At 40.1% G+C, this 144,179-nt stretch overlaps 1 protein-coding gene and 1 long non-coding RNA gene across 3 annotated transcripts; one reads left to right on the top strand and one right to left on the bottom strand.

The window, feature by feature from the left end:
* Positions 1 to 28,102: 28,102 nt before the first annotated feature.
* Positions 28,103 to 81,689, bottom strand: Sptlc1 (serine palmitoyltransferase long chain base subunit 1). Of its 2 annotated transcripts, none has more exons than XM_042686871.1 (15): positions 81,582 to 81,689; positions 78,350 to 78,457; positions 77,547 to 77,641; positions 71,543 to 71,636; positions 70,945 to 71,017; positions 67,258 to 67,390; positions 54,458 to 54,587; positions 50,737 to 50,826; positions 47,129 to 47,236; positions 45,961 to 46,056; positions 45,313 to 45,409; positions 43,377 to 43,431; positions 34,189 to 34,306; positions 31,908 to 31,981; positions 28,103 to 29,323 (listed from the first exon to the last, which is right to left on the bottom strand). In XM_042686871.1, exons 1-15 carry the CDS (start codon positions 81,636 to 81,638, stop codon positions 29,116 to 29,118), a joined length of 1,536 nt encoding a protein of 511 aa, XP_042542805.1. In that variant the 5' UTR covers positions 81,639 to 81,689; the 3' UTR covers positions 28,103 to 29,115. The 2 variants fall into 2 exon arrangements, with proteins under 2 accessions (XP_042542805.1, XP_042542803.1); XM_042686869.1 differs by having other exon boundaries at positions 29,164 to 29,355.
* Positions 81,690 to 81,855: 166 nt separating this feature from the next.
* On the top strand, positions 81,856 to 89,053 carry LOC122113512. The gene is made up of 3 exons (XR_006148448.1): positions 81,856 to 81,969; positions 87,523 to 87,619; positions 88,881 to 89,053. It is a non-coding gene; the product is annotated as an uncharacterized LOC122113512 (long non-coding RNA).
* Positions 89,054 to 144,179: the final 55,126 nt, after the last annotated feature.

Consider the following 144,179-nt stretch of genomic DNA (forward strand, 5'->3'; position numbering starts at 1 on the left):
GTTTATACATGAGAATGGTGTTAGATAGATTATTTTGTTAGCTTGTAAAATATACAAATTTTATTCATAGTTCTCCTTTTGAAAATAGTACCACCGGGAAACTGTGATCTGTTAAAATTTTCCCCACTACAGTAAAGAATTTTAATTTACTTATGTTTTGGCTTTGAGGAACAAGATTGCTTAAACAAACTCCCTCCAGACCTTGTGGGTTGAGGACTGGATTAGATTAACCAAGTCCCATTTCTTTACCTAAGTGTAACTCTATAGGACTATTAGCAATACATTAAAACCACATTTGTTCGCCATACTTTGTTAAAACCTTGAATGGAGCATTAACTTAAATCACTTTAATTCAGAAAACTCTATACAGAAGTAAACCTTGTAAGCATTGTTATTTAAGAAAACATTTGGAATGAAACCTCCCAGTCTTAATTCTGATTGAGATGAAATGATGTGAGTGACTGTAAGCTCTCTGTTCCTGAATTTCTGCAGAGGTGAGGCATGGCTGAGGCAAAGCATCTTCCCAGGGGCCAGGGAAAGAGGCTACAGTGGGAAGATTCCCCTAGTGCTCACTCTTCCCAAGGCACCTTGAGCCCAGGCACCAGTTTGTGTAGAATGCTCATTCTAATTAAAACCTCTAAGCTGGTTTCTCTCCCACAAGCACCTTATTATTTCTTCTTCTTTCCTCCTCCTCCTCCTCCTCCCTCTCCTCCTCCTCCTCCTCCTCTTCCTCCTCCTCCTCCTCCACTTTCTCTTCTTCCTCCTCCTTCTTTTCCTCTCCCTTCCTCCTTTTTCCTTCCCTCCTCCTCCTCCTTTTTTTTTTTTTTTTATCATTTTTATTCTCTTCTGCTTCCTCCTCCTCCTCCTCCTCCTCCTCCAGTTATGTTCATCTGTGAACTGGTTGTGGCATGGCACAGTCCTGAACAAGAAATTTTAAGGACATGTCTGCTTTAAGGACATGTGTTTCCTTCCAACACCTGATGGAGATGTTTATATGTAGCTCTGAACTTGAACTGCAGAGAACAGAATGAGACAACACATCTGGGCAGGGAACCTTGTGGGGATTGTCCTCCAAATTCCTCAGTTGAGATTTCTTCTTAATATGAGCAGATCCCTTTAGGACCTCCATCAATGCAGTATTCTTTGCAAATCTTGTGAGCTGCAGCCAGGATATGGCAGCCTATACTGACCAATCGTCAGAGCATCCAGTGTGTGTCTCGCAGATGACACATGATGAGTTCAGGACATTATCATCAGGGCTTCTGCTCAGACCGGTCCTCTGTTTGATGTGGGAATGCTGCCCCTTTATATCCAGTAAGCTTAGAAACAACTCTGGGCCCTGAGCTAGCTATAATAACACCGCTGCCTCAACATCTCTGAGACTGGGTTGATTATTAATATATTCTCTAATCACTTGCAATGATTCTCTTTGCATTCACAGCAGCTCCTTGCCCTGGCTTTTTGCAAGGTCTTTTTGAACCCTGTAGCCACTTTAACCCTTCCTTAATCATTTTGTAACCTCTGTATTATTGCAAAGTATAATGCATGATCTGAGAGTTCATGTTAGTAATTACAGTGGAGTAAGCTAGGTGCCAGTGGCTCATGCCAGTGGCTACTCAAGAGGCTGAGATCTGAGCATTCCAGATCAAAGCCAGCCTAAGAAAGAAAGTCTGTGAAAGTCTTGGCTCCAATTAACCACCAAAAAGCTAAAAGTAGAGGTATGGCTCAATAGTAGAGTGCCCATTTTGAGGGCTAAACTAAGACAGAGTAGGAATTCAAGCCCCAGTATCAACACACACACACACACACAAACACACTCACACACACGGTGTAATAGATGCTCTTTGCCAATGGTTCATGGTCATTGAGTGATAACAATAGTACTTGGTGAATTAATACCAAGAAAATGAGCATGGCTTGTCAATAAATTCTGACATTGTGGAAAGAATTTTTGGGGGGTGTGAGTTGTGTGTAGCAGACACTGTTAGGGCCTGCATTCCCTCTGGGCTCATCTTTCTGCTTCCAACTTCATGGCTACCAGCTTCCTTTCATACAAGCTGTGACCCCCCATGGCCTTACTATTGATGGGCCGCGGGTACCCATAGCAGCAGACTGCTCACTAGTAAGGTCCTAGAATGCCTCCCTTTCTTGTTTCCCTCTGGGAGTTGCCAGGTATCCAACCCGCTGCCTGTCCTGCAATCCTTGTCTCAGGCTATGCTGTCGAGGTTGCTGAAACTAAGCCACAAATCAATCACCAGAGCTCTAACTACATCCTGGTCTGTCTGCCTTGCACTTGCTCAGTGGGTCTGCAGTGTGCCATGAGTTGATTAGAAACTAAGGAAAAATCCAGGTCCTTCAGAAGTGAATGTTTTTCCAAGGCTTATCTTCCAGCTGAATGCTGGTAGTGCATGCCTATAACCCTAGATACTCAGGAGGCTGAGATCTGAGGATCTTAGTTCAAAGCCAGCCAGGCAGGAAAGCCTGTGAAACTCTTATCTCTGATTAAGTACCACAAAAAGCCAAAAGTGGAGCTGTGGCTCAAGTGTTAGAGCACTAGCCTTGAGCAAAAAAAGTTCAGGGACAGTGCCCAGGCCTTGAGCTCAAGCCCAGGACTGGCACAAAATAATAATAATAATAATTTTTAAAAAGAAAAGAAAAATGCCAATTTTGGGGTTTGGGCATGGTACTGAAGAGAGGCTACAGGAGATGGAGCAAGCCGGAGCCCAGACCCAGATCTGGGTTCTGTTGGGGCTGTGGGACCTGAGGCTAGTCTGTTTTCTCAACTCAAAGTGGATTCTGTGGGGTTTAAATGAGTTGTCGTGTATTAGAGGGCTTTGAGACATAATACTACAGATACAAATATGCTGTGCCCTCAGGTACTTTTAGATACATCTCTGGTGATAGAGGCAAGGGGAACTTAAATCAAGTGTCTCCCCTAACCTGTGTATAAATGAGAGTCTGCATTCCAGATCTGCAGAGCCAGTACAAACTCCTGCTCGGTGTAGAATCACTTCCCCAAAACATCTTTTCCCAAGTAGGACATCTCCAGATGCCCTGCCCATCTTCCAAACATCAATGCCCTTGGAGTGCATTTCCAGGAAATTATCTAAAGCATGTATTTCTTAAATGACATAAAAGAAGAGACCCAGACAGTCTGCCTACTCTTCAGATATAAAAGTCATTTTTATTTATTTCCTTTTTTTTGTCTTTTCAAAAGCAGACTCTGATGCTAATTCAGGGGACAGTGCATCTTAGCTGATGAAAACTGAATGGAACCCATCCTTACTCCCATTTGTTTAATGTCAGTTAAGGACAGAGAAAAGGGGAAGTTTTATACCAGGCCCCTGGCCCTTGGAGGAGGGGTGCGAGGAGAGGAAAAGCCACTCGACACAACACATGCAGGCACCTCCTGCTATACGTAGCACATTTCTGTGACTTTACTGATAAGTTATTTCCCATTCATTAATAAATATCCATTGACTAATCAATTTAGTGTCACACATGCAATACTGATAAAATGCTAGAGGTTTAATTTGTAGTCAGCAGGCCATCTTTAAACCAAAACACAGAAGTTGGCTTCCTACAGACCTATAACAATAAGGTAATAAAACAACAAAATAAAGAATTAATATGAGCTGAGTATGGTAGCTCATACCATTAACTCCAGCTAGTCAGTTAGCAAAAGTGCTGGTTCCAGGCCAGCCCAGGTAAAAAATCTTAGAGACCTTAGCTCAATAGAAAAAGGAGGGTATAATGGTGTGTACCTGTCATTTCAGCAAAAAAAAGTGATAAATATAAATAGAAGGATCAAGGTCCAGGGAGATTAAGGCAAAAAGCAGGACCGGGATGGAGTCTCACATGTGTACCTAGCTACTCAGGAGGCTGAGATCTGAGGATCGCAGTTAGAATCTAGCCTTGGCAAACAAAGCCGAGAGACTCTTATCTCAAGTTAACCAGCAAAAATCTAGAAGTGGAAATATGGCTCAAATGGTAGAACTTCAGCCTTGAGGGAGATCTCCAAACAAGAATGTGTGTTCAAGCCTCACAACCAGCTTTTGCACACACACACACACACACACACACACATTAACCGAAGTGGGACTCAAGTGTAGATCACTTGCCTAGCAAAAGCAAAACCTTGAGTTCAAACCGCAGTACAAAGTTCAAAGCCTTTCTCCTGCAAATAATTAGTATGAGCCGGGCACCAGTGTCTCACGACTGTAATCCTAGCTACCCAGGAGGCTGAGATATGAGGATCGAGGTTCAAAGTCAGCCTGGGCAGGAACATCCCTGAGACTCCTATCTCCAATAAAACCCAAGTGGTACTGTGGCTCAAGCAGTAGAGTGCTCGCCTTGAGGGGAAGAGCACAGGGACAGCGCCCAAGCCCAGAGTTCAAGCCCCACGACCAACAACAACAACAAAAATTAGTTCAAAATTTAACTATTTAGACCTCATAAAAATTTCCCAAGTCACCTCTGGACACCAGGTCTACCTCAGCAGCAGATTCATAGAGAAATGGAGGCCAGCACCCCACAACCTGACTTAAATCAATCAAGTCCAGATGTTGTGGCCCCAAAAGAGGTCTGCACCACTCATGGCTGTGACCTGGATCATATTTCAAAAGTGTCAAATCAAAGCTGTCCCACCAAAGCCTGATTTCTTAATGAAGTCCTTATGTGTTTCATGTCTTGAACACAAAAAGTGGGGTATCTGTTGGGCAGTAAAATTCAAACTTAAGAAAACAAAACTTAGCTGGTGTGATCTTCTTTGAAAGCCAAACCAGGCAGTTATTTACTGCTTCATTAAGATGTTTTCACTTGGAAAACCATGTCCAAGAGTCATAATACTTACAAAGGAAAGGCAATATGGGCACAAGGAAATCTAGTGGAAATCTGGACATTTAACTCTTTTAAAAATGATGAACTGGTGCTGAGGATGTGACTTAGTGGTAAAGTGCTTGCCTAGCATGCATGAATCCCTTGGTTCAATTCCTTAGTACCATAGAAAAAGCTGGAATTGGCTCTGTGGCTCAAGTGGTAGAGTGCTGGCCTGGAGCACAAAAGCTCAGGGACAACACTCAGGCTCTGAGTTCAAGCTCCAGTACTAGTGCGCGCGTGTGCGCACGTGCGCGCGTGTGCGCACACACACACACACACACACACACACACACATTTTACAACTCCGTGAAGAATTTAGGGAAATAAGGTCTTGTCTGAAACAGACATTAAAAGTACTGAAACTTCAGTATAAAAACTCTGATTATTCAACATATGATTATAGTATATATTCTGTGCCAAGATCCAGTGGCAATTCCTGCATTCATGAATTTTTTTTCTCATTTCTACTTGCAAAATCTTATTCTGTCCTTCTAACTACAGAACAAGAAAGCATAGGCCCATTTCCTTCTTTCTTCCTCCTAAAAATAACTAAATGTCCTAGAAATAATTTGACAGGAATTTAAAAACTCCTGAGTGAGAAGCATCGTGGTTTATGTTTATAATTGCCACTACTTGGGAGGCGAAGATTAGGAGGATTGCAGTTTCAGGGCGAAAAGTTCATGAGACTCTTTCTCAACAGAAAAATCTGGGTGTTGTGGTGAATGTCTGCCATCACAGCTCTAGTGGGAAGGATGAGTAAGATTGTGGTCCAATGCTGATCCTGATTTAAATGTAAGACTTTTTAAAAGAATAACCAAAGCAAAAAAGGCTGGAGGTTTGGCTTAAATAGTGTAAAGTGCTTGCCTAGCAAAGCACAAGGCTCTGAGTTCAAACCCCAGCCCTTCCTACCTCCCCTCCTTAAAAAAAAAATCTTAGTGCGTGAAAGAAAGCAATAGCAATACGTGTCGCGATTCACCCTCAAACCCCTGTTGGGCTGACTCAACTCTTATTTCACATCTGAGTAATGGGTAAATGAGCCAATCCATCTGTGAGGGCAGCCCTGGAAAAGCCTTGCAATGCCTTGCTTTACACCCCATTGTCTGTGATCTAGGCCCAGGGGCCAGGTCCCTTATTATGTTCCACAGGAGAAGATAGCCTATCGATACCAACTGGCTTAGAGAAGCAACTTCTCCCTTCAACAGCACCAGCAATGAGAGCCCCAGAAATACCAGAAGAGTGAGGAAAACAGTAGAAACTACAAGGGCTCTGAAGACTCAACTCATTGGAACTATGTCATGAAAGTAGGCCAATGTAGCGTCAAGTGGTGACTATCTGCTAACACAAAAGATTCAAGTAACATCAGGTTTCCTTTCATAACTTCAGTGTCCAGGACAGAATAGAAATTCATGTGTTATACCAAGAACCAGAAAATCCATTTTAACGTTTAATTGAGAAAAAAGTCAACTGATGCAAATACTGAAATGAATATCATATTGAAGTTATTTGGATTTTAAAAAGTCATAATAAGAAGGCTTTAAGAAACAATCACAAGATGTGTGTGTGTGTGTGTGTGTGTGTGTGTGTGTGTGTGTGTGTGTGTAGCTAGGATTACAGGCCTGAGCCATCTATGCTCAGCTTGTGAGTTTTTTTGAAACGAGTGAAAGAATGCAAGATCTCAGCAAGGGAGTAGAAGTTAGAAAGAAATCCTTGTAGAAATTATGAAACTGTAAAACTGAACTGAAATCAGACACTCATTGTATAGACTCAATACTAAAGAAGGCAAGAAATAGAACATGAGAACTTAAAGCAGATCTGAATTTACAAATCAGAAAAACAGGAAAGGAGAGGACTGTACCGCAAGGATCTGTGAGACAGAATCTACCCAAACATCTAAACTACCTCTCATATCATTAGTGTTCCAGGAGGAAATAGAGATAAAACATGAGTCTAGAGTGGAAAAGAATTCAAATAAATGATGCCTGATGACTCTTCAAATTTAGCCAGAAATGTAAAATTTCAGGATCAAGAAGCTGATATAGAAATGGGGCACCTGTGCCTCATGCCACTCAGGAGGCTAAGATCTGAGGATCACAGTTCAAAGCCAGCCTGGTCAGAAAAGTCCATGACAGTCTTTATCTTCAATCTCCAATTAGCAAAAAGCTATAATTGGAGCTATAGCTCAAGTGGTAGCACTAGACTTGAGTGAATAAGCAAGCTAAGGCCCAGGCCTTGGCTTAGTTTAGCACCCAGGCCTTGTATTCAAGTCTCAATGCTGGCACGGAGAGAGAGAGAGAGAGACAGACAGAGATAGAGACAGAGAGACAGAGACAGAGAGATACTGACACAGAAAGAGAGAGGGGTGGAGGGAGGGAGAAAGAAGGAAGGAGGAAGGGAGAGATACAGCAACTACTTATAAATAGCCTGTGGCTAGACAAGCTTTGGGACCTCTGAGTCACGACTAGGGGCTCAGAGGTCAGGAAACGGTCTGGGTTCAGGGACTTCTTGACCACCCATCCATGGTATTTGGAAGGAAGACTGAGACTGATGGAGAGTGGAGAGACTTTGACTCAGGGAAGAGTTCCCAATGATCTGGGGAAGCTGTTGACAGTCCCACCAAGTTCATGAAAGCATTTTCCCTGTCTGAAGGACACGTCAGAAAACTGGCCTCTGGGGAGCCCACATATCAGGAGCTGCTTCAGAGATCAATCACCATTAGTTCCTTGGTGAATAGGGTTGAAATACTTTATGCGCGTGTGTGAATGACTAAGCTCACTGAGGTTAGTTTGGGAAGGGGAGCACAGAGCTGAGAGCGGGGTGGAGTGGATGAGTCTCATCAAGGTACATTGTGTATATATATATGGGCATGTCAAAGCGAAATCCCCTGGGGCAACTAATTGATGCTCACAAAAAATGTACACCCAAACACATCCCAATTAAACATATGAAAAATTAAAGACAAAGAACAACTTAAAAACCAGCTCAAGTGCTTGATGCGTTATATCCTGTGGAAGAGCAATTTGAATGGACGTAAATTTCTCAGAAGAAATTAATGGACCATTTTTAAAGTGACGGAAAAAAGAAAGAAAGAAATACTGTCAACTGTGAGTCTTCTGTCTAACAAAACTGTCATTCAAAAATGAAGGGACTTGGTGTTGGAGCATGGTTCAGCTGGTAGAATGCTAGCCAATGAGCGAAAACATCAGGTACCAAGTTCAAGTCCTAGTCTGAGATCTAACAAAAACCTAAAGTGAAGGGGACATAGACATTTTCAGATGAAGCATAATTAAGGAATTTGTTGCTAGTACATTTACCTTAAAGCTGGGCTAAGGGAGGTCCCCAGACAAAGGAAATACCATGGACGGAACTATAAACCCTCAGATCCTGTGCTGAAGCTCTAATGGCTACTGTGATTGGACTTGGAGACAGGGCTTTAAAGAGGTAATTAAGGTCAAAGGTCGTAAGGATGGGTCTTAATCTGAAAGGACTCCAATTCATCTTCCTATAAAAAGAAAAACAGAGGCTCAGTGGTAGAGCACTTGTGTAGCAGGTCAAAGGTGCTAGGTTCAATCCTTAGCCCCTAAATAACTGAGTATCTATTTAGTAAATAAAATAAGTAAGAATGAAAGACAAAAAGAATATCAGTCAGGAGCTGGGAAGGTGGCTCAGTGGTAGAACGCTTGCCTTGCACGCATGAGGCCCTGGGTTCGATTCCTCAGCACCACATAAGCAAAAAGAAAACAGCCGGAAGTGGCGCTGTGGCTCAAGTGGTAGAGCGCTAGCCTTGAGCTGAAGAGCTGAGGGACAGCGCCCAGGCCCAGAGTTCAGGCCCCATGACTGGACCAAAAAAAAAAAAAAAAAAAAAGAATATCAGCCATTTGTGGACACAATGAGGTGGCTGTCAGCAAGCAAAGAAGGCAGGTCTCAGAACTGGGAGAAAATAGAACTTCAGGTGCTTCAACTACCAGCTTTTGGTACTTTCTCATGGTAGTCCTGGCAGCCTAAGGCAGAAAATGGTAATAGACAAGTGACTGGAAGTTTCACAAAACAATGAGAAAACAGCTAAGCACAGAGGTAAACAGAAGATTATTTACAACCTCTTGTGTGTTTGGAAACAAAACGATCACATTTTTTAATGTGGTATCCAAAGCATGGAGAGGAAATATTGAGACAATTATATTTAGGAAGCAGCAAAGGAAAGGGAGCTACAGGGAAGTGAGGTGCTCAGAAGTTGCCAGATAAGAGTCTCAGGGACTTTCCTGCCTGGGCTGGCTTTGAACTAGGATCCTCAGGTCTCAGCCTCCTGATTAGGACTCCAGGTGTTAGTCAACAGTGTCCAGCTTAGCAAGTATTTTACCACTGGGCTACATCCCTAAACTCTTACTTTACATTTAAATGATATAAATATATCAATTAAAAGATAGAGATTGCTGGGTGCCAGTGGCTCACACCAGTAATCCTAGCTACTCAGGAGGCTGAGACCTGAGGATTGCAGTTCAAAGCCAGCTGAGGAAGTGGCTCAAGTAGTAGAACTATCCTTGGAGCTGAAAGAGCTCACAGACAGCACCCAGGCAGAGCGTTCAAGACCTATGATCAACCAAAAAATAAAGATAAAGATGGTCAGAGTAACAGAACTCAATTAGATGAAGTCTACATGAAGATCACTTAAAAAATAATACAGATAGAAAATAAAGCAATGAGCCGGGCGCTGGTGGCTCACGCCTGTAATCCTAGCTACTCAGGAGGCTGAGATCTGAGGATCGCGGTTCAAAGCCAGCCCGGGCAGGAGAGACCGTGAGACTCCTATCTCCAATAAACCACCAGAAAACCGGAAGTGGCGCTGTAGCTCAAGTGGTAGAGCGCTCGCCTTGAGCTGAAGAGCTGAGGGACAGCGCCCAGGCCCAGAGTTCAAGCCCCACAACCGACAAAAAAAAAAAAAAAAAAGAAAATAAAGCAATGAAAAAAGTCATATCACACAAATAGGAATTAGAAAAAAAGGCAAGACCGACCACCTTGATCTTAGATCAAAGTAAACTTCAAAGCAAAGAACAAAAAAGGGGGCATTGCATAATGATAAAGGGTCAATTCCTCCAAGCTAGAGCAATCATAACAGTATGCACCATGAAAGAATTTCAAAATATGTAAGGCAAAAACTGGTAGAAATGCAAAATACAAATAGACAAAGTTAGAATTACAGTTGGGCACTTGAAACTCCAACTTACAGCAATTGATAGAATGACTGGGATATACATGTCAGGAATACAAAAGAACAAACATCACCACCAAACAGCTGAGCTTCACTGAGACATGCAGATTACTCAGAGCCAGCACAACACATATTTCGTTCAAGTGCACATGAAACATTTACCATAGGCCTTTAGCTCAGGTCAACAAACTTTAACCAATTTCAACAGATTGAAACTATACAGAGTATGTTCTCTGACTATAATGCAATCTTTAGAAATCCATCACTGAAAGTCAACTGAAAATTTCCCAAACACTTGGAAATGAAATGCTAAACTTGTTTTTTTTGTTGTTGTTGGTTGTGAGGCTTGAACTCTGGGCCTGGGCGCTGTCCCTCAGCTCTTCAGCTCAAGGCTAGCGCTCTACCACTTGAGCCACTTTGGCTTTTTTCAAGCACCACTTCTGGCTTTTTTCTGCTTATGTGGTGCTGAGGAATAGAACCCAGGGCCTCATGCATGCAAGCACTCTACCACTGAGCCAACTTCCCAGCCCTGGTAAACTTCTTTCTAATTAATCTTTAAATCAAAGAAAGGACTAAAGAAAATTAAAATATAAGAATAAGTTTAATATGAATGAAATTAAAACTACATGCAGCCTATCAAAATCTGTGTGTTTTAATAGATGAGAGTGGTGGCACATGCCTGTAAACCCAGCCAAATTAAGAGGATTAATTTCTAAGGCTAAACTGGACTATAAAATGAGAACTCTGTCTAAACAAAACTCAAAATAAATAAAAGGGAAAAACAAACCTGTGGGTTTCAGCTAATGTGTGTCGAGAGGAATATCTTTAGTACTTAAGTGAGAAATGAGAAAATAATGATCAATGAACACAGTTTCTAGCTTAGACTGGGAAAAGAAGAAAAAGGAAACAAAACAAATGAGCAGGAGAAATAAAACAACGAGAAAGGAAAAGCAATATAATTGAAAATAAAAGAAAACAAGAAATAGGAACTCATCTGTCACAAAGAAATAATGAATCTCATAAACCAATAGAGTACTGACAAAAGGAAAGAAAGAAAGGAAGGAAGAAAAAGAAAGAAGAAAGAAAGAAAGAAAGAAGACAGAAAGAAAGAAAGAAGACAGAAAGAGAAAGAAAGAAAGAAAGAAAGAAGACAGACAGAAAGAAAGAAAGAAAGAAAGAAAGAAAGAAAGAAAGAAAGAAAGAAAGAAAGAAAGAAAGAAAGAAAGAAAGAAAGAAAGAAAGAAAGAATTCACCAGAACAGTGGCACACAGGTCCTGTAGCAAAGGGATAGACAAGTTTGCTCATATATATAATGACAAAGGAAATGAACCAATTTTCCAAAAACCACAGGTAACCAAAACTAAAGATAAAATAAAGTCTTATAAACATAAAGTCTTATAAACATTAAATAATTTTTGTAATTTAAAGGTTTCTGAAAAAACGCTCTGGAAAACAGATGTTTTTGAATAGAGAATATCTACAAACATTTTTGTTTGTTTGCTGCTGGTTGTGAGATTGGATCTAGGACCTTACATATGGTAGGCAAACACTCAGCCTTGAGCTATGCCCAAGCTCAGGCTGAATTAACAACAGCTGAACAAAATTTAATCCATTAGGGAGTATACTAAGAAACACTTCTTAATTTATTATATGAAACCACTATTGCCATACCAAAACTACACAAAGATAATACATAAAAATAAACATCTTGTAAACCAGGCACCAGTGGTTCACACCTGTAATCCTAACTACTCAGGGAGCTGAGATCTGAGGATCATGGTTCCAAGCCAGCTCAGGCAGGAAAGTCTGTGAGACTCCTATCTCCTTAATCACAGAAAAGACTGGAAGTGGCACTGTGGCTCAAGTGGTAGAATGCTAGCCTGAGTGAAAGGAATCTAAGGATAGCTCCCAGGTCCAGAGTTCAAGCCCTAGGACAGCAAAAATAAATAAATAAGTAAACAAGCAAATAAATAAATAAGCAAACATCTCATATGAATTTATGTACAAAGATCCATAATGAAATAGAAGCAAATTGATTTCAGTATTATTTTAAATAAATTATCTCAAAAACATTTTAAAAAAGAAAATAATTATTTCTTATAAGCATCAAGTAGGTTTTTTCTGGGGATGTAAGGCTAATTCAAAAACCAGTCTGAACTGCATTCATTATTTTTTGTACCAGCACTTGGGCTTGAACTAAGAGCCTTGCATTCTTGCTTGGCTGTTTTGCTCAAGGATGGCACTCTACCATTTGAGCTACAGCTTCCAGATTTTTTAATGGTTAATTGGAAATAAGAGAGTCATGGACTTTTCTACCTGGGTGGGCGTTGAACTTTGATCCTTAGATCTCAGTTTCCTGAGTAGCTAGCAGTACAGATGTGCACAACCAGCATCTGGCTTTGAATGCATTAACTTGGTAAGTAGTGGATACAAAAAATTTCATAGCAAATAAGTTAATTAAAATTAATAGAGGTATTTCCTTGAATTTTCTTTATGACTTATTGCAAGTTGAAATGTTAACCACCATGGTACTATTTGATATTGTTCAGAATATTCTGGGATAGAAATGCTGTCACAGAACAAAAAAGAAAGAAAAGGTATAATAAACTACTAAGACAAACATGAAGTTACAAACTATTCTGACATGTAAAATTTCAGTAAGTTTTACCTATCAATTTTCAAAAATTAATAGCCTTTCTCTACACAACAGCAATTGATTACTGAAGATACTAAAAGGTAGGATACAAATTATGATAGCCAAAAGTATAAAGTATATAGGTATTGTTTCAAAATATAAGACTTTCCCCATGGGAAAATTTCAAGACTCCAATCAAGTGCATAGACCAACTGAATAAACATGGAAAAATCTACACACTTAAGAGTACTTATAACCTATTGATTCTCCCTAAACTACTTTATAAATGGAATAAAATCTTAGTTAAAATTTACTTTGGAATCTGGTGCAGTGGGCCAAGCCTATAATCCTAGCTACCTATGAGTTGAAGATAAGGGAATTAGAGTTTGGGGCCAGCATAGAAAAAAAAAGTTGATAAGTCTCGACATGCAAAGGGTAAGTAAGTGCAGTAGCATATGCCTGTCATCCCAGTGGTGTGGGGAAATACAAACAGGGAGATTGTAGTCTAGCCCAACCTGGACATAAAGTAAAATTCTATCTCAAATTAACCAACACAAAAAGAGCTGGTGGAATAGTTCAAATGGGTAAAGCATCTGTCTACCAACCATAGTTCATGGGTTCAAACTTGTACTATACTAACAAAAAAATTCACGTGGAAATTTTTTGAAGAATTGATTCAGGTTTACTGAAAATATATATTTATATAAAGATAATGATTTAATATTAAATATAGTATATAACCTATCATATATTATGTATTACATAAAATAACACAGATTATGTATATGGATAGGAGTCTGTCAATTTTCAGTATTATTTGTGTGTGTCTGTGTGTGTGTGTGTGTGTGTGTGTGTGTGTGTGTGTGTGTGTTCTAAGGCTTGTATTTAGGTCCTGAGTACTCTCCCTTAACTATTTTGCTCAAGGTTATTGCTCTACCACTCGAGCCATGGCTCTACTTCTTGCTTTTTTTGTACTTAAATGAAGATAAGAGTTCCATGTACTCTCCTGCCCTGGCTGGCTTGGAACCCAGATCCTCAGATCTCAGCCTCCTAAGTAGCTAGAATTACAGGCAGGAGCCACAGGCATCTGACTCTAGTCAATTGTTGAGAAAACATATTGTCAGGCTTAAATGTTGTATTTTAATAAAAATGTAGCAAAACTCTGTCCCAGGCTGCTTCTGGAGACTTAGATCTTGTGAATGGGAAGTTTTTTGCCTACTCTGGGTATGGCTGGGGTACATGGCAGACAATTGGCGGGGAGGAGTGGGAAGGAAGAGCCTGTGATTTTCTTGCTGGCTCTTTACTGTATTTCCATCCAGCCTCCAGTACATGTCATCAATCATAGAAACCTCACTCTAGTGCACTTCCTCCAAACTCTGCTACCCTGGGGCACCCACAGCATCACTTGCTGCTATAGTAACCCTGTGAGGAAGGCAGGACCACACAACTATTTCTGTGTATTGAGGAGAAAGCCAGTTGTGTGTAGGTGACTCAGTAGCAGTAAGGAAAGCTCTACCTCCAGAGTACTGGCCTGTCTCTTTATTAAATAACCCAGTGATGCTGGGAGGATAAGGATGCATTATGTATGGTCCCTCCCTGACCAAGGAGCCTTGCTGGTTTAGAAGAGTTTGTCATCAACACAGCATTTTGATTCAATGGGTCATTTGTAACGGAGAGAATTAATGCACATCTACCTCTCTGAAGGAAACATGGCCACAGACACAGCAGGCGATTTAAAAACTGGATAGGCAGATACAAGAGAAAAAAGTATAAATGTGGCCATTTTTGAACAATATAAAACTATTTTGAAAGAGAAGGAGACTTGTCCCTGCAGATATAAAAACATACTGGAAATGGGCATACTGCAGTTGGAATGTTTTGCCATTGGCTGACACAGATGGACAGGCAATCCATACAGCAGCTGTGAGCACGAAGCAAGCATTTAAAGTCATGTGAGAAAGTAATGGCTATTTTATAACTCTGCAGTGAAGACAATTTTGTAAGCATGGTAAGGCTTCTGGATATAATAAAAGAAATTAGTGATTTCAGAAAAAATCACAAAAGTTGTGGAACACAGAGAGGGCACTCACAATCACAAGGACAAAGAGTATAACCAAACAGAGAACGATGGGTACAGGGCTATGTGGATTACTGTGGATGGGAAGAATGGAAGCCACTGGTGGAAAATAGAAATGATGCCATGGAATTGACAAATAGAACACAGAAACAGAACACAGAAAAGCAGGGGTAGGTAGATAGAGACCTGGTGGCTAGAAGACTTGAGAAGCAATAACATTCAGGGAAGTGGTAAAATGCAGGGAATTTGTGGTCAAGTAGAATGGAGAACTGGAGGAATATAGAACAGTGACAGATAGAATGAGACCTGGTGGTTGGAATACAGAGAACTGTTGGGTTACAGAAAATGCACAGGATGCAGTTACGTTGTTGAATACAGAGAAATGATGGAATAGAGTGGACTGATAAATAGAATGTAGAGAAGTTGGTGGAGAAAAGAGAACTGAAAGATGGAACAGAGAATCATATATGAAATATAGAGAGTGGCTGGTATATTGGGCACTGGTAGAAAGAAAGGATCTAGTGCAATAGGGTACTGGTAGAATACAGAGATCCAAGTGATCCTGGAGAGATATTAGAATGCAGAGAGCTATTAAAATGCAGAAAGATGGATCAGAGATCTGGTGGATTTAATATAGAACACAGATGGAATCTTTGGGACTGATGGAAAACAGAGAATCAGAAGGGTTCAGCTAACTGGTAGAACTGGTGTATTCCAGGTTGCTGGTGAGATAAAAGTAAACTGCAGGGGTGGGGGCGAGGCAGGGACTGAAGCAGTACAGGGAACTGGTGGGACAGAGAAAGTGATAGAATAGAAAACTGGGGCAGGAATACAAAGAACTGAAATGTTTCTGGGAAGCGGCAGATAACAGATTACTGATGACATATAATGAATAGCCAAACTGGGCACTAGTGGCTTACACCTGTAATCCTAGCTACTCAGGAGGCTGAGATCTGGGGATCACAGTTTGAAACCAGCCCAGGCAGCAAAGTCCATGAGATTCTTAGCTCCAAGGAACTGCCACCACCACCACCACACACACACACACACACACACACACACACACACACACACAAAAGCCACAAGTAGAGCTATGCCTCAAGTGGTAGAGGAGCTAGTTTTAAGTGAAAAAGCTCAGGGACAGTGCCTAGGCCTAGAGTTCAAGCCCTAGCACCAACAAAACCAAAACCAAAACAAAACTAGATCAGAGGAAAGGGACATATGGAATAGAAAACTAGAAGAGAGAATGCAGAGAATTGATGGATTTGGGGAAGTCTGTCGACTGACAGATTCCTGTTGGCATACAAGGGATATTTGGAATATAGAGAAATGGTAAGAATCACGGACTTGGATTTCACCTCAGTCTCACATTTCCAATTTCAGTGATATGCTGTGGGTCAAGTGGGGAGCAGAAGATTGAGCCCATATGTCAAGTTCTTCACTCCTTGATGGTCCACATTTCATTGTCAATAATAGCAGCATTTATTTAGTACTTACTACCTGTCAGGTGTATTTTCCCCCTTTATGTTGGGGATTGGACCCAGGTCTTCACTCATCTAGGCAAGCCCTCTACCACTTGAACTCCATATCTAGCTCTTTTGTCTTTGGGTCACAGTTTTACTACAATTTCAAACGTGTGATCTTCCTGTCTCTAAGTAGCTGGAAATACAGATGGGTCAGGTGTATCACCTAAGTCTCACATTTACTTGTAGGTAAATGTGACAGCTATTACAATTATTTATCACCTAAAGATAAATTCTTCCTCTGGCAGATCTTAGTCTCATTTTTTCAGATGAGAAGACAGAGGCACAGAGATACAAGCAACTATTAGACCGTTGATGGGAGGTGATGCTGTGGTCCTACTATAAGTGGTCTGGTTTGAATCTGTGATCTTGACTTGCCCCATTCTCTCTGTTCAGTGTGACCAGCTGACTTTGTAGACAGCATGGAGTCTTTGCAAAGAAAGAACTCCGTGGGAAGCAACCAAAGCTTATTCTAGGGGACAGACAGCCCGGATCTGTGGAGAAATTGCTTCAAAGCGATTTGCCAAGATCATATTGCGTTCTGAGTAACAGATCATATGAGTTCATTTTTATATGTTGCCATAATGAAATGCCTGAGTCAGGCTAACTTTATAAAGAACATAAATTTACTTAGCTCATACAGAGCGTTGGATCCAAATAGCATGGTGCAGGCTCTCCTTGGGACCCTCCTTGGGTGAGTTCTTTCATAAGAACACATGGGAGAAAAATTGATTAATATTTCCAAGCAGGAAACCATGCAGATGGCAGTCCCATAGTCCCTTCAGAAGGAGATGTCTCCGTTGACCTAAAAGCCTCCACCTCTTGAAGGTCTCACTTGTTGAAGGTTCTGCCACCTCTTGCTTTACCACATAGCGAGTCAGGCTTCCATACACATGATCCTACAAGGGGACACACAAGACCCATATCCAAACCACAGCAGAGACACTCTAAGGAGAAAGAGCAAGAGTTCTGGGAAGGCAATCCAAAGTGTCAAACTTTCTAACATGTATTTTCATCAAATAGGACGTTGATCTATGTGAGCAAGAACAAAAGGGCCTCTCCCCTTTTCTCTGAGCAAGGTGTGAGTGGTTTATTTCTTGATGACTGAAGTCATGACTGGACTGGAGTCAACTAGAATGTTCCATTTTTTCCTGAGGAAAACACTCTGAGAAGAGGGCTCAGGATAATTCTGGATAAGGTAGCTCTCTCCCTGTTCACAGACGAAGACTTGCTGAATGAGGCTTCCAGCCTGGTCCAGTGATTCTCGGCTAGGACCAGACTCAGGCCTCTGGAGTTTCCTGCCTTAAAATTTTCCATGCACTGCCTCCTCCTAATCTATCCTGACATCTTTCTCCTTAGGGTTTAGCTGGGTCACTTTGCCTGAATCACAGATTTCTTGCTACATTGTTTTTGTTTGTTTTGTGCCAGTTCTGAGAACTGGGCACTGTCCATTAGAATTTTTTTTTTTGCTCAAAGCTGGAGTTCTACCCCTAGAACAACAACTCCACTTTCAGTTTTTTGGTGGTTAATTGGAAATAAGGCTGTCATGAACTTTCCTGCTCAGGCTGGCTTCAAATTTTAATTCTCAGATATCAGCTTCTTGAGTAGCTAGGATTGCAGGGTTGAGCCACCAGCACCTGGCTTTTTGATACATGCTTATCATGAGCAGCACAGAGAAGAAAATGTTTGCTATCATGGCAGGAAGTCAGTTCACTAATGTATGCATCACTTGTCCAAGGCTTAGATTTGTACTTGAGTCATCTGTGTTTTTTTAAAAAAATTATCTTTAGCTAGATGGTAGAATGGTTTCTGTTTAACATATCAGTTTGAGTACAATGCATCTTGACAAGTGTCACCCCTTTGAAGTTACCTATTTTAAGTGTGTAGGTTGGGGCATTCCTTATCTGAAATGCTTGGGACCAGAAGCATTTCTAGTTCTGGATTAGTTCAGATTTTGGAATATTTCCATATGCATAATCAGATACCTTGAAGGTCTACAATGTCTAAACATGAAATTCATTTGTTTCACATAATATAGCCTGAAGGAAATTTTGTACAATATTTGAAACAATTTTATGCATGGAAGAAAAAACACAGTGTGTAATTTTGCACATATGGTACGTTAGTACTCTAAAGTTTTGAGATTTGGGCCATTTCATCATTCAGGGAGCTTTAAATGCAGCTGTATTGGGGTTGGAGGTGTGGCTCAGGTGGTAGAGCGCCAGCCAATGAGCAAAAACATCAGTTACCAATTTTGAGTCCCAGTGTCCCCCAATCATTGCAAAAAAACTCATAAAAACCACACAGCTGCACAAGAACCATCAAATCCATCAAAACCATATCTCCATCCTCCACTAGCCATGGTCTCCAGTGCTAGTGCTCAGTCAACCTCTACTCACTCCAAGTCGCAGGAAATTCTATTCTAACTATGCTTTTGTTCTATGTGTGTTTTTCTGCACATGGCACATATGTGGAATCATACTCTGTGGCCTATTCCATCTGGTTTCTTTAATTTAGAATGGTTTCTAGACTCATCTGTGTCATAACATTTTGTCAGTAGTTTATTGCTTGGTTGTATTTCATTAAAGGGCTCTACCACATTTACTCTACTCATACACAGAGCTAATAGGCATTTGCACTGATTCCAGGTTATTGGCCTTTACCAATATTAACAATACTGCTATTAACATTTGTATACCAGTTTGTGCACAGCTATCAGTTTTTTTTGAAAGTTCTGTAGGTAAATGTGACATTATCATTGACTTATTACCTGTCAGGTGCATTTTTTGGCTCTATTGCTTTAGTTTGTTTGAGCTTTTGTAACAAAACAAACAACAGTTGTAGAAGCAGGAAAATCCATGATCAAAGTGCCAGCCAGCAGATGTGGTGTCTATCGAGGACAGAATTGGTGGGACTCTCCCTGGCATCTTTTGTGAATGGGAAGAGGGGAGGGGTGCATCAAAGAGGGGTTGAGCGTTTGAATTCAGGGCCTCCTGTTTCCTTGGCTTGCTTGCTCAGATGGTGCTCTACCACAGCCTGTTTATTTCGCTAATTATTTTGAAGATGGAATCTCACTGACTTTCCCTCCTGGGCTGGCTTAAAACCATAATCTTCTGGATCTCAGCCTCCTGTGTAGCTAGAATGACAGGCATGAACCACTAGAATCTGGCTTTCTCCCAGTCCTGTTTCATAAAAGAGGACTCATGTCTCATGAACCTTCATCTGGTCAATCTTGGAAAGGCTCAGTGTAACGGTCCCACCTTGGGATGTATTGTATATAAATTTGGGGAGTTCACAAACATCCAGGAGTATAGCATATTCTGTGAAGTTATGTTAACTGTTGAAGAAACTGTCCAATAATTTTCCAATTAAAAAAACCCCCTGATACATACAAGTTTATTTTGGACTTATTTTGTTCCATTATCTTTCTTTCTTTCTTTCTTCCTTCCTTCCTTCCTTCCTTTCTTCCTTCCTTCCTCCTTTCTTTTTCTTTTCTTTTTGCTGGTACTGGGGCTTAATCTCAGGACTTGGGCACTGTCTCTTAGCTTTTTTGCTCAGGATTGGCACTCTACTACTTGAACTATATCTTCACTACTAGCCCTTCATGCTCTTTTGAGATAGGATCTGGTCAGTAATTTTATTTATGCAGCCTACTGTTGTTGGGGTGACAAGTGTTTACAACTGCATTCAACTGTTGGATACAATGGGATCTTACAAGCTTTTTGTCTGGGCTGTCCTTAAATCACCATCTTCCCAATCTCTGAGTGTCTAGGATAACAGATGTGAGTCCCAACAACCAGTTCTCTGATAATTTTTAATTTCTGTAACATGGGTAGTGATATTGCCTCTTCAGGGCTTGATTTGAATAATAAGTGTTTTCTCTGTTATTTTCTTGGCCAATCCAAGAAAGGGTTTGGCAAGATTATTAATCTTTGTTCATTTTGTGCCAATACTGGGGCTTGAACTCAGGGCCTTGAGCTCTTGCGTAACTTTTTCACTCACAGCTGGCAATCTCGTACTTGAACCAAACCTCCAGTCTAGGCTTTTTGCTGGTTAACTGGAGATAGAGTCTGTTGGACTTTTCTGTTCTGGCTGGCTTTGAACTGTGATCCTCAGATCTCAAGGGAAAATGGGAGAAGAACGAGAGAAGGGGTAACAATGTTTTATAAGAAATGTACTCATTGGGGCTGGGAAGGTGGCTCAGTGGTAGAGCGCTTGCCTTGCATGCATGAGGCCCTGGGTTCGATCCCACAGCACCACATAAGCAAAAAGAAAAAAGCCGGAAGTGGTGCTGTGGCTCAAGTGGTAGAGCATTAGCCTTGAGCTGAAGAGCTGAGGGACAGCGCCCAGGCCCAGAGTTCAGGCCCCATGACCGGACCCAAAAAAAAAAAAAAAAGAAAAGAAAAGAAATGTACTCATTGACTTACTTAGGTAACTGTAACTCTTCTGTACAACATCTTTACAATAACATTTTAAAAAACACACACAAAAAAGCCTCTTTAGTAGCTAGGACTATAGTTGTGAGCCCCCAGCCCCCAGCTAATATTGCTAATCTTTTTGAAGATTTTGGTTTTGTTAATTTTCTGTTACCCTCTGTGATCTTTGTTCTTTTTTCTTGCTTTGGGTAATTTTTTTCCTCCTCCCCCTCCCCCTCCCCCTCCCCCTCCCCCTCCCCCTCCCCTCCCCCCCCCCCCCCTCCCCCCCCCCCCCCCGTCATGGATCTTGAACTTTGGGCCTGGCCGCTGTGCCTCAGCTCTCCAGTTCAAGGCTAGTGCTCTGCCACTTGAGCCACAGCATCACTTCCGGCCTTTTCTGTTTATGTGGTGCTGAGGAATCCAACCCAGGGCCTGATGCATGCGAGGCAAGCACTCTACTACTGAACCACCTTCTCAGCCCTTTTTCTAGCTTCTTAAAAGGTGCAAGCTTCGGTCACTGATCGGAAACCTTCCTTCTTTGCGTATCCGGGCATCTGCTTTAACCAGTGCTTCAGCTGTCTCGTGTTGATTTTGACATACTCTATTTAATCTCATTCTGTTCATAAGATTAAAAACTTCCGGTGTGCGTTTTCTTTTTGATCCATGGGCAATTGAGAAGTATGCTGGCTAATTACCAGATACTTGGGGCTTTTCCAGTTTTCTTTCTATTGTGTATCTCTGATTTTATTGTGCTGTGGCCAGACAGCATGTTTTATGATTTCAACTCGCTTAGGATTTATTGAGACTTGTTTTATGGCCCAGCATGTGGTCTGACATGGAGACTGTTTCATATGCACTTGAAAAGACTGCATTCTGGAATCTCCGTGTGGTGTTCCATAAAGGCAAGTTTGCCCAAGTTGGTTCACAGAGCTTTGCTCAAGTCTTCTATATCCTTACCAATCTTCTTTCTTATTGTCCTAGAAACTATTTAGAATGAGCTAGTCACATCTCTAGTTATTATTATTAAATTATTTACTGTGTGTGTGTGTGTGTGTGCTGGTATCAGGACTTGAACTCCAGGCCTCATGCTCTCTTGTTTGGCTCTTTTGCTCATGGATAGTGCTCTACTACTTGAGCCATTTTACCAGTCCAGCATTTTGCTGGTTAATAGAAGATGGTATCTTAAGGACACTTCTGCTTGAGCTGGTTTTGAACAGCAATCCTCCAGGTCTCAGCTTCCTCAGTAGCTATGATTACAGGCATGGGCTACTAGTGCCCAGTTTACTCATTTCAATTATGACAGCGTTGCTTTGTGTATCTTAGGCATCTATTCCTAGAATTTATACATTTGTGTTTGTCTGTAGCAGTATTTCTTATCTTCAAATACATTATTTTCCTACTTTAGTGCAGGTCCCTGCAGATTTCTCATGGCTACCGTTGGCATGGCCTACAATTTTTTGATTCTTTAATGTATTTTGATTTGTGTCTTTGAGTCTAAATGTGTTTTTTGTAAGATACAATAACATCGTAGTCATTTTATTCTTCTTAAATTCAAACTATTAATCTCAAAACCACTCCTAGTTTTTTTTTTCTTAGCCATGATGGTGTTTGAACTCAACATGGTAGTGCTTGCTAGGCAGGTGCTCTACTATTTGATCCATACCTTCAGTCCTTTTTGTTTTCATAATTTTTCAGATAGTATCATCACTTTTGTTTTCTGACTGTGATCTTCCTACCTCTGCCTTCTGAATAGCTGGGATTACAGAGGTGTAGCAGATGCTTGGCTTGTCTGAGATAGGGTATTGCTTTTTTGTCTAGGCTGGATTTCCTTCCTTCCTTCCTTCCTTCCTTCCTTCCTTCCTTCCTTCCTTCCTTCCTTCCTTCCTTCCTTCCTTCCTTCCTTCCTTTCTTTTCTTCCTTCCTCTTCCACTCTCTCTCTTTTTTTTGAGACAGGATCTCACTTTGTAGCTCAGCCTGTCATTGAATTTGAGATGGTCCAGCCTTAGCCTCTGAAATGCTGGAGTTAAAGGCTTGAGCCAGCACATCCAGCAAGCCACATTTTGGAATGCTCATTACATTCAAATTTTAATGCAATTTTTTCTATAGTTGGATTGTTGTTTTCTATTCTTAAAAATGTTTTGTATTTCTCTTCCAGCTTTACTTTCCTTTGCATTAAATATTTCCAATTTACTATTTTAATCCCCCTTAATTGGATTTAACCCCCTTCATTGGAAAAATTGTGCACTTTGTGTTATACAATGTGATACTTTGATCTTTGTAAATGTTATTAAAAATTCAATCAATCTAATTAATGCCTATCACTTCCCTAATATCTTGATAATTTTTTGTTATGCTTTTCAGGTTACTTTCATCTTTTGTTCTGGCTGCTACAATCTGTGTTTTAAAATGTTTATATTTGCAGTATGTATATTTTGCCTCATACTTGCTAGTTAAGGGGTTATATTATTTAAGCCATGCCTAAGCATTTTTGCTTTTGATTTTTTTGGCATGTGTGTGCAGGTCCTAGGGCTTGAACTCAGGTCCTAAGTGCTATTCTTGAGCTTTTTTGCTCAAGACTAATGCGCTACCACTTGAGCCACAGATCCAGTTCTAGCTTTTTCTGTTTGTTTTTTAATTGTAGATAAGAGTCTCATGGACTTTCCTGCCTGGATTAGCTTCAAACCAAGAAGTCTCCTGAGTAGCTAGGATTATAGGCGTGAGCCACTGGCACTTGGCATTAAGTTTCTTTTTCAGATCAGTCTTATGTTATGCCAACTTTGGTTATGACTCTCTTACCTTTGCATCCTAAGTAGCTGGGATCACAAGTGTGAGCCAATATTCTCAGCTACAATCTGCATTTTATCATAATCTACACCAGAATGATTTAATATCAATGAAACACAGAACTTTTGTTTATCCTCCACTGTTTTGTGTAATAATACCAAACTGCAGTTACCATTTTTGTTCCACACAATCTACTATCATGTAAAAGAGTAAAAAGAAGACATGTGAAATTCATGTATAGCTTTTTTTTTTGTGCCAACCCTGGGGCTTGAACTCAGGGCCTTGGCACTGTTCCTGAAGCTCTCCGGCTCTAGCTAGCACTCTGGCTACTGCTCTACCACTTGAACCACAGCACCACTTCTGTCTTTTTCTGAGTAGTTTATTGGAGATAAGAGTCTCATGGATTTTCCTGCCTGGGCTGGCTTTGAACTGTGAGCCTCAGATCTCAGCCTCAAAAGCAGCTAGGATTTATAGGCATGAGCCACTGGTGCCCAGCCTCTTTTAACTTTTTATTCTTATATTTGTCACATTAAGTGATTTACTTTTTCCTGCAGAGTTGGCTTTCTGTCTGCTGTCCTTCTTTCTAGGCTGTAGACTCTTTATCACAGTGGTCCTCCTTAAAAACATGCCATGAGTTTCAACTATTTGCTAGCTCCACAAATCATTCCATAGATTTCAAATCATTTCATAGATTTCTTAGCTCTAAAATGCCCCCACTGGAGTACTAAGCCTGAGAAAGTGGATGTAGCTTTGTTGTGGGGCTTGAGTGAATTGCTCAGCTGATGAAAACTGACATGTTGGAATACATTCACATGCTGTACAACAGTTCCATAAATGACAAATTGTCCATGTGACAGTGGGTCATAAAAAATCTATTGCCTAGTGATTACATGGTCATCTAGGTTTGTGAGAGTACATGTCATACTGCTCACGCAATGATGCAGTCACCTGGCCACCTCTCAGAAAGCGGTCCCCATTGCTAAGCAACGTGTGAGCATGCAATTATGGACACTCACAGCTGCTCACCTACACTTTCTTCCTTTCTCTTCCTCTTTTCTTTCTTTTCTTTCTCTCCCTTCCCTCTACCCCCATTTTTTTTTGGGGGGGTGGGGGAGTCATTACTGGCACTTGAACTTAGGCATCTCACTCTTACTTGGTTTCTTTCTTTCACTCAAATCTGGTGCTCTACCACATGAGCTACACCTCCACTTCTGGCTTTTTGGTGGCTAATTGGAGGTAAGAGTCTCTCAGATTTGTCTGCTCAGGCTGGCTTTGAACTGAATCTTCAGGTCTCAGCCTCCTGAACACGATTCCATTCTTCCTTTTTACTTCCATGATTTTGTCTGTCTGCCACTTGACACATCTAGATGTAAATGTTTGTTGAACTTTATGAATACGTAATTTCAAAACGTTGGGATTTTTAGTCTATTCCTTAAAAAATGTGTTCCTCACGGTTTCTCACTTCTTCTGGTTGCCCTTGCCCTCACCACACTGGCATGCTGGCTTTCCCACAGCACAAGACTCGGCTCTCACACCTGTTTGGGTGCCTTCAGTGGGTGTATGCACTCACTTCTCATTTTCCATTTCTATTATTTCATTCCTCTTCTTCCACTTGGTTCTTCAAAATCATTTCTTTTGGTGGAGATTATTTGTTATGGTCACAGGTTCTTCTATCTTATTAACATGATTTTCCCCAGTTAAAAAAATTTCATTAACAAAACAAACCTTACTTGTGCTATAATCAGGAGTCACACCTGTAATCAGGAGTCTAAGATCTGAGGATCACAGTTTGAAGCCAGCCCACACAGAAAAACCTGGGAGATTCTTATATCCAATTAATCATCAAAAAGCCAGAAGGAAGTGGAGATATGGCTCAAGTGGTAGAGCACTTGCCTTGAGAAAAAAAAGCTCAGGGACAGTTCCAGGCCACTTGTTCAAGGCTCAGGACTGGCACAAAACAAACAAAGCAACATCAACAACAAAACTTATTTGTATATAAGTTTTGAAACCTGCTTTGAAACCTTGGTCTACCAAATCCAACCAGATGACAATGACATAGCCATTACTGTTTTCTGGAGTTTGGGTTAAACTTTTATTTCTTTAAAAGTCTTGCAGTTTATGAAGCTAATCCATGTTTCTTAATGTATGATCAAGATCCATGGAATTCCATGCATTTGAAAATAAGTTTAGTGTATTTATGGTGATACTATCTACATTATATAAATAAAATTAATTTCCCTAAGTGTACTTGTGTGTTTGTGTTATAGTATGTAGGTTGACACTCTGACATTGTTCATCAATAATAATAATAATAAATGTTATTCAGTCTTGGGGCTTGAACTCGGCCTGGGTACTATCCCTGAGCTTTTTTGCTCAAGAATAGCACTCTACTACTTGAGCCACAGTGCCAGTTCCTGCCTTTTCCATTTATATGGTACTGAGGAATGGAACCTAGGGCTTCATGCATGCTACTAGTCAAGCACTCTTCCACTAAGCCACATTCCCAAGTCCCTATAATCTTATTTTTTGTCCACTTGATTTCTTTCCTGCATGGAAACTTCACATCCCTATGCATTTGTTTCCCCACAAATCCCTTGTAACAATGCTTAGCGTGGGTTCACATTCACACAAATATTAAGTATTATATCATTTTATGTCTTTTATCATTCCTTGCTGAGTATCTATTGGCTTGCATCCTAGCTTGGGCATTATTCTGTTTCCTTTGTTCCATTTTCTTCCACTTTGGCTTTTCTGAGTTTAGCTGACTCTTGTACTATTAAGTTTTACTCTGTGAATGAGTGTTGTTTTTATTTTCCCATCTATGTGGTATTACTGTACTTTAAAAAGAAAGAATATAGGATTGTTTTGCTCTACTAGTTATTTTATAATTCAAACACCTTAGAGAATCACCTCTTGGTATTTTTTATTTTTATTTTTTGGTCAGTTGTGGGGTTTGAACTCAGGACCTAGGCACTGTCCCTGAAATTTTTCACTCAAGGCTAGCACTCTGACACTTTGAGCCACAGCTCCATTTTGTTTTCTGGTAGTTAATTGGAGATAAGAGTCTCATGAACTTTTCTGCCTGGACTGGCTTCAAGCCACCATTCTTAGATTTCAGCCTCCTGAATAGCTAGGATTACAGGTGTGAGCCACCAGTTTCCTCTGGGTTTTGACTGATGTCTCTGTGGTCCTTTAGTGGCACTAGCCGGTGATCCTACTTTGCCCAGCCTTCCCTTCCCTCTCCTCCAAGTTATTATTCTTGGTATTTTGTCAGAGTACATGTTTACATATTATCATTACACATACCCTTGTCTTCCATTAAAGTCCTATCTAATTACATACACATATTGCTTAACAGCAATGAATTTCAGAGGTAGCTGGTAAAATCCAGTTACTTCTCCTTTGAAGCTCTAGGAAACAGCCCAATCCCATTTTCTGGATTGAAATGACTTATCTGCATTCTGATACCTGGAGTGTCCTGGACCATTCTTCTCTTTGCCTGTGAGTGAGAAAGTGAGGCTGCAGTGTGTGCTGGAATGTGGGTTGAGGGTGTTCTTATTGACTGTCATCATGAAGACAGTCTTTGAAGGGTAGATGCAAGGAGATATTTAGATTTATGTGGCCACAATTATCCTTCTTGGGTGCCTGTAGTGTTTTGGGATCATTTTATTTTCACTAAGAAACATGAAAATAGTAGTCATATGATGTCAGAAGTTCAGAGATTTAAAGACACACCTTTTCTACCTAATGACCGTAGAGTAGCCTTGAACTTTAGGAGATGTTAGTATCTTCTCTGTCCCACCTTGTCTTACAGCTCTTTCCTGAGTGGACTCTTGCTACAGATGATAAAATGGGGGCAATCATGCAGGCCCCCTCGCTCCTAAGGCAACTGCTGAGTGGAAACAGGTCTCAGAGAGTTTATATGACACTTACCCCAAGCCATTATCTTTTAAAGTAAAAGTCACTAATAGAGTTTTCTCACTCTTTGTAAAGGAATCTCAAATCTTGTTTCATATTTGAGATGACTTCTTTTCTAAGCATTTTGCTCCAATTTAATCCAAAATGTATTATTTCAAGCAAATGCATATTTTGCGGAGCATGTACCACTATACTGTGGACATTCTATAGTTCCAATGTAGACACTACCTGTAGTTCTTTTTGTGGAAATGTTTGTGTTTCCAAGACTGAAGTTAAGTAATGTGTGCTGGCTCTATCATCATTCCCAGAAACATCTGGTCATTAAAAAAAAAAAAAAGTAACAATAAATATCTAGTTGCTATTTTTATTTAGAAATTATAAAAGAAAAAAAAGAACCTCAAAATAAGAAACTATCTTTGGTCTTTACCTTTTCATAAAAATAATAGTTCTGGAGATTTTCTAGTCCTAAAGAGTCAATGCTTAATTCTGCTGGCAACTAGAAAATCTGAGATAATGCACATTCTTTGGATATAGAAGGAGCAAGAGTTCTTTTTCTAAAACAAAATAAAACAAGAAACATCCATACAGCCAGAATATTACCCTGAGTTTGCAAGGTTTAAACTTACAAGATCCTTCTGCTGATTTCATTCCATAAACAAACAAGACTGATCATCAAGAATGTAGGTTTATTTCGTTAAAAAATAAAACCAATCAAACAGACTCACCCCCTGGACAGTACTGTATGCTTCAAAGCAGCAGCAATCACAAGGCACATATGTACGAAAGACCCCAAGCAAAATAGTAACTCAACAGTAAAAAGGTATGTGTCATTTAAAAAGATGTTGAAGACCATTTGTTAATATGAACGTAGATTAGAAAGTAGTATATGCATTTTATAACTTTACTCTTTTACCTTTTTAGTAAGAGAGAGTGATGGTATAATATCAGTGTTCTCCCCATGGAACACATCACAACTTTTACCTTGTAAAGATCAACAGTCACAAATTGCTCTTAGAGCTTTCACATCATAGATATCTGGATTCATGAGATGAAAAGAAAAAAAGTTCTCGTTCTTAGCTTAGAAAAAGCTAAGTTTTATGTCTCCAGACAAAAACAAAGAACATGATTTATATTTTAGGATCAGTGCAATAACCCTCTTCCCAGATTAAGTTAACCCATAATAAATGCAAAGGTCAATTCTATTAAAATAATATAGTGTTGGATTCAAATTAGTGGAATGAATATCCTCTGGGTAGACATGCTTAGATTAAATATGACATATCAATATATAAAAAACTCTGTGATTCAAATATATTATAATGCAATTTATAACAATCCAAGTGTTTATTTGCGTATTAGCCACCATTTCACGTTACATGGCTGAACTAGACTGTCAACAGTGAATGGTGCATTGCGTCCCAGGTGTTCCTCTCGGCATTAAGTTGCAAAATCATTTTTTCATGAAATATGAAGGAGTGCTTATGAAATCGTGACTACAGAAGGGAGAGAAGAGATACGGAAGCTCCAATTTTAAACAAAAAAGAATACAAAATACTAGTACAATAAAACACTTAGTACTAAATAGCATAATTTAAATACTAATTATATGCTGTCATTAGTCTTTTAAAAAGTCAGTTTTTGGGCTTTTAGATGTGTTTTCTTTTTTTTAAAATAACAAGTGTTCATCCTTCTGGCCATGCATTTGGTCCACATCCACCCAGTTTGGAGGCAATCATAACAGAGGTCCAAGCTCTCTTTAGGCCACATCCTGGGCAGCAAGAAGTCTCTGAGTTCTGTGTGTGCTGGGGCAAGAGCCACTGGAGGCAGCCTATAGCAGGACGACCTGGGCCACTTCCTTGATGGTGGCTGCTGCTTTCTCCAGTTCTTCCTCTGTTTGTTCCACTGTGACCACAACCCTAATGCTGGGAAACAAAAAAGGACATGGAAAATCATTAAGTGAAGGCTATACCCAGAGTCATCCATCTATGGCCAGAGAGCCAAATCCAGCTGCCTCTTGTTTTAGTAAACAAGGCTATCTAGAAACTTAACCCGCTCACTCATTTACCTTCTGCTACATATGATTTCTCACTGCCATGGCTGAAGGAAAGAGCTGGAACAGGGACTCAGTCCCTGCAGGCCTAACACACTGATATTTGGACGGGGACAACAGCTCATGCCTCCTGGTCTAAACCACATGTGTGTATCCAGTCAGAGTCTCTCCTGCGGGGCTCTGTTCTCAAGGCTGGAATGCCACATCCTGTCAACATATCTGCTCTGAAAGTATCAGAACAGCCACGTGCCAGAGGCCCATGCCTATAATCCTAGATACTCAGGAGGCTGAAATCTGGAGGATAGTGGTTCAAGACCACTCTGGGCAGAAAAGTTCAGTAGACTGTCTCCAAAATAACTAGCAAAAAGCAAGGCTTAAAGGCAAGATTCAAATGGTAGAAGGACAGCTTAGTAAGTGCCAGGCCAGGCCCTCAGGTCAAATGCCAGTACTGTTATTTTTTTTTTTAAAGGGTTACCAGAATGATGTGGTAATTTGCAATTTCTCTGATCAGTTAGTATGGCTGTTCCTATTTACAACTCCATAAGCAGTTTAGACATCTTATAGCATTTTAAGCCAAGGTAGATTTCACACTTTGAGGAAATTAAAGAAGTAGGAGTTTGATGAGACAGTATCGCCTCTGCCCCTTCATCTTCTTTTGCAAACATCTGTTTCATCCTCTGGACACCTGTTTGGGCTCTCCTGCTCTGCATTCTAATAACACATCAATGCGCTGATGTGGGGGGAGGGAGTGGAATGTGCAATGAAGAGAAGGGAGTGGTTTCCTGAAGCTCCCACCTGGCATTTTGCAGAGTGCTTGTTCTCTCCAGTGGGCCTTCCTGGACTCGGAGCTAGAAGATGGACCTAGAGGTCGAGATGCTCTCCAGGTGATGGAGGAACTGAAGTTGTTTCACTCATGATAGGACCACATCCTGGTAATCTCATCCCACTCAGACAATGCATTTAACCACCTAACCCAGGGACCTCACACTGTGCTCTTGCCTACTTTACATATGCTCAGAACTTTTACATTCACCTACTGGGAAAAATGACCTCATGCAGCCTTCTTTATATCTCATGTACCTTATTAAATCTTGTACTGAGAAGGAAATACAGAATGGTTGCATGGTGTATTTTCATACAGGGCTAAGAAGTTAAGTTGAAGCAGTGTCAGCTGGGGGTTGTCTGCACTCATTTCTGTGCTTAGAATCCTTAGCATCAATCTGAGGAAGAAATGGCCATATCTCTGTGACCCCTGCCCCAGACCTATCATGTAGGTGTCCACGTGCCTTGACTATAGTATAGGTGCTCTGAGGATGGAATTGTCTGCTTTAACATTTTTTTTTTGTCCATCATGGGGCCTGAACTCTGGGCCTGGGCACTATCCCTCAGCTCTTCAGCTCAAGGCTAGTACTCTACTACTTGAGCCATAGCTTCACTTCCGGCCTTTTCTTATGTGGTGCTGAGGAATTGAACCTAGGGCCTCATGCATGCTAGGCAAGCACTCTACTACTGAGCCACCTTCCCAGCACCTCCTTTAACATTTTTAAGTGTTACAGTGCTTGCTGCTTTTGCTATACTGCTCCTCACATTTTGCTAGATAAAGCCCACATACTCTCTGGCCAGTAGAGATGGCAGGACATTCACAGCCCAGACTGTAGCTGACAGGAACCTTTCTACTCCAGTTAATTTTTGGGATCCCAGATATGTTTTGTGTGTGTGTATTGGGGGCATGGTGGGGGGCTGTCGTGGGGCTTGACTCAGGGACTGAGTGCTGTCCCTGAACTTCTTTTGCTCAAGGCTAGTGCTCTACCATTTGAGCCACAGCACCACTTCCAGCTTTTCTAAATTTTTTGGAGATAGAAGAGTCTCACGGACTTTCCTGCATGAGGTGGCTTTGAACCATGATCCTCAGATCTCAGCCTTCTGAGTAGGTAGGATTACAGGTGTGAGCCACCAGCACTTGGCTCTAGACACTTTTTTTTTTTTAATTAACTAGGAAGATACTCTATCAGGAGATGCTTTTAAAATGTCAGCCTGGTGCTGGTGGCTCACTCCTGTAATCCTAGCTATTCACAATCATAGTTTGAAGCCAGTCTGCAGAACAAAGTCTATGAGCTTCGTATTTCCAATAAATGACAAAAAAGGCTAGAAGTGGTGCCCTGATTCAAGTAGTAGAGCACTAGCCATGAGGAAACCAAGGTCAGGGATAGCACCCAGGCCCTGAGTTCAAGCTCCATAACTGCACACACCACACACACACACACACACACAAAATCAATCTGAAAACAGAATACAACTGATGTATTATATTGAAGGACATTCCTTCTTAACCTGTGATATTAAACAAAAACCCCAAACAACAAACTATTTCCTAAGAGTTTAAAGTGAGCAAGTAAGTGAGATGATACTGCAATGTCAACTAACCTTGGAGGAGGGAGGCACTTCTCTTCCTTTTCCAAGTAGCGGGCTTGAGTTAATGCAATGCGTCTGCTCATGCACTGCAGGTGCAAAAGAAAAACATTAGCAGCCTGGACTTAGACCTTGGGAAGAGAAGTGGCAAGGTACACTGAGAGTACCAGCAGTTGCTAGCATTCATGTTTCCAACTGTAATTGCTAGGAGACAAAGCTGAAATGCCACTCCATAGTCCCGAGTCTCTCTCCAGTCCTTCCTGCAATGATGAATAGATGTGGACTCCAGCATCCCAGATCATCTCCTTGAGCCTGTGTAGTTTGAGTACTCCTGACTGCATTCATGAGTTTACATACTTTACTCAATTTGTATTTATATAGCCACAGTGGCTAGCATTTCTGACATAGTTAGAACATAGGAAAGCAGTGTGGGTAAAGCCCTATGGGCTGACCAAGAGCTGAAGAGAGATGGCTGGACTGTGTCAGAGAGCAGCACTGCGCAACAGAGCATACCTGAGAATGTGTACTGGGACAACGTTCATGGCTGCCTGTGGGCAAGGTGATCCCAGGCACTAGAGTCTGTCTGTGTTAACAACGCTGCACGTAGCTTTACTATTCAACTGTCGGCATAAAACGTTTTCTACTTAAACAAGTTCAAGAACTAGAGAAAGGTCCTGATTATAGGAGTTGCCTATGGTGATAAAAATGTTTTGCAGTAGAGTGCAGTGCTCAAGCTTGTCATCCTAGCTACCCAAGATCAAGAGACTCACAGTTCTAGGCCAGTGCAGGCGAAAAGTCTGGGAGATGCTCATCTCAACCAATAAGAAGTTAGGTCTGGTGGTGCATATCTGTCAATCTAGCTGTGTGAGAAATGTAAACAGGAGGTCTGTTGTACAGTCTAGCCCAGGAAAGAAAATGTAAGATTCTAGAGAAAAACAAAAAAAAAAACAAAAAACAAAGATTCTAGAGATTAAAAAAAAAAAAGACAACCAAACAAAAGGCAAAGGCAAGAAGGACTGGCTCACATTGGAGATATATATACATATGTATATGTATATATATATATGAATTTTACATGTGTGTATACATGCATAATCAACAGAGGAAGGGATGGCAGAAGGAAAATAAAATGATTCCAAATGTCTAGCAGTGACAGTCCAGCCAAAGAGGATCTGTGCTGTAAATGGAACGGAGGAGATAGAAAGCACACAGGTAACATGGCCAGCTTCTGGCTGTCTGGAAGTACTTGGAAGCAGGAAGGCCCCCTTAGAACACCTGGCCAGGTAGGAGACATTACAAACCACTGTGGATTTTGTGTTTAAACATCACAGATAGGGGGTGGCTGAGGTAGGCTGTGCAGCCCGAGGCAGGTTTTACACTCCATAGTGCAGCTGCATGACAAACAAGCACCCAATGGCATGCCACACGGATGGAGGCCCTGGCTTACAAAGGAAACAGAACAGTCGGTGGCTACCGTTATTATTACCCTAAGGCTAAGAGAATCACATCACTGGACAGGGTAGGGAGACAAAGAACAGATAAAGCCCATTTCATTCTCAAATGCATATACAGGTGCAGGGCAGGTTCCATAAAAGGTGGTATGTACACACCCACAGTGCTGCAGTCCATTGGGTTTCTTTACAAGGAAAAAGAGAGGGAGGTTTCAGGAGAGGCAGCACTGCTGAGACTGAGCATCCAGCTTTCCCAGTGATGTGCGGCTAAGTAGTGAGTAATAAACTGACTTCCAGAAGATAAAGAGACATGAATGCTTCTCTCAAGTTAGGGGTATAAAAGAAGAGTCTCTTCCTTCCTGCAGGTTTTTAGGAACATTAGAATTCAGGAGTTGCTGGCTGTCTCTGAGCTATGTTGCAGGTTCACCTCACATGAGCAGCTGTTTAGCACTGGCTGTGAAAAGCACTCAACCTGTCCCCAACCGCAAGTCTGAGGATTCAGCTCTGTGAGTGGGGAGCAAGTGAGTTTTCTGCAAGGCTGTTGTTATGCTCTTTAAATTCACAGCAGAACAAGGTGTATCAGCTCTGGTGGGAGCCGAGTCTATTCAGTGGAAGAGAAGGTCTACAGCTTGCCCCTACTGGCAAACTGAGCTCATCAGGGCTGGCTGAGGAGACCCAGGGGCATTAGGACAATCCACATTATGTTTGTGTGTGTGTTATCAGCAACTTTTTACCACTCCCCGCATCTCTTGGGGCAATGAGATCTTTCTAAAAGTGATGTAGAATCATTGCTAGAGGTGGGGGTGGGAGGGGCATGGACTTTCACTTGAAGTGCTCACACTCACCTGGTCTATGATCTCCTGAAGTAGATGCATATCCTTCTCCCGAGACCCAGTGCTCTCTTCAAGCTGGAGGTGGAAGGCCGGAGAAAGGGACTCTCCCACCACCTTTAATCCAGAAATGCTAAAGAGGTAAACACAGCACACTGTAAATTGCTTCTAGGCTCAAGGCGTCTCACACAGAAGTAACAGAAAAGAGCCAAACTTCTCAGACTCTCTGAGCAGCACTGACAGGAAAGGACAGCCCTGTGACTTTGATGGAAGCACTGTATGCTGCAATCCTAATTTCCATAGAAAAGGTGAAATATGTGCCTGGGTACTGTCTCTCAGAGCAGGAGAAAACTGGGAGAGCCACTTCTGAGTGCATGACCATGTGGAAGACATCCCGTGCTCCAGAGGATACCATGGACCTCTGTCTCCAGCCTTCTGCTGGAGGGTGGGACCCCTGCCCATCCAGACACCTCTTCATAGGTTCCCCCTGCCCTTGGACTTGCCCCATCCTTGAAGGTCTTGAGGTCATGAGGGGTGTGCTCCAGAATGGGACAGTAGGACCCCAACCTCCTCTTCTGTTTTCTGAACTATGAGGTGTGTGGTTTATTCTGTCCTATGTGCTGGCCTTGCCAAAGGCCCAAACAATGTGGCCATTTGACCAGAGCTTTCAGCTCCAAAACTGTGAGTCAAAATAAGCCTTTTCTCTTTATCAGTTTTGCTTCAGGGATTCTATTGTAGTGATGAAACACACATAATACAACAACCATGCTCTCTGACCACTGTAAGGAATCGAAACTAATCTTAATTTGCTTTCAACCTAACTCTGGAAATTATTAATTTGTATCACCTTTCTTTAAATGTAATATACCTTCTAGGAGCTCTCAATAAAGGAGGCTGCAAGTCTGAATGATGGAATTTTAGAATCTAGGGTATCTGGAATGTCAGGAAACCTTCTAGATTAGTTCATTTACCAATGTCAAAACTAAGCAATTTACTTTAAAACTTATTTCCTATGTGAATGGGTATGCACCCTGAAGTACCAGTTTTCTTAGGTCTTTTCTCAGAGGAAAACTTTAAAAATTCCTTTTCAATTAGCATTTTGTATGAATCAAATCACTTTCCTATTCTTTTCCTCAAATAATCCAAGACACCAGAGTCCTAAATCCAGTCTGTGCTTTGATCAAATGGGCTCAACTTTTGTGGTAAGTAGAACAGAATGGAGAAAGAAGGAATCAAACAGAATTAATGCCCTGCACTGCTGCTAGAGGTAACTGCCACAGAAGCTTACCAAAACCCAAATGTAGCTCCAGTTCAGAAATGGAGAGGCTGTATTTCAGAGCCCGATACATAAAGAAAACATTTGGCAAATATATCATTTTCTACAGATGTATAAACACCAAGCTCTCGTTAGGTCTCAGGCTCAGAGCAATCATCAAGACAGCTATGGCCTCCACGGTATGCTTCCAGTCTAGGTAGAGTCAAACACCAACCAATCTCTGTCTCTACTTGTGTGGAATCATCAAGATTCCTCAGAGAACAGCAAAGGCTGCTGACATCCCCTCCAAACTCAGTCTTAGAATGAAGAAGTAAACCATTGATTAGAGGAAGGTTAAAGAAAATTACCTTAGATGTAATACTGAGGATACCATACTGCCTCTGTAAAATGTTTACCTATGACATATTTACTGGAAAATAAAAAATTAAGCCAGTAAACTAAATATGAGAAGCAGAAGAAAGTTAAGAACACAATGAAGGGAAATTCTTCCTAGAGCTCCTAGCACATACTTTGTGTGTGTGTGTGTGTGTTCAGCCTTTTATTTTATTTTTTATTTTATTTTTTTGTTTTCTCCTTCCCCTCCACAAATTATACCGACACCAAATACAGTGAAAGCAGGGGTTATACTGTGGAGAAGGGACATACAAAGCAACAAAGAAATAATCTTATAAATGTGTTAGAAACAATCGCATGAAAGAAAAAAAAAACATTTGAATACATATCTTAGGGTTCATTTCCCTAACATCACCTTATCTGACCTTTTCTGCTTGACTCAGACATACACTAGATATTGCAAATAAGGGAAACCATGGGACCTATGTTTCTTTGGGCTTGGCTTACTTCACTTAATATAATTTTCTCCAAGCCTTTCCATTTCCTAACAAATGGGGCAATGTCATTCTTTCTGATGGAGGCATAGAATTCCATTGTGTATATATACCACATTTTCTTGATCCATTCATCTACTGAGGGGCATCTGGGTTGGTTCCATATCTTAGCTATGGTAAATAATACTGCAATAAACATAGTTGTGCTGGTAGCTTTAGTGTGGTCTTGTTTGTAAACATTTGGGTAAATGCCCAAAAGTGGGATTGCTGGGTCATAGGGGAGCTCTATGTGAAGTCTTTTGAGGAACCTCCATACTGCTTTCCAAAGTGGTTGAATAAGTTTACATTCCCACCAACAATGAAGTAAGGTTCCCTTCTGTCCACATCCCCTCCAGCATCTGTTGTTATTAGAGTTCTTGATTTTAGCCATTCTAACTGGAGTGAGGTGGTATCTCAATGTTGTTTTGATTTGCATTTCTTTTATGGCTAGGGAGGTTGAGCATTTCTTCATGTGTCTATTGGCCATCCTTCTTTCCTCTTCAGAGAAGTTTCTCTTTAAGTCTTTAGCCCACTTATTTATTGGGCAGTTGTTTCTTTGAAGATTTGTTGTTGGGGGATTTAATTTTTTGAGTTCCAGGTATATTTTAGATATGAGACCCTTGTCCGATGTATGGCTAGTGAAGACCTTCTCCCAATCCAGGGGCTTTCTATTGATCTTGCTAGCTATGTCCTTTGCCATGCAGAAGCTCTGCAATTTCATGCAATCCCATTTGTCCAACCTTTCTTGGATTTGTTGTGTTTCTGGTCTCTATTAAGAAAATTTCCGCCTGTGCCAACAAGACCTAGGGTTTCTCCTATTCCATCCTGTAATGTTTTCTGTAATGCTTTGACTCCGAGGTCTTTGATCCATTTGGAGTTGACTGTGGTGCAGGGTGATAGATAAGGATCTAGCTTTAGTTTTCTACAAGTAGTTAACCAATTTTGCCAGCACCAATTACTGAAGAGGCTTTCTTCCATTCTATTTTTTTTAGCTCCCTTATCGAAGATTAGATGGCTATAGGTCTGTAGGTTCATTTCTGGGTTTTCAATTCTATTCCATTGGTCCTGAGGTCTGTTCTTATGCCAGTACCAAGCTGTTTTGATTACTATGGCTTTATAGTAGAGTTTGAAATTTGGTATTGATATTCCTCCAGCAGTGTTCTTTCTGTTGAGGATCGTTTTTGCTATTTGGGGTCTTTTATTGTTCCATGTGAATTTTTGGATTGCCTCTTCTATTTCCTTGAAGAATGAGGTTGGAATTTTGATAGGTATCGCATTGAATTTGTAGATAGCCTTGGGAAATATTGCCATTTTCACGATGTTGATCTTTCCAATCCAGGAGCATGGGAGGTTTTGACACTTTCTAAGCTCTGTTTTGATTTCCTTTTTCAAGTTTTTAAAGTTTTCATCATAGAGGTTCTTCACTTCTTTGGTTAAGTTAATTCCTAGGTATTTTATTTTTTGTGGGGCTATTAGGAATGGAGTTGCTTTCCTAATTTCAGCCACACTTTTCTCATTGTTGGCGTACAAAAAAGCCATTGATTTTTGAAAGTTAATTTTATACCCTGCTACTTTGCCAAAGTTTTGAATCAGCTTGAATAATTTGGGAGTGGAGTCTATGGGATTCTTTAAGTACAAGATCATGTCATATGCAAAGAGGGAGAGTTTTACTTCTTCTTTCCCTATTTGGATCCCCTTTATCTTTGCATCTTGTCTTATTGCTGTAGCGAGGCATTCTAATACTAGATTGAAGAGAAGTGGAGAGAGTGGACATCCTTGTCTTGTTCCTGAGTTAAGAGGAAATGGCTTTAGTTTTTCACCATTAAGTATAATGCTGGCTGTAGGTTTGTCATATACAGCCTTTATTGTATTGAGAAATATTCCATGGATTCCTAATTTTTCCAGAACCTTCATCACAAAGGGTGTTGGATCTTGTCAAATGCTTTTTCTGCATCTATTGAGATAACTATGTGGTTTTTATCCTTGCTCCTGTTGATGTTAGCACATACTTTTGCTGGAGAAATCAAGAGGTGAGATGAAGTGACTGGTTCTAGGTCACACAGTATTGGGAATGGAGTCCAGACTTCCCGATTTCCTTACTGACCCACCTTGTAAATTCTATGCCACTCACTCTGTAGAGGAAGCCACTGAGATATGGAATACAGCAACTGATTAAATAGTCACTGCTCCACCCTGGGAGCCTCATATGACTTTTCTCCATTCAAGCAACCATATCTGGGTTGCCAAGCCTCATGCTACTGGGGGCCACCTTGCTGCCCCAAGGAGAATGCTGTCTGAGAATGAAGCCAACAAGGATGAAAACTGCATTGTGGGATGGAGAAGGCTGGAAACTAGATGAAGTCCTTCTGAGTACCTGGATCTAATCATGCCTTGAGCAAGTGTTACCCTGGACATACCATTTCATGAGCCCAGCTCTCCCTTCTCCCTCCCTATCTTTTCTTCATCTTATGAAAAGCTGGACTTGGATTTTTGTCCCTTGTATCCAGAAATGTTTTAGCCAATTCATACCATAAACTGCATATAATTCTCAAATATAAAAAATAAAAAAAAAGAGCTGGGAGCCAGTGGCTCACATCTGTAATCCTAGCTACTCAAGAGGATCCCAGTTCAAAGCCAGCCCAAGCAGGAAAGTCTGTGAGACTTTTTCTTGTCCGTCATGGAGCCTGAACACTGTCCCTCAGCTCTTCAGCTCAAGGCTAGCACTCTACCACTTGAGCCACTACACCCACTTCCAGTTTTTTGAGTGGTTTATTGGAGATAAGAGTCTCATGGCCTTTCCTGTCCAGGCTGGCTTTGAACCATGATCCTGAGATTTCAGCCTCCTGAGTAGCTAGGATTATAGGCATGAGCCACTGGCACAGCAGTCCATGAGACTCTTATCTCCAATAAACCATCAGAAAACCAGAAGTGCTGTTGTGGCTCAAGTGGTAGAGCGTGAGCCTTGGCTTGAAGAGCTGAGGAACAGTGCTAAGGCCCAGACTGACATAAATACATACATACATACATACATTCATAAATAAATAAATAAAATTAAAGACAAAAATAAATAAAAATTAAAGAACACAATACAAAGAATAGGTTCAAATAAAGTCAGAAATAGAAAATTAAATAGGGAAAATAAACACTCAAAAGAAAAATCACATTCTCTCCAACCTTAAGAGGTACAAGATATAGTAAATCCTTAAGAGAGAAGAGGGGAAACTTTGAAGAAACAATTACGCTTTGATTACTCATTGGCTCCAAGACAGAAAAAGTAGAAAATACCCAAATCATGTATTGAAGCTACTGTAACACTGATTTCTATGTTACTGAAAGTCAGCATAACAGAAAACTGTAGGTCCGTTTGAATTATATATATTCAAATTAAAACATTAGCTAAATATATCTAGCATGGCAGAGTGCTTGCCTTGCATACATGAGGCCCTCAGCACCACATAAGCAAAAAGAAAAAAGCCGGAAGTAGCGCTGTGGCTCAAGTGGTAGAGCGCTAGCCTTGAGCTGAAGAGCTGAGGGACAGCGTCCAGGCCCAGAGTTCAAGCCCCACAACTGGACCCCCCCCCCCCCAAAAAAAAGAGACCCAGATCAATGCAATAAAAGAAAAAGAACTGTATGATGTATAAGAGATAGGAGGGAAAGATAGAAAATTATTGTTATAAAAAGGTTTTCTAGGTACATCATCAAAACAGAATTTAACTAAAAAGAAACTTCTGGACATAAGATTAGTTAAAAAATCCTTATAAATTATCAGTAATCAGGTAGAAAGAATAAAACCCCATTCACAATTGCAACAAAAATCTATAGGACACCCAGAAATTTCCTTTAAAGACCCCAAAAGGGTATAAAGGCTTTAAAGGGAAAAAATTGTGTTAAAAAACACAGAGAAGACCAAAATGGCTAGGCACCAGTAGTCATGGCTGAAATCTGAGGATTAGAGCAAAAACACCTGGGCAGGAAAGTATGAAACTCTTACCTCTAATTAACTACCAAAAAACTGGTAAGGAAGCAGCTTGTGGTACAGCACTAGCCTTGAGTGAAAATGCTTAAGGATAGTGCCTAGGTCCTGAGATTAAGCCCCAATACTGGCACAAAAGAAAAGAAGATTGAAATAGAGAGCTCATGTTCTTGCATGACAAATGCTTCCACATTCATCAGAGAATTTAGTGCCATTCCAATTAAAATTCTAGCAATTATTTTGGAGGAAGCTAATGAAAGCAAACACAACAGCAAAAACAGTGTTAGGACTGAGCAAATAAACCAATCAAATAGTTCAAAAATAAACCCATGTACAAATGAGAAGCTGGTATATGGGAGATAGCCCTAACAATCTGTAGATGAAAGGATGTAGAATTGGAATGTTAGTCAGAAACTGGCTTTACTTATCTTCTCTGGATCCCTGTTTCTTTCTCTAATCATCACCTAATTTCTCTTCCCTATTCTCTTTACAGAAAGTGCTTAAAAATGCTTTCCTAAAGCTGTGTCCAGTTCCTCTCTTAATCTCTTCTCTTAACTGAGCCTACTTCAATCAGGTGTTCTATTCTGCCCCTTCTTCTGTCCTGGAAGTACTCACCAAGTCACAGTAAGCATCATACTTTGAAATCAAAGGAATGGCATGTAGTCACCTTGCTTAGTCTACTGCAGCAACATGCCACACACTGACCTACGTAATTGTGTTTTCCACTTGGCTTCTGGAACTCTGGAGTCCTTGGTCAGCTCTTTTCACTGGCTACTTCTTGATCACCTTCTAACCTATCCACATGCTTTAAATACTATCTTTGTAAATCAAACATTTTTTTTCTAGTTCAGGACGTTCTTTCAAATGCAAACTTGTATATCCAAGTGCTATTCTACACTGATGTCTGACAGCATATGAAGCACAACACATCTGGCACTGAATCCCCACCAAATATTTCTTCAACCATTCTGGCTATTTGCCTAGTAGCTACTCCATCTGGTTGCTCAGATCAAAACCTTAAAGTTAACCTTAAGTCTTCTCTTTCTCATTCATCCTCTGTAGGAATTTCTGGCAGATCCAGCCTGCTGTCTCTCCAAAATATATCTAGAAGTCAAACAATGCTCATTGATACTACTGGGTCAAAGTCATACAACTTTCTGTTTCCATCTCCTAACTAATCTCTTTGCTTCTGCGCTTGTCACCAAACAATGCATAATTTCACTCTACATAGGAGAAATATGCTAAGACTTATGTCTAGCTGTTCCAGGGCATGTTTTCCCTTAAAACCATGCATACCTTCTTACCTGAGCCAAGGCTTCTGTCATGGCCTGAATGGCCGGCCCATTACCTGGCCCTCACCCCTCCCTAGGTCCTCCCACTTGTTTGGTCTGGCTGCCTTCCTGTTTCCTTTGCTTTTCTCTCCTATCTTTGTTCCAGTGTGTGTTTAGTATGAGGTCCCTGCAGGGTTCTCCAAGTATAGCTACTGAGTAGGCAGCTGGAAATCTGGAGACACAGATCTGTCAGTTACCCACATGCAGGGGACACAAAACAATGGGAAGCTTCAGTCACAGGAGGCAAATCCCCAAGAAGCCAATGAGATGAAGAGGACAAAATCCTAAAGAGAGCAGGGTGTTGCAGAAAGCCTTCAAAGGAGATGAAGATGAAACAATTCAAAGCTGTTGAAGGAAACCCATGAACACAGTGTAGTAGAATCCAAACAAGGAAAAAAAATGGTCATGTGTGGAAAACTACTGAGCCATAAATGTGCTATAAGTCTTAGAGTTGGTGTCACTGGTGTTCCCCATAGGAAAGTAGTTTTTAGAGGAAGTGAGAGATGAGGACATGGAAAAACTACATATGTATTTTGAGAAGAATAGTTAAAAACAGAAGCCAAGAAACGGGGTAGTTCCTAGAGGGGAATGTGACATTATGAGCAGGGAGAATTTAAAGACAAGGGGTAGGGAGGATATGAATGCTACTGAAATGACTCAAGATAACAAAGTAAGGGGACAACCAGAGGTTCTCAAAAGGAAAAATAAGAACCTGTGATGGTTGGAAGAAAATGCTCTTGGCTACAACAGAGGGAAGACTAGTTTGATTGTCTGTAGCTATGTGGGTTTGTTAGAAAACCCAAGGGAATTCCTAAGGGACAGCATGAGGTGAGGCTGTCTATGAAAGGGATGGAATGCTGACAGAAGGCTAAGGAGTTCAGAAGAAAAGGTGGAGAAGAGATTCTGAAGGGCATCTAAGGTTAGTACTGATGAATGTACAGTGCCTCCAATGAGTTGGTAAATTAATACTTCACAAACCAGTGCAACTGGAACTGATGCAAGTATATTCTCCTACTATAAATGATGCAAGAACTTCTGTTACTATTGTACAGACACACCTAGAACTGTCATTATCTCCGTCTCCATTTTACCTAGAACAGCTGTGATCTATTCACTTATCTAATGCCCTTTCCAATCAGTAACATGTCTAGTTTCTTTATCTTGCAACAGAGACAGGGCTTTCAAGACTGTAGAGACCCATTTCTTCTTAGGAGGCAAAAAGGAAACACCTTAGGCAATGTGAGATCATTCTTAAGAAGCCAGAAACTGTAGATGTCACCAATCTCAATTTATTTTTTTCTCAACCCTAAGAGGAATTTTACAAATTAAAATTAAAGTTTTTTAAAAAAGAAAACATTTATAAGATTCATTTCAATTTCCTTTTCATGTCTTAAATCTACTAAATAGTAGCATGGACAGCAGAAACCTAGTACCACCCAATTATATCCTGTAATTAATTTTTTTCTGTGGCATTATGGAGATGCTCCAGTGTGTATCTTTCTTATTTCTTGTGGTAAGATGTTGTATTGTTTTCCCATATTACTAGAGAATTTTAGTAGTATGTTGCATTTTTATAAAAGCAAAGGCATGATTCTTGACAAGGACAAATGGTTGCTCTAGTTTTATACAAATAAATCAAGTTGGTGAACGGAGTTGTTTTCCTAGTTGCAAAGTTGTTATGCTAATTACAGCCTATACAACTTTTCATTAAGTATGGTAGAGATAATCTTTATGTTAGCCCAAAATATACAACTTACCCTTGTAAAGCTTTATGAATTTGTTGGCATTTTTTCTTTAATACTGCAAAAATATCTAAATGGAAAAAAAATCATTGATATTAGATGTAGTCGATTGTACTAAATAAAAAATAATTTTAAAAGTTGGGTGCCGGTGACTCAGGCCTATAATCCTAGCTACTCAGGAGGCTGAGATCTAAGGATCTCAGTTCAAAGCCAGCCCAGACAAAACAGTTTGAGAGTCTGATCACCAAATTAATCAGCAAAAAGCTGCAAGAGGAGTTGTGGTTCAAGCGGTAGACCACTAGCCTTAAGCAAAAAAGCTTAGGAATAGCACCAGACCCTAAATTCAACCTCCAGGCTGATATACCACAGACACACAGACACAGACACACACAGACACACACACACATACACACACACACGTGCTCAATTCAAGCTCATCAATCTAAAAGGCTGCAAATCCTTCTATATACTAACAGTGGTGTTCTTGTGTGGGGCTGAACTTAGTCTTTGACACTTACTGACTAGACTCTTCTCATCCCATTCCACTAAATCTGAAAATGATGAGTTCCAAAACAATGAATTTTATTCTTACCAAGATTCTACAAAGTCCAGCAAAGAAGAAAATGGAGCAAATCATTTCTTTTCTTTTTTCCTTCCTTCTTTCCTTCCTTTCTTCCTTCCTTCCTTTTCTTCTCTATCTCCTCCCTCCTTTTCTCTCTGTGTGTATAAGTGTGTGTGCCAGTTCTGTGGCTTGAACTCAGGACCTGGGTACTGTCCTTGATCTTCTTTCACTCAAGCCTACTGCTCTACCACTTGAGCCACAGCTCCACATTTTGTTTTGCTTATGTGTGTGTGTGTGTGTGTGTGTGTGATTAATTGATGATAAGAGTCTCACAGACGTTCCTGCTTGAGCTGGCTTTGAACCATGATTCTCAGTCTCCTGAGCAGCAAGGATTACAGGTATAAACCACCTGCAACTGGTCAATTATCTATTTCTTGATTTAAACAATTTGGTGAAAAATCTGCAGTGTCAAAGTAATATTTTAAAAAGTATAGAAGGAAAACCAAAAAGTGATAATATCTGATTAGGAGATGAGGCTGCAAAGCTACCTCACAAGGGAGCATCTAAATGTGCACACAGACACATTCACAAGTCTTCTGATTTCTGAATTAGTATCAAGGCTGTGTACCTGAAGTGCCAGGTAAGGCCCACTGTTCTCTCCATTTTAAGATCCTACTGTAGCCAATAGCCACATTTTGAATTCTCCTTTGACACTGTATTTTGCCCACTGAGTTGGTGGTTGATAAAAGAGTATTGTCAAGACTGAATGAATTGAGGATAAAAGACTGAAGTAAGAAACTGACAACAGTTCTAACATACTGGCACTGGTTCATTTCTCAAAAAACTGTAAACCGAACAATGATAGTTATTTATAGTAGTGAAAGCATCTAAGCTTGGCACTGACCCAGGGGACCTCCTCCTTCTGGCATCCCTGCATACCAGAAAGCCAGCCAGCTCCAAGCACAAGGACTAGCTCTGGCCTCAAGGGCAGTGTCTTCACTGCCATTCTTCCTGTAAATGTCAGCTGTAAGTGAGTATCCCTTCTCTGGAACGCTGGGATGAGAAATGTTTCAGATTTTTAAGAGTTTTTCAGATTCATTAGTATTCATTAAGCAGGTGCCTTACCATCTGAAGCATGCCTCCACCCCAATTCTGTAGTGTTTACGTAGACCTTCCTGGATGAATTTCTAAACTCTAACATCTGAAATTACCTATGCTCACAAAATTTTGGATTTTAGACTACTTTGGATTTCTGGATTTGAAATGCTCATTCTGTAATCTAATTCTGTAGAGTTTTTTCTGGTAAATAATTTCCTCTTACGAAGTTCCCCCAGAAGCAAGCCAGTGACACAGTTATAGTTAACATAGCCCAAGCACTGACGGCTGTACCTGGATTCTCTTCCATGATGTTGAGAGCCTCAATGGCAGCAGCAGCTAACAAGGGAGGTAATGAAGCTGAAAAGCAGTATCCTTGGCCAGAGAGTCGCTGAGAAGAAACAAGTCAAACCATAACATAAACATTCTCTCTGTTTTTGGGCGGTAAGGAGAGTAAACATTCAAAAGACACTGAATTCCCATATAACCCACAGAACAATATGTAAATAAGGTGAGGGAGTAAGATCTAGTCAAGAATAAGTACATACATGTAGCAAAGATAAAGTTAAAAAGGGAGGTAATTTCTCAAGTTAAATATTTTTAAGTTGTTTTCTAACTATCAGTATTTAAGTAAAATTTGTATAACTGTAGTTCAAGAAAACTGAGGAAAAAGTCAGTGAGGTCCCATCCCAATTAATAAGCTGGTATGGTTGTATGTGGCTGTGATCCAGTTACTGTGAAGGATAGGTAGGAGCATCATGATCTGAGGCTGACCTGGGTAAAAAATAGTTTGGGACACAGCTCAAGAGATAGGACTCCTGTCTAGCAAGTAGAAAGCCCTATGTTTAATTCTCAGAACCACTGAACAAAAGAAAAACAAAAGGATATAATTTGAAGTTTTACTTTAAAGTGATCAATGTAGCAATCAATTTCAGAGTTTACCTGATGGTCAATTACAAAAGTTCTGCCACAACAGAAACCTCCAATAGAAGCAAGAGCATTCTCCATGTTGGCACTGATAAGGTCAATATCTTCCATCTGCCAGAAAAGTGAGAAAGACCAATGGATTATCCCTCAACTTACAGGAAATGAAAAATAAGACAGTACAAAGCCTAGATACAAAATACTTCATTTGCAGGGTGGTGGTGGCTCACGCTTGTAATCTTAAATTACTCAGGAGGCTGAGCTCTGAAGATTGCAGTTTGAAGCCAGCCCCAGCAGAGAAGGCTCTTACCTCCAATTATCCACTCAAAAACTGGAAGTGAGGCTGTGGTTCAAAGTGGCAGAGCTCTAGCCTTGAGCAAAAGAACTCAGGGACATCACTCAAGCTCTGAGTTCAAGCCCCATAAATGACAAAACAACAACAATAAAAATCAACTTCATTTATCACATCTTTACGCGTCTAGATTCAAAAAAACTACATAAATGGAGATAATAGATTAGTCAAACAAAATCTATGGCTGCAAGGACTGCAATCATGGACATGACTCACCCTAATACTTTCTTACCATTCCATCATGCAGCAACATTTTCCTCACAGTGAATAAATGGTTAAATTAAAAGGAGATGAATCAGGTAACTTGATGGTATGGGGTTGGAAAAAACAGGAGGACAATGGAATAGGTGACACTGATCAAAATACATTGTATTTATAAACTGATTTGTTGAACTGAAAGCCCTTTGTACAACTACTTCAGATAATTAAAAAAAGGAGATAAAATTCAAGACTGTGAGATATTAAAAACAGGTTAAGAGCTTTAAGATAAGATTATTTTCTTGCAAAAGCAGTGGACTGGCTGGATTTTGCTATAGAAAGTACTCCAAATAAAACTACATCAAGCAAAATTAATTTTTAAACACTTTATGCATCCATTACTTTCAGTATGTACTTCTAAAAGATAAAACGTCAGAAAATCAGTAAAAATCAACTGTTTCTGACATATGATTGAATATTCTATGTTCAAAGGCTGTTTTACAAAACTTTCATTTTTACCTGCATCCATTTAAATAAGGATCTAATGACAAACGCAATTTTATGCCCACAACAATGTTAACAAAATAGAAGTATACATATTCTACAGGAAGGTAATTTCCCCAGTGGAAGACTTACATTGATCCCATAGTGCTCAGTAACTCCTCGGCCATGCTCCCCAAGGACTCCAAATGAAAGGCTTTCTTCCACAAAGATTCTTGCTTTGTATTTGTATTTTAACTTAACCTAGGTTGTTAAGTAAAATCCAATTTTAAAGCAGGGGTAATTAGTAGCATATAGAATATATTTCAAAGAAAAAATTATAGTTCACCTTTAGTATTTGTGAATTCTATATTTGTGAATTTGCCTATTTGCTAAAATTTATTTGTAAACCCCAAAAGAGTATCTATTGTACCACCCACCCATCACTCATGTCAAAAGGCATGTGCATGGGTGTTGTGGTGAAGAACTGAGTACTCCTAGTTGTTTACTGACCGAGTGTAGTTTCTATGGTCACTTTGGCCACATTTCCTACAATTTTATTGGTGATTCTGTGTTTAAAATGGCATTGATGAAATGATGAGGTGTTTCCAAGTGACAGTATGTCTTATGAGAAAATGTGTATTAGAGAAGCATTATCCTAGCAAGAAGACAGTTAATGTGTTAACAGTATACATTAAAGAAGGTATCTTTTTTTTCCTTTTTTCCTTTTTTTTTTGCTTGTCCTGAAGCCTGAACTTAGGGTTTAGACACTGTTTCTGAGTTTATTTGTTTGTTTCCTTTTCTCAAGGCTAGTGCACTACCTCTTAAGCCACAGCTCTACTTGTGGCTTTTTGATGGTTAATTTGGAATCTCATGGACTTTCCTGCCTGAGTTGGCTTTGATCCTCAGATCTCAGCCTGCTAAGTAGCTACAGGAATGAGTCACTAATGCCCTGCTAAAGAAGGCATCTTTAAACAGAAAAATGTACAGTACATTTTATGTATTAATCAAAATGTTATGGCCAGGGGGTCACAGAAATCTAATCCTGCATTGCCCTAGCAACAGTTTAGTATTCCAGTGTTTGTGGCAACTTACAGAATAACTGTGAAGAACGAGAAATGACTATTTTAGAGCTCTAAAGTGATCCAATTTAACTCCATTAAAGAGACAGCACAATATTAAAATTTATAAAAAGAATACTTAGATATTTATGTGTATAGACATCAGACATAAAACATATTTTTTTCAATCATCAAAATGTTACTGGCTATTTTTGCTAATTAATGCCAAATGAGGGGATAGGTGTATTTCAATCGGCTTTTGGTCGGACTTTCATTAGCAATTACTGATTACATTGACCTAACATTGATTCTTTCCATGTCTTAACAGGAATGAGATATTACTTATCTCTTTTTAAAATTCAAATTTAGAAGATATTTAACAATTTAATACAACTTGCACAGAAACAGACAAAACAGGAATCCCAGGGTCAAACCTAATTTGATTTGTATAATCATTACATATTCAATGTTCACATACACTTGATTTGTTCTCATACTCTGCATTTTGTTTCACCATACACTTGTCCATTAGAATGTCTGTGACTGTAGTCCTATAATGAACAGCTCTAGTAACTTCTTGTCTACTACCTTTCCACATTGTCCCATTAATCTTTGACTCAAAAATTGGCAGAACAAAAACTTTCCTGATATTCTGGGTGAACTCAGATTTCCTGAACAATGAAAAAACTTTAAAAATAGCACATGAATCCTGTAATTTGAATCCTTATTCAATTAACAGATGCCTAGATTTCAATCTAAATTAACAAATATAAGGATTATTTAGCAGAAGAAATCAATTAATGTAATTTACCACATTAATAGAATGAAGAAAAGAATCTAAGTAGATACAGAAAAAACATTTGACAAAAAACAAAACACCCTAACAACCTCTCATTAGAAACACACTTAAAAATTAGGAACAGGGAAGAATTCCCTGAACCTCTCATACAGGATAGTTATGAAAAACTTACAGCTAACATCATATTCAATGATAAAGACTAAAAACTTGCCCTTTCATATCAGAAATAAGGTGACCCACTTTCAGTATTTCTCAACTCTTAACAAAAGTTCCAGCCAGACAATCAAGCAAGGTGTGGGGACTGGATGGGGGAGAAGGCAATCAAGTTGAAAGAAGTAAAACTATCTCTATTCAAAATGATATATTTTATGTATAGAACAAGATCCCTAACACATGAACAGTACACCATTGATGTATGTGATGAAACATTATACTATACCATTAATATGCACAATTTTATGTTTTAATGTACCAGTTAAATTTAACAATAAACTATATACACATAATTGCTTATATTTCAATAAGCTAACAGTTAACAATCTAAAATGGAAGTTAAAAAAACAATCCCATATATAGCAACAAAAATACTTAGTGATAAATTTAAGACTGGTATGCTATAAACTAAAAAAAGTGAAGAAATTAAAGAACCAAAAGAAATTTATACATTTCTAAATAAAGGAAACATCTCAAATTGAAGACTGAATTGAAGATGGCAATATGTCCCAAAGATACTACATATTCATACAATACTTATTAAAATCCTAATCACATTTTCACAGAAATGGGAAAGCTTTTTCTAACACTCAGATGGAATTCCAAGGGATGAATGAACAGCTAAAACAATTTTTAAAAAAGAAAACTAAGTCAGAACACTCATGCATCCTGATTTCAGAGGCTACCTAAAAGATACAGTAATTGATACATTGTACTCTTTTAAAGATAAACATATAGATAAATCATAATTGAAAGTCTAAATAAACCCATGCTTCTACGGTCAACTGATTTTTTTTCACAAAGAGTAATTCTATTCAATAGAGAAGCAACTACTATCCTCAACAAAAGACACAAAGAATACCATGCACAAAGGAATAAAGTTGACCAACCTGTCAACGAACTCAAAATAAAGTTGTATAACATACAAAAAACTAACTCAAAACGAATCACAGACCTAGCTGTAAAAGTGAAAACTAGTAGAAGGAAATTTTGGTAGCCTTTGAGTAGACAAAGATGTTTAAATGTGATACAAAGGCAAAAGCTGTAACAAAACAATAAACAGAACTTCTTCAAAATTGGGAACAATACTAAAGTACTTCAAGAGTACATACTGAAGTGCAACAAAAAAGTCCATATAATGGGAGAAATACCTACAAGTCATGTTATAACTGATAAGGAATTCATAATTTAATGATACAAAGACAACCCATTAAAAAATGGGCAAAATACTTAACAGGTATTTCTCCCCAAACATACAAATGGGCAACAAGTATGTGAAACAGAGCTCAGTACCATTAGTCATTTGGGAAATACAAACAAAATTATCTCATGACAATTAATTACATCCTTTGGTACTTACATCATTAGGTATGATAGATAGATAGATAGATAGATAGATAGATAGATAGATAGATAGATAGATAGATAGATAGATGGAGATAGATATCAATTATATGGGGGGGGGGGGTCCATTTCATAGTTACATCTCCATACATGTGAATTCTGTATTCCATTGATATATTTTAAAGCCAGTTTTTTGACTTTTAATGTTAATCTACTTGCCTGGTATGTATGTTTGAAACCTAGTGTGAAAAACGGTATAGACATTACATATCAAATGTAATCATAAACAAATGTATATCTGCCAAATAGTCTAACCATTAAAATAATGACTGAACATGGTTGCTTACCAATTCTGGAAGAGGACAGATAGTTCCAGTATTCATATATAATCCTTCTACTACGATGAAACGTCGAGTTACACGAGCCTTGCGAGGATTCTTAAAAAAAATAAAAAATTAAAAAACATCCTTAATTTCAGTCTGAAAATACATAATTGGTCACATTTGTCTAGAACTTTCGCCTCACAAGACTTACTTTTAAAAATGCTCAAGTGGTAGAGCACTTGCTTGGCCCTGGGTTCAATCCCCAGTGCCAAAAAATTGAAAAAAATGAAAAAAAATTTTAGAAGGTCTGAATGAATTTAAGGCTTAGTGTTTGAGATCCTGTTGTTTTGAGATGAAAAATAGCATGTTTTTCAGTTTATAACATCAACTGCAATCACTCACACATTTACTACTTACAACCCTCTGACGATACTAAGTAAAAGCAAAACCTTCCTGCTCCAGAATGATAAGAACGAAGTGTGATGGAACCTTCTGGAAGATAGGAATCTTATATCATGATGAAATGATGATATGGCTAGGAATTGCACATTTCAATGTCTGTAAATTTTGCCTAAAAGAACCATAATGGAGATGGTCTAAAGAGCAGATAGAAGCTTAGAGTATATAACAATGGCAAAATATTGACAGAAGGACCTGGAGGGCTTAATGATGTTACAATTCCTTTGTATGCAATACCAATTTTCTATAACCACAAGTTACAAAACAGGCAAATGCGAGCTAGGTACCTTCACCTCCAAAACACACTAAAACATTTTCCTTCCCTACTCTTCACTGACAACACTAAGTCAAGTAAAATTTAACTGTGATCCTGTTTGATCAAGTTGTAGGGTGAAAATAACTGTTCAAACAATATTTATCTCACACCTCATCCACAGCAGGTCACTAATAACTTACAGATAAGAATCTGAATATGGTTCAGGTATGTCAGACTGAAAAAATACTGACCACAGATAGTTAGAATTCATTACTACCGGGCTGGGAAGGTGGTAGAGTGCTTGCCTTGCATGAATGAGGCCCTGGGTTCGATTCCTCAGCACCACATAAGCAAAAAGAAAAAAGCCGGAAGTGGCACTGTGGCTCAAGTGGTAGAGTGCTAGCCTTGAGTTGAAGAGCTGAGGGACAGCACCTAGGCCCAGAGTTTAGGCCCCACAACCGGACCAAAAAAAAAAAAAAAAGAATTCATTACTACCTTTCTATTCAAAGTTTTTTGCTTCCAGCTGGGTGCTGGTGGCTCATGTCTATAATCCTAGCTACTCAGGAGTCTGAGATCTGAGGATCACAGTTCAAAGCTCACAGTTCAGAGACTTTTATCTCCAATAAACTACTCAGAAAAATCCAGAAGTGGTGGTGTGGCTCAAGTGGTAGAGTGTTAGCCTTGAACACAAAGAGACTCAGAGACAGCACCCAGGCCTGGAGTTCAAGTCCCAGCATGGGCAAAAAAAAAAAAAAAAGTCTCTTGCTTCTGCCCTAAAGGATAGTTAGAAACTCAAGTATAAGTGCAATACTTTAAGGAATATTTTAGTACTTATAGCTGTACCATACTGTGTTTGTTGAGTTCTATAAAAGTACACATTACTGAGGCTACTCAAACTTTAAGAATCAAAACATTTGGGAAACTGACAAGAGTTTAATCCAAATGTAGACTAAACAGGTACTTTAATTTGCTTTCAAAGGAAAGGCAGGTGGGCAAGTAAGGAGCATTAAAGGTTATCAGATTTACTATATATATGAAAATGAACTTGAAAAAATATTTCTAAAAGTAAAATGTAAAATTATTTATAAAGACGACTCATGGCAAGAAAATGTGGCATTAATTGATTAGTAAAAAAGTAAAATTGGTCAGGGAATGGTTGCATATCCCAGCTACTCAGAAGGTACACACAGGAAGACTGATGTTTGAGGTCAGCCCAGACAAAAGTCATCAAGACATGCTCTCAAAAACATGGGATGGTGGTGCAGAACTGTGATCTCAGTTAACTTAGGAGGTAGAAATAGGAGGTTTGCAGTTGGAGATAAACCCAGGCAAAGTTAATGTGAGACCTTATCTGAAAAAGAAACTAAAAGCAAAAAGACTTGGGGCATGGCTCAAGTGACAATAGCATTTGCCTATCAAGTACAAACTCCTTACTTTAATACCTAGTACTACCAAAAAAACAAGCAATAAAGTAAAATTAAATTTCAAGACAATTTTATTCTTATTGTTAGCCACAAATCCACGGAATAAAAATATCTTATAATAAACCCAAGCAGATGACAGGCACTTGTGGTTCACATCTACTAAGGAGGCTGAGATCTGAGGATTGCAGTTTGAAGCTAGCCCAGACAGGAAAGTTCATGAGACTCTTTCCTTGAATTAACCACCAAGTATCAGAAGTGACTCTGTGGCTCAAGGTGGAAGAACACTAGCCTTGAGCGACAAAGCTCAGGGATAGCGTCCAGGCCCTGAGTTCAAGCCCCATGACCGAAACAAACAAACATACAAAATACCCCAGTAAGACTTCCAACATGATATCTTCCAAACCTGTATAATACTAAGCCCACAAAACTCTCTATAGAAGACTAGAACCTTGGTCATGATTTCCAAAGCAGCGTTCTTCAATCTGGTGGCAGCCAGTAGTACCAGTATTGCATTCTAGTTCTGTACTATAAAAGCCATCTTTCTATAGAAAAAAAATTAACCAATGGACCAGCTTCAATTTTAGACTTTTTTCCTGTAGATTTTTCTAAATTGCATAAACATAAAACCCTGACCTACAACAGACTGAGCACAGAATGGATAGTCATAATGAAAGTATGTATATTCATGAAGGATATGACAGAATCTGAAATGAATAATGTAAACACTTTCAGAAGTAGACATTAACACAAAGTTAAGGAATATGATGAACATTTTTACTAGTTATTCTATTTATGAATGAGTTGTATCAACAAATTCCTTTTGAAAGGGGTGTTTGAGACAAAGGATGTGGTGATGAGGCCCCCTGGACAGTCTGCATATCATGGTGTCCTGCTACAGAGCCACAGACCAGGCAGTTCTCCATCTAAGTTGTAGGAGGAAAGAAATCATAGTCCTCATAGTGATGCTTTGAACACACTTCCTCTGCCATTCTCATGTAAGCACACTGAGAACCCACTTTCAAACCACCATCACCAGGGGCCATATAGATTCCAGGGAATGAACTGAGAAGAGGACTAGAAGTACAGAAAAGCACAACACAGGGCTCTCAGGCTCTGCAGGCAACGGCTGCCTGGAGCTCCACAAGAATCATAGGGAAATGGTCTCACTTTATTCATTAATTCAGAAATTAAGATCTGCTATTCTTCCCTCCATGTAAATGACACATGATTTATTCTGACATGAATAGGCCTATTTTGAATTCACTAGAAAACATCTCTATGATTTTTTTGGTGCTACTATATAGTTGATAGTGTGCATCTCTCCGACTCATCAAGTGCTTATTGTTGTGCCCCTCAATCCTCTTAAGACCGTTGCCTAGATTCCCATTCCCTAAACCTGCTCTACCTATTCAAGGCAATGACATGTACTTATAGTCAGACCTGACTCTCTCCAATCCAAAATGCACTTAATAAGCAGCAACACCCTTACTTAATATCTAAATGTGATCCGCAGGCAAGTTATCAATGACAAATTACCACTTCATATATAATTTAGCTGGTTAGAAAGTACAAAGGAACTGTATAATTTTCTTCAAAAGGTTCATACCTTTTGATCTTCGATCTCTTGTTCTTTTAGTAGTCGCTCCAGGTCAGCCACATCATTGTGTTTAAAGAACTTAATGTCACTTCGTGATGCCTGTAATCCTTTCTGGATAGCAAAACAGGAAGCTTTATCCCTGTGAGGGAGAAAGGCACCAAATTCCAGTTAAAGGGTCTTGTCAACATTCTCACAAAACAAATGCTGACCAATTGCTAATATTAACTGGAACAAGGCAAATAAAACATGTTTGAATACTTCCATGTCCCTGTTTGCTCTTCACTCTGAGAATCCTTCCCCATAAGCTACCTTATTTAATGTCTTCCAAAAAATACACTTCTTGCCAAATGCTAATCTCCCTGCAACCTGCATGTACCACATAGATGGCATATCAATTTACTCACATGCTTGCTCTTCCTTAGACGTATACTAAATACTAAACATCTCATTGCCAGTGCAACTTCTGACTGACGCATTATTCTGCCATGACTCTGCTGCAGTATCAGCAGCCTAGTGGGACAGAAAGCTGGTAGACAGTAACTACTCCACTATGCAAACTACCACAGAACCCCCACTAGAACCTGGATTTTTGGCCTTTGAGGGGCACCTCACATCTTTTCTATGGTGTTGTTATAAAGAGCCAAGCAGCGTACCAGGGCTTATATCTCTGCCAGCTGGCTATACAGAGACCTTCACTCCCACTCCATTGTGGTATTACTGGAGATCATGCAGGGAGTAAAAACTTTCCCCCTCTCCTAGAAGTAATGAGATGCTCTCCTAATCTCCACTTGGGCTGAGAATGGCCATGATCACTCTTAGCAACAAAGTAATCTCCTCCCTGGGTGTCAATGTAAGTTAAGTAGGTCCCTGGGATTGAACATCCAGGTGGAATGGGCAAGGAGTCTTATCCATCCCATTCCTTATTTAGAACAATGTCCTATGAAGCTAGATGAAACAGATAGTTTAAATGAGGTTGGGCTGGCCTCTAATAGTAGAACATAAAAAGGCCCAGATTGAATATCACACTGAGAATCAAAAAATGTTACACAGAATACAGAAAACAAAAAATATAAATAATGGCAGTCAGGAATCCCAAGATGATCTAATAAACATCTGAATAGGTAGGATAAAAAAAGGTTCAATGAATAATCTCAACATGTCTGAAATGAATGAAATAAAATAGAAAGCCTGAACATAAATATTATAATAGAAGCTTCAAAAGAGAATCCTATGCAGATACTGGTACTGAAAACAAAACCAAAAAAGAGGATCAGCAAGAAAGGAAAGAATCAGTGCTCTGAAAGATGAGATAGAAATATTTCACTGTGCATACCAGAGAACACAGGCTAGAAAGAATTGAGCTTCAAAAACCCATGAGCTTATAAAAAACAATCTAAGAACCATCACTAGGTGCCAGTAGTTCATGCCTGTAATCCTAGCTACTTAGGAGGCTACAGTCCAAGGATTGTGGTTCAAAGCCAGCCAGGGCAGTAAAGTCCACGAGACTGTTATCTCCAATTAACCACCAAAAAGCTGGAAGCAGAGCTATGCTGACGTGGCAGAGTGCTAGCCTTGAGCACAAAAACTCAGGGACAACAACCAGGACCCAAATTTAAGTTCTAGGATAGGCACACAAAAAATACAAAAAACCCCACAAAACAGTTGTAGCACTGGACTCCCACCAAAGAAAATGGGTGGGGCTACAAAAGTGCCCAAGGAAACAACAGCCAACTGCCACCACTTAGCCCCAAATTTGCAAAGTCATTTAAACCTACTGATTTAAAAAGCTGGGTTTACCCAAACAGGTAAAACAAAATCAATAGAGGCCAAGAGATGCCACAATCAGACTCCTGAAAACTAATGACTAAGAATTAAAAAAAAAAAAAAGAGAAAAATAGACTTGGAACGAATATATAGAATGCTTATCTTATTTCTTGCAAGTGATTATGAATCTGTACTGATTTCAATACAAGACAGATGAAGTAAATAATCACTTTGCTGAAGGCTACCACATGCAAACCTTATGGCTGCTCACTGAAAGGAAAGAATTGCAAGATAGGCATCATGTTGTGTCCCAACAAACTTAACAAAATAATTTTACCAAACACCATTTTAACCCTTAGCATTCCAGTAATCAAGTGAATTTCAAGCAGTCTATTACATATGTAGAAGAGAATATGGAACACATTGAGAAGGTCCTCTCATGAAGATCCTCTGGCAAAGGTCTCCCACAGATTAACCAAACTGGATAGCTTTTCATGCACCAAACTACTTTCACAAGACCTAAGGAATCCAGGTAAGACACCACAGTGCCTGCCTTTAGTATAATAAAATGAAAGTAAAGAAAGCAGGAAGTACCCTTTCCCCAACTCTAAAGCAGAGAAGCAGAGATGCTTCCTACAGTGCACATGCATCTGAGAGGGGGGGAGGGAGAGAGGGAGAAAGATCTGAGAGAGAGAACAAAGCCCAACATGGTGAAACTGGGGCAGAACTTCACGACCCTCCCCAACTATTTCCAGTGGCTGAGCCACTGGAACTGGCAGCAAAGAAATTGCTTCTACCACCTTTTCTCCAACCCGTGGTAGTGCAGTGGGGAGAGGACTCCACCTGCTGGGAAGCAAGGTATAAAAACTAGCATAGCTGTTTATTTGTTAGTCTTTTTATTTAAAAATTTTTAAAAACTTATTGTCCAGGTGATGTATAGAGGGCTTACAGTTACATAAGGTAGTAAGTACAAAAAAAAAAAAAGAGTAAGATTCAATGTACCCATGTGAGAAGACGATTGGAGTTGGGAGAGATGGGGGAGAGCAATGGAAGCGGTGATACTGATTAAGATTCATTGTACTCACAAACTGACAATGTTGAATTGGAACAAAGGGTTGGACAATGACTTAAAGATAACCATTTTTTGATGGAAAAAAAAGAAATTCACCATGTTAAAAAAATAACAATTAAAGAAAATAAAAACTAGCAGAGGACTGCATTTGAGCTCAGTGCCAGGCTGCCACTAAGACTTAGCATAGGGTGGTAGAAAAGAAGGCTGCATATACAGATCAGAGGAAACCTATAGATCTGCCTGTGCACCAAGTAGAAAGCTGTGTGCCAGAGGGACAGCGTCAAGACCTGGCCTGCTTGTGAGCCTTGAGTGGGCCCAGGATCTAAGCTTCACCCCAGACTGTGACCTTAGTTAGCATCAGCCTTGGTAGCCAAAGGACTATTTCCACTACTTATTCCCTGACCTTGGGCAACATAGCTACTTCCAGGTCAGTACTCTCAGATGAAGCTCTGGACCTGCCCAGCACCAGGAAGGTGTTTTAGCCTCAATAGTCATCATCTGCAATGTGGGCCCTGTTGTGCCTGACACTACACAGGCCCTTATAGCTATAAAATGTAGCCAACCTAGCTTAGGAGGCTAAGAGACTGCCTTCACCAACGCTCTCGCAACCTGGGACATTAGAGTATAATGTAAGACCCCACTCACTAAGGATAACAAGGTAGTAATAAACACAGCAATACAACCTAGAAATCAGTTCCAAGCAGGAGAAACCTATCATTGGACAGATCCTAATGGCCACCAGTCTCAGGCTGGTATCAGGACAGAGTTTCTAGACTAGCTCTGAAGCTAAGAAAGACATATACCAAGACGTATTAGATTTTCATTGCAGCCAGGACTACCTGTGCTTGGTTGTACTTGTCTTGAGCAATGAGTACACTTCAGCAGAAAGGCAGCCTACAACCATGTGTACTTTGTGTACCCCTTCCCAGGTGCTGCAATGATCTTGGCAGGATGAGATCTAATGATGTGTCACAGCTTAGTGTCAGTGGCCATGGTATGGCCTGGGGGAGCCTGGGGCTGATCCATCCATGACGATTCTGTCCAGACTTGGGCAGAGTACCACAGTGTCAGTGACTGTGGACTAGGGACAGGGTCCCTGAGCCTAGACTGGTTCCTGGTACAGCATATGGGCTCTAAAGATTGTGGAATGGAACCTTTCTAAGTTTAAACAACACACCAACTAGAGTTGGGACAAGCAAGGGCTTGAATCACCCTCTAATGTCCAAATAATAACAACTGATCAAAACCTTACTTGGCAACCTTCTACTTAGGTGTCATTCAGTAATGAAAACAGCGGAAGTGACGAAGGGCTCAGAGAAAATAAGCAGTTTGCTTAGAATTTCTGAAAAGACACGTAAGAATAAAGCCATATTATAAAACTGGAATACCTAATCCTTTAATGCTCAGATGATGCACACACGAACAGCATCAAGAGCTTTCAGTAAACCATGGCCTCACCCAATAGTCAAAATATGTTGCCAGAAACTGACCAGATAGTAATCAATATGAGAAAACTCATAGATGTAGAATTCAAAATAGTTGTTTTAAGAAAATTTAGTATGTTCAAAGAAAATATTAATAAAATATTTAGTATTTAATAAAATTATATAATTATACTACACATTAATAATTATTCATATTAACATTTTAATAAATTTTAATAAAATATTTAATACTTTAACAGAGAAACCTGGCAAAGAGATGAGCACAATTTAAAAAAGAAATGTTAATGGGAAATCTTGAACAGAGTAAAATACAAAGAAAGACAAGCTCACTATTAAGAGTAACTATACAAATTCAGGATGCTCTAATATTGTAACATTGCAGGTAAGTCATTCATAGCTCTAGTATGAGAATTAAAGATAAAAATGATAATAAAACCTACATTAATTAGTTAAGATAGGCAGTATAGAAAAATGTGAAATGGGGCTGGAAATGCTTAGTGCTAGAGTACTTGCCTAGCATACATGAAGCCCTGAGTTCCATTCCTCAGTACCACATAAACAGAAAAATCCAGGAGTGGTGTTGTGGCTCAAGGGGTAGAGTGCTAACCTTGAGCAAAAGAAGCTCAGGGACAGTGCCCATGCCTTGATTGTTCAAGTACTAGGACAAAAAAGAAAAAAAAAAGGAAAAAGAAAAAGATGTAAAATGTGATAAAAAAATTTAAATGTAAAATGGAATATCAAAAAACTTAAATGCTGGTGTCAGTGGCTCCTACCTACTCAAGAGGCAGAGAACTGGAGGACTGAGGTGCAAAGCCAGCCTGGGCAGAAAATTCTGTGAGATTATATCTCTAATTAACAAGCAAAATGTCAGATTGAAGGCACAGCTCAACTGGTAAAGTGCCAGTAAGAAAACTGAAGGAAAGCCCCAATAACAAACATGGGGGAAAATGAAATAGGAGGAATGAAGTGCAACAGTAGTTTTCTTTTTTTTAATTTTTAAATTGGTATTATAAAGGTAATGTACAGAGGGATTACAGTTGCGTAAGTCAGGTAAAGAATACATTTCTTTTTGGACAATGTTACCCCTTACCTCAGTTTTTCCCTCCAAACCCATTCACAAGTTGTATAGTTCATTTTCAACATAGTGTCTAGTAATACCATTGCTGCATTTGTTCACCCTTTGTCCCTCCATTTCTGTGACCCCTCACCCTCCCTAAGACAAACAAACAAGACAAAAAGAAAACAAAAACCACAATGAAGGAAAACCCTCGTTTCCACTTCTTGTAGTTCATTTTGATAAATATTATTTTATATGATCAGCTACACATGGCTTTTTGCATTCCTCTCCTAAGAATATCTTCCTTTTGGTCACACTGTGTGTGAATGCCTAGAGTCCTGTATAATTTATCATGTCCCAGTGTATTTTAGATCTAGTCTCTTCATATCAAAGAAAACATGCACCATTTGTGTCTCTGAGCTTGGCATACCTCACTTAACATGATTGTCCATCGATTTCCCTGCAAATCACATAATATTATTCTAATGGCTATATTCCATTGTGTAGAGATACCACATTTTTTTCATTCACTCATCTATGGTAGGACAGGTGGGCTATTTCCATAACTTGGCTATTGTGAATAGTGCAACAACGAACATGGATGTGCAAGTGTCTTTACGGTATTCTGGTTTATGTACTGGTAGATGTCCAGCAATGTTATGGCTGGGTTGTAGGGAGGATCTATGTTTAGTTTCTGAGGAACCTCCAGACTGCTCTCTAGAGTGGAGTTTTTTTTAATTAGAACATTTTTTTGTTTCTGCTCTTTATGATGTGTAAGTTAACGTCATTTAAAAATAGTTCATTATAATCAAGATTTTTTTCTAAGCCTCACAGCAACTACAATTGGTAACAGATAAACCAAAAATAATACGCAAGGAATCAAAACACACTACTAAAGTAAATCAGATCGCCACCCAGAGCGTCTGAGAGTAAGAAGAAGAAAAAAGGTACAATAAGACTAGAAATAAAACAAAACAACAAAAAACTTATGTTACAAAATGACTGCAGTATTAAGATTTTACCATGCATGTAATTAAGTTCTCTGATTAAAAGAAATAGCATGACTAAAGTGATTTTTTTTTTTAAAAAAATTCAACTATATACTGCTTGTAAGAAACTAATTTCAGAAGCTGGGATATAGCTCAGGGGCAAAGCGATTGCCTAGCAAGTGCAATGTCCTGGGTTTGATCCTCAATACCAAAAAAAGAAAAGGAAAAAAAAAAAAAAGGAAAAAATACCATAAAAAAAACAAACAAGAAACTTCATTCTGTCTTTATATACATGTGCGTATAATACACATACATACATATACACAATAAATATTAGTAGATGCAAAGAGACAGGTTCCAATATAGTAACAGTAGGGAATATTTAACATGCCGCTTTTAGAACAGACACCAGACAGGAAATCAATAAAGAAACAACAGAGTTAGACATCTACAGATTATTCTATCCCCAAACTGCAAAATCTACATTCTTCTCTTCAGCATATAGAACATTGTCTGGGACAGATAATATGACACACCACAAAATAAGTATCAAAACTTTTTTTTTGGGGGGGGGGTCCGGTTGTGGGGCCTGAACTCTGGGCCTGGGGGCTGTCCCTCAACTCTTCAGTTCAAGGCTAGCGCTCTACCACTTGAGCCACAGTGCCACTTCCAGCTTTTTTCTTTTTGCTTATGTGGTGCTGAGAAATCAACCCAGGGCCTCATGCATGCAAGGCAAGCGCTCTACCACTGAGCCACTTTCCCAGCCCCTATCAAAACTTTTTAAAAGTTGAAATCATATTAAATCTTTTTGACTACAATGTAACCAGCTATAAATAACAAGAAAAAAAATCTGATCTAGCCAGGCACCAGAGGCTCACACCTATCATCCTAACTATGCCGAAGACTGAGATTTGAGGACTGCGGTTCAAAACCTGTGAGATTCTTACCTCCAATTAACCACCAAAAAGCCGAATATGGAGCTGTAGTTAAAGTGGCAGACCACTAGCTTTGAGTGAAAAAGCTCAGGAACAATGTCCAGGTCTTGAGTTCAAGCTCAGAATGTGCACCAAAAATAAACAACAAAAACTCTGCCAACTATAGACATACATGGATATAAAACAATTTACTTTTGAACAACCAATGATCCAAGGAAGAAATCAAGAAAAAGTTTAAAGTTCTTAAGAAATGGAGACATAACAAATCAAAACCCATTGAATATACTAAAGCACTATATAGAAGGAAGTTAAGAGAAATCAATGTTTACATAAAAAATGTAGAAAGAGTTCAGATAAACCCTAAGACTGTACCTCAAGGAACTGGAAAAATAAGAGCAAACTAAATGCCAAATTAGGAGAAAGACCAGCAGAAAAAACTAAAATAAACTCAATATAAATGATCAAATGAAACAGGTGCTGGTGGCTCACGCCAGTAATCCTGGCTACTCAGGAAGCTGAGATCTGAGGATCATGGTTCAAAGCCAGCCCAGGCAGGAAAGTCCATGAAATTCTTATCTCCAATAAATTACCAGAAAAACAGAAGTGGCACTGTGGCTCAAGTGGTAGAGCACTCGCCTTGAGCTGAAGAGCTGAGGGACGGTGCCCAGGCCCAGAATTCAAGCCTCACGACCAACCAAATAAAAAAAATTAATAAAATAAAAAGTAAAAAGTAAAAAGAAAAAATTAGCTCAGTACTGATAGCTCACTCCTGTAATCCTAGCTACTCAGAAGGCTGAAATCTGAGGATCCTGGTTTGAAGCTAATCAGGGCAGACAAATCTGAGAGACACTCATATCCAACTAACCAGCAAAAGGCTGGAAGTGAAGGTGTAGCTCAAATTTAGAGCACCAGCTTTGATTGAAAAAGCTAAGCAAGAGGATGAGACCCTGAATTCAAGACCCAGCACCAGCACACAGGCAAAAACAGTAGAAGGAACATTCTTCAATATAACAAAGCCTATTTGTAATAAGTTAATACCTAACATTAATTATATTGAATGAGGAAAAACCTCCAAGTTTTCTCTGAAAGATATGGAAGAAGATATCTATTTTTAACGTTCATTCAACAAAGTACTGGAAGTCTTAGCCAGAGCAGTTTTGCAAGAAAGAAAAAAAAAGGATATTCTAGCTGTAAAAGAAGCCAAACTCACTATTTGAAGATGACAAATTCTTATATATAGAAAACTCAAAAAAGTCATCAAAATTATTAGAAAAATTATTAGAATAGCCTGGGAATGTGGCTTTACTTGTAGAGTGCTTGCCTAGCATGCATGAAGCCCTGGGTTCTATTCCTCAGTACTACATAAACAGAAAAAGCTAGAAGTGGCACTGTGGCTCAAGTGGTAGAGCACTAGTCTTGAGCACAGGGAGGCTCAGGGACAGAGCCCAAGACAGACCTTAGTTCAAGCTCCAGGACTGGAAAAAAACTGATTAGAATAAACAAATACAGCAAAGTTGCAGGATACAAAATCAGCACATGAAATTCTCTAGTTTTGCTATATATGAAGAACAGATTATCTGAAGTAGATATCAAGAAAGCAATTCCTTTTACAATAGCTACAAAATAACATAGAAATAAATAACTAAGGTGAAAGTTCTCAATAATGAAAACTATTAAACATTGAAGCCAATTTAAAAAATGGAACGACATATGTATTTATGAACTGAACAAATCAATGCTGCTAAAAGGTTCATACTACCCAAAGCCATCTACAGATTCAATGCAATCCTGATCAAAATGCCTAAGTCATTCTTTAAAGAACTAGAAAGAAAATTCTAAGATATACATGGAACAGCGAATTAGAAAAAAATCCCTAAGTAGTCAAAGCCATCTTAAGCAAAAGAACTAAATAGGAGGGAGGCATTATACTACTGGCCTTCAAAATATATAAGCTAATCAAAGTATAAATACAGACATATAGACCAATAGAAACAGAATTAAGAGCCTAAACCCACACACTTACAGACAACTGATTGTTGACATAGTTGCAAAGAATACACACTGATGAAATGACAATCTTCAATACATGGTGCTGGAAGAACATGTTGAATTGAAACCCCCTTGTAAAACTTCTTAACGATAATTAAAAACATACCTATATAAAAAAAGAATATCTATTTTAAAAATGGTATTAAAGAAACTAGATATCCAAACAGGCAGAAGAATAAAATGAGACCCTTATCTTCACCAGTGACAAAAATCAACTCAAAATAGGTTAAAGACTTATTAAATTATTAGAAAAAAGTGCAGGGGAAATGCTTCAAGATACTGGAAGGATAAATATTTCTTTAAGAACCCAAGTATAGGAAACAAAAGCAAAAAATAGACAAATAGGATTATATCAAACTGCACAGAAAAGGAGACAATCAATGAAGTAAATCGACAGTGTAATATAGAATGGGAGAAAATATATGCAAGCTACACATGTAGCAAGGAGTCGACATCTAGAATATATAAGGAACTCCAAATAGTCAATTGCAAAAATGGTCATTAGGCCCAACTGTACATTTCTCAAAAGAACACATACAAAACTGTCAACAGATATTAAAAATATACTCAAAAATCACTCATGATGAGAGAAATGCAAAGTAAAACTACAATTTGCTATCCCCTCACTTCAGTGTTTTCGGTGCCAGTCCTAGAGCTTGAGTTGAACCTACATGCTGCCCCTGAGCTCTTTTGCTCAAGGTTAGCATGCTACCACTTGAGCCACAAGGTCCACTTCTAGCTTTTTGTTAGTTTTGTTTTGAATTGGATATGAGTCTTACCTACTTTCCTGCCAGGGTGCACTTCAAACCACAATCTTCAGATTTCAGCCTCCTGAGCTATTAGGATGACAGGTGTGAGCCATTGGCACCTGGCCAGTAGGTAGTTTTTATCAGAAAGAGTGACAATAATCAGTGCTGGTGAAGATATGGAAAAAAGAAAATACTTGCATGCTGTTGGTGGGAATGTAAATCAGTAAAGACACTATGAAAAAGAAAAATAAAACCAGGTAATGGTGGCTCACACCTGTAATCATAACTACTCAAAAGGCTGAGCTCTGAGGATCGTGATTCAAAGCCAGCCCAGACAAGAAAGTTTGTGAAACTCTCAGCTCTAATTAAGCACCAAAACAGGGATAGCAGCCAGGGCCTGAGTTCAAGCCCTGGGAACAGTGTGCACATGTATGCATGCGCGCACACAACACACATACACACAAAATTAACTATTACATTCCCTATCATCTAGCAATTCTACTCCTGGGTATGTAACCAAAAGAAATGAAATCAGTTATATCAAAGAGATACTTGTATTATCACATTCAATGCAATATTCTTCACAAGCACCAAAAGACCTAAAGGTCCATCAGCCAATAAATGCCTTAAGAAAATGTGGTATGTTAAAAGAAATGCAAATCAAAACAACATTGAGATACCACCTCACTCCAGTTAGAATGGCAAAAATCAAGAACTCTAACAACAACAGATGCTGGAGGGGATGTGGACAGAAGGAAACCTTATTGCATTGTTGGTGGGAATGTAAACTTGTTCAACCACTTTGGAAAGCAGTATGAAGGTTCCTCAAAAGACTTCACATAGAGCTCCCCTATGACCCAGCAATCCCACTTTTGGGCATTTACCCAAATGTTTACAAACAAGACCACACTAAAGCTACCTGCACAACTATGTTTATTGCAGCACTATTTACCATAGCTAAGATATGGAACCAACCCAGATGCCCCTCAGTAGATGAATGGATCAAGAAAATGTGGTATATATACACAATGGAATTCTATGCCTCCATCAGAAAGAATGACATTGCCCCATTTGTTAGGAAATGGAAAAACTTGGGACAAAATTATATTAAGTGAAGTAAGCCAGGCCCAAAGCAACATAGGTCCCATGGTTTCCCTTATTTGCAATATCTAGTATATGTATGAGTCAAGCAGAAAAGGTCAGATAATGTGATGTTAGGAAAATGAACCCTTAGATATGTATTTTAATGTTTTTTTCTTTCATGCATTTGTTTCTAACGCATTTATAAGATTATCTCTTTGTTGCTTTGTACGTCCCTCCCCCACAGTATAACCCTGCTTTCACTATATTTGATGTCAGTATAACTTGTGGAGGAGATGGGGAAAAACAAGTCGTTTAAGGATACAGGTGGACCTGTTGCAACAATGAGAAGTACAAGTTGTCATGTCTAAAACGAGCTTTACAACGTTGCGGGGGGAGGGGGGGGAGGATTGGGTGGGGGGGTAGGGGGGGAGGCTGGGAAGGGATGTGAAGGGTAAACAAAGGAGGAGGCTGCAATGCTTGATAAGAAATGTACACATTATCCTGCCCATGTAATTGTAACCCCTCTGTACAATATGTTCACACAAAAAAAATTAAATTAAAAAAAAGAAAATGTGGTATGTATATACATACATACATACATACATATATATATATATATATATATATATATATATATATAAAACCATAGAAGGAATAAAATGAAACCCTGTCATTTGCAAGAACATGGATAAAACCAGAGGCTTATTATGTTAAGTGAAATAAGCGTAGAACAGAAAGACAAGAGCCATTATGATTTCTCTCATACGTGCAATCTAAAAATACTAGTACCATAGAAGTTGAGAATAAAATGGTGGTGACCAGAATTTGGTCACAATGAGGACAGGCTGGAGTTATGGGTTAATCTAATAAATTGGCTGGGTATGGAGTTAATCTAAGGAGCTTTGCTGTGCTACCGTACAGGAGAGTGACTACAGAATACAATTATGCACTGTGTATTTCAAAACGCTAGTATATATATATATTAAAATTTTCACCATAAGAAATGCTGAGAAGCTGGGTACTGATGACTCATGCTTATAATTATAGCTACTCAAGAGGCTGAGATCTGTGGATCATAGTTCAAAGCCAGTCTGGGTGGGAAATTCTGTGAACCTCTCATCTCCAACTAACCAACGAAAGTGCTGAATTGTAGCTCTAACTGATGGGTTTTCAGTGAGAAAACCATTAAGACCAAGGGCTGGATTCTGAGTAACACATCATTTGAAAAAGGGATATTTTGTTCTTTCGTTATTATGTATAAGTAGCTGTACAAAGGGAATTCAACACATTGCTTTGTGAGTGCAATGCATCTTGATCAATGTCATCCCTTTCATCATTCTCCCCCCATCTCTCCCATCCTCACACATTACCTCAATTTTGCCATAGTTTCCTAAGTCCATGACTGCATTTTTCCATCCTTCCTCTCTCCATTTGTCTACATCCACCCCTTGCCCTCACCACTCTCCTCCACCCTCCAATACCTCATGTTCCAGTTTTCAGCACCAGCACTTTTAAACATCCTGAGTGAAGGTCTTATTCCCCTTGGTTTGGGGTGAACAAACACTTTTTTTTCAAAAACAAAAAAGCAGTGAGTTCCATGAAGGGACCTTCTGAGACACTTAGAATTATTCTGAAAGGAATCCAAGTGTAGGTAAAGACTACTTACGCAAATATGATGTCCCCTCTCTTAGAGTAAGCAGGAATCGCACTAGCTATAGTGGAAAACCCATATGAATAAATAATGGCCTCTTCGGTCTTCATAAACTTTGCCAGACGCTCCTCCAAATCCAAATGAACATCTATTTCAACAGAAAATTTAGATACTTAAACCATCTTCTGATTCTTTTTGCTCTAGTAAAAACCAGACATCATAGTTTGTTCCCATTTCCACCTTAAAGAACTATTAAAATAACTGGACCATCTGGGTGCCAGTGGCTCACACCTATAATCCTAGCTACTGAGGAGACTGAGATTTGAGGATCAGAGCCAGCCCAGGCAGGAAAATCCATGAGACTCTTATCTCCAATTATACACCAGAAAAACGGAAGTGGGGTTGTGGCTCAAGTGGTAGAGCACTCACCTTGAGCTGAAGTGCTCAGGGATAGTGCTCAGGCCCAGAGTTCAAGCCCCACGACCGACCAAAAAACAAAAAACAAAACAAACCCAAAAACAAAAACAAAAGAAAACAAAACTGGCCCATCTCTCATATGTGGAAGCTACAGCCAACATACACTAGAACATGGTAAATTACACAGGGCTCTAGACATTCACACACAGTGAGACGGGGATTTTTAGGAGAAGAACACAATGGCACAATGCCTATATGCATCTGATCATATAAAATAATATTTATTGAAATGAACTTCAGGAAATGGAAAAATGGTTTTTTCTTTGTTGCTGTTTTTGTGTTGTTGTTTTTCTGTCATTTGTTCATTTATCTTTCTTTGAGAGGGTAAGAAACAGAGGGACAAAGGGTGAACTAATGCAGCAATGGTACTCACCAGACATTATATTGAAAATGAACTGTACAACTGTGGGTGGAGATGGGAAGGAAAAACTGGGAGAGAGTGAGGGAAGAAGTGAAAACTGTCCAGAAAGAAAAGTACTCATTACCTGACTTATGTAACTGTAACCCCTCTGTACTTCACCTTTAACAACAGAAAATATATATTAAAAAGAAAACATCAACCTCTGGGCCAGAAGCACTTTGGAGGCATATGTAACTAGCTATGACTGTAAAGGAGCTACTGGGGTATTTTTGTTTCTCTATCAATCTACTGTAAAAACCCCAGACCCACTATCTGCTACAAATGCTCTAACATTCTTTGACTGAAACACTGTGGGCTTTATCATTATTCTACATTAACTTACTGAAGGTCTTTTGAATTTCAGCAAAACAGTAAAATAATGTACTCTGTCAAGAAAGTGATATACACATTACAACTCCTCGTGGCTTCTCCTCTAACAACCTGTGCTGGCACACAGTTGAGGACCTGCCATCCCTTTGCAGGACTTGGCTGCTATCTGAACTTCTTAAGTGTAAACGGGGGAACTGGAATTTATAACACACATAGAAATTTGGTCTTTTTATAGGAGGAGCTTAAGAATGCTCATGTAGTAACAAGGATAAATGATAATTATTTAATTGATCTTTGTTTATTTCCCTCTGAAAACCCCTCAGGTTACCTAATTCCATTTTCATACATTATGACTGTTTACTGAGATATGATGAGACCGAAATTGAGTGTGGCTTTATTTCAGGCTTTCAGAGTAAGTTAATAAGTTGATAAAAACTGGCAGTTAAGAATATTCCCATCAGCATGCACACTGATTGCCATTTGTACACCATTGTGGAGAAGGATCTCTGAACAATTACTGACTTGCTTAGTCTCAAAGTCTTGCAAAGTCCCAAAACTTCTGCCCTTCTATCTGAAGCAGCTGGGTTTTAGCTGATATCAGCCCTGAAGAGCAGGTTCTGTGGTAGGCAGAATGGGGTCAGTGCAGAACTTGTTTCTCATGATACTACTTATGCAATGAAGAAACTCACAAACCAGGGAAGGAAGACAGCAAGGAAGAAAACAGAATGTTCTTTGACTTCAGTGTGCCTATTTTTTGCATATAGAATGACCCATTTTGGCAACTGGCAACTGGTACCATAGCTTTGCCTAAAACGTAACTCAAGCATTCCATTTTCCATAGACAGAGAAGAGATCATAGTGAGAAATGACCAGAAAGTGTTTGCCTGCTTCAAGGAACTTGTGGCACTTTCTACACCTGCTTATCTGTCTGTCTGATTTCCTCCCCAGACTTTAAGACAGAAGGTCTGGTCACTGAGGCCAACGCAAAGCTCAGCCAAGCTTTGGGGCTTCAGATTTGGGATTCCCTAATCACTTGGTAAGCAACTGAACAAGTCTAAAAACTGCTTTGTGCTTTCTGATGCCTCTTCTGCTAAAAAGGAATAATAATTACACCTTTTTATTTCCCCCTTTTTTTCCCCCCTTTTTGGTCAGTCATGGGGCTTGAACTCTACGTCTGGGTGCTGTCCCTCTGCTTTTCAGCTCACGGCTAGCGCTCTACCACTTGAGCCACAGCACCACTTCCAGCCTTTTGTTTATGTGGTGCTGAGGAATCGAACCCAGGGCCTCATGCATGCAAGGCAAGCACTCTACCACTGAGCCAACTTCCCAGCCCCAATTACACCTTTTCCAACAGGGTGGTAGGAGGGCCACACAGATTAATGTCCATAAAACACTTAAGACAGTTCTTGGCACAAAACAAGCAATATATAATATACAACTTTGTGCATTAAGCCTGCTTCTGTATAATGAAAGGGTTTCTTTTAAAAGGAAAACACAGATTTTATTTTCGAGTTATCCGAATTAGTGGCATTTTCAGAAGCAAAAATCAATATACAGTTAGTAACAATAAAATGCTAGGTTTTCTTTGAAAGTTTGTAAGCACACAGTACTTACTATGATACAGTTGTATGAGTATTAAATTAGTCTATCCCAAGATAATCCACACACAAGGAAATTAGTCATCCTTCATTTCCTTCTCCAGAAAAGAAAAGCTACTGTTCTCACATTTCTGCCACCTGGCTACCCACCTAGGGCTATTTTCCAGCCTGTGACTAGGCATGATCTGGTGCAAATTCTCACCAGAAGACAGTGGGGAAGAGTGCCATGTGTCCTACATTCTGTTCAGAGTGGGGACAAAAATGCGAGATCAATGTACAGGATGTGGGAAGACCTGAGTCCCTTTTTGGCTATTAAGAGCAGAACCCTCAGTGGCTGGACACTTCCTCTGATAGCTGTCATATAGGACAGAAACCTTCTTCTTATATCACTATCTCTTAGGGCAGATGCAGTCTGATAGAGCACATAAAAGGCACTTACTGCTCTCTTCACACACTACACCCAGTCCCAGACCCCAATGTATTTCCCCTCAGTGGTTTCAGACTACAAATCAAAATGAAGTAACATTTCATACCCACTTTAATACCAAGACTGATTTAAGAATATGTTTTCCAAGAAGTTTTGAAATAAAACTGAATTCTTTTTTCTTTTTGAGGGGTTTGAACTTGGTCTGTGTTGCATTATTTTTTTTTACTCAAAAAGCCTGGACTGTGATCCTCCTATTTTAACTTTCCACATAGCTGGAATGTCAGGTACATACCACTGTGCCCAGCTTCAAATTGTTTGACATGAGGGAGTCTTAAAGTTTTTGGCCTTGAACCCTGATCCTCCTAATCTCCACTTCCTGAGCAGCTAAGATTGGAGACACTATACCTGGATCAAATTGAATCTTAGCTCTTGAACAGAATACTCTGAAAAAGCATACAACAGCAACTTACCAAATGTACCATAAAATCCTCTAGGTCCACAGGTGCCCACACCATACTTCCTTAGAGAGGCTAAAGCTGCTGCCTTTATTGAAGAAAAAAAAAATAAAATAATTTACCTGGAAGGGCACAAAACTGGTACTTTTTTTTTTTTTAACCCATACAGTTCCTTCCTCCCAGTTCCATTTTCCTTTTTTCTTATAACAATTCTAAGAAGATTTAGGAAAAAACTAAGTGTAATGATTCTTAAACTATGGAAAGTTACATTAGCTTGATTCTCACAACCTGGTTAATTCAATGCTCTGACTTTTTGTATCTGCATTAACAAATGTTTGTTAGCCCACAATCCCAATAAGAGATGGAACAATTTCCTAGATGCTTCTCTGACAATTACCCAAGTCTGGATTACTAGGGTCTCTGGCTGTCACACATTCTCAGCCCCACTAAACATTTTTGCTTCCGTTATGTCTAAGTCCAGGCTCCAAGTCTATCAGACAAAGAAATAAAGAGAAGCATTTGGCCCTTCCTGACAGCACACACTTGTGTTTTAGACTGTTGCTTCCTGAGTTAGTAATGCTACTTGCCCACTTCAGCATTAAGTGCTACTTACCTTAACACGAGGATTATCCAGCAACCCAAGAAAATTAAAGGAGGAAAAATTTATACATTCTTTCCCATTCACCACAATGTTGTGGCTCGGAGGGCTAGGAGCAAAGAGACAAAGAGTGGTTTGCTTCAGCATACACCCAAGTCAGGTGTCCTCACACTGCCCTGGTGGCAGGACCAACATAACAATGTTGTCATGCTACTCCAATATTTGCCTTCCAATATGTCCTTTCTCTTTTTGAAGAAGTAAAATTAGAGAATGCTAGATTTTTTTTTTTTTAATGCCTTTCTGGCTGGGAATGTGGCTTACTGGTAGAGTGTTTGCCTAGCATGGATGAAGCTCTGATTTTGATTCCTCATTATCATCTAAACAGAAAAAGCCAGAAGAGGCACTGTGGCCTAAGTGCTAGCCATGAGCAAAAGGTGGGCAAGGACAGTGCCCAGGCCCTGAGTTCAAGCCCCAGGACTGACAAAAAAAAAGAAAAGAAAAAAATACCTTTGCATTAATTCTGTTCTGAGTAAGTTACCCCTATTTCTTTTATATAAATGATGAACTAGAATCCCATGTGGACAAATGGCAATTTTTGCTTTGGCTAAGACATATCTAAATAGAGAGCAAGGGAAAGGGTGACACTGTCCAAAAAGAAATTTACTTTTTTTTCTTTTTTGCTGGTCCAGGGGCTTAAACTCTGGGCCTAGGCGCTGTCCCTGAGCTTCTCTTACTCAAGGCAAGCACTCTACCATTTGATCCACAGCACCACTTCTGGCTTCTTTTTAGTAGTTTATTGGAGATAAGAGTCTCGTGCTATTTCCTGCTCAAACTGGCTTTGAATCATGATCCTCAGATCTCAGCCACCTGGGTACCTAGGATTACAGGTGTGAGTCACTGGTGCCTAGCTAAGAAATGTACTCTTTACTTGACTTATGTAACTGACCCCTCTGTACATCATCTTTATAATCACAAAAAAAATAAATAAAGAAGTGTCTAAATAAAATAAGATGGAATACAATCTGGAAGACAAAAAGAAAATATATAAAATGATTTAAAAAGATTAAAGGCAAGAACAGGCAAAACAAGTTATGATCTTGCATAGCTATGTAGTTTAAAAATAAATGTTGGAATGCTATTTGAGAGGACTCCCAACCCACCCTCACACCTCAAAGTATTAGGGTGGCAAGCTCACACCTGTAATCCTAGCTACTCGGGAGGCTGAGATTTGAGGATCATGGTTCAAAGCCAGACTGGGCTGAAAAGTTCTTGAGTCTCTAAGCTCCAATTAACCACCAAAATGCGGGAAGTAGAGCTGTGGGTCAAATGGTGGAGTACTAATCTTGAGCAAAAATGCTGAGGGACAGTGCTGAGGCCCTGAGTTCAAGCCCCAGGACAGCACAAAAAGAAAAAGAAAAAGAAAGGCATGCAGAAATGGTGTAAGTCAAATGTTCCCACTTGGTAGCCCTGAGTAACACAGAGCCAGAGGTCTGTGTCAGTCTCTCCCTTCCGTGGGTGTGCCTGCGATTACATTCAACTCTTGGTGTAACACATGAAGAAGATCAATAGTTGGTAACCAACATGTATCTTCTTGTCCCTACCCTGCCACCTGGAACAGCACACCATTATTTTCCAGCTGCTCTTGCAAGTAGGTGTGTGCAACTAGTGCTCTTAATCAAGATGACAGCAGCAAGAAGCTTCTGTACTATCCTCTGCCTACTAGTCTGTCTTGAGATAACTTATGAGTAAAAAGGATGGGAACCTGGGGCCTTCAATTTCCTGGAGCTGCCCATCTCTTTTCTTCTCGGTGAGGGGAAATAAACTTTTACCTATGTAAGCCATGGAAGTTTAGGTTTCCTAATATAAGCAGCAGAACTCAACCCTAAACTACAATTTCAGCAAACAGTAATCAGTTTCTTTGATACAAATATTATATATGTTCCTAGGAGTAGGGCTTCAAAATATAAGCAAGGTTCAACTGTTTTAAGACCACAATTTTTAAAGTAATGCTTTTAGAGGTCAAGTATAGGAATGACAAATAGTGAATGGATATTTGAAGCTTGGGGAAATGCAGAGGGTCAGCAATAAGATCTTACATATTCTGATAGAAGTGAAAGCCATCACCTCTGAAAAGTAAATTTTTAAAAAGCAATTGAATGATGAGTATGGTATCCAAGATGTCACAGGAGAATTAGAATTAAATTACTAAATGAGGTAAGGAAAAAAAGCATTATTATGTGATTCAAAATGTATACTTAAATTTGATTATTTTTGGTTACTTGTATATCCATTTAAGTTTACTATCAACATGGCCAAAATACTATCTTAAATTTAATCAATCACCTAATATTTCAGCAGATATTGTTGTATAGTATTCAAATGAGCTAGTGATCAAACTCCTCAGTTTGTGATTAAACTCTTCAGCTAGTTATCAAACTCCTCAGATTAAACTCCTCAGTTAAAAGGAAATACTGCTCAATCATGTACAAAAGAAACAACTACAAATAAAGGCAGAGGAAGGCTGAAAACAAAAGAGAATATTTTCTTATTTACTCATTAACTACCCGAAAGCTGTGCAGCTGTTATGCTACTTGACAGACGTTAATGTAAAAGTATTGTCAGAGATGGAGAAAGATACTCTGTAATGACAAAAAGACCATTTGCAAAGCTTTAACAAGTGAGAAGCCCAAATACAACTAATAATGCATTTTCAAATTAAATAATTTAAGCAAAATAGAATAAGCCCACATAGGAATACTGATTGCTGTCCACTGTCTCCTTTTATTCATATGCAATCAAGCAGAAAGCAAATGTTAGGACTAAAATATTTGAATAACAAAACTCCTGACTCAATAGATACAAACATTCTGAACTAGAACAAATGTTTGCTTTCTTATACACTATAGAATATCCACTATAAAATACACAACTTTATGCATCATAATACACTAGAGGAATCATTTGTAAAACTTCAAGCTGCTTGAGAGGCTAAGAATAGGAGGATCGAGATTCAAGGACAGCCTGGGCAGAAAACTTTGCAAGACTCCTAAACCCATAGCTCAGTGTGGTAGATTTCATTTGTCATCCCAAGCTTTGTGGGAGGCTAAGATTGAGAGAACCTTGGTTCTAGGCCAGTTGAGTCAGAAAAGCCAGTGAGACTCCATCACACAGAGGGGAAACTGGGAAGGGAGGCTTATACCTGCCATGCCAGAAATGGTAAGAAGTTTAAAATAGGTAGCTTGTGATCCAGGGCAGGAACTGTGATTACTTTGACAAGAAGTGACATCTATCTCAAAAATAACTACTGAAAAATAACTACTGATTCTTTTCTGAAGTTGCCTGCCCACCAAGTATGGGACACTGAGTTCAAACAAAACTTTCTTCAACCTTTTTCCCTGTGCTTTTAGAAAACAATTTACCTATCACTTTTGATTATAATGGAACTACTGTGCATACTGAAAAAACAGAATCAAGTCTAAGAATCACCAAAGACTGAGAAGGTATCAGACATAGCACTAAAAAATAGTATAGGCAGGGGCTAGTAGCTCACACCTGGAATCCTAACTACTCAGGAGGCTGAGATCTGAGAATGTTGTTCAAAGCCAGCTCTGGCAGGAAAAGTCCATAAGACTCAACTCTAGTTAACTATCAAAAATCAGGAAGTAGAACTGTGGCTCAAGTGGTAGAGTACTAGCCCTGAGCAAACACGGGACAGTACCCAAACCTTGAGTTTAAGCCCCAGTTCTGAAACAAAAAACAAACAACCCAGTATAGTTCAAAAGGGTAAAACAAACAATTTTAAAATGTGTAAAAATTATTACCTTCCGTGGGCACTCCTTGAGAGTCTATCTACTAACATATAGAAGAAAATGGCTAGGTCTGCTGTCATCCTAGCAGGAGGATGAGTTCTGAGGATCAAGGTTTGAAGCCATCCCAAGCAGGAAAGTCCATAAGACTATCTTCAATTAAACAACACAAAGCTGGTAGACTATTAGCCTTGAGCAAAAAAGCTCAGGGACAGAGCTCAGGCCCTGAGTTCAAGCCCTATGAAAAGCACTCCGCCAAAAAAGGTTTTTAAAAAAAGAAAAAAGGAAAGAAAAGAAAAAGGAAAAAGAAAACAGGATAGTCATGTGGGAGAGAAAGAAACGAATTCCCAAGTTAACAGTTATAGGATATTCTAGTGTCACACAGTATATATGCATATAGCAACAAGTCATACTGGAGCAGGTTGACAAGTTTCTAAGAAGCAAAAGTAAAATGAACCCAATATATAACTAATACATTTGAATATTCTGAATAGAGGCTTATACTCCTGGAGGGAGATAAGAATAAACCAGAGACTGTTACACAGAGTTAAGCAAGTAAGGCAAAAGGAAATGATTAATTCCAGAGAAAATGTGTACTCAGGAAAGAAACTGTAGTTATATCTTATTATAGTCATAAAAACATAGACACTAAATAGTCTAAGGATACATTACAACTGAACTCTGCTGGGGCAGGGGAAGAAAGGAACAAGGTCTCTATGTGTACCTGAGCAACATCCAGCTTAAGATTCCCAGCTAGAGGAAGATCAGCTTTTTCTAATCCACATCAAGATCTCACAGGGGCAGGGAAATAAGTGCAGGTATGTTTTTATACAGTCTGTCTTTCAAATAATTAATATAATAAAATCTGGGGCTGGAAAAAAATAAAGACGTAACTCCATTCATGTTTGGGATTTGTTTTTAAAGAAAAAAAGATAAACTTTAATCCCTAAATTGAAGACTTTAGAAGTAATCTAAAGCTGGGCATCAGTGCTTTATGCCTAGCTACTCAGGAGGCTGAGATCAGAGGATTGCAGTTCGAAGCCAGCATGGACAGGAAAGTCTGTGAGATTCTTTTTTTTTTTTTTAATTAAGGTTGTTTTTTTTTTTTTATTGTGAAAATACTGTACAGAGGGATTACAATGACGACATTTCTTTTTTTTTTTTTTTTTTTTTTTGGTCCAGTCGTGGGGCCTGAACTCTGGGCCTGGACACTGTCCCTCAGCTCTTCAGCTCAGGGCTAGCACTTGACCCACAGCGCCACTTCCGTTTTTTTTTCTTTTTTTCTTATGTGGTGCTGAGGAATCAAACCTAGGGCCTCATGCATGCAAGGCAAGCGCTCTACCACTAAGCCACCTTCCCAGCCCATGAGTACATTTCTTATCAAGCATTGTTGCCTCCTCCTTTGTTTTCCCTTACCATCCCTGCTGTCCCATTCCCATCCCCTCTCCCCCCCCCCCCCCAAAGTTGTAGAGTTCATTTTTCGACATAACGTCTTGTATCTCATTGTTGCAATGGGTCCACTTGTACCCCTGTTAAAACAATTTGTTTTTTCCCTTCCCCTCCACAAATTATAACAACATCAAACACAGTGAAAACAGGGGTTATACCGTGAGGAATGGACATACAAAGCAACAAAGAAATCATCTTACAAGTATGTTAGAAACAATAGCAAGAAAGAAAACCCATTTGAGTCCTTATCTTTGGGTTCATTTTGCCTAACATCTCTAATTAATCAGCAAGAAGTGGAGCTGTGGCTCAAGTGGAAGAGCACTAGCTTTGAGGAAAAAACCTCAGGACAGCATCCAGATCCTGAGTTCAAGCCCCAGAACTGGCACTAACTCTCTCCGTCTCTCTCCCTCCTCCCCTCCCTCCGTTCTTCTCTCCCCTTTCTCTCTGTCTCTCTCTCTGTCTCTCTCTCTCTGTCTCTCTCTCTTACACACACACACACACACACACACACACACACACACACACACACACACACACACACACACACACACACACACACACACACACACACACAGAGCTATCTAGACCATATCTAAAAGAAATGTCTGTATTGGTCTGTATTGGGAACTAAAGCAGTAAGTTTACTCCTAGAAATTTTGAAATGTTTTACCAGTGAAAAAATGAATACAAAAGCAGCATAAACTTTAGCAAAAACAACTAAAGGACACTAAACACAAATGATCCACTAAGCCAAATCAACTTACCCTGAAACAATGTTGTAGTTAAGAGCAGGATGGTCTTTTGACACAGGAGGAACAAGAGGTTCAGGTTGCCATTCTTCAATCAATTCTTCCTTTTCCTATGGGAGAAGAAGAGACAGAGCATAGTACAAGCCACTTCTTATTAATGCCAGCAATATATGAACTATATGCTGAATGGAAACTCCTAGGGAATACATTGTTAGAAATGTCTAGCCTAACTCTAGTTACTGTGGTTAGAACAAGAATAGAATCATTCTTGAGTTTGGCTATTGACACCCTCAACTCTTTCTAATTTGCTTGTTTATTCATGCAGTTTTAAGGGTGATTTGAGAATTTTAAGAAAAATTTATTTCTATGCTTAAGATTTTCCTGCCTTTCCCATATATACTACATCAAAATTCCACTTGAGATGGGAATAGACAGAATTCTAACTCTAAACTTCGTTTGTGAAAACTACAGGCAGAATTATCTCTCAGGCCTCAAAAACAGGTGTACTTTCCCCGAGTGACTGGTATAACCTTCAAATAGACAGTGGTAAAAATCCAGTAGTTGCTCTTGTGTTCCTGAAACCATCAATAGGTTAGACTGCTGTTTACTACTTTCAAAGAATATAGGCCCATCATATGGTGTTCCTTTGGATAGTGACCTTATTCCTCATTTTCCCGGTATTTTTTTTAACCCTGATGTTTCATTCCCCTTGATTTCCTTACATTACAGAAAACATTTTAACATATACTAGTTGAGTCACAATCCCTTTTTAGAAAGATGTAGCAACTACAATAGTACACAAAAAAAGATTAAATTACCTTAATTGTAAGATCAGATCGTTCTTGTAATTTGTAGGTCTTAGAAAAAAGAAGCCTGATTATCCAGAGTATTAGAATACCTTCCAGAATAAGATGATAAGCAGGAGCCTACAAGAAAAAAAAAAAAAAAAACAATGAAAAAGAAATAAACTCTTCTGAAGCCTGCATATTAAATTCAGTACACCTGAAGGTGCTGCCTTTGGTGACCTTTTATCTATTATATGGTCCTGTATCATTTGTTACTTCTTTTTTTTTTAATTTAATTTTTTTTTTGTGAACATACTGTACAGAGGGGTTACAATTACATGGGCAGGATAATGCATACATTTCTTATCAAGCATTGCAGCCTCCTCCTTTGTTTACCCTTCACATCCCTTCCCAGCCTCCCCCCCCAGCCGCCTCCCCAATCCCTCCCCCCACACCAATGTTGTAAAGCTCGTTTTCGACATGACAACTTGTACTTCTCATTGTTGCAACAGGTCCACCTGTATCCTTAAACGACTTTGTTTTTCCCCATCTCCTCCACAAGTTATACTGACATCAAATATAGTGAAAGCAGGTAATTTGTTACTTCTTATATTTACTACCAGAGCATTCTCAATATCTATTCATTCCTTTTCCTATGTCTTCTCCTTCACATGAGAAAGCTCTAATACTTTAAAGACTTTTTTAGGAATAAAATGAAAAAAAATTAAACCAGACAAGCCCAATACTTAAAACAATATTATCATATCCTACAGATAATTTTTTTCTGGCAGGAAATGATTGTAAAAAAATTACTCCACTTAATAAGCCTTCTATCACCTCGATCTACTCAAGAATAAGTTAGCCTCCATCTACTTACAAGTAAGTTAATAGTTATGTGCAATCAGTTACTACAACATGCAAAGTTTTACACATCTTACTACACATTCTATATCCAGGATAACTCTCCTCAAACCCTTTCTAGAGTATGGTAGAACGAGGGGATGGGAGGGAGGGAGGGATGACTATAAATGCTTAAAGGAATAGCAGTTCTTCTTTCTACCATAGTTTCCCCAAAGTATGTCATGTGTTTCACATCAATAATCACAAAGGTATCTTAACAATATTATCTCAGATTTTCTGATTAACTGTATGATTTCAGAATGAAAGCTAAGCTTTCATATGAATGATTCTAGATATCAACTAATCTTCAGCCAGTGAGTTACAGGATGTCCTACTTTAGTGGGTTTTTGTTGGCAAATTCATTGAAAAGAAGCATTTCAAAGCCAACTGTGATGGTGCATGCCTGTAATCCCAGTACGTGGGAGGAAGAACTCAAGTTACAGGCAGATTTGGATACAAAAAAGAGCATTTATAAACAACACCATTGTTTTAAAGCATTGGACAGAAAGTAATAAGGATAGCTAAAAAAAAAATTGAGGAGTGTAAAATTTCTGGTAAATTTCCACAACAAGTTAATGTGCAAAAAACTCTAAAACTACATATGTATGCTAAATACACAAATGGCTCTTTTTCTTTTTTTCCAGGTACACTATGTCATACAGGTCCCCTCAAGTTCTACAAAGTACACAGAAATTGGGAACAAGATTATATACATTTTTCTCAATTTTAAAAAATTACTCTTGATGAAAAATTACTGATCCCTATTAAATAGGAGTAAATGTAAATATTCTTTTAGCAATTACTCTAGCAGGGGATTACTAGAGGCTGTCCAAATCAGTAAATAGTCCACTCTCAAAGATTCACCAAGTGACAAGAAACTATTAATGTAGGAAATTAATTTTTAAAAAATCATCTTTTCCTCTTAAGGCTATGTTACATACTAGGAGTTTCCAAGTCTCTGATCATCATGTTTAGGAAAGAAGTTACACAACAAAATTTCAAAACCAACATGCAAATATATAATAAATTGTTTCCTTAAAAACTCATTTCTTAAAAATATTCAATTTTAGTAACTTATGTTAGTCACTATAGCTAACCTATAGCTGTATATCAGTTAACTACATAATGATATATATATATATATATATATATATATATCTGTATTAAGATAATCACCCATGAAGTGGAAGATCTTGAGACAAGGAGTGGGATACTGAGACTCAAAAACAAGAGGCTGGGAACAGTAGCAGATCACTTGCCTAATATGTGGACAGGCCCTGTGTTCAACCCCAGTATTACCCCCCCAAAAAAGAAAGAAAGAAAGAAAGGGAGGGAGGAAGAAAGGAAGGAAGGAAGAAAGAAAGAATAGCAGAGAGCCAGACACATGGTCTCAAAATACTTTTCATGAAAAATTTCCCATCAAGTTGTGTAATGGAAGACACTATGGAAAGCAAAGCAAAATTCACTGTGTCAGCCCTTAGAAACTCGGCCAATTTGTTAAATGTATGATCTATTCCTAGCGTTTAGATCTCTCCTGATCAAAGCACTAATTAAGTAGCATGCACTACTTAAATTTGCATTTTAGTTTAATTAGAAATTAATTTCTTCGGTGGCTATCCCCTACACATAGTCAGTAGCTCAGCAGCCGAAAGACAATGCAGAAAGTTCCACACTACAGCACAGGGATTTGTCAATGCAGCAGCAGCATTTGTCAATTAATCAGACATTCTCCTAAGACGGCCCATTGTGATTTCCTACTATGTTACATATCTGAAGTAGCTTCCCTTTCAAAAAAAAAAGAAGCCTGAACTATTTTTAGAAAACAACTTTATTAAAATAGTTGTATTTTCTATTTAAAAAATGCCAGATGTATGCCACAGAATGACGAAGTACTTCGTATTTTAGAATCCTGTATCATCCCGTTTCTTGTCTAACTCCCAATCCGATTCACTATAATGTTTCTCTCCGACTAACTGCACCACACGTCCGAGGACCGGATTTCCCGAGGACCATCTCGGACCGAGACTGTCCACTCTACTTGCTCCAACTTTGTCAGCTGTCAGGAGCGATCCGGTTTGGACCAGTCACACCCTGTGGCCCCTCTCAGGGGTTCCTTTCCCGCCTTCTACAGGAGCCCGGGACCGCGGGTTCACACTCAGGTCCCGGCGGCCGCGCCCCGGCCTACCGGCCCCGGCCTACCGGCCCCTCCACCCGCGACCGGCGGCGGACACCGACTCCTTCGAGAGCCCTTTCGCCAGGGAGCGCCCGGGCGAGCGGGACCGAATCCGCCCACCCGAGCCCTCGCACCTCAGACCCACTCGCGCCTTCTCACCCTCCCCAGAGCCTCTCCGGCCAGAGAGCCCACCTCATACAGCGCCTGCACCATCTCCACCAGGACCCATTGCTCCGCGGCGGTAGCCATGGTCAGCTGCTGGGTCTCCTTCCGGAAGGCGGAACACAGGTGTGTTAAATTGTGCGCGGCGCGAGCCAGTGACGTCATCGCGCCGGCCGGAGGGGACGAAGGAGTGCTGGGTACCGCCTCCTCACGCATGCGCACTAACCAGGCAATGGTTGGTGGGGCAGTTGAAAAACCTGACTGCTGGCAGATGAAGAAGCTGTGGGCCAGTTTCTCTGCCTGGTGCGGTTAAGGATGCCAGGCCCCGAGCAGGACTCGCTAGAGACAGCCAATGGCTTTTGTCCTTTGAAGTCAGTGGTTGCAGAATGTTTTAAATTGCATCAGTAATCTAATTTTGGTATGTGTGTAAATATATATGCATATATTTATATAATTTGTAACATATCTATATATAATACACTTATATATGTATAATATATTGGTATATAACATTTATATATTTATGTAAATACATTTATATACTTATCATATATTTTATACATTTATATATTTTAATACATAAATATATGCTTTAATATATACAATATATTTAATACATTTATACATAAATTATATAGCTATATATTTGTAGTATAGTTATACAATATATAGGTTATATATTTAAATATATAAATGTATATTATTTTAACATTTGTAATGTTATAATCATATATTAAATATAGATTTATAAATTTTTTTGGGGGGGGTCCGATCGTGGGGCCTGAAATCTGGGCCTGGGCACTGTCCCTCAGCTCTTCAGCTCAAGGCTAGCACTCTGCCACTTGAGCCACAACACCACTTCCGGCTTTTTTCTTTTTGCTTATGTGGTGCTGAGGAATCGAACCCAGGGCCTCATGCATGCAAGGCAAGCGCTCTACCACTGAGCCACCTTCCCAGCCCCATAGATTTAATTTTTATATATTTATATATAATATTTGTAGGGGCACCTAATTTGATTTCAATGGTTAAATATAAGTTGGATCCCAGAGATCTTATTTTTTTTCAATTCTCCTGTGTGTACATATTGTATTTTTAATCACACAATTTTCTAGAATAATTTTATTTCTCATTCATTTTCTTTAAACTTTTTCCATTGGTGAAGGGAATTATTTAATTCTCTTACATCGTGTATTGTTGTTTACATTTGACCCTTTGTTTTGGAAATTATAATTCAGTATGATGCTAGATAGATATGAACATAGTTACTTTTTTCCCTAAAGGGTAACAGATTTTTCTAGTGCATTTTTGTATACAATCCTGACTTTTTCAGTACCTAAATAGCCTCAAGATTACTATGCAGCCCATAATGTCAGTGCTCTGCCCACATCTCCTGACATGCATTCCTGTGTTCTCACACATTGTATTATTCCCTTGGCATTTTCTTCCCAATAAGCAGCACTTGCATCTCTCAAAAACCTATTTTAAGACTTCCAGGCCCAACTCATGGAGAGTTGGAAGAGTCTGAGGTTTTTATCACACAGGGGTAAATGGGATAGTGGCCCTCTCATAAGGAAATATCCCCAGAGAAAAATTGAGAAACAATGTTTTGCCAGCTATCCAAACATCCCTTAGGCTAGTCATGATGATAAAAGTATCATTGTGTGGGGATTGGAACAGAGAAATGTCTTTTTGGAGTCTTAACATTCAACCTACTAAAGCCATATCCTTCCTAATCTTACTTCCCCACTCTCCTACCAGTTTTCCCCCTGAGAACATTCACTAACATATCTCTTTCACCGAGGTATCTTTTCTTTTCTTTTCTCTTCTTTTTTCTGGTTGTGGGGCCTGAACTCTGGGCCTGGGGGCTGTCCTTTAGCTCTTCAGCTCAAGGCTAGCACTCTACCACTTGAGCCAGAGGGCCACTTCCAGCTTTTTCTGCTTATGTGGTGCTGAGGAATCGAACCCAGGGTCTCGTGCATGCAAGGCAAGCATTCTAACACTGAGCCACCTTTTTTCCAGCCCTCATCGAGGTCTTTTGAAGAAATAAATCGAATAAAGTTTATATCTGCAATTTCTTATTTAGTTCCATTTATCTAATTGTTGTGATTCCAATACAATACTAATTTTTGAAATTATGTATTTTGAGATATTTGTAGACTCATATGAAATTGTGAGAAATAATACAGAAATATCCTAGCATTCTTTTTATAACTCACATATCAATATCCAGTTCTCAATGTAATATCTTGCAAAATGATCAACCGTATTAAAACCAGGCTATTGATGTAAGTGAAGTTGACGTACAGGTCTTTTCAGTTGAGATATGAACATAGAATTCCTACTGTTCCCTTTTCATAGCTATACCCACTTCTTCTCTGACCCCTGGAACCCACCGGTCTCGTTCTTACAATTTTAAGTTCATTTATATAAATTGAATCAGGCAATAGGGGACTTCTGGGATCATGTGAGGATGGTGTTCTACTACTGAGCCACATAGTTTGTTCATTTTGATAGCTGAGTGGTATTCCATAGTGTATGCCAAGCATGTTCAGCTACTTGTATATTGAAGAACATTTGGTAGTTTCCAGTTTCATACCATTTTGAGTAAAACAACTACAAACATTTGTGTACAGGTTCCTCTCTCCACTTACTCTCTCTGTACTTAGATTTGACTTCAGGGCCTTGTACTTTACTCAGTTTGCTTACTCAGTTGTTGCTCAACCACTTGAGCTACTCTTCTAGCCCATCTTTTTGTTAGTTATTTTGGGGATGGATTTTTCTGCTCAGGACAGTCTTCTCACAACAATCTTTCAGATCTTAGCTTCCTGAGTAGCCAGGATTACAGTCATAAGCCACTAGCACCTAGCATAGTATACAATATGAACAATTTTAACATCTCTGGGATCCTTGCCCTGGAGCATCATTGGTGAATCATAAAGTGATTTTTATGAAAATGACCAAACTATTTTGCAGAATGGCTATACCATTTTACATTTGCACCAACAACACACGTGATTTAGTTTCTCTGCATCCTCTCTAGGATTATCACTATTTCTTTTAGTTGCTATTTTGAGGATTGCAATTATTTGGTTTTAATTTTTTGGTTGATCAAGGATGTGAAATCTTTCCATAGACTTATTCATCATCAAATAAAGATGACATTTCTTTTTAATGAAATGTCTATACATATCCTTTGTACTTTTCCAATTGGATTAGTTGTGTCCTGCTTTTGCATTTTGAGAGTTGCTGGTATATTGTGGATACTAGTCCTTTGTGGGATTGGTGGTGTTGTGGGCTAAATGTTTGCGTTTCCTAAAAATCATAGCTTGACAACATCACAGTACATTAGGCCAAGCCTAATGTTGTAATCTATATGCCATAGTAATACTATTAAGAAGTTATGATATTAAGAATAATACTGCTAGGCACCAGTGGCTCATTCTTCTAATCCTAGCTACTCAAGAGGATAAGATCTGAGGATCAAGATTCAAAGCCAACTGGGGCAGGAAAGTCTGTGTGACTTTTATCTCCAATTAACCACTAAAAAGCCAGAAAAGGAGCTGTGGCTCAAGTGGTAGAGCATTAACCTTGAATAAAAATGCTAGGGGACTGGGAATGTGGCTTAGTGGTAGAGTGCTTGCCTAGCAGGCATGAAGCCCTGGGTTCCATTCCTTAGTACCAAAAAAAAAAAAAAAAGCCAGAAGTGGCACTGTACCTCAAGTGCTAGAGTGCTAGCTTTGAGCAAAAGAAGCTCAAGGACAGTGCCCTGGTCCTGAGTTCAAGCCCCAGGACTGGCAAAAAAAATTGCTAGGGACAGTGCCCAGGCCCTGAATTCAAGCCACACACTACCAGAACACACACAGGTGCTCACGCACGGGTGCGCGCACACACACACACACACGCAAAACCACACACACAGAAAGAGAATAATACTGAGAATATTAAGACATGCTTAAGCATCAGGACTCCAGTGGATTAATACCACTAACTGGAGGTGGATTGGTTATATGAGCCATCTTTTTCTTGTGTGTTTTCTCACCATATCACACCCTGCATGTTGTCATGTAGCAAGGAGGATCTCACCTTAACAGTAGACTCCGCAGCCACCAGAAATGTTAGAAATGAATTTCTTTCCTTTAGTAGCTGTTTATTCTATGGGATTTTATCAGCAGAGAGCAGACTAAGACAGATGGTATTCGGAGGTGGAGCGTTTGAGAGATGCTTAGGTCATGAGGGTGGGGCTACATAAGTGGAATCAGTGCATAAAAACAAGAGGCCTCAGCTTGGTGCGGGTGGCTCATGCCTCTAACCTTGTTCCTCAGGAGGCTGAGACCTGAAGATTTTTATTTGAAGCTAGCCCAGGCAGAAAAGCCCACGAGAATCTTTCTTTTTTTCCAGTTAACCAGCAAAATGCTGGAGGTGCAATTGTGGCTAATGTAGTAGAATGCTAGCCTTTAGTGAAAAAGCTCAGGGACAGTATCCAGGCCCATGTCTAAAAGAGAGGAATTTGGAGTGAGATATTATAATGTGGACTTTTCACAGGAGTATGCATTCTGTAATGATAAAATTATTAGTATAGTAATTAGCACATTTATCACTTTAAACATTTATCATTTGTGGAGAAAATGTTCAAAATCTTTTCTTCCAGCTGTTTTTAAAAGATACATTGTTCCCAGTCATAGTCATCATTCTGTGGGAAAGAAAGAACTTATTCCTCATGTCCAACTGTAAATTTGTACCCATCATGTAGCTTCTCCCAAGTCCTTTATCTATATTTCCCACTCCTGCCAACTTCCATGAGATCAATTAGTTTCCTCAGATGAATAAGATTACATGGCACTTGTCTTTCTGTGTCTGGCTTATTTCACTTTATGTAAGCTCTTATTTTACTTAATATCAGTCTAGGTTCACCTGGGGTTATTCTGAACATGACAGGATTTTATTATTCTTTTATTCTTCTAAATAACATTCTATTGTATATGTGCACCCCATATTCTTTCAACATCCATCTGTTCATGGACACTTAGGCAAAACAGAATGATTTTTATGTTTTTAAAGTTTTATTGTAAAGGTGATGTACAGAGGGTTACAGTTACGTAAGTCAGGTAATGAGTAGATTTGTTTTTGAACAGTGTCACCTCCTACAGAGTGACTGTAATAGAGGTGATGGCAGAAGCCACAAAGAGACAAGAAATTGGTTAGGCATCCCAGAGATGGGCAACATCAGGCAACCATTGCTAGTGTTCCCGTGGAAGACAAGGAGAGGAAGAGCCTGGCTGGGGTGCCTTGCAGGTACTAGGATCCCCATGACCACTTCGGAGGGACACTGCTTATAGAGAACCCCATGAAGGGAGGGGAAACTGTGAGCTCCCTAGGATGCCCATCTGCTAGCAGTACTTTGAGGCTAACTGAAAGGGCAAGAAGGCTGACAATACCAGCACTCTGTGATCTGATCCAGGGCTGGGGGGGGGGCAGTGGGTTGCTGTGGCAGCAGACACATAACACCACAGGCAGAGTGTTGTGTCTCACAGTCCCAGTAGAAACACGACATCCTAAGGCACTCAGTTGGGTCTGCTCTTGGATAAAATGAAGACTGTGAAAAGAAAGAGAGGAACCAAGGCTCTATCCAGAAAACTAGCAGACTGGCTTTGCTAGTACCCAGTAGAGGGAGGCAAAGAGGGATGGGCTTGGAGAGATACCAGGTTCTCAGTGTGGGACGTGGTAAATTTACTGCATCTTGCAGAAGAGATACTAAAGAACCCAGCAGGGTAAACAGGTTCCCTCCCAAGATCATCTATAGGAGGTGTGGAGAAGAGGCTGAGTCCTGAAATATGGTCACCCAAGTGGCAGAACTGGAGTTCAGGAGGGTGGCAGGAAGCCAAGAAAGCACAGCATAAGAGAGTAGCTATTTTAGTGAACACTGCTGATAGGCCAAGCAGAAAAGAAAGTAACCATGGATTCAACCTCACAGGCATAGTCGGCAACCTTGATGGGAACAGTGGTGTAAGGGACGACTGAAGTTACAGTGAGCTGCAGAGAGAATGGGAAACAAAAGACTGGGGGAAGAGGTATGAACAGCTTCAGTTCTTCTTCTGAGAATGCAGTGATACACTGTTCTTTAGTTGGAATGCTGATTACGGGACTCCTGCAGATTTCAAAACCCATTTATGTTCACGTCCATTACCTAAAATGACACAATATTTGTATATTGCCTACATATACCTTTGCATATACTTTAAATCATGTTTAGATTACTTGCATCAGTACAATATACAACTCTTTGCATATACGTTTTAGACCATAATGTTTAGAGAATAATGAGAAAAACAAGAAAAACTTTCTGAAAATTTTGTGGTGCATATTTGTGATCAAAGATTGGTTGAACTCACAGAAATGGAACCCAGAGACATGGAATGCTTACTGCACTTACCTCATTGTTTCCAAGTATCTTTTTTGGGAGGTGCTAGTCCCAGTGCTTGAAATGAAGGTCTGGTCACTGTCCCTAAGCTTCTTTTGCTCAAGGTAGTACTCTACCACTTGAAACACAGCTCCGCTTCTTTCTTTTTATTGGAGATAAGAGTCACACTGACTTTTCTGCCTGGACCGGCTTAGAACCACAATCTTCACCTCTCAGACACCTGAGCAGCTAGGATTACAGGCATGAGCCACCAGTGCCCAGCTTAACCAAGTATCAGACTTATTAAGAGTTTAAAGAAGTACTAGAAACATTTCAGACCTTGCTTTTGATAATTTGGGGTTCTTTTAAAAAGGACCTTCATTTGTATTTATTTTGTGCTGAATTCATTCCATGCTATAAGATTTGAATTTTCCGAGTGTAGTTTTTTCTTCTCTGTAGCCTATTCTGGTTTTGGAAGAATCTATTCTCTTCAAGTGAGTATTACCTCCTGGTATATCAGAGCTCATGCCTGGGTTAATATGTCCACGAACTCTACAGGCACACTCGTGAGTGCTCCATGGAAAACCAGGAGCATTTGTTCACTTGGATGTGTCCAATAACTAGGCCATCTCTATCTTAGTCCTCCTCTTGGAGCATAACCCAGCATATGTATGTGTCACATGCACAATTGTCACACTGTATGTTGTATATATGTATGATGAATTAAAACTTAAGATCAGCATGCAACAAAAATATAGCACTCTCTGTGGCCTATAGCCCTGTGTGCAGCCCCACTTTGTCTGTCCAGGATGTACCTACAGGATATCAACTACACCACTGCTAGGCTAACATACATTGTTTCTATAAAGCAGTACATTTCAGGTATTTGGTGACTTCAGATATGTACACTTTTGGTGACCTTTGTTTTGCAGGTGTTTTTACAGTGAACATGAAGATCAGACATTCCTGCTTTCTTGGAGTTTCTGAGTCAAGTGAATAAATAGCACACCACTTTCAGGGATCATGAGATACTATGTTTTGCTTCAACTTTTTCCACACTTCTCTCTCATGGGTTTGTGTAAACACAGAAGTGAGTTTTAAAAGTCATTTGGGATCCTAAATGTTGAAAAAGTTCAACAGATTGTCCAAAAATAAATTACATTTTGCTTAAATGGGAACTTACTATGCTTGGTTAAATTTATAACTTTTTCTCGAGGGTGCTATCAATAAGCATTTATGATGATACACAATTTTAAACTTTCCATTCTTTAATTAAACTACACACTTAGGAGAAAGGTCCAGAGGAATGTAAGTAGGAGAGTACCTCTCTATGATGGAATAAGAAACTAGTGTGTTTGTATAGCGACAATTTGAGGGTTTATTTTCCCCTGAGAGAATTGAAATAGTATTAAAGGAGGTCTTAAAATATAAACTCTTTGGTAGTGGGCATACTTCTGGGCCATTATTCTACAAATAGAAATGAAAAGTATTTCCATACTTTATTAGAAAGAGAGGGAAGCACAGTTTCAAATTGCACTTTGCCTCTACACCTGCCTTCTACACATATGGTCAGTATGACCTTATTAGATGTTATTTAAAGTGTCTATGTCCAATATCACCAGTTGTCAAGTGGAGATAAGGCTGTTGCGGCAATGAGGTGAATTAATGCCAATGTCTGGCCCCTGAGTGCTGGTTGCCTGCTCAGGATATTATCTTTGCATCTATCATGGCAACAAGATCTCAATACACATGAACTGGGTATTCAAGGCTTGCATGCAAACGCCCCTGCTTAGCTAGCTCTAAGATCTTTGATAATTTAAATGGAGCTCTGGCTATGGGTGTCTTATTCTCCTGTAGAACTCCTATGACACAGCAGTTACCAGGAAGCCATCACCACACTTGGTAAGAGTCCTGAAGTTGTAAGGCGGGAAGGCCACGACAAGATAGCCAGTTTAAGTTCAATCAGATTTCAGGGGAGACAGGACAGAAGGAAAGGAGATAAGAGGATTTATTTAAAGGCACGCAATCAGTTAGAGACAGAGATGCCAAAAGGAAAACTATCATCTCTTTGTGTCAGCCCTGATATCCTCAGGATTTGCATCTGTACAAACATTTTTTTTCTGGTCATTCTGTAAACAACATAATACAACAATGATTTGCATAGCATTTGCATTAACTTAGGTGTTATAAATAACATGGGCTGATTTTAAGGCATATAGGAAAATTTATATGGGCAGTATGTAAATATATATGATTAAATTTATATGACAAATATGATTTAAAATATATGATTTTTATAAAAATCTTGAGCATCCACATATTTTTGTATCTTCTTAGGGTCCTGGATCTAATTTGCCCATGGTTGCCAAAGGACAACATTGTGTCATTTTGCAGTAGTATAATGTCTTTTATTCTTATATTCTTTAATACCTTTTATTGGAGTCACTTCCTAGGGTTCTGTTGTTACACAGTGGCCTATAGACTAGCAAAGATAAATTAGTACTTTCAAATAGCAGTAACACTCACCCATAACTGATAATTGACTTCAGAAATACTGGCGCAGCTTAAGGGTTTCCTCTGGTTTTCTGCAGAGGCAAAGCAGAGTGGACTGAGGCAACGCTGATCTGTAGGGTCTGGAAACAGAGGCGGCTTCCAGTGCTGAGGAGCCCTAGCATCTTTCTAATGACTGCACTGGTGCTTAGTGAAAAGCCATCTTTAAAAATTACTAGTCTTAGTTAACAATGCTTGATAGGAAATGTACTCATTACCTTGCTCATGTAACTGTAACCCCTCTATACAGCATTTTTACAATGAAAACATTTTTAAAAATTACTAGTCTTTCAGCTGGCTGCTCATGGCTCACACCTGTAATCCTAGCTACCCAGGAGGCTAAGATCTGAGGATCATGGTTCAAAGCCAGCCTGGGCAGAAAAGTCCATGTGAGACTCTGATCTCCAATGAACCAATCAAAAACTGGAAGTGGTGCTGTGGCTCAAGTGATAGAGCATTAGCCTTGCGCACAAAGAGGCTCAAGGATAGCACCCAGGCCCTGAGTTTAAGTCCTACAAAAAAATGTTACTAGTTGACATTTTAAGAATATATCTTAAGGGTATCAAAGGTCAAATCAGATAAATATTTGGAGTATAAAAAAAGGTAATGTTCAGTCAAGTTCAGTAGCTTACTTCTATAATCCTAGCTACTCCAGAGACAGCAGTTTGAAGGCTCACAGTTCAAGACCAAGCCCAGTGAGTCAGGTGTGGTGGGTTCTTGTAACCCCAGTTATGTGGAAGCAAGTAGAAAATTTGAGGTTCAGATTTGGCTGTACCTAGAAAAACTAAATCAAAAAGAGCTGGAGTATGGCTTAAGTGGTAGAGTACTTTCTAGGAAGTATAAGCTGAGTTCAAACCCTAGTACTCCCCTCCCCCACCCCCACAAATGCCTGACCTTCCATGGAAGTACACTGAGCCAAACAAGTTGGAGGATCCCGAGTGACCAAATGACTTCTCACAGTAGCAGCATGGACCTTCTATCTTCCAGATTAAAAAATGTGCTCTGCATGCCTTCTCCTGAGTCAGGCAAAGCACTGAGATGCCTGTCACTGTCTTTCCAGGAACTTTTCCACCTCCTGAAAAGAACAGGATATCTCCCACTTCTCGAGTTTGAATACAGCTTTATTCTTCCAAGGGAAACAAAATTAAATAAAAATCTAATTTCCAACAGAACAAAAACTTCCTGAAGAAGCAAAAGATAGTGAAGATTCACATGAATTCTGAAAGCACATTAAAAAAAGAATGTGCTTATAGGACACTTTAAGAGGAAGCTGTTATTTTCCAAGGGTCAGCTGTTATTTTCAACTACTGTCCGGACGAGACAAAACAGGGCCTGGGCACTGTCCCTGAGCCTCTTTGTGCTCAAAGCTAGTGCTCTACCACAGCACCACTTCCAGTTTCTCAGTGGTTAATTAGAGATAAGAGTCTCACAGGGACTTTCCTGTCAGGGCTGGCTTTGAACCACAATCCTCAGATCTCTGCCTCCTGAGTAGCTCCAATTACAGGCATGCGCCATGGCTTGAAGGGAAATGTTTTGAAAGTGAATGTCTGAGGGCAGGAGACCTGTATGCAGTGTCAGTGAGGAATGTGCTATAACAGTATTGGGAAGATGGGCTTGCCTCTATCACTCTCTTCTCACTGCCAACCCAGGCAAGTTTTCCATACATGTGCATCTGGGTTCCTTATCATCACAGAGGACATGGCAAAACTCACCTCTTGGGGTGATTATGGAAAGCAAAGTTGATTTCATCTAGGTGATTAGGCCCATGACTGACCCACAGCCATGGCTTCCTAGATCCTTACTATTATTATGATGTCCAGATAAACTTTAAATTTTTTTTTGTTGGTGCTGAGGTTGAAACCCAGGGCCTTGCCCATGCTAAGCAATTGCTCTACCACCTACACGCCCAGCCCCAACTGTTCTAATGATAAAGTTCTACACAGAAATCTTGTGCATTTTAACTTTTATTTTACTTCCAGTGCTGTGTGATTTTCAATGTAGTCATAACAGTTTTCATATCTTAGTCTCTGTTATATTTTAGACATAGTACTAGGAACATTTATGAAATTTAGTCCAATAACTCCTCACAACAACTTCAACAGGAATGGTAAAGAACAACTTTGTCTCAAATAAATAGAACTCTGAGCTTGTATTGGCAAGGAAAAGCTTTAGAATTGGCAGACTTATGTTGGTCACACAGGGAAAAAGAGGCTGGACTGAGATGGTTGAACCAGGATCAAAAATGAAGGGTTCCAGTAGGAGACCCAAGGTCAAAGGTGGGAAGGTACAACAGTTGTAAGACAGAATATCATCCATGCAGTACAACTGGGCACCTTTCCCAATGAAGAGAAGAGCAGAGAAACCCAATCCTGCTTGGTGGTCACAAATTCACTTGACAAACAGTTCCCTATTTGCTCCACTGGTTGAGAAGGAGGGTATGTACTTCATACTCTAGAAGCAGCTTTTCAAATGACCTTAGCATTTTAATTTCACAGGGACTTACCTTTATGTACAGTGAAGTCTTTATAGGTGTTTATATTAGAATGAAATATATGCCTTTCATTTGTGTTTACAAACTTATACATTTACATATATTTATGTATTCTTATCTATATATATGTATATAGTTCCTCAAAATCATATAAGGTTGATTCCAAGACTCCTGCAGATATGAAATCTAACTATGTTCAAGTTCTTCATATAATGCATAGTGTTTGTAGATAACCTCCGCAAATCCTGCCATTCTATCTATCTATCTATCTATCTATCTATCTATCTATCTATCTATCTATCTATCTATCTATCTATCTATCTATCTTCCTGGTACAGGAATATCTATAGTAGTTTATTTTTAAACACTTTATCACTTTAAAACTTTAAAACTGACCATACTGATCACATATGAAGTATAAACAATGTCTTCTGATGGTTATAAAGCATTCCTGAATTATAGACCAAAGCTATGCACTTGATAAAACCTACTTTACATAAGCCATACAGTAATATTTAAACAATATAGAAATCTAGAGATAGGAGGCAAATCCTAACATTCTGTATTTAAAATATCTGTGATTTTGGGGGGGGCCTTGGGTCTTGAATTCAGGGCCTCAGTGCTGTCTCTGAACACTTTTGCTCAAGGCTAGCGCTCTACCACTTTCAGCCACAGCTCCATTTTGTTTTCTGGTGGTTAATTGGACATAAGAGTCTCAGGGACATTCCTGCCTGGGCTGGCTTTGAACCATGATTCTCAGACCTCAGCCTCCTGAGTAGCTAGGATTACAGGTGTGAGCCACCAGCACCCAGTCATCTGTGATTCTTACATTTGACATTTCTGAGTAGAAGCAAACATAACCTTAACTAAGGATTAATAAAAAGAATACAACTACAAACAGTAGCAGGAGTCTGCAAAATAATTTCTTTAAGAAAAGTCACAAATACTACATGATGTATACATGATAGAGATCTATACATGACTTTTCAATTGTGTCAGGTTATATGCTAAGACTGTAAATTACAAAGTTTAGAAAAATTAATGAAATGATCATTCCCAATTATCATTGGGAATTCCCAAATGATAATTAGGAATGATCATTTCATTAATTTTGTTTTTATTAGCACTAGCCAATAACAAAAAATAACCAAAATGTCAATCTACAGGTAAAGAGGTTTGGCTAGGTTACAAAGTAGCACTACATCCATAAATGGGACAAGCTTGACAATAAAAGGGAATAAGCTATTGCATACATAATCATATAAACAAATGTCGTAATTAGTTGGTAAACAAAGTCAGGCAAAACATAATGTACATTGAATGATTCAACTTGTATGATATTGTAAACATAAAAACTAACTTATAGAGACTGAAAGTGTATTAATGGTTGTCTGGAGAAAGAGGGCAGTTTGGAGCTGGGGAGAGAGGAAGGGATTATCAGCAGTGCATACAGGGAAATTTTGTCCCCACTCCCTCCCTTAGTCCCTCCCTCTTCCTCCTCCCTTGCCATTCTCTTTCCCTCCATTCTTTTCTGTCTTTCCTTTGTTTATTATCTATACTGGTATTGAACTCAGTTCCCAGTGCTTGCTATGCAATGCTGTCTCACTTAAGTCATGTCACCAGTCCTTTTTGCTTTGGAGTTTAAAATTATTAAATAGGGTTTTGTGCTTTTGCCTGGATTGGCCTCTGAGCATATTCCTATGTTAACCTTCTGCATAGCTGGGATTACAGGTACCACCATGGCCCAGTTCCTGTCCTCCAGTATACTTTAAAATCACTTCAGGATTTCTTAGGATGCTTAGGACAAAGTAAATGCTATGTAAGTAGTAGTTATTACACTGTGTTGCTTAGGGAATAACAACAAGAAAAAAGGTTGTATGTGTTCAGTATAGATGCAACTTTTTCTGAATGTTTTAAATTTGAGTTTGGTTGGATACACACTCAAATGTGAAACATATAGAAGCAGAAGACTCCCTCTCTCTTTATGTTTTATGTTTCATTATCTGAAGATAATGAAATATCTTGGTATAAAGATATTTGCTTTATTATTTTTCTTTCCCCTTCTTTCTCGTTCTCCTTTTTGTCTCTCCTTTTTCCATCTAGTATACCTTCTTGGGAAAAGAAGACTCTGAGACACAAAATAATTGAGTCAATCCTCCTGTAAGTTGCTAAGGGCACAGGACTCTGAATGCTGAATGGGTTCTAGTTGTGGTGTGAATGTGGAACATAAAAGAATTGCAGTTTGGTTCTCTTAGTTAGGAAGCTGTACCAGAGAAGGAAGCCACAAAGCAGGGGAAAGTCAAAGTAACACAGGCCCAGCTGGATGGCTCTGACCTCAAGTCTTACTTAGCTTGATGGCTCTCTGCACATCAGCAATGCCCCTCCCCCATGTTGTTTCACCTTTCTCTTTTGCATGAAGGGGATGGATGATCATAGAAATAAAAATGGCTTAAGTGTTAGAAGTGCATAGCCCGACAACAAGAACTGACGGTTGCTTTTATTAGAAAAGTTCCTGGATATACGGAGACAGAGGAGTCAGTATGGAGCCTTTTGTCATCAGAGTATGTATGACTCCATAACTGACTTTTAGGGAGTGACTCCCTCCTGGTGACTCAGCTGCAATGGGAGCAGGCATGCCGATGATGGCTACACTTGGATCATTAGGGTGAGGAAAGCATTCATGCCTAGCCTGAAGAAACCCACCCTCCTGCAATAAGAACAGAGTCCAGGACATGCCAGGATTTCAACTTCTGCCTTCCTCCCACAGTAGCTGCCAGTGTTTAAAGGAAGTGTTTTAGGCTTTGGCCCAGTTCACCTTGACACAGTTAACAGATGTGTCAATGGCTAAACCTTTTGGGGATTGACCTCCCTTGATGCCCCCAGGTGAATCAGCATACCTGTATTGGTCTTAATTTCCTAATCTATATGTACACAAAGGGATGCTTGCAAAGATACCCTAAACTAGTTCACCTTGTAGTAGTTGCTGTGGCCTTAGTCTTCAGGAATTAGTTGGGTCTATATCTAGGTAAGTCTCTCACCAGCAAGGCAGAGTCATTCCAGTGTGCCATGGGCAGAGAATGACATAAGAGCCCATCATGAACGCAGTCATATATTCTATGCATAGCCTGTGAAACTAGGAAAACTGAGAGAGGGGTTGGGTTGGTAGGGATGGGAGAGAATGATGGAAAGGGTAGCAAGGCTCAAGATGCATTATATTTATGAACATTTGATGAATGGTACCCCCTATGTACAACTACTTAAAGATAAGAAAAAATATAATAAAAAGAGCCCATCATAAGCTGCCATACTGGTAGTCCAGTGGGTCAAGAATTGTGGGGGCTCAAAGAAGAGGGAATGGGGGTAAGACAACAGCAGCCCGGAGGAGATGCTAAATTCCCCACAGTCCCTATTTGTCCTCCTCTCTCCTTACCAGTACTGGATTTGTACATACATAGTCTGGCCTCTCCTGGGTGAAGATCAGAAGTTTCCACTTTGCATAGAGTCTGGGCAGAGTTGGATTAAGTTAGATTATTTTTTGTGGGACTGGGGTTTGCATTCAGATCCTCACACTTGCTCACAGCTGCTGCTCTATCATGGAAGCCATTCTTCAGCCCTGCTTTTTTGCTGGTCACTTGTAGAGATAGGAATCTAGCAGAATTTTCTGCCTGAGCTGGCTTTTGAGTAGCTAGGATTACAAGTGTGAGGAACTGGTGGCCAGCTTAAATTCAAAATAGATTTTTCATATGAAACTCCATCATGCTTTGAGTCTGGAACTTCAAATTGGAAGTAACTAATGACTTCTCTTTCTTTATAACATGAATGTTCAGTTGTATGGTAATGTCAGTCCTGACAGCAGCATCAGGTTCGGGTGGGAAAAGTTGAAGAAGCCAAAGAAAGTGGGAGTGTCATGTATCTACTGAAATATCTGATCACAATCAAGCAAGTTTCTGGAGTAAGAGTGCTCGGTCAGGATTCACAACGAGCAGTACAAGTTTGGCAGCCTCACCATCTGCTTTACTGGATTCCTTTCAGCTCGATTTCCCAAGAGCAGGTTTACACAATTTCATTTATGAGTTTACATTGTGACATCGAATCCCATTTTCACTTCAAATGTTAAGTAGGGATCTAAATCTTGGACTTAAATTTCCATGGAAAGGAAATGTTTCCCTCAACCCGCATCTTAATTAGGGACACAGGAGTTCTAAACATTTTAGAATTCCTGAGACAATATCTGGTGGTTAGAAATATCCCAATCAACATACCCCCTTCCCACCAACACATGTTCTCACCTCACAATAAAGAAAATAAGCAACAGAACCACCATAAAATGGTGATAGCACAAGGTTATTCCTGCCTTCGTTTCTTGGTTATCTTTTTGTTTTCATTGTATACACATCTTTGATAGAAAAGTGTGAGAGAGTACCTCAAGCTATAGAAGAAAATACAGTCTTTTAAACCAAATACACATTCTGACTTAACACTAGACACTTAAATGAATACTTAAGGACAGAGGTGGAGGGGGATGGCTCAGATGATAGAGCGCTTGCCTCAGACGCATAAGGCCCTGAATTCAAACCCAATGCTGCCCCAAATAATAATGCTTATAATCTGATGTATGTATATTTTTGGACCTCTTTCAAAGCCTTTCCCATCATACTTAGGGATCTGTTCACTTATGACTTCTATGAAAACATTGATGGTATTTTGATATATTCTTTTTGTTAGACATTCCTTCAAAAATACAAGATAAAGGGGAGGAAAACCAGATTTCATCCTTTTAGCCCCATCTAGAGGCGGGGGAGGGAGGGAGGAAGGAGAAAGAAAGGAAGAAAGAAAGAGAGAAAGAAAGAAAGAAAGAGAAAGAAAGGAAGGAAGGAAGGAAGGAAGAAAGAGAGAAAGGAAGAAAGAGAGAGAGAGAGAAAGAGAGAGAAAGAGAGAGGGGAGGAAGAGAGGGGGAAGGAAGGAAGGGAGGGAGATGAATTGTGAATTGCACAGGTGCACATGAGGTCAAAGCTCTGAAGATGCTAGTAGGGAGGGGAAGAAAGAGCAGTCAAGAAGGAAGATGACATGCACAGGGCCCTGTTGAGGAGATGAGTTAAGTGCCTGTGGACCAAAGGTTGCTGAGCAAGGGGAGACAGAAAATGGGCTGTGACTTGCTTAATGAAGTGTCCTAGTATCTTGGAGACATTTTCCTATCTGTGTCTATACAGCAGAGCATCTGCATAACTTGTCTTTCCTAGACAAAAAAGCTATACAAAGATATTGTGCAAGGAATGAGCAGGACTGGAGAATTAAATAGATGCTGTGCTATAGGCATTAGAAATGTGTGTGTGTGTGTGTGTGTGTGTGTGTGTATGTGTGTGTGTACATGAGCTTTTATGTATGAAAGAGAGAGTTGAAGAAGGAAGAGAAGAAGAGAAAAATACACAGATACTAAAATGATTCTGAACAAAGTGGTGAGACACTCATTGATCTATTCAGCTTGTACAGGTTTTTAAATTATTTTAATAAGTTTTTTATTGTGAAAATACTGTACAGAGGGGTCACAGTTACACGAGCAAGGTAATGAGTACATTTCTTTTTAAGCATCCTCCTTTATTTTTCTCCTACCATCCCTTCCCTCCCACTTCCTCAACTATAATTCTTCCCCCGCCCCCGCCTAAATTGTAAAGTTTGTTTTTCAACATAGCATCTTGTACATCTCACATCTCATTGCAATGGGTCAACCTGTGATCACCTACTACATGTCAGGATGCAAAGCACTGTATTAGGCCTGAGACTATAGTAGTTAAGAAGGCAGTGATGCTATTCACAATAGTCAAGATATGGAAACAGCCCTACAATAAATGTGATACCTATAAACAATGGAATTTTACACAGCCATTAGAAAGAATAATACTATGTCATTTTCAGGGAAATGGATGGACCTAGAAAAAAAATCATGTTAAATGAGGTAAGCCAAGCTCAGAGAGGCAAAAGGCACATGTTTTCTCTCCTATACAGAAGTTAAGTCTAAAATATACTGAGATATGATAAATTATACAGGACTCAAAACACTCAGGCATGTTGAAACTAACAGAGGATACTCTTAAGGGAGAAACACAAGGGCACAATGCTACGTGCCTCTTTATATTTATATAAAATTATATATATAAATCAAAACGAACTTCAAGATATGGAAACAAAGGTTTCTTTAGTTGTTTCTGTTTTCTTTCTCTATGGTTTATTCATGTGTCTATCTTTGGGAGGGTCAGTGGAAGGCACAGAACTCAAGGGAAAAGGGGTGAAGAGGCGCGGTAGTGGTGCTTACTAGACACTGATGAAAGTGAACTATACAAGTTGTGAGTAGAGACTGGATGGAGAGACTGGAAAGAGTGAGGGAAGGGAAGCTACTTACAAAGGGAAATGTACTAATTCCCTGACTTATATAACTGTAATCTCTTTATAATAACAAGGTAAATTTAAAAAATCAAAAATCAAAAAAGAAAGAAAGAGAGAAGTGATGATCCCTGCCTCATGGCATTGACATTTTGGAAGTAGGAGACAGTCAGTAAAAGAGGTATGATGGAGCCAGGCACTGGTAATCCTAGCTACGCAGGAGGCTGAGATTTGAGGATCTCGGTTCAAAGACAGCATGGACAGGAAAGTGTGAAACTCTTATCTCCAATCAACCACCAGAAAACCAGAGGTGGCACTGTGGCTCAAATGGTAGAGCACTTGCCTTGAGCTGAAGAGCTGAGGGATAGTGCCCAGGCCCAGAGTTCAAGCCCCACGACCAACCAAAAAAAGAAAAAGTATGATGCCTGTTTGAAAGGTTAGTATAGTCAAGAGGACCTCATGCCTACAATCCCAGCACTTGGGAAGCTGAAGCAGGAGAATAATATGGGCTATGCAGTGAGCCCTTAATTCATAAATGAAAATAAATTCTTAAGTTGTGTTGGAATTGATTTTTATTCGTATGGGTCCTGCTACATTGTTTTTCTTTCAGTAGCTCAAATCTTTGCTAAGGGAAAAGATGAGTAGAGAACACGACTTAATTTTAAAAAAATATGTAACTACACAATTCATACAGACATCCGCACATGTGCACACACATACAAGTATAGGATTCAGTTCACAGCAAGATGTTTATGTTTCATTTCCAATAGTTTACTCTGCTTTTTCGGGCATATTTAGTATATGTCTTTGGTTACATAGGTACATTATAAGATATACCATTGTGGTACATGTCTTAAGAGACCCCTGTGAGGGAACCCTCATTAGGCATTAGGAGTGGGTACAAGTAGCTCCCCTAGAAGATGACCTCTGAATGCTCTAGCTGTGGATCGAGGAGTGGGTGGAAAGGAAAAGCAGCCAGAGAAGGATTATGGTAAAGTCACTTTCTTCTTGTCATTCTGGCCTACCCTAATGCAGGCAAGGCAATCCCTGGTCCCACATCGCACATGAGCAAGGAACTACAGGTGTGGAAGAAAGTGGAAGACGTAGAAGAATATTGAGGTCTGGGAAGTGAGTGGATGCTGTTTCTGCCATTTGGTACGTGTCTTATTCATTGCTTATCACTTCCTCTTCAGACAGACTTTACCTTACTCTGACTTCAAATAGATCTTTTTTTAAAAAAAAAAATTTTATTTTATTTTATTTGAGAACATACTATACAGAGGGGTTACAATTACATGGGCAGGATAATGCATACATTTCTTACCAAGTATTGCAGCCTCCTCCTTTGTTTACCCTTCACCTCCCTTCCCAGCCTCCCCCCTCCCCCCCACCCAATCCTTCCCCCCCCCCCACGACATTGTAAAGCTCGTTTTTGACATGACATTTTGTACTTCTTCAAATAGATCTTTACTTTCTCCTTTGTAAAGCTGCAATCCCTGGAGTCAGGGGCTCATTGAAGAACACATAGAATGCTGAGCTCATGCTCCCAGAAAAATACAAGACATCTTGTTACCAGGAAGGCACTTTGTGGATGTGGACGCAGGTTCAATTACAGCTCAACACAACAGAAATTGGGTCAGTCTCCATAACCATGAGTTCTCTACCTGTGACAGCTACAAATTAAAACCACCTGGAAATCTTTTTGTCCGTACTAATCATGTACAGACAATTTTTCCAGTCAGTGGTATAACAAATATTTGTATACCATTTATGTGGCATTAGGAATTATAAGTAATTTAGAGATTATTTCAATTCTACAGGGGGATGTTTGTAGGTTCTATGCAAATACTTTGCCATTTCCTAGCGGGACTTGATGACCCTGGATTTGGGTACCTGCCAGGGGCTCCCAGAATCAATCCATTCCAGAGCACTGTGTAGAGGAGACTGGTTTGCCGTCATCCATTTCTAGGCTTCTTTTCCCACACAGAAAGTAACTCTCCCTTGTGTTAAGCCATTGTTGCTTTGACCACTGTCTGCCCTCTTTACACCCACAGGAAAGTGGGAATAGGGGCACGTGTGTGAGTTTGCAATTTTTATAGATATAGTCAACATTTCCTAAGAATTCATATTGTTATATCCCCCTTCCTATGTCTGAGAGTCCTTGTGTCTTCACATTCTGTCCATACAACATGCTAATACAGCTTTCCTATGGAAATATAGTTATCATTGTATCTGCCAAGTTCTTTTACATGGAGGTAAAAAAAACCCATACTCAGTAAAGTGGAAAATACTCCATTTCCAACTTGATGATGTTTTATAAAATGAATGATTTGAAAAAATGAATGCTTTGGTGGAAACACCATCTAGATGAAGTTTAACAATACTACCAACCATCAGGAGGAACCTTGTCCCTCCTAGGGACCCATGCTACCAAGGGCAAGCACAGTGAACACACCTGTCCGGAGCATTCTGGACTGTAAGTTACATGTAGGGTTCAGCTTCCGAACATATTGCAAGACAGCTACCTAAAGTAGTTTTTTTTAAAACCACTTTGTATTTTTTCTAGCAGTGTGATGGTTCCTGTTCTGCTGTATCCTCATCAATGCTTGGTGTTTTAGTCTGTTAAAATTTAGCCATTTTGATCATTTTATAGTGGTATCACTTTGTGGTTTTAAGTTGATGAGTTGAAAGTTGGTTGTTGCTCACCTTTATCTTATTACTTATATTTAGTTAATTATAGATATACTACACATATTATATATCTAAGCTATAGTTTTTACGTAGCAGACACATACATACACGTGATTAGAGTCCTTCTTTCCTTGATAGAAAAGCATTGCATAATGTCACAATCCTTGGAGGAGAGCAGCTGTGAGATGCATTGCCATTTCAGATACTGAGGAGAGCAAAGTTGTATCTCCACGGAGAATCTAGGCTCCGTGTCATATAGCCAGGGGTTGTCAGTTGGTCTTCTGTTTACTTACTTGTAAATGGAGAGGATTGTGATGATTCCAGAGGATTACAGCTGCTCGCACCCCACAGATCTCTTAGCGCAGTTCAGGCTCAGGGTCAGCACCTAGTAAATGGTGGCTACCTTCATTTAATGAAGTGGAATGTGCTGTTTAGTCCTAGTGTCCAGTGTTTTCATGGGGACTAGAACAGAAGCAACTGGCCTTCTGTTGAAGGTCTGTTCTTTGCCTCCTGCCCAGGTTCTGGGGCTTGCTTACACTATTTACTTCCCTAACCACGTGGAAGGCACTTATACCAGAAGTACCATTTGGCAATGGCAAGTTCAGTGGGAAAAAATGCAGTTTTCTTCTTATAGTGTAGGTTTTCCTTACATCATTGTAGGTCAGAGCTCTTAACTTGCAGAACATAGTAATAAACAACTTCAATCTGAACTCACTGTGAAATTAAGAAGAGTGAGTGAATTACACAGAATTTTGAGGAAGAATTATGTCAGAGACCACTGAGGACATGTTCTATAATCCTTCTGGCTATCAATCTGCCTTCAAAGAAGGCAAACTTTTGTTAATGAACCATTAGTTGCCAGTGACTTATATAACAGAATAGGCAGAAAAATAAGCAGACCTAGTTTTACCTTACAAAAAGAAAACACTTTTAAAGTAGAATATGTCCTTTCCAGTGTCACAATTATCTGAAAAACACATCATAGGGATGAACTTGTTTGAGGTCTGTGGCTGGCTATAAAGACAATGTGACTTCTGCCAAAAAATAAAAACCTTTCAAGATAATTTTTTTTAACCCTGCAAAATTCCCCATTATTAACCAAGCGTTTAACTGAATGTCTTCTACAAGCTGTCTGATAAAGTTTCTAATAGTTTTTTTTTTTACTTTCATGGTTGACTCTACTAGCATTCTATTTAAATTAAAGCAATGGTTTCATTGAAGCAGTATTTTCCAAAGTTCTGTTGAAGTTCTTCTATCTAAGCTCATTGGTTTCAACTATGAGAGTAAATGAAGTATTCTCCTCAGCGGATTGTGTTCTCTTTTCTCCTTTCCCCATCTTCAAAGAAGAGCTGGAGTCAGATCCTGCATCCTGGCCAAGGGAGACTCGCCCTTTCTCATGTCCTTTACCATCAGGCTCGAGTTATGTTGGGGCATTTATGTTTACAACATAGCTAGTTCTGTTGAATCTGTGGTTGTTTTTCCGTGAGAATTTCCCATTTTTTACCTTAAAAAAAAATATGAACCTTCATAACATGTCCATTTAGCATTTTACATGTTAGGAGTGTTTTTTTTCTTTACTTCCCATTTATTCACATTGATGGATTGTTATACTTCTCAATAGGATCATTCAAAAACTAACACAAACTGAAATTTTATTGGTGGACAATTCAAGTTGTTTTAGTTTTAGAAAGCGATTTCCCATTTAAAAAGCCAACAATTTATCCATTTGCTTGTAGAGAAGTTGTATGCTTCCCTTACAATTGCATCTGCATGGAATGGACAGTCCTTGGTGTCAACCACCGCAGCACTTGGCCAAAGCATGCTGCTAGGGGCCTTGTGCTCAGCGCGCAGGCCCAGAAACCTGCCCATTTTGGAGGAGCTTCTGACCGTTCACAAGCTCTGTGCCACTGGTCTGTTGTTACAATTCCCACTTTCAGAATGAGGAGACTAAGGTCTAGAGTGTGTTTCTAAGGGCATCAGGCTAGTGTTTGACTCCAGAACTATTTGCCTGACATGCTCAGAACAAACCTGTTACCTTTAATCACATGGAGAAGGCGCTCAGTGACTATGTCTCTCAGCTCTAAGAGCAGTAGGCGAATTGTTTCTCTCCACCTACAACAGGTAGTTTGTTAAATTATTTTTTGGCATGCAGCATATAAAAATATGATTTAGAATTGAGATTGTAGAACAGAATAACCGTCCTGAAGAAAAGCAATCCATGGATGGTCTGACTAGCATCTCTAGGTAAAACACAATCTAAAGTCCTTTAAAAACCCTGGACATGTTTCCAGTGTGTGATGCTAAAAAGGAAGACAGCAGAACTCATTTTTTTTGCTTCCTGGGAATGTGCAAACAGAAATGCTGATGCCTGCTTCTGGAAAGAAAGGCCACAGGGACACTTAGTATTGTGAGGATGGAGTTCCATGTTAGGAGTGTTTTTATTTTTAAGATATAGCTATGAAAGGGACAGACATAAAGTAGCTTTGACTTTTTGTTTTATTAGTAAACTCATGGTATGGTAAATGCATAACTAACAAAACAATAATGGTGTCCCCTCTTTCCTGAGTTTTATCCCTGTGGAGTGGACCTTTGATTAAGAAGGCTTTCCATGAAATAGTTCACCAATGAAGTAGCTTTTCTTTTCTGTTTCTAACTAACTCTATTTGTGGTCTCCTAGGGGCATGTAAAAGTGCTAATAGCAGTCATTTCTGACTATATGAACATTCTTGTAGTTCTGAGTTGGAAGCTGCTACGGTTCAGACGTGCTTTCTACCCCAAAGGTCCATGTGTTAGAAGCGTTTGGAGGTTGTAGGGACTAAGGGATGTGGAGTCTAGTTGGGGCCAGTTAGGTCATGGATCTTAGACCTTGGAAGTGATGAATGCTGTTTCTCAGGGAGAGATTAGATCTGGTAGGAGTGGATTAATTTCCTTGATAGCAGGTTATATAATAGTGAGCCTAACCTCTCCAGCTCTCTTACTTTCCTGCCTCCTATGCTCATACTGTGGTGATGCCCTTTGTTACGAGACTCTTGACACAGTAAGTAGATAACAGTGCTGTGCTCTTGAACCTCCAGAACTATGAGCTAAATAAACCTCTTTTCTGAGGGCAAAAGGCCTGGCTCCATGGTAGAGTGCTAGCCTAACAAGTGGGAAGGCCTTGAGTTTAAGCCATTGTACTAAGAAAAAAAGAGGAAAAAGATCTGTCCTTTGTAAGATCTCAGCCTCAGGTCTTTTATTATAGCAGCACAAAATGGACTATCACAGACATTTTGTTGACAGATGTACAGGTGGTCAGTTCTTCTCTGGAAGGCAGAGAACAGCGGGAGGTATCTCTGATTTTCCTAACAGAGAAGAAATGGAGGACAGAAGAGGATGGCAGAGGGAGGAAGAGGCAGGAAGAATCATTCCTCCCGAGTTCCTTTGCTATGAAGCCCCTGTTCTCCAGGCATGCCTTACCATCCCACATTAGTCTCACCACTATTTCCATAGTGCTAGGATGGCTTCATACAATGTCAGCGCTGCCCAGGGAGGCATAACTCAGTATCAGTTCAATTAGGATAAATTGTCCTAGGAAATGGAGGCCTTTTCCAGAATATGTGCATGTAGGATGAATTACTCTTTCTTGTGAGGGCAGTGGTTCTCCAAGGTGGTTCTCGAATCAGTAGCATCAGCACTGCTGGAAATTCAAGAGGATTGAGACCCCAGGGCATTAGGATGCAAGTTCATTCCAGAATAGTGGATTTTTTTTCCCTTTAGTATTTCTAGTAATTGAAACTTCGTTGGAGGCTCACGGCTTTCATCTGGGGAAGACTTTCTCAGTGAGGGTCTTTGCAGACTTCAGAGATCTGTTTGGTTATTACAGTTTGGGAAGGTAAGCAGTGGCCAGGTTTCCCTAGACATAAAAAAATAAATGAAATGTTTTCTAGCCCTAAATGTCAGTACTGACAACTCTTAGAATAATATGAGCCTCAACACTAAAGTCCTCTTAAGGATATCTTAAGCCATTTAAAAAAATTACATTAGGGCTGGGCACCAGTGGCTCACTCCTGTAATCCTAGCTATTCAGGAGGCTGAGATCTGAGGATGGTGGTTCAAAGCCAGGCTGGGTAGGAAAGTTCGTGAGACTCTTATCTCCAATAAACCACTAGAAAACCGGAAGTGGCGCTGTGGCTCAAGTGGTAGAGCACTGAGGGGCAGTGCCCAGACCCAGAGTTCAAGTCCCAAGACCGACAAAGTAAAACATTAGGGCAATGACATAGGCATCAAGCATAACATAGGTTTTCTTCACAGTAATTTATGCTTTATTGTGAGGAACTGATTTTTAGGGCAATTCAAGCTTATCTATGGAGAATCTTCTTTAGGTAACTTCATAAAATGAAGATCTACCTTGTCCATCTTTCTTTGAGAGACGTCAGCTGTTGTAGAAGCCCAGGTGCTGGGCATTCTAACAGGGGGCTGGCTGTGTGCACTACAGAGCAAGACCAACCCCTAGTGGCCACCTATGTCATTGCAGGCACATAGCCTTACCTATTGATAAACATTTATCAATAGTGATTGATAAGTGGAACACACCAACCCTTATAAGTTCCTTTTTTTTCTTGACAGGTATTTTAGAGAGTAATCATTATGAAATGAACTTACAGGAAGATTAAATTTTGAGATTCTTACAATGTAGTGATTTTTTGTTCTCTTAAATTTAAAATAGGAATAATAAGGATACTAGTAAAATCATTATTAAAAATATTATGCTCAGCAACATTTTAAATACGTTTTTTATTGTTAAAATACTGTACAGAGGGGTTACAGTTACATGAGCAAGGCAATGAGTACATTTCCTATCAAGCATTGTTACCTCCTCCTTTGTTTTCCTCTACCATCCCTTCCCTCCCACCTCCACAACTACACTCCCCTTGTCCCCCTCCCCACCTCCTTGCTAAAACTGTGAAGTTCATTTTTCAACATAACATGTTGTATATCTCATTGTTACAATGGGTCAACCTGTATCCCTATTTAAGCATTTTGTTTTTTCCCTTCCCCTCCCCAAGCTAGAGAAGTGTATATACAAGATGCAGGGCACCAACATCAAATACAGTGTAAACAGGGGTTATACCATAGGGGAGGAACATACAAAGAAACAAAAAATCACACGGTTCATTATAAATACATTAGGAACAATAGCAAGAAAGAAAAAAAAACCACTTGTGTCCCTATCTTGGGGTTCATTTTGCTTAACATCATCTTATCTGGTCATATGTACATGGCTTTTGACCTTTTCTTTTTGTCCCAGACATATACTAGTTATTTCAAATAAGGGAAACCATGGGATCTATGTTTCTTTGGGCCTGGCTTACTTCACTTAATATAATTTTGTCCAAGTCTTTCCATTTCCTAACAAATGGGGCAATGTCATTCTTTCTGATGGAGGCATAGAATTCCATTGTGTATATATACCACATTTTCTTGATCCATTCATCTACTGAGGGGCATGTGGGTTGGTTCCATATCTTAGTTATGGTAAATAATCTCAGCAACATTTTATTGTGACCAATTCAATTAAAGTCACAAATGTTTGACAAGATTTGATAATCTTTTCATAAGCTCCCAGTGCATGCTAGAATAATTTAATAATGAGAACATTAGTGTAGAAATATTTAAAAGTGTCTTCATGGGGCTGGGAAGGTGGCTCAGTGGTAGAGCACTTCCCTTGCATGCCTGAGGCCCTGGGTTCAATTCCTCAGCACCACATAAGCAAAAAGAAAAAAGCTGGAAGTGGTGCTGTGGCTCAAGTGGTAGAGCGCTAGCCTTGAGCTGAAGAGCTGAGGGACAGCGCCCAGGCCCAGAGTTCAGGCCCCACCAACGACCAAAATAAAATAAAATAAAAGTACCATTATTTTGCAATAAAAATTTACTTTAAAAGATTTATACGAAAGAGCTATTTTAATCATTATTTGGGATTTTCTGCCACAAACAATGGCAATGTATTTTTGCAAGCTTATTAAGCTTGTATGCAAACTTCATTAGGTAAACACAAGATGATAGTCTCAGATACTTTGTCTCAGTAACAGAAAGCTGACTAACACTCAGGTGCTCTTCTAGACCTCAGATCTCAAACCAGCTGGTGTTTTCTTTTTTATTTAATTTTATTGAAAAGATGATGCCAGAGGGGTTACAGTTTACGTAAGTAAGGTAATGAGTGTATTTCTTGTCAAACATTGTTTCTCCCACTTTCCCTCCCCCCCACACTCCCCTTCCCTCCAAATTGTAAAGTTCATTTCCAACATAATGTCTTGTTAGTGTCATTGTTGTATCGGTTCAACCCTTTGTTCTTTGTCTCATCATTTTGTTATTTCTCTTCCCTTCCCCAAAATCAGGTAAACGTATATATAATACACAGGGTACCAAAATAAAAAACAATGACAACAGGGGATAAACCAAAGGGGAAAAAAATGAAAGAAAAAAGAAGTAACTTCACACAGTACCTTCAAAAAACAAAACCAAAGAAACGGGAAAAAACCCCTCCTGTTTCCATGTTTTGGAATTCATTTTTGATGAGCATCAATTTATATGGTCATATGTGCATGGCTATTGAGCTATTGTGATCTCTAGAGCTGGTGTTTTCTTTCTGCATTTTAGAGTCTGTGTGCCATTTCCAGGATTTGCAGTTGTGTTTAGCAAAGCGGCCCAGGAAACCTGTACCTACGACCTCTTGTTCAGAGGCCAGGTTTTATTTGGGTTTCTTCCAGGAAATAAATTTCTTTTGAGTTACAGTTTTCATATTGGCTTTGGAGAAAAGTTTTAAATTTGTTGAATTCCTACTTATCATCTTGAATGGTTCGTCATTTGTGTAAGATTTTTTACACCAAAGAAATCTCAAGATAACAAAAACTTAACCCTATATAGTCTAGAACTTTAGTTTTTATATTTAAACCATGATTGATTTGGATTAAATTTCATTTAGGGTGAAAAGTAAAGGATAATAATAGTTTTACACACTCAAAGATCCAATTGTAAAACAAAAAAAAAGCTATCTGAATTACTTGGACCTATTGCTTGATTCACTGTCCTGCTCCATTAACCAATGTCTGTCCTCTGTATTAAGTTTTTATAATCAACCTTTTGTAAACTCGCATACTTCAAAGTTGTTTTGTCTACTTTGCATTTTCCAAAAACTTCAGTATTCTCCAGTTTGTTTCTATAAGGTAATAATAGCAAACACTGAATATAGTGTCAAATTCAATCTATGAATTACTTTTTGTAGAATTACAACACTATTGAATTGAACCTGGTACACATGTAATTTACTTCAATATGGTACACTTGTAATTTACTTAGGTCTTTAAGTTCTCTCATCAGTATTTTGTAGCTTCTCTGTAGATGTCTTACACAAATTTCTTTATCCATATTTTGTAATAGTTCATGCTATTGATAATTGTATTGTAGCTTTATATATATATATATATGTATATATATATAGAGAGAGAGAGAGAGAGAGATACAGATACAAATACAGATACATATATATGACAGTGTATTAAAGTCAAATGATTTTGGTCGGTTTCTGCTATTTTCTCTCCCCTACTTTTAGCTTTATTTGCCTGTGCTGGTAGTTCTTCTAGATTCCTCAGAACTTTCTATGTCTATGACTATTTTGTCTCCAATAAAGATATTATTTACTTCTTCCTGTATAATCTCATACCCTTTATTCTTCATCTCACTTTACTGGGCTGTCAAGCATGCTGCACAATTTTGAATGGGAGGAACAACATCCTTGTCTGTGATTGTAGGAGAAGGGATTATGGCGCCAAATTTAGTACTATTGTAGTGACTGATTCATTTTTATGGCCACCCTTGTCAGATTAGGGAATTTTTTAATACTTCAATGTACTAGAAGGTGTTTTTTTAAAAAATCATATATGATTAAAATTTGTCAAATGCTTGTTCTACATCTGGTATGGTTTGGATAAGTGTCCTCCAAAGCCCATGTGTTAAAAGATTTAGTCCCCAGGGATAACTATTTAGAAGTAGTGTAACCTCTAAGAGGAAGAGACTAGTGGGACATCCTTAGGTCCTCCAGGCCTGTGTTTGGAAGGGATAACTAGCCCTCTGTTTTGCCACAAGGTGGGTGGTTTTGCTCTCCTCCTTTGCCTGTGATATGCTTCCTCACACAGGCCCAGAACAATGAGGCCAGATGACAACCAACTGGGAATTCCAAAACTATAAACCAAAAATAAGCCTTCTTCCTTTATAAGTCAGCTGTCGAAGGTACTTTGAAATAGTGTTGGAAAGACAACAACCATAGCATCTATTGAAATGTTCATTATTTTTGTTCTGTCTTCTAATGTGATGAATTAGAATGACTTATTTCACAATCTGCAATTTAGGGATGGAAAATTTTATTTTTATCATGATGTATTATCAGTTTTTTATTATCACTTTTGTTTATGTGCCAGTTCTGGGGCTTGATCTTAGAGCTTGAGCTTCTTTTGCTCAAGGTGAGCACTCTACCTCTTGAGGCACAATTCTCCTTCCAGCTTTTTTTTTTTTTTTTTTTTTTTTGGCAGTTAATAGGAGAGTCTTATGGACTTTGCTGCCTAGGCTGGCTTCAAACCATAATCCTCAGATCTCAGTCTCCTGAGCAGCTAGTGTTACAAGTGTGAGCCACTGGGGCCTGGATGTATTACCAATTTATACATTGCCAATTGTGAATTGCTAGTATTATGAACAATTTTTAATTCTACTTTCATGATGCTTTCTTCATGGCACTTCTCTTTCTTGGCATTTTACTTGTTTTATAAAATATTTGTTTGTTTACAAAGTCATGATACTCTAATCACATAAAATGCCTTGGAGAATATTCTTTCTCTCTTCCTTCTCTAATTTTCTGTATGTTGTTATGTAAGGTTGATAGTTTCATCTTTAATCAATTGACAGTGAGACTTTCCAGGTCTGGAATTTTATTTGTAGGAAAAATTTTTCTACAAAATGAGTTTTAAAAAAATATGGAATTACCCAAGTACTTTATTTTTTCTTGTATTTATTATGAAGGCTATGTTGAGGGATTCATTATATGACCTTTAATTTATCAATGAATAAATTAATAATGGCTTATAATTCTTAATTATGATTATTAAGTCTTAATATTATTATTTCTGTATTTTAAGAAATATATTGATGCCTCTTATGTTATATTTTTATATTCTCTTAATGACCAAAAAGATTAATAAATTTAATGATTTTCCATATTATTTCTTCTCTCCTAATATACTGATTTGTTCATCATTCCTTTCTTCCTAGTTAGTTTAAGTTTATTTGTTTTTTTTTTTTTTTTTGGTCAGTCATGGGGCTTGAACTTTGGGCCTGGGCACTGTCCCTGAGCTCTTCAGATCAAGGCAAGCACTCTACCACTTGAGCCACAGCTCCACTTCTGGTTTTCTGAGTGGTTTATTGGAGATAAGACTCTCACGGCCTTTCCTGCCCAGGCTTGCTTTGAACTGCGATCCTCAGATCTCAGCCTCCTGAGTAGCTAGGATTACAGGCGTGAGCCACCAGCTCCCGGCTTTATTTGGCTTTTAATCTTCCATTTTCTTTTGGACTAGAAATATTTAAATATATAAATTTCTTGTTTGGTTGCCTTTCATCTGTACCCTATATATATTCTGGTAATTTTGTGTCTTCATAATTACAAAGTTTCAAAAAACTTAGAATTTACCCCGTATTTTCTTAGCAAATGGGTTACTGAGTGGAGTATTGTTTAATATTTATATATTTGGGATTTTCCCTGATATCTTCCTGTTATATGATTTTTTTCTTTGTATAATCACATATGATCAGAGAACCTACCCTACATAATTTCAGTCCTTTAAAATTTGGTTAGCCAGATGTTTTTAGCTTATAATTGTAATACTAGCTACTCAAGAAGCTGAGATCTGAGGATTGAGGTTCAAAGCCAACCCAGGCAGAAAAGTCCATAAGAATATTATCTCCAACTACATAGAGAAAAACTAGAAGTAGAGGTTTGGCTTAAGTGGTACAGCAACAGTTTTGAGAGGAAAAAAATGCAAAGGGCCTGAGTTCAAGCCCTAGTACCAGCACACAAAAAATTGGTGGGAATAGATTGATGACCCAATATAGTTTGTGTTGGCAAATGTTTAGAGAAAATTTGAAAAAAAATCCATTGTGATGTTGATGGATTGGGTGATCTGTGTCAATTCTATTAGGCCAAGTTGGTTGAGGATATTCTCAAACCTTGCTGAAAGAAGAAACAAATGTTAAAAATTTCAACCCTGAGAATTTCCCTATTTTTCTCTTTCATTTTAAGAAACTTAGGCTCTGTCTATTTAGAAGCCTTTTCAGTGTGTTCCCAGGCCTTTGGGGTGTCATTCTATCTTCTTGGTCAGTAGTTATATTGTTTTGTGATGATTTGTTCCCCTCCTCCCAGTGATGGTTGGCTGTATAGAGACATCTACTGCAGTCCTTCCAGCTTTCCTTCCCGAGCATGCACGTTCTGGATTTTCCTCATCCTCTGCCCTTCACCACCACGTCTTTAAACTTGAAGAGCATTTCTTACCATTATGTTATGGTATAATAGCTTGCTTTGCATTAAGCCTGAAAATATCTTTTTTTCCCTCCAGAACTGGGGTTTAAACCCAGGACCTCCTGCTAAGGCATGCACCCTACCTCTTGAATCATGCCTTGTAGCCCATTGCATTGTTTCTATTTAATTATTCAGAACATTTACATCCAATGTAAATATGGGCCAATTTTGGTATAGTCTGACTGGGTTTTTGTTTGTTTTGTTTTGTTTTGTGTTGGTCCTGGGGCTTGAAGTTAGAGCTGGGGTGCTGTCCCTGAGCATTGTTGCTCAAGACTAGTACTTTACCTCTTGAGCCACATAGCTCTATTTTTGGCTTTTTGATGGCTAATTGGAGATAAGAGTCTCATGGACTTTCTTGCCCAGGCTGGCTTTGAGCCATGGTCCTCAGATCTCAGCCTCCTGAGTAAGTAGGATTACAGGCGTGAGTGACCAACAATTGGCAGACTATTTTATTTATTTATTTTATTTTATTTTTTTTGGGTCCAGTCGTGGGCCTGAACTCTGGGCCTGGGCGCTGTCCCTCAGCTCTTCAGCTCAAGGCTAGCACTCTACCACTTGAGCCACAGTGCCACTTCCGGCTTTTTTCTTTTTGCTTATGTGGTGCTGAGGAATCGAACTCAGGGCCTCAGGCATGCAAGGCAAGTGCTCTACCACTGAGCCACCTTCCCAGCCCCAGACTATTTTTTTTTAATTTGTCATATCTCACTTGTTTCTCTTTCCTTTGGTGCTGTCTCCTGCAAAAATCAAGTTGTGCATTTTTACTGTCTCATTTTCTCTGTATTTAGAGTATAGCCTGTATCTCCAGGCATCTTTTGTAGCTCTCAGACTAATACATCTTCAATTTTTAACCATTTAACTTCAAATAATATGATACCAATTCATGAGCATTGTAAAAAGCTTGTAGCAATACATTTTTGCTCTTTCCATCTTTTGTGCTATTGCCCTATATTTCACATAAACTCTGTTATGCTTTATCTTTTTTTGCTTAATCATTAAACTATTTTATCATGAATATATAAAGCATGAAGCTTTATATTTATCTACATATTTACCATTTTTGGTACTCTTCATTCATTTGTGCTGTTTCTTTTTCTTTTTTTGTCGGTCATGGGGCTTGAACTCTGGGCCTGGGCACTATCCCTGTGCTCTTCAGCTCAAGGCGAGCACTCTGCCTCTTGAGCCACAGAACCATTTCCGGTTTTCTAGTGGTTTATTGGAGATCAGAGTCTCATAGACTTTTCTGCCCAGGCTGGCTTTGAACCATGATCCTCAGATCTCAGCCTCCTGAGTAGCTTGGATTACAGGCGTGAGCCACCGGTGCCCGGCTTGTGCTGTTTCTTTTGTATAGCATTTTACATTGATTTCCTAAAGGATGAGATCAGAAGTGTTGTAAAATGTTCCATTCTCTGAATTCATTGATACTTGTCATTTATCTCACTCCACTGAACATTCTAGAGCTGAGATGATCCCTTGGACATCTGTAGTAGATAAACTCATCATAACATGGTAACTTATATACAAATGCAAACATTTCAAAAACAGATCCCAATTTATTTTATTTACATTTAATTCAGAGAATTTGAAAAATAAAAAAGTTACTTCATTATGTGTAGTAAAATGAGTGCATTAGATGTTAAATAACTAGACCACATTTATATATTATGAGAAGGAATGCTGGCTTGGGGTAGTTTCCCAACAAGGCATTAATTATGGTTTTGTTCATTGAATTTCCTCCTTTTACAGCACCATCTGTGTAGTGTCTCTGTGGCTTGCAGCCTTCTAATTTACCTCAGAAAACATCCAGCTGCATTTTCCAGAAAGGTTATAATGATCACATCACTTGTAATTTCTTGAAGCGACATGATCACAAGATGGCGCTAAGTACACAGAGGACAAAGTGAGTCTAGTTGCTGGTGAAGCCACTGCTCTTTAAAACTGCAGTTGTGTTCAGTTAAGTGCTTGAGCAGGTAAAAATTAAGACCAAAACTCTCAAAGCAAAGATATATAAAAGCAATTGTTTTAAATTATTTAATCAAAGTTATTCGTGATTCTTTTCTTTATTAAAGATTAGGGTTTTTGTTTTATTTTGTTTTTTGTTTAGTCTGAGACCAGGATTTGAACTGGGTGTCTGACACTTGCTTTTGCACATTGGCTGGGTGCCCTATGACTTGAAACATACCTCCAACCCCAAAGCTAGGTATTTTTTTACTTTAAATCTGTATATAGCACATATATAGTTACCTTGTAAAAGTTAATTTGAAAGACAATTAAGGGCTACCTAAAGCCAAACCCCCCCCACACACACACACACACACACACACACACACACACACACACACACACGTGTATGTACACAAAGTATATAAATCTTTCAATTGTACTTACTAGAGAAATAGTGACCTCTTGTGTCACTATTTTCTGTCACAAAAAAGCAGGTGCTTTTTTTTTCTATGTATGTTCTTGCTTTTCCTCAATCAAAAGGTTGCCGGCAAGTGGGTTTTTAAAGTGTGTGTCATGATAAAATAGATAATAGTTAAGTAGTCAATAGTTCTACTGTTATTTAAAACTTCAAAAAGGCAAACTAGAGGTGCGATTCAAGTGGTAGAGTGCCAGTCATGAACAAGAAAGCCATGTGAGAGCTCCAGGCTCCAGGTTCAAATACTGGTGCCAGCACGAAAAACAACAGCAATAACAATAACAAAAGCAGCAACAACAACAACAAAAACTAAAAAAGGCTTGGTTCTTAATAAATTTTATTAGAATCTATTTGCCTATATTTTTACTTAAAAAGGGAAATCATATTTTTTTGTGGTTAAAAAATGTAATTTAGCTGGGCACCAGTGACTCACACCTGTAATTCTAGCTACTCAGGAGACTGAGATCTGGGGATTGTGATTTGAAACCTAAGCAGAAAAGTCCCTATGAGACTCCTAGCTCCAATTAACCTTTCAAAAACCAAAAGTGGAGCTGCAGCTCAAAGTGGTGGAGTGTTAGCATTGAACAAAAAGAACTCAGGGACAGTGGTCAGGCCCTGGGTTCAAGCCCCACAAATGACACACAAACACAAAAGATTCAGACAAACTAACCTAATAATGTAACTCTAGATCATAGACAAAAAGAAAAAAAAAACCAAACCCAGAAATAGCAGACAAAAAGAAAAGAACAGAGGGAAATTAATAGGATGGATACTAAAAAATATTAATAACAAGGCTGTAGGCATGACTAAAGTGGTAGAATACTTGTCTAGCAAACACGAGAATCCCAGCTCAAATCCCAGGAGTTTTGGGAAGAAAATTGTAGTGACTCAAGCCTGTAATCCCAGCTATATTACTTGGTAGGTGGAGATTAGGAAGATCTCATTCTGCATAGTTTGCTCATTTCAACAAGTGAACTGGTTTCTCCAGTTACATGGACATCTCAGAGGTTAGTGGCTGACTCTCATTCACTTGACTGTAATCACTTGACTGTCTTCCAACCAGCCAGTCACATTAGGAACTGTGCATACAATATGCAAAGTCCATTTGGTGAGTTTCAGCCACCAGGAGCAACAGGGACAAGAGCAGGAAGAGAAGGCCTGATCCTCTCTTTCTCTCTCTGTCTCTGTCTCCTTCTCTCTCCTTTCTCATTTTCCTCAAGGATGATTTAAACACATTGAACATACTGGTTTGTAGAGGTAGGTCAAGAGAGGAGTCAATGAAACACAACTAGTTCACCAGCCAGACCATCTTCTCATTCTTAAAAGAATTAAGCTGGGTGCAGGTGGCTCACACCTGTAATCCTAGCTACTCAGGGGATCTGAGAATTGTAGTTCAAAGCCAGCCCAAGCAGGAAAATCCATGAGACATCTCCAATTAACTACACTCAAAAAGCCAGGCGTTCAACTGTGTCTCAAGTGGCAAAGTGCCAGCCTTGAGTGAAAAAGTCAGAGTTTGAGGCCCTGAGTTCAAGCCCTGGTACTGTTACCCCCCTCCAAAAGAACACATTGAGGAATAATGATAGTTTCAATTGTTTACTTAAAAAATCAAATATTTAAATTTACATACAACAAAATGCACTTGTTTTGAATATGTAGTCGATGAACAATGATGAACGTGTATACCTCCATAATGGTGACAATAATCAACATATAAAACTTTCTATCACTCCCAAAAGTTCTATTGCTCTCCATCTGACACAGCTTAGCCTGTCCCTGGCTTGACCTGCTTTCTGAGATTAACTTTCTCTAGATTCACACATAGACCATATGATTCCTCAAGTGCTAACACATGCTTATGTTCTTTAGTGCTTTGCTGCTTTTTGTTGCTGAATGGTTATCACTGTGTTCATGAGTCAAGTTTATTTACCCATCACTTATTGGTGGAATTGGCTTACTTCTTGTTTTACAAGTAAAGCTGGTATGGATATCCACGCACAAGACTTTACATACACGCATGCTTCCTTTTATTATGGATAAATGGTTAGGAGTAGAATACTAAGATTATACAGTGGTGGTATGCTCAGGGAAATCACCAAACTATTTTTCAAAGTAGTTATGCCATTTTTGTACATCTGTGAGCAGCGTGTGAGAGTTCCAACTCCTCCACATTCTCCCATCATCTTTGTCATTTGCCCTGTCCTAGCAAGCATTATTATGTTCACATATCTCATTGTGGTATTGATTTTTCATTTCCTTAATGAGTAAGGATGTTGAGTGTGTTCATTTCATAAGATCACTGATTATTCATATATGGTCTTTAAAGTCTACGGAACTTTCTGTTTAAATCACTTCCTTTTAATTTATTGTACTTTATTTGAAATGGGTTTCCCTGTGTAGCCGTCTCCCAAGCAGCTGAGACTAGGGATAACATCACCCTATCCCTCTGCTGGGCCTGCTTGGTGTGTGTGCATGTATGGAGACAATAGGATGATCATCTTATTGTTGTACTGTACATTTTAGGTGATAAATACAAATCAATTGTAAGATAATTGTACTGTGGATTGTTTCTCTTGCTACATTTCATGTCCTTTTTCCTTCCCTCATTCCCTTCCTTCTCTTTCTATCTTCCTTCCCTCCCTCCTTTTCCTTTTCTTTCCCTTCCTTCCTTTCTTCTTTTCTTTCCTTCCTTTCTTTCTCTCTCTTTTTCTTTCTTTCTCTCTTTCCCTCTTTCTCTCTCTTCCTTCCTTCCTTTCTTTTCTTTCTTTCTTCTTTCCTTTCTTTCTTCCTTCCATTTCTCTCTCTCCCCACTCTCTCTCTCTCTTTCATTTCTTTTTCCTGAGACAAGGTCTCCTTATGTTGCCCAGGCCTCCCAAATGTTGCCTCCATGCACAATTTTTCTTTTTTTGGTGGGGGGGCCTCATGCATGCAAGGCAAGGCAAGCACTCTACCACTGAGCCACCTTCCCAGCCCCAATTTTTCTTTTCATTTCAAATTTAAAGGAACTGTAAGTAGCTGTATAAATCTAACAAATCAGTTTCTGATCAGTGTCACTTCTTCCATCATTCTCCCTCATCTCTCCTCATGTCTTCTTTTCTTTTTTTTTTTTGGTACTGGTCCTGGGGGTTGACCTCAGGGCCTGGGAACTGTCCCTGAGATTTTCCACTCACGAGTAGCAATCTGACACTTGCTTCATAGCTCTACTTCCAGCTTTTTGATTGGAGATAAGAGCCTCAAGGACTTTCCTGCTAGTGGCTAACTTTGAACCACAACCTTCAAATCTCAGCATTCTGAGTAGCTAGGATTACAGGCATGTGCCATTAGCACTCGATTTCCCTAGTGACTTTTGAAAATTAGGTGATCAAATTTTGTTTTTCTAGTGGATCATATATTTTTCTGCATCCTGAAAGTAAAATTTTCTTATCTCAACCAAATTAATGAGAACATTTTCCTGTTTCATTTTGTAGATGTCACAGTTCTAGATTCTATACTTAGAGCCAGAGAATACACGAACTAATTGCTTGAATTGAATGAGATTTTTAGACTGCTATAAAAAAAATCATTACAAACAAGATGTTGGCTCATTCCTGTAATCCTAGCTACTCAGGATGCTGAGATCTGAGAATTGAAATTCAAAGCCAGCCTGGGCTGGAAAGTCTGTGTGGCTATTACCTCCAATTAACCACCAAAAAGCTATAAGTGGAGCTGTGGCTAGCCCTGAGCACTAGCTTAGCACCCAGGCCCTGAGTTCAAACCCCCAGAACTGTCACAAAAATGACAGATATTGATTTACCCGCAGTTCTAGATTCCAGAAGCCTGAAACCAAGGAGTTTGTAGAGCCAAACCCTCTCAGAAGACTCTCGGAAAAAATGGTTCCTTGCCACTGCTAGCCTGGTGCTCCTTGGCTTGGAAGCCAACTTGGCTGGAAGCATAACTCCACCATCTATGCTTCCTTCTTCAATGGCCTTACTCCCATTCCAGTCTTCTCTTATAAGGATGTTTGTTATGGCATCTAGAGCCTATCCAGTTAATTCAGCATGATCTCAAAGACAGCCTTCGTTTTAGCAGGTACTGAAGCTGAGGACATGGATGCATATTTGGAGACTATACCCAGCCTCCTATGTTGGGATGCAGTGTGAAGTTTATTATTTTCTATCAGTGTATCAATTGTCCTACTGCTGTTTTTTGAAAACTCATTCATTTCCCATGAAGTCACCTGGGAAGCCTTTTTGAAAAGAACAGAACACTTAAATGTGTATCTCCCTGGGCTCGCAGTCACATCACACATCTGTGTGTCTGCCTTTATGCGAATATCCTACCACCTGGTTACTGCTTTAGTCAGCCTTTTTTCCTGTGGCTCAAAGTGGTAGAGCTCTACTAGCCTTGAGCAAAAGAGCTCAGGGACAGAGCCTAGGCCCTGAGTTCAAGCCCCACAACCCCTTCCCCACAAACAACAACAACAGCAACAGTGATAATCACGTATCATCCAGTCAGATCTATGCAGAGCATTCCCATGGTGTTAACTGGAAAGTTCTGTAGAAGGTCTCTGTGTGAGATCTTTGTCAGGATTCCAGGAGCAGAGCAAAACTTGAGTGTGTATGTGGGAGAATTCAGGAGTGTCTGTAAAATCTCTGCAGGAGATTTCCATGAGCAATATGAACTCCTGTGAGAGAGTATGTTGTAAAATCTCCTATGAAGTCTCTGTGCCAGCTCTTGTGACTGTGTCTCTCTGTGCATGTTCTAGGTGGACATCTTTTTGCATATTGTGTTTAGGAAATCACTTCAAGGACTAGTCAGTGAGATGTCCCTGGACTATCTCCATGGGAGGTCTCAGGGAACACTGGGTCTCAATGGAAGTCAGGCCTAATGAGTAATATCTCTACAAGGGAGCTGCATGGGGGAACTGTGTGGCTGCATGTGGGAACTGTATCTCAGTGTAAATCTCCATCAAAGAGACTTTATGGAGGTCTTCTGTGGGGATCTCTGAAAAGGTCTTCGTGGTGGTGACCATGTGTGACTGGTCACAGGTCTTTGGGAGTTCCTATTCCATGATGAAGCCCTTGTGGGTCTGTAGAGGTCTCTGTGAGCATCTCCATAATGGTGCCTCAGCAGTAGGTCAGTGTGGAAGTCTCTTGAGTCCGTGATTGTCTGTGCGGATCTCTCATGTCTGTGGAGATCTCAATGGTGGTATGTACATGAATCTAGACCAGAGATGTCTGTGGACATATCTATGTCTCTGTTTCCTCCGGGGGGGTCTCCATCACAGGTCTGGGAATTTCTTGGAATCTCTATGATGGACACTGTGTGTGTGTGTGTGTGTGTGTGTGTGTGTGTGTTCGGACATGGGGAGGGAGCCTTTGGTCAGTCTCAGTGAAGGTCTCTGTCGGATTGTCTGGTCCATAGCTTCACGGGTGCCCAAGAGAGGCAGAGTCGATAGCAGGAGAAACAAGAGAAAGTTCCTTGTTCCTGCCTCTGCTTGTTTCTCCAGATATACTGTTGCACTTGTACGCTCAGAATCCCTGGAGCCCATGTCCAAATCTTATCCTGACAGAACCTACCTCTCATTCCCCGAAGATAACCAAGCAGCACGGCCTCAGCAACCTTGGCTCCCCTCATTACTGGGCCCACCCTGGAGGACACTGTCATCATTAGGTAGAAAGTCTGACTGAGTATTTCCTTGCCACACCCACACCCCTATGGGCTTCTGTTCTGGTCCCACACATGGAACCATGACAGGCTTGGAGGAAGGGCCATGCTGTTTCATCTGGCTCAGTGGCACCTCCAGCACAAGAACAAATGTGGCCTCTGGAGTGGTTCATGTTGCCCACCGGGTGTGGAATCCAGTGTGGCTCCTCTTACTCGCTTGGCCTGTTTTCCATGTGAACAGACCCTGTGATGAGGAAACTTGCACCAGATGCAGAGCAAGGCCCAGCAGGGCCATTCCTGGGTTGCCCCTCACCGTGAAAGCTGAGGCATTTGGGGCAATTCACTTGACCTATGTGGACTAGTCATGTCTGTGCTTTTTTTCCTGCTGATCTCCAAGGCAAAAAGGGGCCTAAAAGCCAGGACAGGGTTATTGTGTGATTTCAGGCCAATCCTTCAGTCCTCACGTCCTCTGGGAAGGGTGCTAGGCTGTGAGATACAAAATTTCCTAGACCTGGCTTTAGTCCCAACTGTCAACTTATTCTTTCTGGAATTGCTGGTACGGGGGCTCAGGTGTTGGGGACTCTCCCTGAGCATTTTATTCAAGGCTAGCACTCTACCACTTGAGCCACAACTCCAGTTCTGGCTTTTTTGGTAGTTAATTGGAGTCTCATGCACTTTCTTGCCTGGGCTGGCTTAAGACCTCAATTCTCAGATCTCAGCCTCCTGAGTTGGCTAGGGATTGCAGTCATGAGCCACTGGCACCTGGCTCTTATTCTTTTAGGAAGTGACTCTTCAAGGTTTTGTCTCCTCTCCTTTCTGTGTTAGGGATAATGGGGTGTCTTCAAATTTGTGATCTGAAAACCATACCTATGAGAGTGTCCTGGGGATGGGGCCCGTGTGAATGTCTCAGTCCCTGAGGTGTCAGAACTCCATGCCAGAGCTCTGTTGCTTTCTGTCCACAGCAATGATGGTAGTGTCCCTTTGCCACTCTGCCTCCTTCCTTAACTAAACCTTAACAATTCTCCCAACTCTCTCTCTCCTCAACTCTCTCCTCTCTCTCCTCTCCTCTCTCCTCTCTCCTCCCTCTCCCCCCCCTCTCTCCTCTCCTCTCTCTCTCTCCTCTCTCTGCCTCTGTCTCTCTCTCTCTCCCTCTGACCTGTTTCTCTCTCTCTCTAGGTACATCATGCCTCCTTCCTCTCATAGGTTATATTGTACACACAGTTGTGCTTCAAAAGGCTGGTAGATGACGCTAGGAGAGAGTAATCCACCCCTCAGTGGCGGTTGTATGACTCCCCACTCACCCATAGACAGAATTGTGGTATCTATGATAGTCTGTGCTCTAGAGATAGAAGGCAGAGGTGATAGTGGGTGATACTGCTCTGCTATCCAGGCTGAGCTACAGGGGCTGGCTGGCTGGCCTCCTCTCCTTTCTAGCCTCCATCCAGGCAAGCAGGGCCTTTGGGAACAGGTGACCTTTATTCTTCTCTAGGAAATCCAGGGGGCAATGATTCTCTCAACCTGAGCCCAAGTTGGTTGTACTATACTTTAAACATTCCCTCACTCTCTTTGGGACACCTCTAGCGCATCTCCATACCCACCTCCACAACTGCACAAAGTTCATCCTAGAATGAGCAGGGAGAAAGCCAGGTTGAACCAGATGCTGGGATGAGGCTCAATTCTGGATTGCCCATCCAGACAAATCCTGAAGGTTTCCTGTAGTTTGTTTCTAATGATGGATATTTAAGGTGCAGTAAGAGACCTGGGGAGAGTCCTCAGAGCCACTGTCCCACCCTGTGCTCCCATCCTTTCTAAAAGCTATTGTAGGGAAGTCCAAATGCTGACTTCCCTACACCCAGCCGGAACAGAGGGGAAAAAAAAGCTCACTCCTTGGGATGCAATGAAATAAATTTATTAGAAGCAATACAAGATTGGGTATTGCTTTCCTCAGCAATCTGGTCACCCAGACAAGACCGATTTCTGGTAGTAGCACACTGGATGACGGTAAGTATATCTGGAGGCATGCGTGCCACCCAGCCTATCCCAGGAGGAATTGGTTAGGGAAACAGGCTTTCTGTGCAGCAAGGGCTGATTGCTAGTCTTGTTTGTGGTACATCTGTTCTCAGTAGGGTGGTCATGGCCCATGTGACTGGCCTGATGACCACAGCTCATTATTGGGGTTTCTTCTGGATCAGAGGGATGCACGTGGTAATTAGAACGTATATCCTGGTAATTAGAGTGTATGTCCTGGTAATTAGAATGTATGTCCTGGTAATTAGCATGTATGTCCTGGTAATTAGAATGTATGTCCTGGTAATTAGAGTGTATGTCCTGGTAATTAGAATGTATGTCCTGGGATCCTTTTCCATGGTAGCACAACTGGCATGGGTCACATTCATGCTGAAGCCCCGTCTTGTTCAAGAGTATCTGTCCATCAGGCATCATGAGTGACTGGGCTTCAGTCGCCACACTGTCTGTGTATAGTTTGCTAGTTCCTGCGCCTTGGCTCTGTGTAATGGCTGCTGGGAACTCAACTCCTGGCTGGGAGTCTTCTTTCTCTTGGTTTCTTGTATCAGGGTTAAGAAATTGCAGAAAATTCTGCACCTTTGTCTTTTCTGAAGGATGTGGTCCCATCTCTTGGGAAGTCTCCCTCCCATTGGAGCCTACTTCCCTATCTTGGGAAGGAGGGCTCAATTCCCAACTTTGGGAAGGCTTTACCCTTTCCTGAAGTCCTGGATCAGACTTTCTATAGTCCTGTCTATCAGCATGGGAACCAAACATATTGCTTTGTTTTTGTCCTTGCACTTCAACTCTGATGTCCCTGGGAACTTGTTCTTTTTTCATCCAAAGGTCATGAGGGATTTGGGAAGTTGCTGGATTTCTTCTAGTTTGAAACATGTTCTGGGTGCTGGTTAAAGAGGCCTTGGAAGACTGGTTGGTTGTGGTGGGGAGCTTGTCAGCGTGGCTGTGTTGGATGTTAGTGGCTGGGTTTTGTGGCTTTTTCAAGCCAACCCCCAGTTTACATTGGACCTCACAAACCAAATGGGCTTTCTGTTGGAATCTCCAGAGTCTGGTGAAAAATTTCTGGAGGAGGAGGGGCTGTTACTAGTCCCCTGAGACTCTGAACTCTTCAGATTAATTATTCGAGAGTTTTGAAACAGACTAGTTACTGGTTTAGGAGGCATCTCCTTTTTTACCTCCTCTGTTTCCTTGGTATCTTTGGTCACTGGAGGGGGGAATGCTAATTTTTTCTTGAGAGTGGTTCCATTATGGAAAGGGTTTCTTGAGACCATGTCCATACTCCCCTGTGGCTTAGGACTGGCCATCACTGGACTAGGACTTGGCTTCAGACTGGCCTTCACAGTCTCCAGGACAGTCCTCTGATGTTGAGTCCTGCTTAGGAGACTGGAGGTGCTGGGTTTAAGGGGCAAGCTGCTGTTCTGTTCAGATGGGCAGGCCTCTGTGTGTCTATGGCTGATCCTAGATGGATTATGCCCCTGGGACCTCTGTATTTCTGCAGATGACGGGGCAGAGAAGAGAAGCTTCAATGAAGCTACTGATACTTTCCCTACTTCTTCCTTCCCTGAATCTTTCTGACTGTGTTCTTCTGGTTTGGACACCTTGAAGCCACGGGAGTCTGAGGAAGGAAGGTCACGCTGTGGAAGAGGTGAAGCTGGATCTTCACATAAATTGAGATTTGAGTCACCGGCCTGCAGCTGGGGATACCATCGGTGTTTCTTCCGGCATGTTATGGTGTTGGTCTCTAACATAAGGCGACTTTTAGTATCAAGAAACAAAAGCTCCTGGAAAGTGTTTACCCTGGATGGCTGATTTGCGCAGGACACTACACTTGGTTTTGAAGGGGCATTGGACTGGGAGAAAACACTTCTTCTAGCAAAGAAGGATTGACGCACGCGCACCGGAATCATGCCCTTCTTAATCTGTTCCAGCTTCCTCCCCAGGTGGACGTCCAGGTACTTTTTATCTAGTGTTCTAGGTAAGTGACTTCCTGAGTACTTCTTTTGCCTCGTCCCGTCACTTTCTAAAACATCATTGTTCTCCAGACCCTTAACCAGGTGCCTCTCCAGATCTTGCTCTATGCCATTGCATGGGTTGTTCAGAGGGAAAGCTACTTGGACTTCATTAGAAAATGTGGATTCTATCTTGCTTTCACAACTGAGTGAAGTGGGCTGAGAAGGCTGGGGAAACTCATGCTTATTCTGTGGCTGGCACTCAATTTTTCCCGGGAATTTATCCTGATACTGCATCGGCTGGGGTTCTGGGAGTCCAAGGGAAGGCAAGTGCTGCCCTTGATATTTGGTGACCTTCTCTTGACTCTGAGGTTCCCCCTCAGGCTTCTGGCACTCAAGGATGATAGAGTTCCTGGAAAAGGTACAGTCTAATTTATTAATCTGGGGGTCATTGCTACCCTGGGGAAGGTTAAGAGTGGGTTGATTAATGATCTCCTGAGTTGTTTCAAACTTAGAGGTTAAAACTTCCCCACATTTCAGTTGCTCTTTTAAGGACCATTCAAGATTCTGGGGTCTATTTGGAAATAATGATTGTGCTGCCCACTGTTCAGATATTGGACCTGATGCCCTACAGGTATTAATCTGTGGTGGAGTAGAAGGTAGTTGGGTTGGGAATGGGTGCGGGAAGTGGTCCTCGGTCAGGACTTTAGATGCTGGGGGAGGCAACTTTTGTGTCTCAAGCTGAGGTTGAGCAGCATCCTGAGGCTGAGAAAAATGTAGAGCTCCTTTAGGTGGAGGTTCAGTTAAGAAAACATTATTAAATGTGAAAGGTTTAGTTCCATGAGCAGAAGACCTTGCTTGGAGCCAGGCTGAAGTCATCAGAGACTCGCTATGCAGAGAGGGTAGGCCCCAGAAAAACTGGCTGCGTCTCCGATCCCCAGGGTCTAACTCATCCTTCGAATAAAAGCCCTGTGGATAACTGGGAGCCTGCCACATTTCTGCTTCTGTTTCCCACAGGAGATTGTTTATGGTGTGTCTCTCGTTATTCTGTGACTTCAGTAGGTCCCCCAGAGAATCTGGGGGATAGCCTGGGCTCAATGGTGTGAAAAATGGCCCGTTCTTTTCTTTCTCCCTCCATAGCTTTTGGCTCACTTTTTTGGAGATAAACATCTCCAGGAGTTGGATGTTGTTTTTAATGAAGGAGATGCCTCCAGCCACTGTCTGCCAGAATCTGGAGTCTCTCTGGAAGGAGATTTCTGCTGGTGGTGGGGGCAAGCTTTCTGGCTGAGATGTTGTGCCACATGCCCAGGTGCGTAAAAATAAGGTTTTGGCAGATTCCCACCAACAGCACAGCAAATAAATTACACGGTGAAAGCTGTCGAGGCCGAAGGTGGTCCAGGGGTAAATGGTCAAATCAGTATTTTCTAAGAAGTGGGTCCAGGGGATGGTTCTCAGAGATAGATTACTTAAGTTAGATTGTTCTTCTGGGTGGTGTATAGGCAAAGAACACTCGGTTAGAGGTGCTAGGGAAGCCAATGGCAAGGCTCTGGGTACAGGATTTTGCACACTCTGCTGGGTTCTATCAGTTTCAGGTTTCAACACCTCATTTGTGGCATCTTTATCTAACTGTTGAAGAAGGTGTTCCTGGTCCTGGAGGTTTTGTAGGTAGCTGCAGGAGACAGGAGGCAGAGAGAGGCCAAGAGGCCAGTAAGGCCGGGCCATGGTGAGCACTGCAGCTATTGCCCCCTCCATGGCCTGCCACACTGACTTTAGAAAGCCTGTTGTCTCCCTAGCTATAACCACACCCCACCACACCCAACTGTGTCCAGGGCAGCCTAAGTAGGAATAAAAGCACCAACATGGATAAGTTCCTTACTTTTGCAGAGTAGAAGCCAGATTCATAGTGACCTCCAGTTTTTCCAGGCAGTCTCTGGTTACTAGAAATGGAGATTAAGATTATGGAGAAGGGAAGAAGCTGGGATGTTATTGAAGGATACATGGACTATCCCTTAGCAGAGGAAGCAATTAAGACTCGAGCTAAAATCTCAGTGACCGCAGCCTTATGCTGGTGACAGTATTAGGAAGGCCCAGGAAGAGGCAGTGCTTCATCACTTACAAGATCCTTCTACCGCTGGCCAACCTCCAAGGCCTTCTGATCTTCCCTGTGGAGGATGGGTTCTCGGGGAAGTGTCCACATGTGAGCCTACAGTTCCGACCTCCAAATGAAAGCCACATTGCTCCCAAGTCTCCCACTGCCCCACCCCTCTGGGGTCCTATTCCCCAGGGCTTATAGCTTCATTACAGCACAAAACCTGAGACATGTTCCTAGTTCTGATTTCCTTCCCTGGCGCCTCCATCTCAGGAGTCTGCAATTAACAACCTTGGAAACCTGGCTGTGGTTGACAGGGACAGGTGAGTTCAAATCCGCTCTGGAGTCAAAGGACAAAGCCTACCTGCCAGAGTATCCCTCTTCTTCCTGCACCTTCTCCGCCATTTCTTCCCCACATGAGTCTGAAACACAAGAAAGAGAGAGATTGGGGCTCCCTTCTCCACTCACTGAGGATATTCCCTGTTCCTGTATAATATGGCATTCTGCCTCACCTGTATCCTGTCCTTTTCCTGTTTTTAGCATGGTTGAAGATTTTCTGTTTTCCTCAAAGTACACTGTGATTTCTATGTAAGTCCCACCATAGGTGGCCTCAGTGCTATTCTTCTGTTCAATACTATGGACTCAACTCTGCTGATGCTTCCTCAGGACAGAGGCAACCCAGCCTCTGATGGCAGATTTTCAGGGTCTAAGCACATCATTCTGATCAGCCCAACACTGAGAAGAAGTGTGGTCCTCAGACTCCTGCCATGACAGGGGGCGGGCAAACTGGTGCTCAATTCCCCAACTCTCATGAGCCCAGTGCTTTACTACCAAGCTTCAGAGTTTGATTTCTCCCTGGCACTTGACACACACAGTGGCAATATACTCATGCCTCTCTCCCGCCTCCCAGCGCCTAGGAGAAAGATGCTCTCTCCTTTCCCGGGATTTCCCCTCTCCAGATATTGATAGTACTTTTGGAAAAATGAAAAGATCCGTAGAGAACCATTTTTGTTAAATGCAGCATAATAAGGTTCTTACCTTCTTCAGCCTCTTTCTTTTTTCAGATACAGGTAAAAATAGATTACTCTGTAGGTAAGGGATTAGTAAGTGGAAAAGCCCCACTCCACAGACAAAGGCAAGGATCATATCTATTGCCCATGTTGTGATGCTTGTGGACTTGGGGTTCAGCCATGCCATGAAAATGCTTTTCAGACAAGAGAGAATATCCTCCATCGTCTGAATCGCAGTATTGCTCTCAGGCAACTGAGCTCAGGTAAGCTGCCCTTGGGAGCAGGCGGGAAGGCTCATGCTTGCATCACAGAACTGTGACTTGGTCACAAAGAACAGCTGGGAGGGGGAGGGGCAGGGGGAGGGGGAAGAGAGACTGCACCACAGCCCCTCCTCTGCTTCCACTTTTCAAGGCTTTTTAAGACCCACCCCCAATGCCACCTCCACCCTCTCGATCTGCCAGACAGATCTCATGCCATATCCTGTTGAACCAAGCCATTGGCTGCTTCCTTGAGGTCCATCTGTTTCATAACTTTTGAAAAATTGGGCTTGTCTTTGTCATTTTTGTTGTTTCCCAAGAGATTTACAATCTGGATCTCCTCTGTCTGCAACTCCAACTTTCCCACATAATGTGTTCATTCCTTATATCATCTCAGATGTGAATGCACATTTCTTTTATATTTATTTAGCATTGTGAATTTAAATAGAACTAAAAATAATTTCCAATTTCTGTTAGAGTCTTTAAAATTTATCTTCAAAACCTCAAATGGTTAAGTATAAAGTTGAATCTATAAAGGATATTGTTAATTTTTTTCTATTTTTTGTCTTTAGTTGTACAGAGATTTAGTTCAATGTGAGTAGAGTGCATCATAGTTTTGGATACTAATAGCTTTTTCTTAAATCAATGAAAAAGTATAAAAGTTTGACTCTCCTTTAGCTTCTTCTGCTCAAGGATTTTTTTGCTCTACCACTTGAGCCAAACTTCTCCTTCCAGCTTTTTACTGGTTAAGTATAGGTAAGAGTTTCATAGACTCTTTTTTGCATGGGCTGGCTTCAAACCACGATCCTCGGATCTTAGCTAGAATTACAAGCCGTAACACACTACCACATATCCCCCCCAAAAATTGTCAAAAAAAAAAAAGTCCACATACAATAAATCTCTCCATTTAAACAGAAGGAAAATGTATTTCCAAATAAAGGCCGAAACTATTGTTGCTATCAATAAAATGTACTACTTTACATACAATATTTAAGCAAAGCTTTTGTATAACAACATATCATTCTTAGATTGTAACTCTTAGATTGGTTTTTGTTTGTTGGCTTGGGTTTTTGTGTTTTGTTTTTTGTTTTTTTGCCTGTCCTAGGGCATGAACTCAGGACCTGGACACTGTACCTGAACTTCTTTTGCTCAAAGCTAGCACTCTACTACTTGAGCCACAGCGCCACTTCTGGTTTTTTTCTGCTTATGTGGTGCTGAGGAATGGAACCCACGGCTTCATGCATGCTAGGCAAGCACTCTACCACTAAGCCAACTTCCCAGCCCCTGTTTTCTTCACTATTGAGTTCTAATTTTGTTCCATTATGGTATGTTAGGATAAAGGAAATCATTTCAATTTTTTTGTATTTTCTTTATGGTATAAAAGATGATATATATTGAAGAAAGTTTTATGAGCTGTTGAGAATGTGTAATCTGCTATATCACGAAATAGTCTCTCTCTCTCTATATATATATCTTTTAAGATACATATATATATAAATATCTTTTAAGTCCAGTTCACTGATGGTGTTTAGTTCTCAGATATCATTGTTGGTATATTTTTCTAGGTGTTTTACGTATAAATGAGGGTGGAGTATTAGGCCACTCACTGTTATTGTATTTGATTCTAACTGTCCCCTTATTTCAGTAATGTTTGTTTTATGAATTTGGGGGCATTGGTATTTTGATGCATATATATTTCAAATTGTTATAGCTTCTTGATGAATTGTTCCTAGTATTGATATTAGTGTTTTTCTATATCTCTTTTAACTAGTTTTTGCCTGAAATCTGCTTTGTCTAATATGAATATAGCTATTCTTCTATTGACTTCCACTTGCTTGGTATATCTTCTTCTACCCTTGGTCTTTTAGTCTGTGTGTTTCTTAGCTGTGTGGTGTGTTTCTTGTAGATGAGAAATTGGTGGATCCTACGTTCTGATTAAACTTGACAATCTGTGTCTTTTGATTAGAGGGTTAAGCTCGTTAACATTTAGGGTTATGATTAAGAAGTATTTGCTGTTTCCTGTGGTTCTCCTGTTCTTTTTCAAATTAATTATTGTATGGTTGGTTCTTTTCTTTCATCATTCTTCTTCTTCATGTTTTTCTGCTTTGCTGAGTTGGGCATGTTTGCTACTTTCTTGGTTATCATGTCTGCCACCCTTCCTTTTGTGAGTCTTTTCTTTCTTGGTCTCTGTGATAGTCTATCTTTCTTTTTAGTGTATATTATTCCCTTCTGTATCTTCTGCACTGTAGATTTGGTGGACATGAACTGCTATATTTTATTCTTATCTTGGAAGGTTTTTATTTCTCTATCAAAATCCGAAGATAACATTGCTGGATATGTTATTATTTGCTGGTAATTACTGTCCTGCGGGGCTTGAAATATATTGTTGCTTGATTTCCTAGCTTACAGGTTTGTGCTGTGTGAGGTAATTCTTTTTTCCCCGTGTGTGTATGTATGTGTGTGTGTCTGTTGTCTGTGTGTCTGTGTGTGTGTGCAGCTTAAATTCAGACTCTCTCCCTTAGCTGCTTCTGCTCAAGGATTTTTTGCTCTACCACTTGAGCCAAACTTCTACTCCCAGCTTTTGTTGGTTAAGTATAGATAAAAGTTTCATAGACTCTTTTTGCATGGGCTGGCTTCAAACCATGATCCTCAGATCTCAGCCTCCTGTGTAGTAGAATTATAAGCAGTAAGAGCTTCTTTTTTTCCCTACCTTCCTTCCTTCCTTTCCTTTTTCTGTCTTTCTTTTTTCTAATCGTGGGGCTTGAACTTGGGGTGTTTTGCCTTTGCTTAGCTTTTTCACTCAAGCCTGGCACTCTACCACTTGAGCCACACCTTCACTTCTTTGCTGGTGAACTGAAGAGTCTCTTCGATTTGTCTTCACTGACTAGCTTCAAAGGTTGATCTTCAGATCTAGCTAGGATTACAGGCATGATCTCCCACTGTCCGAATATCCTCTATTTCTGAAAATCTTTCTTCTGCTGGTTTTTGTCTGTCTATAATACTATCTATTGCTTTTTTCCCTAAGTATCACAATGTTTATCAATAGATACAAGTATATAAAATCAGGGCATGAACATGATATCTATTGCTTTTATTTTATTTATTTTGTCAGTTGTGGGGCTTGAACTCTGGGCCTGGGCACTGTCCCTCAGCTCTTCAACTCAAGGCGAGCTCTCTACCACTTGAACCACAGCACCACCTCCAGTTTTCTAGTGGTTTATTGGAGATTAGAGTTTCACAGACTTTCCTGCCCGGACTGGCTTTGAACTGCGGTCCTCAGATCTCAGCCTCCTGAGTAGCTAGGATGACAGGAATGAGCCACCAGCACCCAGCTTGCTTTTATTTTATTTATTTAACTTTTCATTTCTAATATTTCTTCTTGTTTGCCCCCCCCAGTTTCCTTTTCTTTGCTGATTTTTTTTTTACCCATGTTGCTATCATTTTTGTTTAGTTCTTGAATTGATTTCTTGATTTCATCCACAGACCTCACCCACTCTTGGGACATCAACTCTTGAGTAAGCTGAAGGATTTCTCTTCACCTGCTTTTGCAGGGCCCCTCCAAGTTGGCTGTTATAGATAGGTCTTTTCTATCTCTAGGGCCCCACACCAGCCCTGACTAGGAGAGGGAGGTTCTGTGTTCAGGAAGGCATCTCTGAAAAAGCTCTTCCTGCTTTCCAAGGACAAAAAAGGCATTTTTTTCTGACATGCCTTTGTGTTGTTATGTATTTGTGCACACATTCCAAGTGTTACTCTTTTAGAGAAAGAGCTATGAATCTCTCATCTTGATAAATAATCTAGAGACTGAACCAGTGACACATACATGGCAAATGTCATTACAATCCCGTTAAAAGATCATGATTAGTTTTTTAAATATAATTAATAGTCCAATGGGATTTAATTTTGATAATTTGATAAATGTATACACTGTACATTGAAAAAATTCACCTCATAAATACCTTACACCCTTCTCTTCCTGTCTTTTTCCTTCTTTGATGCATTTTATTATACTTTGTAGACTACACATAGAAATCTGACAATGTACTTTTCTTCTCTTCCCCCTTTATACCCTTTTCTTTCCTCTTCTTCCCCCACTTAAGCCTTCTATATAATCTTTGTACACTGTCCTCCATCTGCTCCTCCTCTTATCATCATCATCATCATCACCACCACCATCATCATCATTTTTTTCTAGATTTTTTACATATAAACAAAAACTTGCAGTAGTGACCTTATGAACTTGGCTGATCTCACTCCACAAGATGATCTCCATTTCTATTTTTTCCTGCACATGACAAAATGTCATTCTTCCTTGTGCTTAACACATTATCCATTATACATTATGTTATTCTCTCTCTCTCTCTCACACACACACACATATGTATATATCACATATTTATCCATTTACGAGCTTCTAGGCTGACTCCATAGCTTGGCTATTGCCAATAGTGCCATGATAAATATGAGTGGACAGGTATCTCCTTGGTATGTCAACTTGTACTCCATGTGTATGCCCAAAAGTGGTATAGCAGGGAGGTAGTATAGATCTGGTTTTAGTTTTTTTTGAAGAACCTCCATTGTGATTCCCACAGAAACTGTGCTAGTTTACATTGCCAATAGCAGTGGGCCCCTTTATCCTTGCCAGTATTTGTTGTTTGCTTTCTTGATGATTGCCATTCTGTCTAGGTGAGATAGAGTTTCCGTGTCATTTTGATCTGAATTTCCTTTATGACTATTGATGTTCAACTTTCTTCATATATTTATTCACGATTTGTACTTCTTCCTCTGAGAATCATCTGTTTAATTCATTTGCTCATTTTTAAATTGGATTATTTGTTCTTTTGGTGCTCAATTTTTTTTAGCCCTTTGGATATTCTGGATAATATTCCTTCTCTGTTGAATAGCTGGCACTCAATAGATAAAGATTATCTCCCATTTTATAGATTGTCTCTTGGTTCTGGTAATTGAATTTTTTGGTTTTTATTTTTGCTATGCAGAGCCTTTTAATTTGATGTAATCCCATTTGTTTATTTTTACTCTTGTTTTCTGGGCAGTTGGAAGTTCTATTCAATAACTTGTAACTTCCTGCTTTTTCTCTGAAGTTTCTTGTGGTACTTTCAAAGTTTCCAATCTTATATTAAGATTTTTTATCTATTTTGAATTGATTTTTGTACAGGGCGAGTGATAAGAATTTAGTCTCATATTTTCTACATGCATATAACCAGTTCTACTAGTGCCATTTGTTGAAGATTTGTGGTATTTCCAACACACATGTTTGGCTCCTTGTTAAAAATTAAATGGCTATGTGTGTGTGGTTCCTTTTGGTCTTTGTGGTGTTTATGTGCCACAATCATGCTGGTTTTATTACTATAGCTATGTAGTATAAAGTCTGATATTATGATGGCACCAGCAACATGCCATTTATTTATTTATTTGTTTATTTATCTATTTATTTATTTATTTGTTGGCTCAGTATTCTTTTGACTCTCTGGAGTCTTTTATGTTTCAGACAAATATTAAGATAGATTTTATTTCTGTGAAGAATGATCTTGGGATTTTTTTTTCCAGTCCTGGGGCTTAAATTCAGGGCCTGGGTGCTGTCCCCTAAACTCTTTGTGCTCAAGGTTAGCACTCTACCACTTGAGCTACAGCACCATTTCTGGATTTTTTTGAGTAGTTTGTGGGAGATAAGAGTCTCATGGGCTTTTCTATCTGGGCTGGCTGCAAACCTTGATCCTCAGATTTCAGCTTCCTGAGGACCTTGGAATTTTGACTGGAATTAAATTGAATCTGTAAATCATCTTCAGTAGTTTGGCAATTTTTACATTGTTAATTTAGCCAATCCATGAACTTAGGAGATTTTTATCATCTTGTGGATATCTTCTACAATTTCCTTTTTATACTTTTCCTTGTAGAAATCTTTTGCTTCTACTGGTGAGCTTATTTTGTTTGTTTTAAATGAATTGTTCTGATGTCTTTCTCAGGCTATTATATTGTTGATATAAGAAAAGACACTGAAGCCGGGCGCTGGTGGCTCACGCATGTAATCCTAGCTACTCAGGAGGCTGAGATCTGAGGATCACAGTTCAAAGCCAGCCGGGCAAGGAAAGTCCATGAGATTCTTATCTCCAATAAACCACTAGAAAACCAGAAGTGGTGCTGTGGCTCAAGCGGTAGAGCACTCGCCTTGAGCTAAAGAACTGAAGGATAGCACCCAAGCCGAGAGTTCAAGCCCCACAACTGACCCCCCCCCAAAAAAGAAAAAGAAAAGCCACTGATTTTTGTTTATAAATTTTGTATCTTGATGCACTGCTAAAAATTCTTATCAGATATGTTTCGGGTAAATACTTCAGAGACTTTTAAATACAGAATCTTATCATTTGGAAATACAGTAATTTGACCTGTTGCTTTCCTGGTTTTTTTTTTTCCCTCATCCCATTGCTCTGGCTATGAGCACTATATTGTACTATATTGAAAAGAAGGGGAGAGAGTTGAGACCCTTGTCTTGTTTTTAACTTAAGAAGAAATGATAGCTGGACAATGGTGTGTCATACCTGTAATCCCAGATACCTAGGAGTCTGAGATTGGAGGATCATGGTTCAAAGCTAGCCCAGGAAGGAAAAGTACATGAATAGAACTGTGACTCAAATGGTAGAACACTGGCCCTGAGCATAAAGGCTCAGGGACAGGTCCTAAGCCCTGTGTTCAAGACCCTGGACTGGCATACACATGATAAAAGAGAAAATGATTGCAGATTTTCTCTGTGTAGTATGATGCCAGCTCTAGGATTGCCACATATAGCCTTTCTTGTGTTGAGATATGTTCCTTCCTTTCCTAGCTTCCTCAGAGCTTTGATCAGATTGATTTTTGTCAAAGGCTTTTTATGCATGTATTGAAATGTATTTGATTTTTGCTCATGGTTTTGTTTGTATACTGTATTGCACTTATTGATTTGTATATGCTTAACCATTTTGCATCCCTGGAATGAAACTTACTTAATCATAGTGCATGATCTTTCTAATGGGCTATGGAATTCAGTTCTTTTTTTAATGTGTTATGGAATTTGAGAAATTTCACATCTATGTTTGTCAAGGAAATAATTATATGCTTCTCTTTTTGTTGTTGTTGGTAGCCTAATCTGTTATTTTTGAAGGAGAATCCCAAAATATGTTTCTGTGAGTGTGATCTCTGAATAAAGTGTCTGTGTAGCTGTGTGTCTAAGTCTCGGAGAGGACTGACTGTGTGTGGATCACTGAGGATTATTTCAGTGTTGGTTTTGATAAGGTGCTTTCACTGGGGAAATCTGGTGTCTGATGGTCTCTGTAGATGTCTGTAATGGTATTCAGTGTGGATCGCTATGGGGGTCTCAGGGTGGGTTATAGTGAGCATATGTGAGGGTCTCTGTGGAATTTATCCTTTGAGTGTTTTGTGGAAGTCATAGCAGATCACTGGAGATGTCTGTGTACCTCTTTGTGGAGATATCTGGGGATGGCTGAGTGTGGATCTCTGTATGAGTAAGTAGGATTTCAGTGCAGATCTTACTGGTATTCTCATTGTGGATTGAAGTAGGCCTTGGGGTGGGAATTCCTCTCAGTGTCATTCCTTGTACAAGTCTATTTCTCTTTCTGTTGTTGTTGTTGAGATCTCTATTTGAATACTGCTGTTCTGTTGTGAAATTGGGGGGATCCTCGAGAGAACTTGGGGACCTCTCGGTATATATCTGTATGGATTTCTGTAAGGATCCATAAGGATTCTATAAGGATCTGTGGGGTGTAACTGCAGGTCTCTGTGGGTGTCATAGTAGTGTCTGTAGTTTTCCTGTAGGTCTATATAGGGTCTCAGTGTGGTGTCCATGTGGATTTTGATTCCAGGTATCTCTGGAGGTTTCTGTTTGTCTTCATGGAGGTATCCATGTAAGCCTTGGTGGAGATTCCTGTGTGGTTTCTATTGAAAAGTCTGTATGGATCTCTGTTACAGGTGTTTATGGAAATCTCCAGGATGGTGATGATGTGTGTCTCAGTGGAGAGTTCTGTAGGCCTCCACAGTGGTATCGGTGTTGGTCTGGCTTACATGTCTCATTGGTGGTCCCTGTTGGTAGACTGATCTGTTGCCTCATGAAGGACAGGGTTGGTGGCAGGAGAAATCACGGAAAGTTCCTCCCTCCCATTTCCAGCTTCACTGTGTGTACCACTTTTACCCTCCCAGTCTCTGGGACGTTGGCTTCCCCCTTGCTGCTGGGCTCACTCTGGAGGTGCTCTTATCATCAGGGAAGGCCTAACTCAGGAGATCCTTTCCATGCCACACTCACACCCAAAGGAATTCTAGTCCCACATGCAGGCTCAGGACAGGCAAGGTCTAGGGCCATGATGTGTCATTTGCTTCTGTGGTACCTCTTGTTATAGGGTTCTCCCCAGAAAATGAAGCACATCTTTTACTAGCCTATAAGGGACCCAATGATGGCTCCTCTGCCTTGTCTTCTCATATTTTACATATCCTCTCTGCTCTGTGATAAGAAAACTTGAGATGGAAGCATAGTATGGCCATGTCAAGCCGTTTGACAAAACCTGTTACCTTGTGGGTACCAAGCATGTTTGCTTACATCTTCCCTCTTAGTTTCTGAGGCAAAATAAGAGACAGTATACACACAGTATATGGCCCAGGATGGCCCTTCACTGCTCCAAGGTATTCCTACCACACTAGAGAAGAATGTTGGATTCATGTTTATGTGCAAAAGTCACCAAACTGGCAGCTATGGCCAGAGTTTCCTAGATTTGACTTTCGCACTAATTACCAATTAACCATTTGTAGAATCCAAAAGGTAATGTCCTACAGGTTTCTTAAATATGTTAGGAAGGTAATCTTCCCTACATCAAAGCTATGCTTTCTCTCCAGTCTGTGTTGGAGCTAAAGGGCCTTCTCTGGGCCTGTGCTCTGGAAGCCAGACCTGTGAGTCCAGGGAAGAGGCCAACACAAGTGATTCCAGCCCTGAGGTCACATCACGGGCCTCTTCTCCCAGGGGTTGGTAACTGCACACACAGTTCTCCTCCAGAGAGAAGGCAGCTAGTAGTGAGTGAGCACAATGTGCTCCTTAGCTACTGTCCTATTAGGGGCTCCTAAAATCCCCTAGGCAGAAATATAGTTTCCCTGGTGGTCTCTGCTATGTGGAGTGAAGAAGGGAGAGAGAAGTGGTGGGTGAGACTCAATGCCATGCAGGCTGAGCTATGGCGAGTGTCAGGGCTCTCCTTCAGATTGTATCAAGGAGACCAGAGGCTCCTGGGGCAGCCATCCTCTGTCATTCACCAGGAAATCCAGGAGGTGATTCGCCTTTGGAGAATCACTTTGCTGGGCCCAGGTCTGGCACCTCTGTGTACCCACATCCGCAGCTACACAAAGTTTACCTTAGAGGGAATAAGGTGAAAGATACATTCCACCCAGACCCTGGGTGCAATTCTCCTGGGTTGCCTTAGCCTGACAAACCCCAAAGACTTCCTTTAGTTGGTTTCTACAGTATCCTAATGATGGACATTTAAGGTACACCGAGGGATCTAGTGTGAGGGTAACAGTACCACTGTCCCTTGTGTGCCCATCCTCTCTAGAAGCCACTGTGAGGAAGATTGGATGCGGATCTTTCCTACACCATGTGCAATGCGGGAAGAAGCCCCATCCTTCAGATTCAGTGAGGATCTACTAAGAAACGATATGTGTCGGCATGAGAAGAAACCACCAGTACATGGAGAAACCTGAGCTCATGATAGAAACGAGAAACCTTTCCTCAACAGGGAAGACAGGAGAAGCATAATCGGGTCAACCAGACAGCATGTTGGATAATGGTGAAGGTGTTCTGAGACAGGGGTCCTAGTTATCTTATACTGACAAGAGACCAGATGGGGACACAGGCTCTATGAATACCAAGATCGGATTGCTTTCCTTCTTGTATACGTCTGCTGTGGCCTTTGTGACTAGTCTGGTGATTAACGGCCCATATGCTCCATCACTAGACTGCTCTGGATCTGGGGACCCCTGTAATCGTTGGAATGTAAGCCCAGAAGCTCCTGAAGTTCTAATCAAGCTAGAATAACTGGAATGGCTAATATTATTGGACAACATTTGTCCAGCAGACACCATAAGCATGTGGGCTTCAGCTCCCCACTGTTAGCGAATAGTCTGCTTGTGACAGACTCTGGGTACTGGGTAATGTCTGATCCTGCCTTTTGCCTTTTGTATTGGGTGCAGGAAGTTGTGCATCCTTGTCTTGCTATGGCTTTCTGGAGGATGTGGTCCCGTCTCTGATGGAGTTGGGGTAGTCTTCCCCTCAATGGTACCTATTTTCTTGACCTCAGAAGAGGGTCTCAGGCCCCAGGCTTGGGAAGGCTTCACAGGCTTCTCTCACATTAGGAGAACAGACATCTTGCCTTGATTTTGTCCTACTCTTAACTCTCATCTCCCTGAGCCTCTATTTCCCATTGTCTCTGTTATACCCTCATTTATATCTATAAGTTACAAGGCACTTGGGAAGTTGCTGTGCTGCTTACCTCTCCTGGACATGTTCTGGATACTAGGCAGAGAGGCCTTAGAAAGCAGGCTGAATATGCTGGGGTACTTGTCAGGATGGCATCCTTCAGGTTGAGGAATATCCCCAACCAGGTCCAGAGGAGTTATTTCTCCAACTCAATCCTCACTTGGTGCTCAGTCTCCTGAGCTACTTGAACTTTCAGTTTTGCTTTTTTAGGGGTTCCAGTGAAGTCAAAATTCTAGAGGATGAAGGGCTTTTACTGTCCCAAGAGACCCCACACATTTAAGGTTTATATTATTTAGTATTTTCTAGCACAGTGGCTTCTGTTATTTCACAGGCAAGGACATCTTCTTCTCTACCTCCACTATCTCCCTGGACTCTTAAGCCATTGAAGGTAGGGATGCCAATCTGGTCTTTAGACTGGTCCCCTAAGGTAGATGTCTCTCCCCCTATGACTCATGTCTGACCATTGGTGGACTTGGCATGAAGGTGCCTTTCCCAACCTCCAAGACTGTTCTTTGGAGGGTTTTGCTCAAGAGACTATATGTGCTGGGTTTAAGGGGCTCTCCTGTCTAGATGGACAGGCTAGGTGCTAGAGCCCATGGATGATACTAGTATATGTCCTTGTCTAGGCCCTCTGCAGCTCTGTAATTGGTGGGGCAGCAAAGGGATTTTGCAGGATAACAAATGATGCTCTTCTTACTATCTTCTCCCAGCACTTTACAGTAAGTGCAAGGTGTTGGCCATCTTGGCAGTGGAGAAGGGGCTTGGGTCACAGGAGACAGGGAAGCGAAAGGCAAAGGCAAGCTGTAGAAACGGGGAGGCTGGGGCCTCATGTAAGCTAAGATTGCTTAGCCTGACCTTGGGGATCCCATCAGTGTCTCAGTAACTTACAGTATCTCTCTCTAAAATCAGGCAATTTTTGGGATCAAAGAAGCAAAGCTCTTAAGAAGTATTCACACAGGATCCAGGACCTTTGAAGGATGCAATATGCATGGGATTTTGTGTGTATTGAACTTGGAAAAAGCATGGGTAGCAGCAAAGACAGAATTCACACACACACACACACACACACACACACACACACACACACAGTGATCTTTTGATCTGTTCCAACTTCCTGCCAGGTAGACTTGCAGGACATTTTCCAGATATTTTTTGTGTGAGGTTCTAGGTAAGTAAATTCCTGAGTGATACTTCCTGAATGATATCTATTCACTTGTGTATGTGTGTGTGCGCGCGTGCGCGTGCATGGGCACACCAGTTCTGGGGCTTGAACTCAGGGATTGGGCTCTATTCCTGAGAATTTTTGCCTAAGGCTAGTGCTCTACCACTTAAGCCTCAGCTCCACTTCTGGCTTTTTTGGTGATTAATTGGAGATAAGAATCTTACAGACTTTGCTGCCCAGGCTGGCTTCGAATCACAACCCTTAGATCTCAACCTCCTGAGTAGCTAGGATTACAAGTGTAAGCATGGCACCCAGCTGTCTAGTCACTGTTTGAATCTTATCTTCCAGATCCTTCACTGAGGTACTTTCCGAACTGCAGGGTAGATTTCCTGGGTAGATCATCTTGGTTGGGTCAACCAGGTTGTAAGTTCCTGGACTCTCCTTAAACCATGTTGAGTAATTGTTTTCACACGGGACTATAGAGTGCTGAACAAGTGTGGGGAGGCTTGGGAATCCTGAGGCTGGCACTGACATCAGCTGCCTGAGAATTTGCCCTGAGGCGATATCAGTTACTGCTATGCTGAGAGTCTAAGGGAAGGACAGTGCTGCCCCATCTCATTACCCTGTCTTGGCTCTGTGGCTCCAGTCAGACTCCTGGAGTTTGTGGGAGCAGCTAGAATTCCCAGAAAAAATGGAGGTTATTAACTTGTTATTTTGTGAGCATGGCTGCCCTGGAATGTTGGAAGTAGGCTGGCTTTTGGCTTCTCTTGTGCTTTTTTCAAACTTAGATGCTTAAACCTTCTGTTCACTCACTTCAGCATAGTCCATTTAAGATGCTGGTTTACATTTAGGAGGAATTACTGTGGTCCTCTGTTGAGATATACAGCCTGATATTCTACAAGTTGTTGTTTTGGGAGAGGACATGGGAGATGGTCCTCCACCTGGACCTTAGCCACTGTCAGAGTCAAGTTTTGTGTTCCTTGTTGGGGGTTGGACCATATTCTGGGTCAAGGGCCTAGCCTGGGAATAGGGTGGAGGTCCTAAAAGTTTAGTTCAGGGAGAGGAAGGCATTGCAGAAACTCATACAATAGCCACCAGGAACTTGCTGTGAGGAAAGGACAGGCCTTAGAAAGGTTGGCTGCATTTCTGCTACATAAGGTCCTCCAGGTTCTTAGGTTAGGATTCCTGCAGAGAACCAGGAGGCTGCCATTTGTCTGCTTTCATCTTCTAGAAGGGATTTCCCGTGGTATCTCCTTCATCCTCCTGTGTTTTCACTATGTTCCCCAGAAAATTTAGGGTATAGACTAGATTGGGGGTATATGAAAGATGACCCCCTCCTCTCCTCCTTATTCCACAAGTTTTAGTTCATGCTTTGGGAAGTTAGGATCTCTAAAAGCTGGACTTTTTTTTTTTCATGAGGAAAGAGGATTTCCCTCAGCCTTTGTCTGCTGGCACGTAGAAGCTCCCTTTAAGGAGGCCTCTGTTGGTTGCTATGACAGACTCTCTGGCTGGGATTTGCCATATGCCTTGGGGGTGGGTGGTATAAGTTCTTGGTAGTTACCCCCCTCCCCAGTAGGACAGGAATGAAATGGTACAGTGAAAGTGGTTAGGGCCTTGGTTGTTCCTGAAGTGAGATGCCAAATCAATTCCTAAAGAGCTGGTTTACCAGAGAGGTTCTGTTCAAGTAAGACTGTTCTTCTAGGTGTTCTACAGATAGGGGTGAGGCCACAGAGAGAGGACATTTGGTCAGAGGTGCTAGGAAAGCCAATGACAAGCTGATGGGGGTGAGGATTCTGTTGTCTGCCCCAATAACTGCTACATTCCAGCAGTCCCATTTTTTGTTTGCACCTAATTTGTGGCATTTAGCTGAAGACAGTCTCAATCATGGTGTTTTCCTAGGTAACTGCAAGAGACAGAAGGTAAAAGCTGCAACCAGGAACGGGTGGGGGTCAGGGACATGCAGGAAGGCTGGGCCAGGTGGACATATGCAATCCTCTCCTCTCCTCTGCCTACCACAGTGACTTGAGAAAGTTTTTTCATTCTCACATTCCAGAACTCTAGCCACACTCACCATACCCAACTGTGTCCCCAGGGCAGCTTCGGTCAGAATAAGGCCACAAAACCTGACCCTTTTTTTTGTTTGTTTTTTGTTTTTTAAAGGTAAATGAAGGATAAATTTTATTAAATTTTGAACAACACATGAAAGAGTCTGGACTTAAGATGGCAAGAAAAGACAATGACAGGAGTGACATTATTATATCTGAGTTGTAAGAAAAAAGAATTAAACCCTATAGATATACATAGATACAGATAAATATATTTATTTATACTTCATTTTGGGGGAGATTTTGTTTTGTTTTGAGAGGTTTCACTGTATAGCCACTCTGGCCTTAAAATGTGATCTTCCTGCGTCAACCTCTTTTTTTTTTTTTTTTTAGTATATATTTTTTTATTGTAAAGATACTGTACAGAGGGGCTACAGTTACATGAGAAAGGTAATGAGTACATTTCCTATAGAGCATTGTTACCTCCTCCTTTGTTTTTCCCCTACCATCTCTTCCCTCCCCTCTCCTCAGCCCCCCTCCCCTGTCCAAAGACGTAGAGTTCATTTTCAACATAGTGTCTTGTACATCTCATTGTTACACTGAGTCACCCTGTATCCTTATTTCAGCATTTTCTTATTTCCATTCCCCTACCCAAATTAGAAAAATGTATATACAAGATGCAGGGCACCAGAATCAAATACAGTGAAACCAGGGATTGTGCCATAGAAAACCTGACTAGTTTTTTTATCCTTGTAGAAAAGGAAAGCCAGATTCAGAGTGTCCTCCAGTTTTTCAGGGCAGTCTCTAATTGCTAGAAAAGGAAATTGGGTTATGGAGAAGGGAAGGGCTTGGGATGGTCTGTGAAGAAACGCTGAATGTCTCTTAGAGGAGAACACAAGAGATTAGATTCTGGAATTTGAGCCTCAATGTCAATAGCCACAAACTGTTGAAAGTGGTAAGACGGCCCAGGAAGGGCAGTATTTTATCATAAACAGGGTTTTTCCATATCTGTCAAGCTCCATGGTTTTCAGAACCTGCTGTGGAGGAAAGGATATGTTCTCTCAAAGAAGAATGGGTCTTAGGGAAGTGAACTAGTTTGTCCACAGGTAGGCCTAGAGGTCCTGCCTTCAAATGAAGGCTCCCAAGCCGTTTACCATCTTCCTCTCTGGGCTACACCTATCCCTAAGCCCCTAGCAGCTTCATTCCAAGCACAGAACCTGAGATGTGTTCCTAGTTCTGATCTCCTTCCCTGGCGCTTCCCTGTCAGGGGCCTACAATTGACAGCGCTAGCTCTGGCTGTCAGGAACAGGTTAGTTCTAGTTCCCTCTGTGGCTGAAGGGCAGGGCCTACCTTCCAGAGCAGCACTCTTCTTCCTGCTCTCGCTCTGCCATCTTTTTCTCACACAAACCTGAGATACAAGAAAGAGGCTGGAGCTCCCTTCTCTTCTGAGGCTAATATAATATGAAATTCTGCCTTCATCTGTGTTCTTTCCTTTGTTTTATTTTTCATGGGGTTGAAAATGGTTTCTATCTGTCTTGGGAACTATATTGGGATTCCTATGAGGTAAGATTTATCACAGATGACCACAGTGCTGTTTCTCTGTTCAGGAACATAGGCTCAACTCTGCTGCTTCTCGTCTGCCAGCTTGGCTTCTGCTTCCTCAGGCCAGAGGAGACCCAGCCTCTGATCGCAGGTTGTCAGGGGCTAAGCACAGCTTTCTATTCAACCCAGCACTGAGAAACAATGCTTCTGCCATGACAAGGGACTGATGAGCCAGTGCTTAAGTTTCCAACTCTCAGAAACCTAGTTCTTGGCCACTAAGTTGCAGTGGTTGATTTCTCCTTGACATTTGCCACATACCACAGAGGTGGTCTGAGAGCTCAGTAGATAGCCTCATGCCTAGCCTTACCCTGCCCAGTCCTGACAGTGCCTAGGGGAAGGATGCTCCCTTCATTCCTGAGATTTTTCTTTTTCAGATCTTGGGGTTTGTTTTGGAAACTGGAAACACCAGTAGAAAAAAGGAACCTTAAAATTATTTTTAACTTGTTATTGTAATGGTGATGTACTGAGGGGTTGCAGTTATGAAAGTCAGGGTAAAGAGTACATTTCTTTTATTTTTTTGGACAATGTCAACCAAGAACCATTATTTTTTTGTTTTTGAGGTGGTATGTATGAGGAAAGATTAAGCAGCCCAATTTACATGAAAATGCACACTTTGTGGGGCTGAGATTCAGCCAAAGGGTAACAATACTTTTCAGAGGAAAGAAAGGATCCTCTATCATCTGAGTTACACTGTTAATCTCATGCATCTAAGCTCTGGATGTGCCCTTTGGGAGCAGACAGTGGGGCTCATGCCTGCATCACAGATTTCATGGGATCCCTCATCACAAAGGGATCCTGAGAGGGAGAGGGACATTGGGA

This window comes from Dipodomys spectabilis, unplaced genomic scaffold (assembly GCF_019054845.1).
Source record: "Dipodomys spectabilis isolate Male_0828 unplaced genomic scaffold, ASM1905484v1 ptg000098l, whole genome shotgun sequence".
NCBI lineage: Eukaryota > Metazoa > Chordata > Mammalia > Rodentia > Heteromyidae > Dipodomys > Dipodomys spectabilis.

What these genes read in the sequence shown, in the direction of transcription:
- Sptlc1 (XM_042686871.1), bottom strand. Translation starts at nt 81,638, where the DNA reads ATGGCTACCGCCGCGGAGCAATGGGTCCTGGTGGAGATGGTGCAGGCG. An exon ending in GATCTGATCTTACAATTAAG is followed by an intron (nt 77,642 to 78,349) that starts GTAATTTAATCT and finishes CTTCTCCCATAG; the next exon opens with GAAAAGGAAGAATTGATTGA. An exon ending in AGGATTTTATGGTACATTTG is followed by an intron (nt 67,391 to 70,944) that starts GTAAGTTGCTGT and finishes CTGTTGAAATAG; the next exon opens with ATGTTCATTTGGATTTGGAG.